At 45.1% G+C, this 121,896-nt stretch overlaps 7 protein-coding genes across 14 annotated transcripts; 3 read left to right on the top strand and 4 right to left on the bottom strand.

Annotated features, from left to right (window-relative positions):
• Positions 1-810: 810 nt before the first annotated feature.
• On the bottom strand, positions 811-22,484 carry LOC102788597 (dematin-like). 6 transcript variants are annotated; one of them, XM_087849561.1, is made up of 17 exons: positions 22,352-22,484; positions 13,715-13,772; positions 12,159-12,209; positions 11,161-11,195; positions 10,591-10,671; positions 10,368-10,496; positions 7,849-7,893; positions 6,682-6,868; positions 6,142-6,186; positions 5,792-5,944; positions 5,296-5,402; positions 3,859-3,964; positions 3,213-3,271; positions 3,084-3,134; positions 2,713-2,769; positions 2,300-2,380; positions 811-1,073 (listed from the first exon to the last, which is right to left on the bottom strand). In XM_087849561.1, the coding sequence occupies exons 4-17, from the start codon at positions 11,170-11,172 to the stop codon at positions 960-962; spliced, it is 1,227 nt and encodes a 408-aa protein (XP_087705687.1). In that variant the 5' UTR covers positions 11,173-11,195; positions 12,159-12,209; positions 13,715-13,772; positions 22,352-22,484; the 3' UTR covers positions 811-959. The 6 variants fall into 6 exon arrangements, with proteins under 6 accessions (XP_087705687.1, XP_087705685.1, XP_087705681.1 ...); XM_087849559.1 differs by lacking the exons at positions 811-1,073; positions 2,300-2,380; positions 2,713-2,769 and having other exon boundaries at positions 3,065-3,134; XM_087849555.1 differs by lacking the exons at positions 811-1,073; positions 2,300-2,380; positions 2,713-2,769; positions 22,352-22,484 and adding an exon at positions 21,775-21,929 and having other exon boundaries at positions 3,065-3,134; positions 10,591-10,674.
• A 2,995-nt stretch (positions 22,485-25,479) lies between these two features.
• On the bottom strand, positions 25,480-28,456 carry rsph14 (radial spoke head 14 homolog). Of its 2 annotated transcripts, none has more exons than XM_006808452.2 (6): positions 28,033-28,456; positions 27,662-27,764; positions 26,631-26,749; positions 26,220-26,442; positions 25,995-26,134; positions 25,480-25,846 (listed from the first exon to the last, which is right to left on the bottom strand). In XM_006808452.2, the coding sequence occupies exons 1-6, from the start codon at positions 28,205-28,207 to the stop codon at positions 25,548-25,550; spliced, it is 1,059 nt and encodes a 352-aa protein (XP_006808515.2). In that variant the 5' UTR covers positions 28,208-28,456; the 3' UTR covers positions 25,480-25,547. The 2 variants fall into 2 exon arrangements, with proteins under 2 accessions (XP_006808515.2, XP_006808516.2); XM_006808453.2 differs by having other exon boundaries at positions 25,480-25,828.
• Positions 28,457-30,884: 2,428 nt separating this feature from the next.
• Positions 30,885-35,212, bottom strand: srp19 (signal recognition particle 19). The gene is made up of 5 exons (XM_087849554.1): positions 35,001-35,212; positions 32,293-32,368; positions 31,544-31,615; positions 31,309-31,417; positions 30,885-31,226 (listed from the first exon to the last, which is right to left on the bottom strand). Exons 1-5 carry the CDS (start codon positions 35,036-35,038, stop codon positions 31,096-31,098), a joined length of 426 nt encoding a protein of 141 aa, XP_087705680.1. The 5' UTR covers positions 35,039-35,212; the 3' UTR covers positions 30,885-31,095.
• Positions 35,213-36,935: 1,723 nt separating this feature from the next.
• Positions 36,936-64,115, bottom strand: LOC118455792 (uncharacterized). Of its 2 annotated transcripts, none has more exons than XM_087849552.1 (6): positions 64,030-64,115; positions 53,601-53,683; positions 51,624-51,738; positions 50,854-50,898; positions 45,459-45,546; positions 36,936-44,190 (listed from the first exon to the last, which is right to left on the bottom strand). In XM_087849552.1, exons 2-6 carry the CDS (start codon positions 53,677-53,679, stop codon positions 37,510-37,512), a joined length of 7,008 nt encoding a protein of 2,335 aa, XP_087705678.1. In that variant the 5' UTR covers positions 53,680-53,683; positions 64,030-64,115; the 3' UTR covers positions 36,936-37,509. The 2 variants fall into 2 exon arrangements, with proteins under 2 accessions (XP_087705678.1, XP_087705679.1); XM_087849553.1 differs by lacking the exon at positions 64,030-64,115 and adding an exon at positions 59,068-59,157.
• A 4,128-nt stretch (positions 64,116-68,243) lies between these two features.
• Positions 68,244-80,718, top strand: LOC102789777 (serine/threonine-protein phosphatase 2A catalytic subunit beta isoform). Its single transcript, XM_006808454.3, has 8 exons — positions 68,244-68,683; positions 70,889-70,927; positions 73,889-74,059; positions 75,277-75,450; positions 77,626-77,715; positions 78,324-78,485; positions 79,568-79,686; positions 80,341-80,718. Exons 1-8 carry the CDS (start codon positions 68,582-68,584, stop codon positions 80,411-80,413), a joined length of 930 nt encoding a protein of 309 aa, XP_006808517.1. The 5' UTR covers positions 68,244-68,581; the 3' UTR covers positions 80,414-80,718.
• A 1,261-nt stretch (positions 80,719-81,979) lies between these two features.
• shld3 (shieldin complex subunit 3) lies at positions 81,980-85,958 on the top strand. Its single transcript, XM_006808455.3, has 2 exons — positions 81,980-83,193; positions 84,778-85,958. The coding sequence occupies exons 1-2, from the start codon at positions 82,684-82,686 to the stop codon at positions 84,979-84,981; spliced, it is 714 nt and encodes a 237-aa protein (XP_006808518.2). The 5' UTR covers positions 81,980-82,683; the 3' UTR covers positions 84,982-85,958.
• A 674-nt stretch (positions 85,959-86,632) lies between these two features.
• Positions 86,633-104,959, top strand: LOC102792543 (phosphatidylinositol 3-kinase regulatory subunit alpha-like). Its single transcript, XM_087849551.1, has 17 exons — positions 86,633-86,825; positions 89,494-89,945; positions 90,715-90,844; positions 93,277-93,369; positions 93,835-93,906; positions 93,988-94,104; positions 94,202-94,400; positions 94,889-94,971; positions 100,613-100,718; positions 100,809-100,907; positions 101,413-101,593; positions 101,665-101,790; positions 102,035-102,177; positions 102,466-102,642; positions 102,757-102,831; positions 103,152-103,322; positions 103,431-104,959. Exons 2-17 carry the CDS (start codon positions 89,754-89,756, stop codon positions 103,618-103,620), a joined length of 2,154 nt encoding a protein of 717 aa, XP_087705677.1. The 5' UTR covers positions 86,633-86,825; positions 89,494-89,753; the 3' UTR covers positions 103,621-104,959.
• Positions 104,960-121,896: the final 16,937 nt, after the last annotated feature.

The following is a 121,896-nucleotide window of genomic DNA, read 5'->3' as shown; positions in this document are numbered from 1 at the left end:
AAGAGCTCCCCAGCTGTGAGGCGACTGTCAGCTGTACTGGGGGTCGGGTTGGGTGTGTCTGTTACTTTAAGAAACTCATTAAAGTCTCAAAGTTTGTATTATTAGGGGCGTGGCCTCTTTGGTTGACAGAAAACTGCAGTTCCTGTAATCGCCACTTGAGGCAGAAATGATTTGTTCCTGTTAGTCAGCTTACGGTCTTTAATTGGCAGCTTTTTAGCACTTTTTAGCCTCATGTTCTCATATGATGGGCAGTAAAATCAGTCACTGTGTTTGTTTATGAACTCAGCTCAAGCTGAGCTTTTATATTATTATTTAATGTCTTCCACTTTTTGTTTTTTAAGGTCAAATAAAATTGTCTAAAAACGTTTTTATATTTTGTTGTGATTAAACGACATGCTGACATCATCAACTAAACCACGCTGGGTTATTTGTGCGCCGCCGCAGGTTTAAGGAGGGCGTTCAGTCTGTCATGGCTGAAGTCGAGCGACTGCGATAAAACCGTCTGCTTGTTTTTCTCTTTGATGCTGGAAAGAAGTGCTGTCACTATGACATCATAGCTGGCTAAGCCAATAGGATTAATTCTTCGTATAAAGATTGCAACAGGTTTGTTTGTCAGTCCAGGAGCTGACTCGGAGTCAGCAGGAATGTTGGCCGGATGTCCGACTGTGGCTGGGATGCAGAGGGTCTTGTGAGAGCGCCGACCCATCACGAGCCGCCACAGACCGCAGACTCGTCCTCGTTCTGTGATGTATTATTTGTGCTCGCTCCGTCCTTCATCGCTAACGTTTTGCAGATAAACGGTGACGTTAATGTGTGCAGCACTCGTGTTTCTCTGCAAACCTGAAGCCTCCTGAGGTGTCTACAAACTGAAGTGAGGGTGTCGGCTGATGATGGCGCTCGGAGTCCGTTTGGTTCCGTGTCCCGCCGGCTGGAAGCGAGGGACTGTGAGGCGAGCAGCTTCAGAAGAGACAGACCTTTCTTTTCAGGTCGTTCCTCTTCCAGAGGGAGAGGCAATCGAACTGCTCGATGGACATCCCGAAAACGCTGAAGAACTCCTCCTGAGAGAGGTGCCTCTGCAGGGCGAGAGAGCCACAATCAGAGAGAGAGCGGGAACAAAGAAGACACTTTTTTCACCCTGACCGACCCCACGCTGCGTCTAAAACAACCCGACGCATTTTTCCAAGGCCGTCGAGCATCAAAGAGTTTATTAACAAAGCTGCCAAATATTAAATATGATTCCAGTGTTGTGGTCCTAAACAGCCAGCGGTCGATCATCTGAGAATATTTAAAGATAAGATAAGTCAATTTCAATAAATGTTTAGTTATATAAAACAGATTTTTCTGAGATGTGACGGCCGCCCTGGACCCTGGATGACTCTGTCCGGTCTTTAAGTGATGACGTATGAACCCCGCTTTGGTCCGAGCTACTCTGAGTTTATGAAGGCTGTTGTGTTTTTAACATGTTTTGTATCTTGTTCCATTTAATCTGAAACAGTCAGTGATCACTGTCGGCTTCTCTCGGTTTTTATTGCCGCTAATCATTTTAAAGCTCAGTGTTTAAACCCTTCCGCTGTAACTAGCAGCAGTATATTAATAACTAACCTCTTATTGTGGATGGATTATCTCAGTTGTTCTCCTGACTGAAGTTTGGTCCGTTTACAGCATCCTGCCATGTGACTGTATTTGTCTCTAACCATCAGGAACCTTCACGTTAACTTTTATCGAGTGGAAAAAAGTTAGCTTGTTTATGCTAACATAGCTGTGTCGCTAGCGATCACGTAGCACATCATTATCTACCAGCTAGCCCAACTTCAGTAACCCTACAAACGTCACTGCTGTTTAGTTTTCTGTCTTCATTTATGTTGGAAGTGATAGCAGAGCTGTACGTTTGAATTTCTCCAGAAATCTCTCAGTCAGAACATGCTATATCATGTTTAGGTGGAAGCTAGCGAGCTAACTTCCGCTAACTTCCTGCTAACTTCCGCTAACTTCCTGCTAACTTCTAACTCTGTTAAATGTAATAAATCCTGTTTTCATTGCCTGGATGTTAAACATAATTGTTACACCTGGTAAAGCAGCAACGCTGATCATTTTATTAAAGATGAAATAATTTAGACAGTTTTTAACTCTCAGTGTTTGTGTGACTTTGGGACCTGCAGCTTGGACCTGGAAACAGCTGATGACAGCAGACTAAAAGACCGGATATCGATAACGATGTGGTTTGATATAAGAACAGGTTCAGCAGCTCGAGTCGTACCGACAGAGACTTGATCTGAGGAACACTTTGTTTGTCTTTTACCTCCAGCTGTGTCCGATCCACACCGGGGGGCAGTTTGCTGCGTCCTCTGTGAGTCACCACCAGCACCTCGTAGGGATAAACCTGCACGCAGACACGCAGAGGAGACGTGACGTGAAAACCACATCGTGTCCCGCTGAGGGGACGAAACAGCCTCACACATTTATCTGCTTGCTGCGCCCGAGTTCAGACTCCGTGTGGAAACAGGACACGTTTAACACATCCGCCCTGCTCATTCCATATTCTTATTCTATAAGGGCAGCTTTGCACGAGTGACAGTTCATAATAATCCTTCTTTATCTCACACTGACGCTCAGAGATACCCTCTATGACATCATAAGGATCCAAGAGTAGAAGAACTGGGCCAAACTGCGTGTTTACAGCAGCCTGAGTTTCGGCAGCTCTACTTTCTGTACCTTGTGCTCCAGCATGCTGGGGAGAGAGTTCCCTCTGTCCATCCTCGAGTCCCCGTTCTGACACAAAAACAAACAGTATGATGAACACTGGCGCCAATTATTCATCAGGAGTTTCTGCAAACGAGGTTAAAATAATGGAAAGTGTACCTGAAGCCCTGCAGAGACACAAAGAGACACGAACAGTTTCATTATTTTCTGTTACGAGTTCACTGATGCAGGAAAAAAGTCGAGTCTGAGAATGGACGTTTGTGCTGATGTACAATTTTCAGTACAAAATGCTAAAATACTTCACAGGTGTAGTTTTACAGGTGTAGTTTTACACCTGTACAACTACACCTGTAAAATCCTGAACCTGAGCTTTAATGACGGACGTTCGTACCTGCAGCGGGTTTCTGCGAGGAGCTGAACTCGGCCGAGCGCAGCTGCAAACAAACACAAACAGGTTGTTGTCTTCACTCGACTTCGTTGTCAAACCTCAGAGCGAGCGTGCGGATACTCACCCTGGACAGGCCGCTCTTAGAGGACGCTGGGAAATACACGGACCTGGAGGCGTTGGACCCTGCAGAGCAGAGGGGAGGGGCTGTGAGGGGGGAAGGAAACACTACACAACATGTGCATCAGTCCTTCCACCTGCAGATGTTTTGTTCTGAAAGGTCACGACAGGTGACATCACTTCCTGTTTCCGCGATGCATCGTGATGCCTTCACTGAAATCTGAACCTGAAACACTAAAACTGCAGTTTTTCAATTTGCACCAAAAGTTACAAACTGATAAACTTTAAAAATGTTTTGTGTTTTACTTCCTCGTTCACGTTACTTTCTTAAAAGTGACACTCGTAAAACCAGAAGAATTTCAGGTTCAGATACTTTTACTAACAGCGCTTAGACTCCTTCAACTTTGCAAATTTTCTTCGTATTAAATGATATTTTTGTGGTTTTGTGACATCTTTGTCACCATGAGTGACTATTGGTCTCCACAAAGTAGTGGTAGAATAGTTATGTTAGTTATATTTTACACAACCAAACCCATAATCACATACTGTGTATTATCTTATTTTATATTTCTTTGTATTTTCTTTCTGAAATCTGTACCTAATGCAAAAAATGTCAAGAGTGTGTGTGTGTGTGTGTGTGTGTGCGTGTGTACCGGCGTTGCGGCTGCGCTCTGGTAAAGAGCGTGTTTTCCTCCTCAGAGGCGCTGCAGACTTCTCCAGCTCCTCCTTCAGGATGATTTTGCCCAGATTGGACTGAATCTGACACGAGACAGAAACAGAAGACGACTTGTTGTAAAAAGCATAATAATATATTAAGTAAATGGCCTGTATTTGTATAGCGCTTTACTTAATCCCTGTGGACCCTAAAGCACTTTACACTACATTCACACATTTACACTGGTGATGGCAGCTACATTGTAGCCACAGCCGCCCTGGGGCGCACTGACAGAGGCGAGGCTGCCAGACACTGGCGCCACCGGGCCCTCTGACCACCACGGGTGAAGTGTCTCACCCAAGGACACAACGACCGAGACTGTCGGAGCCGGGGCTCGAACCGGCAACCTTCCAATTACAAGAGGAACTGCCAACTCTTGAGCCACGATTGGCCCGTAATCCAAAGTATTCAGAATACGTTACTCTCATTGAGTAACATAATATGTTACATATTTTGGGGCATGTATTCTGTAGTGGAATACATTTTAAAAGTAACTTTCCCAACATCTGCACACGTTTGTAGAAATAATAATGAAAAATGCATCGAGCAGTTTCAGCAGGGATCGTTTTCCCTCCACCAAAGCAGCGAGCTAACACGCAGAGCTGAGGACCAATCATCAACCTGCATCTCCTCTGGTGTCCAGCAGGGGCCGCAGTGAGTCGTCTCCCATGTTAAACATGCTCACAGCCTGATACACAGACTTCTGTCTCTGTGGGGAATTTCCTCCTTTATAACAGCTGGTTATTACTCACCTGTTTAAATCCTATTAAGGCTTAAAGTTTGAGGGGCGTGGCCTGTTTGACTGACAGGTGAATGGTGACACAGGTGACTGTAGCTGCTAGCTGTCTGCTAAGCTTCACCTGAACTCTGTGTTTTAATGACATCATGTGACCAATAACATGAGGTCACAGCAGACTGAGCTCAGCTGAGTTGGGAGAAATTCGAGGATTTGACTGATTAGCAGGTCTCTGTGTTTGACTCCGCCCTCCAGCTCCTCGTGGTCACAGCTGATTCTGCAAACAGACGTTTCTGACGGAGCTGAAGTGCTCTTCAGGAAAAACGTGGCTTTTATTTTGAGCCGTGCCTCTAAAGGATACACGCGACAGTGAAAGCACATTTAAAGCTCAGATGATCTCACACACATTCAGATCTCCACGATGAAGTCGGTGTTTTCAGTCTCCCACCAAGCAAACAGCAGCTGACGCAGCAGCCGTCCTCATGCTTTATTCATCGTACTGTGAGAGTTTTTAAAAGCAGCTTCTTGCATGTGAACATTTCCTGCTTTTCTGACAGTGAAGGTGATTTTTGGTGATTCCTGACCAACTTCAAACTGCTGCAGCTCATCTGCACCTGCAGCTGGCTCCGGGTCTCCCACCTTGTTCAGCTCTTGCTTCTGAAGCTTTCTGAGTCCCCACAGCTCATCATCCAGCTCTCCATCCTCCTCCTCCTCGACTTTCTGCTCCTTCCTCTTCCATTCCTTTTCTGCTGAGAGGAGTTATGGAAAGGAGAGAAGAAGAGAGGAGACAAGGGAACGGTGAGACGAATACGTGACAAGAAGCAGAAATAATCAGGATTTAAAGCCAGACGTGATTTTTAGACGAAAACCTGGAAAATCCCACTTTCATAATGAACTGTAAATGTAGCACAAGGTGCGTCTCATTGATCAGAGTGTGTGTGTGTGTGCAAACATCATTGTGAGGAGCAGAAATTGCGTACAACTATAGTTGTGGGGACTAAATGCTGACGAGTCTGAAGCATGTTTGAGGCTCAAAGTGTGGTTTAGAGTCAGGCCAGAGCGAGCAGCATCGTGTCAGTTAGATGTCCTCACTAAGATATGAAAGCACGAGCGTGTGTGTGTGTTTGGGTCGTACCAATCACAGCCAGCGAGGGGGGGCAGGGCCAGTAGTCGGTCTCGATCTTGGAGGGCTGGTTCGGGTCTGGAGGCTGAGCTGCAGGAAACTTTGAAGACTCGATGATCAAATCCTCGATGTGTTTCCCCTGAGGGACCGAGGAGGACGACACATCTGCATGCACGCATGCACAGACACACACACGCACACACACACACACACACAGTGCATGTTAAAGCAGATTAACAGTGAAAGGAGGCGTGCTGTTTACAGGACGGCGGCTGACCCACATTCACTCGCTCTGTTTTCATCACGTTCAGCGATTTATTGCAGCTTTTATTCTGAAATCAGTTTGAAGCTCAGTGACTCACCCTGTTTGTAGATGGGAGGCTTCTTGTAGATGTTGGTACCGTTTTCTGAAAACAATAAAATCACATGTGTGACACCTGTGCTCTTCTCTGCTGGCTAAACAATAATTACTGGTTCACAGGGTGAACATGAGCTCCAGAGGACGGCACATCTGGCACATAGAGAACTCCAGATGTGGACCAAACGTCATCAGCATCTGGAAGCGGTCTGTGTGCACAAACTCAGTTTCACTGCTCACAAATCAACTAATCATCCCAATAGTTGTCTTTTCTGGTCCTGACATTAGCGGCTAACACGTCTCAGACGTGGACGCTGTGCTGACGAATCACTGAAGCTCATCTGGGAATCTCTGAATTTCTCGATGTAGCCCCTCCCACAGGGGTGTCGACATTGTGTACACAGGTAAACACACGTGTTTGAAGAAATAAGTCACCTGATGGAGATGCTGTTGCTAACTGGGTGAAAGCCTAGCTGATGGAGCTACATCTGCACCCTTCAGTACTGTTCTCCACAGTCGGTGGGGGGAGTCGGCTTGTGTTTACCTGGCCTGTGGAAATGCTGCACGGTGCTCTTCACAGTACCAGACGAGTGTGTGTTGGGTGTGGTTGGTGTGTTTGGCGTTGATGAGGTGTGTGTGCTGTGGGTTCTGGTGCTCGGGATGGTGGAACCAGGCGAGGACCCTGCAGGTGATCGGCTCTCGAGCCACTCCCGTGTCTCCTTGGACAGATTCTGGAAACACAGAGGACGTATTTTAAAAAGTGGGGAAATGTGAAGGCAGAGCCGATGATCCTCCTCAGAACATGCAGGGCATCCCCATGAGGACTTTCTAAGACATGATGCCAACTGCATCGACACGACCATCAAAGCAAGACCTCCTCCATTACTACCACTACTTAATGGTCCTCAATCAGAATTAGAGGCCGTCGTCCCTCATTAACCAAAGAACCTCTTTCAGTGTTAGTAGAAGCACCTAAGAGACCTTTAGGATCTCCTGATTGATAACTGGAGCCTCGTTTATAGAGAACTTATGAGAAACTACTTCACATGACTTCAACCACCCTGAGGATTCTTGAACTAACACTTTACAGCCTTAAAAGAAACGCAGTGACTCTTTGGACGCCCCTCGCCAATGCTCTAAATGACCAACAGAGTCAGTGTGAAGAAGAGCCCAAAATATGACTATAAGTAATCTGAGTATGCCTGGAAGGATGCCGTCCGAACCGATTACTGCACTTCACACACATCATCCCTAAAATGTTCGAAAGGTTGTTTAGAAGCTGAAACCTGTAAAAGAAGCATCAAACCTTCTCAGTGACCACTGGGACGACCTCCTCGCTGACACTATGTTCCTGACTCAAACCTCTTTAAACATGCCAACAGAACCACATTAACGTTGAGATGCTTCAGCGTCAGGATCACTTTTACAGAAGCTGGTCTGAGACAACAGGACGATGTGTTGTGTGCTAATAACAACCATCACACAGTCAGACGCCCACAAAGCATCTGAGATCTGCTTCTGTCAGGAGATCCTATATTGTCTGCATTTCCATAATATCTCACTTTCATTGTAGGGCTCTGATCTGACCTTTGACCTCATCACTAGTGCTTGTTTTGTTGGTTATCTGCAGAGGTCTCTGAGTGTAAACAGGAAAAAACTAAGATCAACTATATGATGATATGTAAAGAAAGAATGGGGGGGGGGGTCTTACCTCTGGGGAGGGAGGAGGAGAGATGGAGCGAGGAGACAAGGACCTCTGTGGAGAAAAAAGCAAAAATAGATGAAACGCTTGAAGCTAAAAATAGATTTAGAGAATGAAGACGAACCTCCACAAACACACAAACTCTGCTTCTGACTCTGAAGTCATTTCTGTTTTTAAACGATTGCACCAAATGTAAATTCTAGAGGATTACGTTGCAATTTACACTTTGATCTGAAGGTGGCAGTGTTCTTCACACCCAACGGTTAAATCCAGACACAGAAATGCTTCACGGTAACGTGATGTGAAGCATAAATCAGAGAAGCATTGGTTTAGAGTAAAGGAAAAGCTGGATGATGACAGTGGCCACGAGGCTCCCAGCTGCGCGCATTTAGGTAAATGTGCATTTATATGCAGATGATCAACATTTAGCATTTAGCTCTTTGTTGAAGTCTCCTCCTTCGGCTCTGCTGTTAAAAACAAACGGGAGCTTTTTCAGGGAGACTCTGACCTGTGCAGTCTGTGACAACAGCAAAGCAAACGTGTGTCGTGACACAAAGTTTAGACTTTGTGCAGAATCAGCTTCAGCTGCGAGGCTCATCACTGCCCAGCAGAGCTTAAAAAGTGCCTTTTGTTTGTTTCAGTCATCAGTCTGCAGCAACCACAAGACTGTGGCTGAAATTATTGATGGCTGAGCTGGACAGTCAAAAACACGAACAGTCAAAAACACGAACAGTCAAAAACACGAACAGTCAAAAACACGAACAGTCAAAAACACAAACAGTCAAAAACACAAACAGTCAAAAACACAAACAGTCAAAAACACAAACAGTCAAAAACACGAACAGTCAAAAACACGAACAGTCAAAAACACGAACAGTCAAAAACACGAACAGTCAAAAACACGAACAGTCAAAAACACGAACAGTCAAAAACACGAACAGTCAAAAACACAAACAGTCAAAAACAGGAACAGTCAAAAACACGAACAGTCAAAAACACGAACAGTCAAAAACACGAACAGTCAAAAACACGAACAGTCAAAAACACGAACAGTCAAAAACACAAACAGTCAAAAACAGGAACAGTCAAAAACAGGAAAACAACCGAAAACTCCACAAAACAGATGAAAGAAGGTGCAGCACACAAAACACAAAAAGCATTCTGACACACAATCTCTCTTTGTCTGACCCAATCTGCACCACAAAATACAATCACACAAACACACACAGACACACACACACTGGGCTCAGCTGTTTTCATGAGCTGTCAGCTCTCTAAGCAGCAGATTGATGTCCGTGTTTGCAGCCAGACGCAGAGCTAACCAGCCGACTGTCAGAGCAGCGACCTGCTGCCACGCCGTCTGGTTTCCACGACTCCGGCTCTGTGCTGAGCTACAAAGGTCCCGGAAGCACCGAGAAGAAACTATGGAACAACAGGACTTTACAAGCTGCCCGACCCTGCTTCTGTGGCATTTAGCTACACATAAACATCTGATCACACGCTGCATTATAAGGACAGTGAAACCAGCAGGATCTGCATTTAGTTTTTAGTAAATTTGCACCATTTAAATAACTCAAAGTTAAATAACAGCTTCTACATACGCCTGCTCGTTCAGAATTAAGACTAAATCTGTCTCAGTCGTCTCTGAGCTGCCTGTGAAAAGAGGACATCTGAGATTTAGTATCTGTAGCTGTGAAGAAGAAACAGTCACGATGACTAAACAATGATACGACCACCTCCAGAGTCTCCTCCTGTCAGTCCCACCGGCTGCAGTTCACCTAGGGGGCGCCCACGAGACGGTCCTCACTAAAAAGGAGTGAATGAAGCTAAACGGCTAAAATAATCATTAAGACAAAAAACAACAATAAATAATTTTGTCTTGTTTTGTTTTACAAATCCAGCATCAGTGATGTGCTTCAGTTTTACAGGATGATATTAAGATCTGACGCCTGCTTTGAAACAATAACTCGCACGCGTGCAGAAGACGCAGCTGACTGTGGAGGTTGGGAAATGGTTTGAGGTGCAGTGACGTTAGAACATGCTAATAATGACAAACTGGAGCTATCGGCTGAAACAGGATAATATTAGAGAACATGTTTCCAGGCCAGAGCTCCACAGCGCCCCCATCAGGCAGGACGTCCAGAGAGCACCAGTGTAACTGCCAGCAGGAATCTCTAAACCATAGGTGTCAAACTCTGGCCCACGGGCCAAATTTGGCCCGCAGACTAATTACATTTGGCCCGCGAAGCCATACCAAATTACTATCAGAGCTGGCCTACTGGTATTATACAGCTAATATATATATTGTTTAGTATTAAACTTTGCTTGTTCCATATTCAGTTTTCCAGCAAAACTTGTTTGAGTCCATAAGAAAAGATTCATCATTTTATCTAGAGGAAGATTTTTTTTCATATATTTTTTTTCATATTAATGTTAGCCCGCGACTTTGCTCCAGTTTTGAATTTTGGCCCACTGTGTATTTGAGTTTGACACCCCTGCTCTAAACTATGACTGCAGGGAGACGTCACCTCCAGAGGACTGTAGCTGTAGTGCGGCTGGTAGATCATCAGATCGGGTCTCTCGATGTCCAGGATGGCTTTGTCTCTCGGTAAGGCTGCCAAGTCCTTATAGCCGATAACCCCGTCTTCCACTCTGGCCTGGGGAGAGGGGGGGGGGGGGGGGGATTACAGATTATTACCTCCAGATTAATCTGAAGGGTACGAGAGCGCGATCACGGTGTGTTTATCTCACCACGATGGCAGCAGCAGGGGATCCTGGGACGCTGGTGCCTCTGAGCGACAACACACTCCCCGGGGACGTCTGCGCCAGCTGCTGCTAACACACACACACACACACACACACACACACACACACACACACACACACACACACACACACACACACACACACGCTTGTACTTGTGTCTTTGTGAGGACTATTACTGCCTCAGAGCCTAACTCGAACCTTTCCTTCCTAAAGTTGCAGGAGAAACGTCCTCACTGTCAGCTTTATTATTTCCAAGCTGGATTTGAAAAGTTCTGTAACTTTATTTGTTAAATTAAAAACCACCCAGATGTAAATTTGGCCAATCCTCCCTTCAGCATCGCCTCCTCGTGCACCTCTGGACCTCAACACCAAACATCGACTCATCTTTAAGCTGAGACGCTTCTCGTGTGGAGGAACATCGTCACTGAACCACCAGGAGGACGCTTGTTTTTATTGTTGAGCATCGTGATCATTCAGCAGAAACATGCTGCAGCATCTCAACAACACGCCCCCCCCCCCCCCGACAACTATCAGCAAAAGAAAGGTGTGGTTTACCTTGGGCATCATCCTGACTGCTGATTGGTCAGTTCCTGAAGGAGACACACAAAACATGATGTTAAATAAAGAACAACAAGTCAGACGTGTCAGTATGACAAAGCAGGAGAGGCCAGAAAGAGTGAGGCATCATGGGAACATCAGCACGTGTAACAGCTGCTCCGGTCCACACATGAAACATGAATCTGACAACAATCTCCTTTTTTGTTCTTTTACTGTGTGCATCAGTGTTTCTGTCTGTGATGGAGAGGCCGACACTGAGCAGAGCCTCGCGCTCATACGAACAGTAAATAACCGCCGGCGTGGGGAACGCCTCCACGTGTCATGGCTGTGAGACACAAACCCTACGAGGGCACGAGATTCACATCTCGTTTCTTATTTGTGGCCCTGTGGATCCTTCTCTATCCTGGGCCTTGGTGCATCCCTCATCCTCCGGCTAAAACAAGACACCTCCCAACTTCCAGAGAGCCTGCAGACGGGCTTGTTATCTCATGATTAGGCCTTATAAATCAGGGAAATGCAGAAAAAGACGCTTTAAAGAAACAAACATGGCTCTGAAAGTCATTCAGACTCACTGCTCACCAGCCGTTATCTGTTTAACAGCACAGAGCATGTGCAGACCGCTGTGCTGCAGCTGCCAGGCTGACCACGCCCAGGGCCTCTGCGCTGGGATCACAAATGAAATGAGCTCCAAATGACGGCGTGCTGTCAGATTACTGAGTGGACACTCAGCGCTCTGCAGCAGCTGCAGGGTTTCCAGTCCGGCATTGTCTGACGTGGCCGACGGACACAAAGGGATTATTCCAGAGTCCACAGCTTTGTCACAAACACATGAGCGAGGACACCTGGGTAACAAGCGGTCAGCCAGCAGAGTGTGTGTGTGTGTGTGTGCGTGTGTGTGTGAGAGTGTGTGTGTGTGTGTGTGAGAGTGTGTGTGTGTGTGAGAGTGTGTGTGTGTGTGTGTGAGAGTGTGTGTGTGTGTGTGTGTGTGTGGTTACCTCAGGGAGATAAAGGAATCATGTCTGTTCGTCTTCGGGTCTCTTCAGCACCTGAAACACAAACACAGGTGACGCTGGGACAAACTCATGAACTTAATCTTCAAACTCGAACTCTGAAAACTTTATTTTTTACTGGTTCTCACCAATATAATCAGATGCAGCAGGAAACTGTAAACAGTGAGACTTTTATACGTTTATAAATCTGTAAATTAACACATGAAGTTCTCAGATTGATTTGTTTTAAATAAGTATTCTTAATCTTTATCAGCAGTTTCAAAACTATAAAATTACATTTTTGTCACCAATTACATCAGACATGATTCAGACTTTCACATTTCTAAATCATTTCTGGAGAAGTTTCTGGAAGTTTTCACGTCCTCTACCCGGAGTGGAAATATTTATTTATTTATTTATAAATATCCTTCAGAGTTGACAATCCTCTGCTGTTGTTCTGTCCCATTAAACTCAGCTTAAGTTGGGTTTAAAGTCAGAACAGAATCAGGTAAAAGGAGCTTTTCCAGACGCTGCGCTGCTTCCTGGGATAATCCACAGCAGTGGTGACGATGGAGGATTTGAAGCCCGTCTTAAGCCCACGTCACCGTCTGCGTCACCATCCAGATGTTGTCTCTATATTTGTGTCTCCACGTTACAACATGGATAATATGTATAACTGTGCTGCTGCACTGTTGGTCGGGTCTCTGACTTTGAGCTGAATCAATAAAGACGTATCGTGTATCTCTATGATGGGATTCACAGATTTTGTTCAGACAGGGATCTCTGACCCATCCTCCCAGTATTGATCTCTGCTGGTGTCCAGTATCACTGGTGATGATGAATAAGCAGAGTGAAAGCAGGCAGGGAGCTCTGGGCCTGAAGGAAGCTAACGCTGGAGCATCAAATCCTGCAGTTCCTCCAGCATCCAGCGGGGGCAGCAGAGAGTCAGTCCCATAGACGCATGTTAAAACTTTACAGCAGAAACAAACATGTTTACAGCTGGATACTCAAACTGTTTCCTCCTTCATGACACCTGTTTGACTCACCTGTTTAAATCGGACTGAGGCTTAAAGTTTGGGGGCGTGGCCTCTTTGGCTGACAGGCGGCTGTAGCTGCTAGCTGTCTGCTAGCTTCACCGTGTTCGTGCTGTTGGAGCCTTTTGGAGCTTTTTAATGACATGTGACCAATAATATGGCTGCTAACAGAGCGTCCAGGAAGGCGGAGCTCCGGTTCCTTTGACATAAATTCTAGGATTTTCATTGGATGTTGGTGTTTGGAGGGTATCTGAGTCTGTGTGATGCTCCCATTCAAAGCTGGATGCAGTTTGATAACCAAGCTGTTGCTTGTTGTTCACTCTCTGACCTTCATTTATTAAAAAGCAAATTCAAGGCAAGAAAGAGATCAGTGTCTCTGGAGAGAGTTTAATTACAGTCTAGGACTCCTGGTGATCAATACTGTGATCAATAAGGTGGAGGAGTCAGGTATCAGCTCAGTCAGTGTGTGCCGATCATGTGATGGAGCACCACCAGCAACAATTTAAAGATCTTTATTAAAAAACTTACATGTTCGATTTCTGCCGATTTCCTTCTCAGGACCACGACTCCATCAGCTCAGCGTCTCCTGGAACAAAACCAACGATGTGATTTCAGAAGAAGAAACAAGAGAGGACGAGACGAATGAGCCTGAGAGCTCCGAGGACGGAGGACGGACAGCCTCCTTCAGATTCACGTGTTTGCAGCAGACAGGTGAGCGCGGGCCTGGCGGCAGGTGAGGGATAAAAATAGAGATGCAGCCAGTTCATGTGTGACCCATCATCGCGGGAAAAGTCCTCCGAATATCTGAATGGACCTCTGAGCAGAGGCGGAGCTTCACGCTGAGGCTCTGCGTCTATTTTCAGACTCACGTTGTGTCGTTGCTAAGCGATGATGCGGGCAGGTGATGAACCTGGAAACGAAATCCTCGAAGACGGCCTGCTGTCCTACCGTGGGTGCAGACAGCGAACGCAGCCTCCTGCGGGCTGAGGGGGAGTTTCTTTTGCTCTGTAGGTCTGCCGGGACACACGGGAGATAACTCAGAGGAATGCTGGGAGATATCTAGGGGTTGCTAGGTTACCGCACATGGCCGTCCAATCGTCTGGCACAAATGTGGGAGAGAGAAACAAAGAGAGATGCTGCACCGACGCGGACCGCCCACCATCGGACCACCGTGACACGGCAGGGGTCACGGCCTCAGGTAAACCCCGCCCGGCCGCTCTGCCTGAGAGCTTTAATCAAACTCAGTTCCTGCAGAGAGAAAACCGCCTCCTGCATCTGTTTGTCTTTACTTTCCTTCATCTGGATGGACGAGAGGAAGGGGAGCACACACAGCTCACACCAACTCTGCTGCAGCGCCTGACACTGGCGCACCAGGATGTCACACTCGTTACTGACACCGAAACAATCGCATTAATCCACAGACACGAACGTTAGCCGGCCTCTCATCAACATCAGCGGCCTGAGCGGGCGCCGCAGGACTGTGAGCTGCTGCTGAATGTGTCGGAGCTGTGAGACGCCTCGAAGCAACGAGGCAACAGAAGAATTCAGACGTGTAGGAAAACTTGTGTTTGTCTTACTGAGGACTTGTGAATGCAGCACAGAGCAGCAAACATAAAAGATGCTGTCGACACAAATGGCAGGTTTAGATGTGCATCAGAGGAGGCGTGTTCTCCGGGGCCCAGTTTGTTTGTAATAAGCCGGTGACCGGCACTAACGACCCCCTCAGAGAAATTAGCCCAATAATTTACATCCAAACACAAAGAGTCAGAGAAGAAGAGACGACCGCCGAGGAGGTCAGCGAGCCGGTGACTTTGTTTCTCGTTTCCAGACAAATCGCTCGTCCTTAAGCGTCTGCAGAGCGCGAGAAAGAAGAAACAAGTGCACAGAAGCACGTCTGTAATATTTAATGGTTTCTACAGCATCTCTTTATGTCATTGCAGCCATTTTTAAGCCCAGAGCTGCAGAGGACCGTCAGTGATGCTAATTATTAATGACTGTTCATACAGCCAGGACCAGAAATATGTGGACACTGAAGGCTGCAGTTTGACATACGAGTGTTTAACATGAACACAGGTATGAATCCAACACCTTCCAGTGTGGACTCTGTGTTGGTTCTCTGGTTTCCTCCATCAGAATCCTGCATTTCTGTTGTTGGTGTTAAAGAGAAGCATATTCTTATGAAGGCACGTGACGCATTCACCTGCTGCTCAAACCTGTTTGAGAGCGGTGGCCAATCAGTAGAAGTGTGGCTTAAAGGGGGAGGAGCTAAAACAACTTGTTTCAGACCACTGGCAGGCTTATTTTGAGCTGTGCAGTCAGAAATAAACAACAAACACATCCACCAACTACAAACAACTCAAAGGAACTACTTCCTGTCTGAACTTTTAAGGCACAAATAAATGTGTAAAAGAACCACATGAAGAGTCCCGTGCATTTGGTGCACAAAACTATCCAATCAAAAGCTGCAGTTTCAGAGCCACACCGACAACCTTCCTCATGTCGAGTCGTGATGCAGGAAGTGGGTCAGACGCTGAAAAGTGCAGAGTCACAGCTTCACGGTCCTCAAACATCCACTGAGCTCTCAGTGGAAGAAGCCGGACTCGTCAGCAGATACACCAACTCATCTAACAGAGAAGAAGACTGAGCAGCAACTTCAGGGCTTCAGGAAACCAACACTGAAGCACCAAAACCGAAGCACCAAAACCTGCAGTTCCTCTGGCGTCCAGCAGGGGCAGCAGCGAGTCAGTCCCACAGACTCCCATGTTAAACAGCCTGATACACAGACTGGTCTCTGTGGGGAGTTTCCTCCTTTATAGCAGCTGTTTTTATTACTCACATTACTTTTAATGACACTGCTCGATCAATAACACGGCGAGGTCACTGTCGTCTATTCCACAACGTTATCGACGACTCATCCAGGAGCTCACAGAACAGACCTGCAGGCCTCGCTCGGCTCAGCTAAGGTCAGAGGTCAGGATTCACCAATAACAAAGAGACGGAGCAAAAACATAAAGGCTCACATCTGCTGAAGAAACATCCGGATAGGACGAGAACAAGGGCGGGTGTGGATAACAGCGCACTGAGGAGGCTGCTGATTGGCCGAGAATCTGAAAGTAAAGTTTCACAAAATCCCAAAACAGTGACAGCAGCTGTGTGTGTGTGTGTGTGTGTGTGTGTCTGTGTGTGTGTTCCTGTCTAGCTATCTTTGTCAGGACTGAAATCTGCATTCTACTACACCAGAATTAGAGATGGACCAAGCCGATATTACGTATCGGTCCGATACTGACGTAAATTATATATCGATATCGGAGAGAAATAAAAAATGTAATCGATCCATTAAATATAAAAAAGCACCTCACAAAACTTGCTACACGGTTTAACTCGGCTCATAACCGTAGCACGTCGGAGCAGTGTGCATCACGTGATAGAGCCACTGTGTGTATTTGTAGCATCGCTACCAAACCAGCATTTCATCTCTGAGGAAGTTTTCCCAGAGAGAAGTAAAGCAAGTGTGTAAGTTCATCTCTGAATGTTTGTAAAGCATTCCCACGTTAAGCTTAACAACCGATATATGGAGCGACTGCCTCTCTCTCTCTCTCTCTCTCTCTCTCTCCTGCTGCTGCTTCAATCATGAAACTGATCAATGATCAGCTGATCGTCTCTCTTGTTTGTTTTTGGCCCACTTCTCACCAGAAAGAGGAAACCAGCGGCTGAACAACAGCAGCACGTTTAAGCTTGATAAAGCTGTTGTTAGAATTTATTTAATATTATTTCTACACCAGGATCTTTTTCTACAGCTGACGTAACTGTGCAGGGGCGGAGCTAGCAAAGTGTAGCCAGGGGGGCCGATAGGGCATGAACAGGGAAAAGGGGGCACAAAGACATACTTTTCTTTCTTATTCTCATTTAAAATGTCGAGCTTTTAATAATTAATTATCTGACTCTTACACCCAAAGTTTTAATCTGATGTAAATGTATAGAAGTCCATTACTGTATATAGTAACTGTTAAGTCTAATATACCCTAGTAAGCTATAGTACTTTTTCCTTTGGGAACCATCTGTGCAGTCTGCAGTTCTGTTGAAGAAAGATGTTGAATCTATTTAATTATTCTTGAAAAATAATTTATTTCTGTGCATTTTTTTTTTACACTGCATGAAATTAAAGTTGATTAAGCATCATGAGGAAGAGGGTGGTTCCCTATTTTTTTTTTTTTTGCTGGGAGTTTGTAACCCTGTTAGTTAGGTTGTTTAATATTTCTGCTAAGTACTCTTTAAAACACCAGAATAGGGAGGATGGAGCAGGTTTACGTTTATTAGATTGATCAGTTTTGCTGAGCTATGAAATATTTTGGGTGCAGTGTATTTTTTACATACAGGTATAACAGAATAGCTTTAGTGTTTGTTTTAACTTGAGTATGAACTTATACAAAATGCAGCAAGATATTAAAAAAACAGTTCTATTGTTAAAAAAAAAAACACACTATATCGGATTCATATCGGTATCGGCCGATATCCAAATTTATGATATCGGTATCGGACATAAAAAAGTGGTATCATGCATCTCTAACCAGAACCAACAGTCACTTGTAAGGACACAAGTTTGAAGCCTTTTTGAGGCTCAGAATGTGGTTTTAGTGTTACAATTAAGTTATGGTCAGGTTTATGGTCAAGCATTCATTTTTAATGGTTAGGGTAAGGGGCTAGGGAAAGCATTATGGTAAATGACCTGCATAGCGCTTTACACATTCACACACTGGTGAGGGCAAGCTGTCAATGAAGGTCCTCACTAAGATAGCTGAACGGGCTTGTGTGTGTGTGTGTGTGTGTGTGTGTGTGTGTGTGTGTGTGTGTGTGTGTGTGTGTGTGTGTGTGTGTGTGTGTGTGTGTGTGTTGGCAGCGTCTTATCTCCGCTCACAGAGATGTGACCACACCCAGCCTATCATCGTTTATGTAACGGCTGCTCTCATTGGCCGATGCGGATGACATCACAGTGTCTGTGGCGTGTTTGATCTGACAGGAAGTTCAAACGTTTCTTTATTTCCAGCAGAAGAAGAGATGAAATCAGCTGGTTTTGTTGCGTCTTCACGTCAACGTTTGGATTCGTTTTCCTGATAAACTAATAAAACCAAACAGGAAACGCCGCCAGCGTCTGTCTCGCCTACGGTCCTCGTGAGGTTTCTGAGGCGGAGATTTGACGCTCTGACCCGAACAGACCCAGACTCAACCTTCCTTCCTCCCTTTCCTATTCCCTTCTTCATTTCATCTTCTTCTTGTTTTTTGCCAAATCTCTACCATTCATGCTTCCTTTTTATTTCCTACATCCTTTCTCCCTTTCCTTCTTTCCTTGCTTCATATCCTTTACTTATTCCCTACCTCCTCCTTTCATCCCTTCTTCTGTCAGATCTATTCGTGTGTCTTTATGCAGGCTCTGTCCTTCCTTCCTTGCTTCCTTGCTGGTGTCTCTTTTATCTCACTTCCTTCTCTCGCTACCTTCCTCCCTCCTTTCCTTTTAATCTCTTCCTTAAAGTTTTCTATTTCCTTTCCAAACTTCTGTTTCCTTCGTTATATCTCTCATTCTTTCCTTACCCCCTTTCCTTGTCACCTTCAATTCTCTTTTTTCCCACCTTGTTTCCTCTCTCCTTCTTTGATTCTTTAACTGTTTTCTTCCCTCTCTACACTCTTATTTCCTTCTTTGTCACCTTTATCCATTTCCTACCTCCTTCCTTTCTTTTCCTTTGCCCTGCTTATCTCCCTTCCTCTCCATGCTTCCTGTTTCCATCCCTCCTGTCCTAGTTTCCTTTCCTTTAACATTAACTCGTTCCTTCTGTCCTTCTCTCTCGCTGTTTTAAGGAATCCATATTTTATTTGATCATGTGACAGGTTTGATTGGCAGCTGTGTGGACCAAACAGGTCACTGTGAAGCGTCGTTCTGAACGTGTTGTTCTGAAGCTCGTCCGGCTGCAGGATATCAGCCGACACTTAGAGGCTTGCAGCTCCGCCCCCTGCCTCATCCTCACAGCATGGACAGCCCCCCCCCCCCCCCCCCCCCCGTCGCCTCCTCGGCCCCCTGCTGCACTCGCAGATAAGAGCCGAGGCCTCCGTCGTGGTATTAAAGGACCAGGCTGCACTTTTACAACCTGAGGATTAAACTGGAGCCCAGACACCACAACACGTCCCTGAAGTCACGTGAGGCGTCAGGAGCCCCGCCCCCTGACTCAGACCCTCAGAGGGTGACAGCTGGAAGCTGCTGCGTCACAGACACACACAGAGCTGCAGTAACACAACGAGACAACCAGACGAGCTCCCGGGAGCGAAAAAACTCCCTTTAACAGGAAGAAACCTGGAGCACGCTCAGGGAGGGGCGGGGCCATCTGCTGTGTCACGCTGCACACCTAACCTGCTCTGATCTGAGGTCAGAGGTCAGCAGGTACAAAACCACCGCCGACTGACCAATCAGATCTCTGGAAAATCGAAGGCTCCCTCAGACCTCAGCGCGCTGACAGTGACAGCTCTGCAGTGTTTGTCTGCGCTCAAGGCGACGGCCTCACGCCGCGAAGCAACGAGAAGACAACGAATCAAACTCCTCACCATCACTGAACAGGCCGGCGTCCGGCGTCCGGCGTCTCTGCGGCAGGCGCAGCCGTTAGCTCACAGCTGCACCTCCAGCAGGTTCCTGTACGCGCTGCAGCACAGCCCAAACTTTCTATTGTATAACATGAGTGAAGATGACTCATGTGTCCAGAAATAGAGAAGAAGAACGCCCACGCAGCACGGCGAGGCGTTCAGGGACTGTACGAGCATACGGGACGCCTCTGAGGACTCCGCAGACTAGCGTGCACCTCTGGATATGTGAAAGATTTACAGACGCAGACGATTTTCCACCAACAGCCCAAAAACCACGACAGCAGGAGAATGTGTTAACCGCACGACACACACGAGCAGCCACGCTCAGCGCACACACTCGTGTGTGATTGAAACACAGCCAGCTTCCTCTGTGTGTTCAGGAGCGTCAGTCAGATGATGTTCTCGATCTGATGACACCTGATCAGAGCTGCTGCTGGTTACTGCAGCATCCTGTCCCTCTGTGGCGAGACTGACGTTTGACACAAACTGAAGCTCTGAGGTTTAAACCTGCTGAAGCTGCTCAGCAGCGTTCACAGCGACGCGTTTAAATAAAGTTAGAAATGTCTGAGCATCAGAGAAACTGTAACAACCAAACTGGCTGAAAAGCAGCATTCAGATGATTTTAGTTGTGTTTAGATTCATCTGCAAAGGTCAGCTGAAGCTCTGCACATGTGACATCAGAGACACCAGGTTGAACCTGACACAAACTCTGACATGATGATTTTCAGGAGCTAAAGAAACACTGATGGTGGCTGAACTCAAACAAAAGGTGATTCTTCATGTTTCACTTTTAAACCAATCAGAATCCAGCCTGCACATCACATGCAGTCACCACCGTCGGGCCATGTGCTGTTGTTTCGTTGGAGCTCTACAGAGACCACGTCATATTATTGCTTACCCACAATCCTTCACTCCATGTAGCCAAAGAACGGCGTAAACAGACACACCGTGAATGAACCTTCCCCACGCCCACTGACCCTGAGGATCACGCTGACACAGCAAACACGAGCGCTCGCATTTCAGACGCGTGCAAAACACCCCAAACATCAGGTTTGATGCTCACGAAGCCCTCAGAGGTGTGCACACACACACACACACACGCACGCACGCACGCACGCACGCGCGCACGCACGCACACACACACACACACACGCACACACACGCACACACACACACACACACGCACACACACACACGCGCACACACACACAGTTAAAAAAGCTCAGATTTGAAACAAGTCGCTTCAAATCCATCTATCTGTTTTCCTGTTGTTTCCATGACAACGCCTCTTTCCCTCTGCTGAGGTCACATGATCAAACAGTCACCCATCATCGTTCTGCACATGAGCGGACACAGGGACACCTCCACCTGCTCAGGTCTGTCCTCTGTCTCACAGACTGTACATAAAAGATGGACATAGCTAAGGCGAGGTCACCGATTGGTTGCATGTTGAAGCCTTACTGTTTTGTAGTTGCCATGGTGATTTCTTAGAGACCAGGCTGTGTAAACACAGATGAATATGAATATGTACTCAGAGGCTGAAGGAGGCGATCGCTGAGTTCTTACTGCAGAAACAGACACGCGAGCCATCGAGCATGAAAACAGATTAAAATGTGGACAGAGAGACGTGGAGGGAGGTAAAGGTACAGCCAGAAACACAAAGACACAAACTGAGATACTGTGTGGGGGGACCTCACTGACAGATTGATAAAGACTGAGACAGAATCTGGCTTTGAGGATAAAGAAGAAGAGAAATCACAAGAGATAAAAACTGAGATAAAGGACATAAACCGATCAGGATCAATCAAGAGAAACTGATGGAAGCTGAGATCCAGAGAGCAAACCACAGCAATGAGACATGCAGAGACATCCAGCTGGACAAGAGGACAGGAAGGAACAGAAGAAATACAAGACGAGACAGATCAGGAGACACGAGACAGAACAAAGAACCGGTGGGAACAAACCAGCAGAAGTGAGAAGTCCCGGAGACATCAATCAGAGAAACGGACAGAAACACTTTTGAGTCTCTGGTGAGAAGAAAGTTCCAGAAGCTCAGAGAGGAGAAGACAGGGACGTGTGGAGGACTTCAGGGTGGAGGCCGGCCGGCGGAGTGATGCTGGATGAGGAGGAGTGTTACATAAACCCTCCTCCTCCTCTCCTCCGCGTGCTCACTCTCCAGCAGCCTCTTACATAATTTCACACCGTCATCATCATCATCATCATCATCAGTACTCATCATCCTGACTTTAAAGATAACTGAACACCGGGAGGAGCTTGGCTCTGTGTCCGGCCGAGGCGCACCGCAGCCCGGCGTGATCAGCGGCTGCTCCCCCGGACAAGGTCGACCTCAACCGGCGAGAGAGCTGGCCAACGTCCCGCTAAAAACTCCGCATTTTAACCCAACAGCATCCGCCTGAGCTCTGAGAGCGACTCGGACTCTCAGGATCAGCTTCACGCTGAAACAGCTGCTGCTCAGGAGGAAGCACTGAAACTCCCACGATCACAGCGTGGAACTCGTCACGGCACGAAGGTGAATCTTACCTGCGAGCGTCAGCGCTGCTGGTCAGAAACATCCAGCAGCTCGTCACCACCTGCTCTGGGTGATAGCGGCACTGCGCCTCTCACTATCTCTGCCCACTACCCCTCTATGTCTCTCTACCACTCTCTCTCTCTGGACTGGTCCATTCACAGCAGCGGGGGGGTTAAACATGACTCTGCAACATGCCTGTGCAGGGGCGTATCCAGCGTTTTTACAGCGAGGTGGCACAGAGCAGAGCCAACCTGTGTGTGTGTGCGTGTGTGTGTGTGTGTGTGTGTGTGTGTGTGTGTGTGTGTGTGTGGCAGTGGCTTCTGCTGAACTAGAAAGAAAAAAACTGGGAGGAGTCGGTTTCATCGCAGCCAGCGGAGGCTGTGGATCAACGCATGATGAACGAGCTTCGAAGCAACCGGAGCCAACGAGAGGAGAAGAAAGGGACCACCCTTTGAGCTTAAAGGGGGCTCCTGATTGGATAGTCTGTCCCCAAACTCAGTCAGTAAGAGCTCCCCAGCTGTGAGGCGACTGTCAGCTGTACTGGGGGTCGCGTTGGGTGTGTCTATTACTTTAAGAAACTCATTAAAGTCTCAAAGTTTGTATTATTAGGGGCGTGGCCTCTTTGGTTGACAGAAAGCTGCAGTTCCTGTAATCGCCACTTGAGGCAGAAATGATTTGTTCCTGTTAGTCAGCTTACGGTCTTTAATCAGCAGCTTTTTAGCACTTTTTAGCCTCATGTTCTCATATGATGGGCAGTAAAATCAGTCACTGTGTTTGTTTATGAACTCAGGTTCAGATGGTTAGGGTAAGCATGAAAGCATTATGCCAATTTGATGTCCCCACAAAGATATCAAAACAAAGGGGGTCCATGTGCTCGCACGCCCGTCTCCATCTGACCCGGCCCGGGTCAGATGGAGACGGGCGTGCGAGCACAAACGCTGCCCCGAAGATGGCGTGGGCCACGCCATCTTCGGGGCAGCGTTTGAACGAACGGAGGACTTCAGACTCCACCCTGAAGTCCTCCACACGTCCCTGTCTTCTCCTCTCTGAGCTTCTGGAACTTTCTTCTCACCAGAGACTCAAAAGTGTTTCTGTTCGTTTCTCTGGTTTATGTCTCCGGGACTTCTCACTTCTGCTGGTTTGTTCCCACCGGTTCTTTGTTCTGTCTCGTGTCTCCTGATCTGTCTCGTCTTGTATTTCTTCTGTTCCTTCCTGTCCTCTTGTCCAGCTGGATGTCTCTGCATGTCTCATTGCTGTGGTTTGCTCTCTGGATCTCAGCTTCCATCAGTTTCTCTTGTCGTGTCTTCCTGAGGACTCTTCTGTTGTGGGTTGATCGGCCTCAGCCACCGAATCTTCTCCGCTTCCATTTACCAGTGTTGGGCAAGTTACTTTGAAAAAGTAATTAATTATAGTTACTAACTCAGTTACTTTTTTGAAGAAGTAACTAGTAACTATAATTTAGTTACAAGGTACTAAAAGAAATTAATTACTTGAAAAGTAACTATTGCGTTACTTTTAAAAAAATGTTTAACCCACTGGGGTCCAGGGTATAATTGTCCATTTTTAACCACATTTCACCTTTAAAAACTGTTTATTTGTCTTGTTTGGTCTCATTCTTTTCAGCACAGCCTCATGTGTCTGAATCTACAGTCATGTTTTCATTTTGACAGACTGTACTACCACAACTGATCTAAAATCAGACAAAAAATAAATAAATACAAAATAAAATGTGAGTAGAATAAGTTATATTTTTTACTGTAACAACGACAAACATGTTTAATGAATCATATTTCTTAACTTTAAATGCAAATATAAATTGTCAATTTTAAAATCATATGCTCAAGCTATGCAAACAAAGTTATTTGCATCCATTTACCTTTTTTAAACAATTTCTTCAAACTGTTTACAGAACAATCAGCTGTTCTTCAATAAGATGTCACACAAATTATTTGTGCCACTCCAAAAACATAATTTCTGTGCACTATAAAGGAAACATCACAGCCTGATACCTGCAGGTCTGACAGCAGCAGGTGTGTCAGACCTGTTTCTACCTGGAGACAGCAGTCGCCTCATTGTCGCCTCATAAACGTGACGAAACTATTGAGGAAAAAACACACGCTTATATTGTTTATCATGACTCCCATATCACCTTGTTGCTTTGTCTTTAAGTGGTCATGTGATTGACCACGACTACTTTATTCTTCCTCAGTCAAACAGCAGCACCCATGCGATTGTTTTGCCCCCTGAGCTCCAGGTGTTGTGCCAGAAAGTGGTAAAGTAGAAAGTGGGCGTATTTTTCTCATTTCATGTTCGCTGTTCTTCTAAATGTGTTCTGGAGACGACTAAAGTGGCTTTCCATGAATAACAGTTCAAAGTAATCCTTTATCTGAGCTTTCATGGAGCTGTCTGAAATAAGCTGCTTTAGCTTCTGTCTCTTTAACACCTCACTCACAATTTAAGCCCACTGTCATCTGATTGGATGATTTCAGGAAGCCTGCCGAGGGGCAGTACCCTGTGAGCTGTGATGATTTTTTAAGTGTCCATCAAAATTTCCGAACATTATTTCATGTCCCTGAACACAGCGTTTCACCGTGTACTGATTCACGCCCATGTAGCCACGCCTCTTATAAAACAAAAGTTCAAATTTGGAGTTGGGAGGTGTTGGTGATGTCATCGCGTGTGTGAGAGACGTTTTTTTATTTCTCGTTTTTCAAATACATTTAAAACGGTGTCACTTGGTTAATGTTTAGTTCCGGTTAAAACGCGACGCCTTTTGAAGCTTTGTTCCCATCTTAGTTGCCGTGGTAACGCCTCTCTATTGGACAGACCGTAAACATAGTTCCCACTAAAACACATCGCTTACAAACCTGTAACATTCACGGACATTAACGATACACGATATACGCCAGACTTCTTTACTCAGCCGGAGGTGTCGCCCCCTGCTGGACATTGGAACAAATGCAGGTTTAAGCTCTTCATTCAGAAAACACAGTGAACACATGCTGGCATGAGCAGAACACTTTAGAGTAAATGTCCTCAGCAGTTAAAGTAAACAACCTACTCCTATAACACATTTATAGAGATATCCCATGATGCACCCAGATTTGATTGGACTGGTCATGTGATGTTTAACAATGACATCAGAAAATGTGTGATGAGTTTTGCTTTTTTATTTTCTTACTCCATGAGACCTCTGGAGGTCAGAGGTCATGGAGTCCAGGTGATGACCTGGATGGCGGTCTGAGTGGCCCGCCGGATGTCCTGGTCCACCTCCGCGGCCTCAGCCTTCTTCTCCAGCAGGGGGAGCTGCTCCAGGAGGAGGCGGCGGCCGTTAGGAGCCTCAGCCAATGAGGTGAGCGCACGAAGGACGTACATGATGAGGGCCTTCCTCCTCTTCTTCATCTCCTCCTCGTCATCGTCCCCGTGCTTCTCAGACAGCAGGCCGAGGAGGACGGGGAGGACGTCCAGGTCCAGGCACCGCTGCTTACCTGCAGTCACAGGTACTTCTGTGTTTGAAACATGAAAACTAAACTGAAGCTGGTCGATACCTTCAGACTGATCGTGGATGTAAAAACGATTTTATTGAACTGATCATGATTCAAAGTTTGGAGTTTCTGAGTTGAGGGCTGTGGAAGCCGGTGTGTGCGTTTGTACCGGTGGTGATGATGACGGTGTTCATGATGACTCCTGCAGCGTTGGCTTGGACCTCCACGTCTTTGTCCCGTAGAAGACCGACGAGGACAGGAAGGACCTCGGCATCCTCGCAGACCTGTCGCTTCCCGTCCATGGGAACGCTGTAACCAGCAGACAAACAGTCGGTTAAACCAGCGCACGGCGAGGAAACAAAAGCACGGCCTGGATCAGAGCGAGCTGATCTACCTGAGTGCCATCATTGCTGCGGCCGCCTCTCGGCGGATGATCGAGGATCGGTGGGACAGTTTGCGTCCCAGCAGCGAGACGCCATCGGAGGCCAACCCCGGCAGGGCGTCCAGCCTGGAGCAGTGGGTGAGGGTGGAGAGGAGCAGCAGCTGCACCTCCTCATCTTCCTCCTTTGTGAGTTTCAGCATCAGTTTAGGCACCAGAGAGAGGAGAGCCTCTGCTCCTGCAGGGCGGCGTGAAAACCCACAATTAAGCCCTGAACTGTCCTCATGAACGCCCACAAACGAGTGCTGCAGCGTGTGACCTGCTGCCCTGAGGACACGCCCCCTGACCCCTCAAACATCATCTTAGTCCTCAATCATTAAACTCCAGGTTTGAGTTCAGCTGCTGATGCTGAGAATCCGAGCTTACCTGCAGGCAGCAGAGCGAGGCGGCTCAGCACTCGGTGGACGTTCCTCCTGCAGGAGAACGAGGAGTCGTCCAGCAGCTGACAGAGAGGAGGGAGCAGGGAGGAGGCGAGGACGGCCTGCCTGCAGGAGGAGGCCACAGGACACACACATGAACCCTGAACAGCTTTAAAGCTCCTGAACTTTCAGAAAGATTCAAAAAATGACACAAACGGATCCCAACAAATATCCTAAATTTATAAAAGAAACTCTGCTAGTTAATGGTCCACAGGCAGACGCAACTTTAGCTCTTATGTAATGCTTTATTTATCTTAATCATTTAAAAAAGGTCAATTCTGTGTTTTTAATAGGTTATTAAATAAAATTGAAAAGTTATTTCACAGTGTTTGTGTAATTTGGTGGTTTATTTATTGTCAAATAATTTAAAAAAGTGTTTGTTCATTTGTGTTGGACATTTATTTCAAAGTCATGTTTCAAAGCTCCATAACACAAATACTTGATACGGTGCCGCGTGTGTCGTGTGTGCTCTTTAAGTTCACCTGCAGCTGAAAACTAGTTTATCAATAATTCAAATACATTATGAAAGGTCACAGTGCCACCTTCTGGTGGGGTCGCAGCACAGCAGAAACTGAGAGCCCAGCAGTTCAGATTTTCTCTTTCGTTCTGCTCACACGTCGCATCCTTTTTTCCAGAACAGCCGTTTGTCAACTTTTCAGGCTCAACATTTTCTCTCGTGTCTGAAAAACTCCCAAAACAAGATTCTGTTTGCTTCTTCGTGGTGAACTCGAGTGTTTGAGCGGATCTTTGGTCTGTGATCGACTCTTAAAGACATGAGAAGCTTTATTTACTAGTTTTGCTAGTTTTAGGTCGTCATTTTTGTGTATCTGTTGTTTTGCTTTATGTGCTTGTTTGATCTGTTTGCCTCTTCATTGCAATTGTGCGTGTTTTGCTTTCCTGCTTTTCCGTTTTAAACAGAATGACCCGATGACCCCGTTTTCCTCCCGGTGCTGTGCCTGTTTGTCTCGGTGCACGTACCTGCCGATGCTGTGTGAGGTCAGCAGGTGAAGAAGCTCACAGGTCTTTGCTCTGACTGATGGATCTTCATCCATGAACAAAACCTTCAGCTGCTTCAGAAAACCTGCAGAAGAAGAACCAGTTTGTACTTTTCCCAACTTTCCTCCATTTTAGTCAGACTTCAGAGTGGGCCGGTGCCACCCCAAGTCCCACCTTCAAACACGCCAATAACAGCTAGTGAAACACCTGAAGTCCTCACGTTATGTTTTATAGTTTTCAAAAGCCTGGATGTCAGCACAGTTTCACGGCTCCTCCCTTCTTTCCCTGATTTCCCCTGAACTGCACACCTCTGTGCAGAGGGCGGACCTCACGGTGACCCTCTGAGCTCTTACCTCCGGTAACAGCCTGGTACAGTCGCTCCGGCTCGTGCACCAGGTCGCAGAGTGACGTCAGAGCCCGGAGCCTCGCCGCAGCCCCGGCCCGCGGCAGCTCCCCGAACAGCTGCGGCACGGCCCGCCGCCCGAAGGCCACCGGAGCCCGGGTCGGGTCCGTGAGCGCCCCGGCCATCCGGGACGAAGCTCCGCGTAGAGGTGAGAGAGGGGCAGGTTAATCGATCAGGAGCACACCGGGTCCGCTGGTCAGCCGATCAACGCTCACCTGTTGCCTAGTAACCGCATATACACATCAGGCCACTGTGGTGATGCGTTTCAGGCCTGTAGGACTTATGGAAACCTCCTGACTGGTCCTGTTATTCCGTGATCGTTTGTTTAAATCGAACAGAAACACAATCATCAAATCAAACAATCGCAATAAATAAAGTGGAAGTGACACCCGAAGGAGCTGCTGCCATGGAAACCATCCAGTGAAGGTCCCGGTGTAGCTTCTGTGCTGTTTGGTCAAAGGAGCTTGGGAAGAAAAGCGTCTGGGCTTCTTTGAGTTGCTTGAAGACGTTTCACCTTCATCCGAGAAGCTTCTTCAGTTCTAAGGTCAAATGGTGGAGAGTCCCAGATATAAACCTAGTGGGAGTTTCCCCCCACAGAGGGACAAAAGGACCCCCTGATGATCCTCTAATCGCCTGAGCCAAGGTGTGAAACTGGGTGTGGGTCCCAATCAGCCAGAGTTTCGGGTGAGTTCATTGTGAAACCTGGCCCCACCTTATCATGTGATGTCCTGAGGTCAGATGGCCCAGGATGTGAGTGGGCGTTAAGGCGTCTGGGGAGGGATCTCAAAACTGGATTATAGATGGCAGACAGTTGGTGTCGTAAACCACCGCCTCTGTTCAAAGATGGTCGCTCACAGTGGACATAGATGCTTCTTTCACTCCTCTTTCAAACCATCTGTCCTCTCTGTCCAAAATGTGAACATTGGCATCCTCAAAAGAGTGACCTTTGACCTTTAGATGCAGATGGACAGCTGAATCTTGTCCTGTGGAGGTGGCTCTTCTATGTTGTGCCATGTGCTTGTGAAGTGGCTGTTTGGTCTCTCCGATGTAGAGGTCTGGGCATTCCTCGCTGCTGTACAGCAAACACCACATTGTTAAGTCTGTGTTTTGGAGTTTTGTCTTTGTGATGAACCAGTTTGTGTCTGAGCGTGTTGCTGGGTCTGAAGTATCAGAATCAGAATACTTTATTGATCCCTGGGGGAAATTATTTTTCGTTACAGTGCTGCATTATAAACAAACATTAACAAGACAGACAATACACTAACTAAGAATAGCACTAGCAATAGTAGAGGGTGAAGAGGAAGGGGGAGAGGACAGTCCGCTGTGTTGCTGAGTACCGTGTCAGACACACACTGTGGGAGACGCACATATTGTGGTCTTCCTGTCAGGTAATCAGCAATCCAGGACACCAGAGAAGCATCCACCTGCATCGCTGCTAACTTATCACCCAGGAGGGTCGGCCTGATGGTGTTGAAAGCACTGGAAAAGTCAAAAAAACATGACCCTCACTGTGCTAGCCGGCTGGTCCAGATGGGTGTAGACACGATTGAGCAGGTAGATGATGGCGTCCTCTGTTCTGAGACGAGGCTGATAAGGCTGATCCAGATGTGGTCTTACTATGGGTTGCAGCTGGTCCAGGATGAGCCTTTCCAGGGTCTTCATGACGTGGAGGTCAGTGCCACGGGCCTGTAATCCTGGGGGCCACTGGGACGTGGCGTTGTTGGTACAGGGACGAGGCATGATGTCTTCCACATCACTGGGACCCTCTGCAGACTCAGACTCAGCATAAACAGTTTATGAAAGAAGTACACCGGGATGTCATGCTTGGAGAAAACTCTCCTGAGTTTCTCTGATACACCGGCTACATAGGGGATGACAATGTTGTTGCGTCTGTCCTTCTTATCCTCCCTCGGTCTGATCTTCTTTTCGGTGCATCTTTGCTGACTTTATAAACGCCCAATTACGATAACCGCATGTTTTGAGTGCTTCCTTTACATGTGTGTGTTCCTTCTTTTTCCCTTCAGGCTTAGAGGGAACATGTTCTGCCCTGTAGGGTCTTCAAGCAACCCAAAGAAGTCCAGACGCTTTTCTTTCCAAGCTCCTTAGACTATGATGACCTGGATGACTGACCCTCATTCCTCATTCACACAAGTGCGCTCTTCGATGCTTTGAGTGGTTACCAGTTAACATCCACGTCACAGTGTGACACACCCCTGTATCGGCCGCTGGGACTGAACCAGCTGATGTTAATCAAAGCGGCAGGACTGATGTCAGCTGGGGTCACGACCTCCGTCCTCCTCATGTGTTCAACTCTTCTCCTGTGTCACTTCTCATTATTACACATAACTTCTCTCTGCTTTGGTTTCTTTGCATGTGTCGACCGAATGAGTGGTCACAGAAAGAGAATTTCATTGCAACATCACTTTTACAAACATATTTAGAAAACCGGTAACGTGTTCAAGACTTATTTTACCCGCTGTGAGCTGCAGAGACTGAGAAAGTGCTAAGACAGTCAAAACTAATCCACCCTGTGAGAAAAGAGCCCACTGAACACTGATGATGAAAGAAAGCATCTTTATCCGCTAACATGGAGGAGGCGGGTTTATGACCTATACTGCAGTCAGACACCAGGGGGCGATAGAGACGCCTGGGCTTCATTTTTTGGGAGCTATTAGGTCGTCCATGTTTTCTACAGTCATTGGTCAAACCTGTGGGGAAAAGGAACTTAGGTTCAGAACGCGCCGATGCTGACGTCACTGTTGGATTCGTTCTGAGGTCGACACACGAAGGCAACAAAAAAAGGAGAGAAAATGAAACGTTTATTGTGTGAAGCTGTGAGGTGAACGGAGCCCTCAGCTCAAACATAAATGAACACATGAGAACGTGAAAAACGTTCAGGTTTTCATTTTGGAAGCAGAATAAGAAACAAAAACCTGCCTCCGTCCGATTCTCATCCAATCAAATCAATAAGCAACAAAAACACATTTAAAGACAAACCAAAATCATTTTGTGTCTATTTCTTCTTCTTCTTGCTCTTCTTCCCTCCCTCCCCCTGCTGAGAGCTGGTGTCGCCTCCTCCGCTCTTCTGGGTCCGAGTCTTCAGTTTGGGGATCATCTCTGCGACGTAGATCATCACGTCTTTACCTGCGATCACCACAAACGGCACACCTTTACCGCCTAATGTCGTCTACGTGCAGCAGTGTCCTTTCAAAATAAAAGCACTCACGTGAGCTGAACTTCTCCTGACACGGGCTGCCGTCCGCCTGCTTAATCTGAACTCTGACCCGACCTTTGAACTGGCCGTCCCTGTTCCACTCCCGGGGGTGGATTTTGTTCTGGAAGAGACACACCGAGTCCGACCACGCTGTGTTTTACAGAGTGTGTGTGTGTGTGTGTGTGTGTGTGTGTGTGTGTGTGTGTGTGTGTGTGTGTGTGTGTGTGTGTGTGTGTGTGTGTGTTACCTCCATGTAGACGTTCATCCCTGCAGCCGCCAGCACGTCTCTGATCTCAGTGCAGGACGGATTCTCCACCGCCTGCAGACACAGCAGCACGTTCACACTCAGCACGCCACTTCCTGTTTATTTTACTTTAGTACATTTGAGCGAGCAGCAGATGTCCTGATGCCCGATCAGTCATCCAGGTAAAGAAATCCCAAAAGGTTGATTCTGTTCATCTGGATGTTTTCAGTGGGAGAAACGTTTCATGATGATTAACAGCTGCTGATCAATGACCCTGATCTTTGATCAATGGTTATGAGAATTTGCATATTATTGATGATAAGCCGACCTCCAGCCCACTGCTCATGGACAGAATCAACCTTTTCACAGTGAAACTTTTTGTTTCAGGGTTTTTTTATCCATCTGGTCTTTTTTTTTTTTAAATCGAAGAGTTTCTTCACACTTATCTCGTGTTTCAGTCGACTGTAAAATCCTTTAAAAGAAGATGAGTTAAGTTCACAGCTCAGGTTTCAGAGGTAACATCAAACACGATCATTCAGGCTCATCAGAGGCTGTTTCCATGTTATGCTACAAACACTTGTGCGTCATGATTTTTACTCATTTAAAAAAACGAATCTTTCAGCAGTCGTGCGTCTCCTTGTAGACGCACAGCACGAGCTCTAATGATCTTTATGCCGTTTTCATCTACAAAAACACGTCACACAGGCTGCGAGCGCGCGTAGTCATCAAACACATGAACGTTAAAGCGTCACCTTCTCCACGGAGATCCTTCGTCCTTCAGCCAGCGTCTTCTTACTGTTGATGTAGATGGGATAGAGGCAGACGAACCTGAAACAGACGACGCAGCGACTCAGTGACGACAGCCGTCCTCATGCATGAAGCCGAGCGCGCTAAGTAAGAACTCACCAAACACTCAGAGAGAACTAAATCTTTGTCTTTTTAAGAAACTTCTCTGGTTTCGCTGCTCAGATGTGAATATTTTGCATTTCTGAGTCACATTAAAACAAACACTGATGTCACTGAATCGCCTGCTGCACAAACGTCATCGTTTCTGCTGTGTGTGTGTGTGTCTGTGTGCATACAGAGCTGTGCAACAGTCTTCAGCCACTCCTCAGTTCTTTATATTTTGTAGGAAAATTTGAATAGAGAGTAAATATAAATGCAAATGCAGCAAACGGCAAAAACAAGCAGCCTGAAGGTGAATCTGTGGCGCGAGCAGCTTCATCCTTCAGCTCAGCGTGAGCTCTGAGCTGCTCTCTGTCTCTGAGGATCTTCAGTTCCCCGAGCTTCCTGAAGGACGCTCATGTTGTGTTGTCGCACTCTGCTTCAGTCATGCTGAGGCCCGGCTCTGATGGCGTTCTCCTTGTCGTGTCCAAATTCATGGGCTGCATCCTCCTGAGGACCCGGCCTTCGCGGTCTAGGTGGGCCGAGTCCTCAGGAGGTCGGGTAGGCCGGAAGTAAACGGCTGTGAAATTGGACGGTCGAGCCTTCTGATTAGCGTCACCGCTGTCTCGGTGGAGTTTCATAAACTCGCCGTCTGCTCCTTGCTGTCTAAAATATAACAGGACACTGGAGGAAACTCTCGACCGTCTCACACTTCTGTTTAATCAGTTTTCTGTTTGACGTTTAGTCAGCTGTGTAAAAACCACCCGGGGGATTAATAAAGTTTTATTTTATCTAATCTAATAACTTTAATCTCAGCCAAACCGATTTACTCACGAACAAACAAAACACTGAAAAAAGCCCAACAATAACATTTTTAGGTTGTCTAAGTGACTTATATATTACGTTTAACCCGAGTAACAAAACTCCGTGGTGATCTGAAAATGATGTGCCGGGAGTTGTGCCGTTCTCGGCGGCTTCAGTGTCGCTGTGACGTAATCGGTCTACAAATGCGTCCTCAGGAGGAAGCAGCCCATGAATTTGGACACGACACCTGTGTGCTTCACTGACGTGTGTTGGGATCATCGTTGTGCTGAAACATGAAGCTGCTAAGATCAGATGATCCTGCATGGAGGATCAGACTCCACCTGCAGCTGAAACCACGACAGAGTCTCCACCTGCAGATTCTCAGTGTGGGACCTCCTCGTACACACTGATGTGGATCCATCTCTAAATCAGACCTGTTCCTCTGGTCTTCAGGGCTCCGACTTTCCTCCTGTATCCCTTCATTAAGGTCTTCCTACAAGCCGTCCTCCACTGAGACATTTCTGATGAAGCTTCAGTGAACATTAGACGATCAGCTCATCCGAATCATCTCTCAGCTCCTGTGTCAGGTCTTTCAGATCCTGTTGATCCACTGTAGAGTTTTTAGGCCTCACACTTCTTCTGTACAGTTTTTCTTTAGACTTCTAAATAAACGCTCCACACCACGCTGAGATATGTCACGTTATCAGCTCTTTGGGAATCAGCGTGTTGGATCAAAAATACTGTTTTATGTCAAAATGTGATGTTTTTGGCATTTTTCACAGACTCAACTAAAGAAACGGTCTGCTGTGTGTCGGCACGGCGCGGGTCCATGCCTTCAGTTGGGAGCTGTTTTTAATGTTTCAGTGATTCGTAGGTCAGAGTTCAGAGGCTTCATCAAAACAAAGATAACAAACAAACACTATAAAAACAGTCAGGAACAAGGACTGGGCTAAAAATGAGAGAAGACAATGGAGGCCTTCTGGAGAACTGTTGCTCAAGAGCACTTTAAAAGTTACAAGAACGTCTGTCTGCTTGTAAACAAAACAAAGAAATGAGACCTTTGTCTTCCAGTTTGGTTTCTCCGCTCTTCACTCAGATCCCTGTGGTACCAGCTCCTCTGACTGAGGAGGGAAACATCCTGTAAGCTCCACAAAGAGGAACTCTGAGCTCCACAGATCTGATCAAACTCTCCGAACCGGAACATTCAGCAAACTTTCTGCACATTAATGTGACTCTGATCACATTTAGTCCCTTTAGCTTTAAAAATAAGGCGGTCTGTAAACATCAAGCTTAAACTTCTAATCACACGTCATGCTTAAGGATGAGGACCACAGGCCAAACTTCATGTAGAAAATGCGCAATTTAACTTTCCCTCTGTTCCCCGTGATTTTACACACAGCTCAGTACAAAATACGATTTAAATATCGGCATGAAAGACATTTCAGTAAAAGTCCTTTAAAAACTCAGTGTCAGCTTCTCCTAATGTCCTCGTTTCACCGGCGTTTCATCGTCGAGGTTCGGCTCTGAAGTGAACATTTAAACCCTTAAAACAACCTTTTTTCCGTGGAGCTTCAGTTAAAAGCTGCGGGACTGTATGCCGAACTGAAGATCTCTCTCCCAGGATCCACATGTGTGCTTCAACATCTTAAAATAAGCACGTGTCGTTTGTAGGTGCATTTGTTTCCTTAAATGTTTAAAACTCTCCACAAGAGTCTGCACGAGAAACCGGCTAGCTCTGTTAGCTGTAGCTTAGCCAGGGTCCTGGACTTACCGCTCTTTATCCGCGGGGTTCTGGGTGAGATGAGCCATGGCTGTCGCTGCTCGGGGACTAAACGCACCGTCTGATCCGAGCCTCTCAGTAATGGACACTAATATGTTTGTAGTATCACCTCACATACACACAGGCTACCGTAAGGATAACGCAGCCATATGGCCACACTGTTGACAACAGCCGCTTCTCTTCTTCGTCTTCTGTATTAAGGCAGAATACACACAGCGCTGGGATGTTGCTGCCCTCTACTGTTTGTTTGTCAGTTCCGTTTTGACATGAACAAATGTTGCTGTATTAACTTCAAAATCCAGATGAAACCTGTCAGTGAAGACAGAAGCCTTAGAGTCCAAGGCTTAGAGTCACATGTGAGCTGTAGCCTCAGTTTCCTGTTGTTAGCTGACAGGTGTAGCCCACAGTGTGGTCTTCTGCTGCTGTAGCCATTCTGCTTCATGGTCTGATGTGTTGTGCTTTCAGAGATGCGCATCTGCATAACTTGTGTATGACGAGCGGTTGTTTGAGTTACTGTTGCCTTCCTATCACCTGTCTCGAGTTCATTCTACGAGCCAGTTTCACCCAAAGAACTGCTCCTCACTGGATGTTTCCTGTCTCAGGCCGCTCTCTGTAAACCACAGGAGTCCAGCAGTGTCTGAAATACTCGTCTCGTATCAAGAGCCTCGTCCAGTCATCTTCCTGATGCTCAGTTTGACTCCAACAGGCTGTTCTGACCATGTCGACATGCTTTAACGTTGCTGATTCATTACAGGCTGATTAAATGATATTTGCATTAACGAGCAGTTGAACAGATGTACCTAATAAAGTGGCTGTTGAATCCATGTAACTGTTCAGCACTTTGTTTGAAAGTGCTTTATAAATAAAGTTATTATTATTATTGTTGTTGTTGTTAAAGCAATGCAGAAAAACTGTAAATGTGCAGCTGTCTGCACTCTGCCAGCCACACAGATGTTATCAGTCATTCACTTTTCTACACTCCTTTATGGCTGAAGAATTGTAAGAATTATCACATTTTTATTAGCCAGCCATTCCTTTGAGCAATAAAACACAATGAAAACACCTCAGTGGACGTAAAAGTGCTGCAAGTAAACATAATTCCTCTGAGGACAAATATTCCCCATCAGTGTTATCGTTGTGTTTGTTTCAGGCTGGGGTTGTTTAATTACATTTTAAATACTTTACATGTCCAGGACCATATTTTATAAATCATGTTGCAGATGTTGTCCTGTGAGAACAGCTGCTGATGAACATCAGGGAACAGTTCCCCCTGCCTGGGATAGGTTTACTGGGTTAGCGTGTGCTGCAGTGGCCAGGACTGTCTCAGGCTTGGCGTCCCTGGGTAGGATGGTTGAGGGCGCTCCACCCGGGGACTCTGTCATCTTGGATGTGCTTGCTCATTGGACGTCGTATCATTGTAGGGTCTACTTTACAGTATAAAGTACCTTGAGGGGACTGTTGTTGTGATTTGGTGCTGTCTAAATAAAGCTGAATTGAATTAAATTACTATGTGATTTTCTAAATTTCACAATGGACTAAGAAAAAAAATCCCATTCACTTGACATTAATATTAAAATAATACATAACACAACTGCGACCTGTCCAGGCTGTGCCCCGCCTCTCGCCCTAAGACAGCTGGGATAGGCTCCAGTGACCCCGCGACCCTGAAAAGGATAAGTGGAAGTGAATAGATGGATGGATGGATCAGAGTGGTGGTAACACTGAACATCACCATACAGCACAAATCAGTGACAGTAAATGTTTATTGTTCAACTATTACAAAAATATATAGCATTAAAAATCAATTTTAATGGTGTGGGGAGTTGAGTCCACATTACAAAACAGCTCACACTCTCCACCTCTGAATAAGCTCAGACATTTGCAGCCGTTACTGTAAATAAAAGCAATAAAAGCCGATCAGTGTTATGTCAGGTACATGTTTGGTAAGAAGTCGACTAGCTTGTTCAAGCTGTGAAATTCACACAAACTGCCTAATTATCCACGGTGGTGAATCCCAACGACACCAAGTGCAGTTCTTTTCTTTGGTATTTGGCACGTTTGTCCACAGTTTGTCGACTTTGTGTAATTTAAAGATGTTTGAAGCTGAACGATCCTGACTCCTCGGTTACTCTGGGTAACTGACCAGACAGATTCAGGATCTATGATTACAGGAACTTTCCTTTAGTTTTCAGTTGATTAATAAACGTGACAGATTTAGAGTTTAGAAAGCAAGAATACTCATGATTAGCTCAACATTTAGAGTAACTAGCAATGTGAGTATGATTATAAGTATAAAAAGAAATTATTTGTGAAATCACAGAATACTATAAAGAATGTGTGACCTGCAGCAGCAGCAGTCTACGTTACTGTTGGTACTGACTCTGCTTCAGCATTAGTTTCATCTTGTTCTTGTCTTTTTTGTTCTTGTGCTTTTCTGATTAATTTTCTAGATACTTGTTAAGCAAAAGCCAAGTGGAAGACAAGATGCGAATAACCCGGGTTATGATCGAAGACAAAGTGATTCCTTCTTTCTATACTGGCACTCTTGCAGCAGCATGTCCACCGACATTATTTCCTCCCTGAACACCAGCACCAAATGACCACATTCATCACCATCACTAATCCAGCCTCGCAGTGCAATTCTTATAGTTGATTGATTGAATCCAAAGAAGGTCAGCAGGACTCGGTCAGATAATTGTTGGCAATCAAATTCTGTACTTGAGTTTGAGCTCAGGTACAAAACATCTGTGGCGTTGTCTGTCGCACAGTTGTCTATGGTGACTGAGCCGTTGCTGAAAGTGACCATGTAAATGTCATTTCCATCACCTCCAACCAGATAATCTCCACCGGTGGACACCAAGATGTCGTTACCATCTGAGCCTTTGAGAAGAGAACTTTCATAACCAGAGACTAAGATGTCCGAATAGATGGTGCCGATCACAGTTTCCACATCCTTCAACACGTCGCCCTCAGCGTCAGCGTAGTGGCCTTGGCCCGTCAGCAGGTTAACATAAACCCCTTCACCCGTCTTATGATCACCCCGATAGAGAACCGAGTCTCTGCCTGGACCTCCGTCCACCAGATCAGCTCCTGGTCCAGGAAGGAAGACGTCCCGGCCAGAGTTTCCCATCAGTGTGTCATTTCCATCTTCACCATAAAGAGTGTCGTCTCCTCTCCCACCAATCAGGATGTCAGCTCCATTTCCTCCTACCAGCGTGTCATCTCCATCACCTCCATCCAAGGCGTCGTCCTTCCACCCACCAATCAGAGCGTTGTCTCGGTTGTTGCCTATTATAACATTAGACTGGGAGGGGCAGCCTTGCACTGTGTGAACCTCTGACAGATTTCTCTGAGCGCTGAGGTCCAAACGACAGTCCACCTGAGACTGTCTGAGAGTCACTTTGAAAGCTTCTACCTGGTAGAAAGAGTCGTCTCCAGATGAGTTTAGAGACTTGAGTTTGAAATGGACGCCATCAGAGCTCTGAAATTCTAGATGCTGATGTTTTTCATCTTTAGCATAATTCCAGAGAATGAATTCAAATCTTTCCTCATTTTTCATGATTGTAACATGAACATCCTCTGATGAGTCCAGTATGACTCGACTTCCATCAAGGAAATCCATATCTACCAGCACAGTGTCCGTTTTCTGATCTTCTGCAAAGTTATCAATGATGACCATGTTTTCATCCACATGTTTGATTATGTAAGTGTCTTTGCCTTCCCCTCCTATCATCAGTGCCCCCCCGGTGTGTGGATCCAGTAAATTCTCATTGCTGTTTCCAACCATGATGTCAAATCCTGAGGAGCCGTACATTTCTTTCACTGATTCAACATCATTCATTTTCAACACTTTCCCCATGAAGTAGTAAGACAAACATCTTTGATATCTCCTTCCTACACACAACTGCCTTATTTCTTGATAAAAAAATCGGTTCAGATTTACAAGTCGTTCATTTATTACCTCTTCAACTTCCTGCCAGTAACTGCAGTTTCTTCTACTAAAATGAAACCTTGCAAGACGAGAGTACATTGTCTCGTTATAAAAATAAGGGCATAGATTGTCATAGTTTACTGGAAGACGTTCAGGACTCTGGTTTCTGTAGTCGATGGTTAAAGGCAGCATTAAATCCCGTCCACAGCTGCTGATGTTGGGCTTCAATCCAGCTGTTACTCCATCACTGGTCTTGATCTGCAGGTGCTGATAATTCTTTGACTTAAACCAGTTCTGTAAAATAACAGTTCTTCTGTCCTCCACCTGAACGATGATGCTCTGACCTTCACATGTACATGTTATATGCTGATATTGTTCTTTAAGGAAGAGCAGGTCCAAGGTTAGATCTGGTGATAGATTGTTGATGGTTGTCACTCCTTGTCCTGCTGTGATAACGTACCAGTCCTCTCCTCCTCTCCCCTCAATGAAATCATCTCCTAATCCAGGGACGAGAACGTTGTGTTCTTTGTTTCCTTTGATGACATCGCTATAGTTTGACCCGCGGACCTCTGTCACGCTGTCCAAAGCCTCATCCTTCTCAAGGTCCACCTCCACAGGAGACAGGGAGCTGCTGTAGTCAATGCTGAGGCTCTTTATACATGTGGTGAAGATGTTCCTCTGCAGGCAGTCAGCTTTGTTATCTGACACTGTGAAGGTGATCAGATCCTTTGTGATGAACAGTAAGTGTCTGTGTGCTGATGATCTGAACCAGTTCACTACAGTAACATCAAACACTGTGCTGTCATGTTGAGCGACCAGATGAACATCATCACCTTCTACTCTGACTTCAAACGTATGAAGATTTGCTTCTACGATGGCCAGGTCAGTTTTCTCATCACTGGAGTCATTTTTAATGAACACAGAGGAACGTTTTCTGCCTTTCACCATGTAAATGTCTTCTCCTTCAGCACCAATCAGACGATCTCGCCCTCCTCCTCCATCTATCAGGTTCCTTTCTCCATTTCCAATGACTTCATCATCATACTGAGACCCAAAGATGTTTGTAACTGTGCGTAAAAGTGGCTGTGATGCATTAACAACTGCACCGTGTTTCTCAAACATCTTGTTAATTCCTCTGGCCACCAGCTGAACTGAAGAAACCACCGTGGAGGAAATCTCAAATAAGACTCCGTCTCCTGACATCATGTTCATGTGACGATAATCTTCTCCTGAAAACCAGTTTTGTATTCCTACAGTATGACTGCCCTCATACATCAGCACAACATCGTTTCCTGACTTAGACACAGAAATGTGGCTGTAGTTAACACTGAAAAGCAGAGTGTCTTGTGCTCTGGAGGGATCGTAGTTGTTAATGATCGTTTTCCCTCCATTCTCAGGAATGATGAAAGTGTCTTTACCTCCTGAGCCTTCAACATAACTTCTCTGTGGACCGAGGAAGAACGTGTCATCCCCTGGTTCCCCATGAAGTCTGTAATAGTAACTCAACATGACTTCAATCATGTGTTCGTCCTGTGATTTCTGAACTGCAAAAAATCGATTAGAGTCTCTGTTTCCACTGTATGTCCCGTACCTTGAATAAGAAAGGGTTTCATAACCTGAAACCACTGTCACAGATCCAGCTGGTATGAACATGAGTATTTTTTTTTCATATGTCGTGTGCTCTAATCCATGTGACTCTCCCAGACCAAGAATTATATCTTTGCTTCCATCTGTGTTAATGCTCCAGCATTGTCTTCTTGGACTCTCATCACGAGAAACAAAATAGTCCATGCAGAGCTCAGACTGACCCTCATCAGCGAGGCAGAAGTTAATACCTCCTCCATTCCAGGAGGAGGCGCCAGCAGTAAAATCAATGGCTGTCGTTCCATTCTTTTGCTTTGTGACTTTATAATATTGGTGATAATCTGAGATCTCTGCAACAAGTCTTCGTCCCTCCTCAATTTCATCATAACGCCAGTCAAAAAAGAAACTAGCCACATGTATAGCAAAGTGCATGATCCCTTTCCCAAAGCCAACAAAAACAGCAACTATTTTGTCTAAAACTCCAGCGTCCGCTGGCAGGCTGTTCAGTTCATTCTGGATGCCCATATAAACATCATCAATGACCATCCGCACTACTGATAGAGCCAGATTTATAGGTGCGATGAAAGGTGCCAGTTCAGGCTGAACAAGCTCAACAACATCTAACTCAACCATGTAAATATCTAACGCAGCATCAATGTATCCCAGAGCATCTCCTCTTTTAAAATCTTGTTCTACATTGTAGATCCCAAATCCAATTCCCACTACTGGTATAACTACCATAAAACGCTTCATTGCAGGGCTCCTCATGATCGTTGTTGCAGCTTTTGCGATTCTTGACTCTGAGGTCAGAGCTTTGCTTGCAATAACAGATGTTGTCATAGCCGTCACTCCATGAGCCGTCTGCAAAGACCCCACCACACCATCTTTGATGTTTCCCTCTTCAAAGGCACGAGCAGCTCCTTTCAGTCCCAGCATGAGACCCAGAGTGCCAACAGCAGTTCCAGTCCTCTCTACGTGTTTGGTGACCTGATGGGAGGATGCTGAACTGTGCTGCTCCATCTCATGCACTGAAGTCTCAATGTTCTCCAACATCTTTTCACTGTAATGTTGACTCTGTGGAGATAAATCAGCCCTGAACTCCTCGGGCTCAGCACCAGCTCTCTCTGACACGAGCTTACATACAAACTGTCCGTTTTCTATTCGGGCCGTTCCCTCCTGAAGGTGCATTCCTGCCAGAGTTTCACCATATTTGTGCTGTAGTGCAGCATGGACGTCTTCAGCCGACGATGCAGATGCTCTCGAGAAATAAGATTCATGTTTGAAGGTATTTTCTAATTCTGAGGCTGAATTCAGGTCTCGCATTGTGACGTAGCCATCATCGTATCCTCCCAGTGTTCCAGATGTGGAAGGTCTCTCAACATCTACAACTTTTCCTACATTATTGTCAGGTGGCTCAATTTTGTTTTTGTAAGTTCCGTAATCATTTAAGAAGGACTTTTCTGCTTCTGAGTCTTTTATAAATATTTTGTATTCTGATGCTATTTCGGCAATTTGTTCATGTACATTAACATTAATCCTGTTCCACTCAACAAACAGGTTATATTCAAATTCTAAGAACTTCAGTCTTGCGCCAGTGAATCCCCGTAGGTCTTTTTCAAACCAGCTTCCTCCTCTTGCCATTGAATGTTCTTCAAATAAAAAATCAAGGCCTTTCTGTTGGATATTTTCGTTATTGTTTTGAACCAGATCCAGGGCCATAAGAGTCAGAGGGAATGTTCGGAAATTTCTGGCAGATTCCGATATAACCGATGCTGTGAAATACGTGGTGAACCAGGCCTCACTGGACAGTCTGTTGTAACCTGTCAGACGTCCTTTAAAAACATTTTGAGCATATTCAGCATATCTTTGTTTTTGTTGTTCTTTGTTATTTTTAAAAATGTTTGCTTGCATGTGTGTGTAGCTTTCTTTGCCCACCTGTACATTAATACATTTCTTAATATCATCAATTACATTATTGTTTCCTATTTGATTGTTGTCAAGCTTTTTTCCAACTGGATACACGTACAGAGTCTCAGGGTCAACTTCATATATCCAGTCATTGATCTGCAGGTATGTAGTCTTTTTTTCTCCATTCTTTGCATAATGACGTATTATATTTTTTATATCTTCTCCTGATTTGATCTCATAACATTCATTAAGAATGTCTTTTACTCCACGATCATCATTTATCCATATTATATTTATTTCAATTTCAGTTTCCCCAGTTTTCCCATCTATAATCTTTTTTTCTCTTTTCCCTAGTAAATATTTTCTTATTTCTTCTGGGTTGTTGACATTGATTTTCTCTGGTGCTGGTTGATCTGAGTGAAAGATTCCCCAAGACAGAGCCTGAAGTTCATCAATGGCAGATATCATCTTGTTATCTTTATTTTGGTCAATCGTCAAAACCTCTGGGTCAACAAACCTCTTTGGTTCATCTGGCCAGCTGTCTTCTCTTATAAAAATTTTTGCTGGTTTTTTGATGCCCTTGCTGTTTTCTTTTATGACACTTTGTTTTGGTTTTTTCTTTTCCTTGTTTTTTCCTCCACCCAGAAAGTTTCTTTCATTGGTAAAAACAGCCTCTCCTTTACTTCCAGGCTCGGTTCTCATTATTACATCTCCGTTGTTATCAAGTATTGCCACCACTTTCTTGCTGTTGTCTTTATGTCTCCATTGCAGCCCCTCTGGAGAGATTTCCTGAGTGATTTTCTTTCCTGTGTGTGTGACTTGGACGAGAGCGTCCCTCACATGAAGCTCTGTCTTGATGTTATTTTCATGGAGGTCCCTCAGCAGAGTTTCTATGAATGATCGGTCTGATCCGACCTCACAGGTCACCACACTCGTTGTTTTGATTTTATCACTGCCTCTGTTTGTCCTTTCGATGATTTTTGCCACATCTCCAGAACTGTATCCCGACAGTCTCATTTCTCCTGCGTTGTCTCTTTTACCATGACCCACCAGCACCAGTCTGCTGTCCTCTGACAGAGACACTGGTTCACCGTGGATCAGTTTGGGTCTTTGGTTTTCATCAAGAACATAGACAGAACTAACTGCTGGATGTTTCTCATACAAATATTCAGCAGCTCTTCTGACCACAGGGTCATTTTCCATCATTACGATCTGCTGGTGGTCATACTGTGTGCTGTGATCAGCTCGTCTTTGTGGGATTTTGTAGCTGTAAACTGAGTCAGTTTGATCTATCACCTGGTAAATCTGCTGATTGTTTTGGTTGGTTTCTAAGACTGTTTGGAGGCCGCGGAGCATAAAAACCCGAATGAAGTTCTGGTGGAACTGTGTGGTTGTGTTTCCATCGAGAGAGAAAACTGGAGCCGCTTCCAGAGATGGTTTCAACATCAGCTTTGCAAGTGAAGCTCCATCAAGTCCAGACACAGTTTGTCCATCTTCTGAAACACTTCCAAATATTTTGACTACAGTGTAGCCGTCTGCTGCTGGTACACAGGAGTCGTTGAACAGGCAGTCCTTGGTGACTTTCACGGAGTAATGAGGATCCATGCTGTATTCCTGCTGGACTCTGTCACTGGTGGATTTCTCTGTGTCGGTCATGATCAGAAGTTTTTGGTTGTAGCTGTGGGAGATCTCTGAAGCACCCAGCAGCCAGTCTTCTACCTTCTGTTTCTCGATATGTGCCAAGAAGGCGTTAAAGTCCTGAAAAATGAAGCAAAGAGTGAAATGAGAGAGAGCTCCAGGATAACAGTTTTGGTCTCAGTTAATTTCAATAAGTTGAGATTTCTGAGCATTTTTTGGATCTGTGGTTATAATGTTAAGAATCTGCTTTGCTGATGTAAACCTGCAGTTTGATCCTGACAGCTGGCCCTGATCAGCTGTTATGGTCTCATCAATGAAGACCACCAACAGTTAACATAAGTGACCCACGTTTGTAAGAAAATGCACACAACACACACACACACACACACCAGGCTAGTTATAGTTAATTTAAACTAAACTAAGAACTGACTGAAATTATTTTGTGAATTTGGAAAAATAACTTGGAAAAAAAGCATCTGGACTTCTTTAAGTTGCTTGAAGATGTTTCACCATAAAATATCGGTGGAATATTCGTAGTTTAAGTTTTTGTTAGTTGGTTAAATTTGTTACAACAGCCTGATGAAGCTTTGATGTTTACACGACTGCTATCGAAAGGTTTTGTGTTTTTATTGTAATACATGTGCTGAGTTTCTTATATGGCTTCCACATAATATTATAATGTGATTGAAATGAACTCTGACTGACATCACCTGACATCAGGTGAATCTAACTGCAAAGCTCCTGAAATTCAGATGATTTATGTCTAAATAGTGACTGAGCATTCCAGGGTGGATGTAAAAGGGAATGCTTTCCTGTCATCCGACTTGGATGATGACAAAATGTTTTTCCCACTGAAAACGCGACGTCCACATAAACAGAATCGGCTTTTTGGTGATTTCCTCACCCGGATGATAAAGACATTTACTGTCATACATTTGCTCAGGTTAGGAGATAAAGGTGCAGCAGCTACCCGCACACTAACATCTGTGATGTTTGTGTGTGAGGAGTGAGGTGGGACATTTTAATGCAAAACTATTCATTCTGTCTTATCCAAATACGTAAGTGTGCCAAATGCAAACCCCACCAGCACAAGTCCTCGAGCTAACCCAGCAACCGCTATGAGCTGATTTATTGTGTCCATTGTTAATGCTGTTTGTAAGTCTCTTTCTTTGTTGTGTAGTGTTCGTGTTGAATTCACATTTTGTCCCATATTAGAAGAAGAAAAGATGCAGATACTCAGTGGAAAGAAATTCTGATCTTTATCAGCCTAATCAAGTTCTAGTTTAGATCTAATGAAGTTCATCATTAGAAACAATCTCTGTGTTTTCAGCACTGTTTAATCTCTTAAATCAAAATGTGTGTTCATTTTCTGTCTCATGTTTACTGACCTTCTCCTTTGTAATGACATAAGCTGTGACGTTTTCACATTCCTGAAATCCATCCAGCAAAGTTAGTGGGTTTTCTTCAGTGTCCAGCCTGATGGAAAATTAACATATTAGTATAACCTCAGTGCAGCGTTCGATACTGTCGACCATAATATCCTATTAGAGCGATTAGAACATGCTGTAGGTATTACAGGTACTGTGCTGCAGTGGTTTGTATCATATCTATCTAATAGACTCCAGTTTGTGCATGTAAATGGAGAGTCCTCTTCACACACTGAGGTTAATTATGGAGTTCCACAGCGTTCAGTGCTAGGACCAATTCTGTTTACATTATACATGCTTCCTCTAGGCAGCATCATTAGAAGACATAGCATACATTTACACTGCTATGCAGATGACACCCAGCTCTATATGTCCATGAAGCCAGATAACACACACCAATGAGTTAAACTGCAGGAATGTCTTAAAGACATAAAGACCTGGATGGCCGCTAACTTTCTGCTTCTTAATTCAGATAAAACTGAGGTCATTGTACTCGGCGCTGAAAATCTTAAAAATATGGTATCAAACCAGATTCTTACTCTGGATGGCATTACCTTGGCCTCCAGTAACACTGAGAGGAACCTTGGAGTCATTTTTGACCAGGATATGTCCTTCAATGCACATATTAAACAAATATGTAAGACTGCGTTCTTCCATTTGTGCAACATCTCTAAAGTTAGAAATATCCTGTCTCAGAGTGACGCTGAAAAACTAGTTCATGCATTTATTACTTCCAGGCTGGACGACTGTAATTCATTATTATCAGGATGTCCAAAAAACTCACTGAAAAGCCTTCAGTTAATCCAAAATGATGCAGCAAGAGTCCTGACAGGGACTAGAAAGAGAGAGCAGATTTCTCCTGTTTTGGCTTCCTGTTAAATCCAGAATTCAAAATCCTGCTCCTCACATACAAGGTCTTAAATAATCAGGCCCCATCTTATCTTAATGACCTTGTAGTACCATATCACCCTATTAGAGCACTTCGCTCCCGCTCTGCAGGCCTACTTGTTGTTCCTAGAGTATTTAAAAGTAGAATGGGAGGCAGAGCCTTCAGTTTTCAGGCCCCTCTTATGTGGAACCAGCTTCCAGTTTGGATTCAGGAGACAGACACTATCTCTACTTTTAAGATTAGGCTTCAAACTTTCCTTTTTGCTAAAGCATATAGTTAGGGCTGGACCAGGTGACCCTGAATCCTCCCTTAGTTATGCTGCAATAGACGTAGGCTGCCGGGGATTCCCATGATGCATTGAGTTTTTCCTTTCCAGTCACCTTTCTCGCTCACTATGTGTTAACAGACCTCTCTGCATTGAATCATATCTGTTATTAATCTGTCTCTCTTCCACAGCATGTCTTTTATCCTGTCTTCCTTCTCTCACCCCAACCAATCACAGCAGATGGCCCCGCCCCTCCCTGAGCCTGGTTCTGCTGGAGGTTTCTTCCTGTTAAAAGGGAATTTTTCCTTCCCACTGTCGCCAAAGTGCTGCTCATAGGGGGTCATATGATTGTTGGGTTTTTCTTTGTACTTATTATTGTACGATCTACTGTACAATATAAAGCGCTTTGAGGTGACCTTTGTTGTGATTTGGCGCTATATGAATTAAATTGAATTGACCTCATAGCCCTGTGATAAGACAAAAATATATTTTAAAAACATGCTTCTTGGATCTTATACAACAGTCAGAGGTTCAAAGGTTCTACATGGGTTCCTCAAAATGATACTAGAGCTGAGCTGAAGGGCGTCTATCACCAGTGTTGGAAGGTTACTTGTATGTATTCCACTACAGATTACAGATTACATTCCCCAAAATGTATTTTGTAATGTATTCCGTTACGTTACTCAATGATATTAACGTATTCTGAATACTTTGGATTACTTAATATATTATCATGCTTTTTACAACTACATGAATGTCCTATTGCTGTGTGATTTAATGAAGGTTACTCACCATACCGATACCAACTAGATGTTTAAATCTTAATAGAAATGAGCAGAGATGGGCAGTAACGCGTTACTTGTAACGCATTACTGTAATCCGATTACTTTTTTCAAGTAACGAGCAAAGTAAGGGACTACTATTGCAAAAACGGTAATTAGATTACCGTTACTTTCCCGTAGGAACGCTGCGTTACTGCGTTACTAAAACCGTGATTTTTTTGCGAGAATGTCTCATGACAGTGACGTAAGCGAGTGCGACGTTCGTGACAACAGCTGTGTGCAGATCAACAATGGATCATATATCGAGTGCAGAGAGAGTATGAGCGTGCAGCGTTTAAAGCGTGGAAGTACTGACCTTACTTTGAGTTTGATTCCATAAAAAGTGACAAAAACATTAGTGTCCGTTGTGCGTGGGAAGAAAACTTCTTTTTACAGCGAAAAAACCCCTAAACTTCCAAACAAGCACCGAGTAGCTACGACGTAATGGGAAACTCACAGAGAAACTCGCGGATTCTTCCACTGACCGCTGCACACCTGCACCAGGGTAACCCTCCGCCTACCCCACTCCTGCTTTACAGGTGAAAATAGAGCAACAGGACCGCTAGTTTTTGACTTTATTTATTTTCTGCTGTGTTTTACTTGCATCTATTTGAAAGACTGAGTGTAAACACACAAAATATTTTATGTTATGTGCTGGAATGTGCAGAAAATAGGTTTAAATATTAAACTAATTTCTTCCAGTCAGAGAATGTTGCAGATAATTAAATTTTTGCTTGATGCATAAAATTAAAAGATTAAAACTAATAAAACAAGTTTTAAAAAGAGACTTTTCCATTTGATTACATTTTGTATGATGATTATGCAGAAAAAGTAGAATTGGGCTGAAAGATCTATCACTTTATCACCTATTCAGGTTGTAAATCATGTTTTTAACAAGTAACTAAGTAACTAAGTAATTAATTACTTTTGAAAATAAGTAATCAGTAAAGTAACGGGATTACTTTTTGGGGGAAGTAATCAGTAATTAATTACTGATTACTTTTTTCAAGTAACTTGACCAACACTGGAAATGAGTAACAGCAGGTGGACATCACTGCGAACCCAGAAGTGTTTCTGCTCTAGAGACAGCCACAACTGCCGCTCGTCGTCCTCTGCCAGCTGCAGCAGATTACGCTCATCAAGGGAGCGGCATTTAAGACTGTAGCTGAGCTGAGGCCGACGCTGGATCCTTGAGTCAGAACTCGTCAGTACAGCCGTGGACGTTTGTATAAACCTTCAAGATAATAGATTTCCTGCTAACCTTAATGTGTTTGTGTTTCCAGGAATCTGGAGCGGAGTGTGTTTTGAAGTCACGGTGTGGGAATAGGAGGTTTTTGGAGTCGCTACTTTTCACTTTCACGGACATCTGCACTGTGTGGGATTCAGGGAGAATCGCCACGGGACCACAGTGCCTGGATTTTGTATATAGTTGTGTGTTTTCCACCCCCTGTCAATAAATCCACTGTCCTTCACTAAAAGTCTCGCGTTTGGGCCCTACTTTCACTGCTACTTTCACTGCTACTTCACGGTCTGCCGTCGCAGCCCGTGACAAAAGGGACCTCTGGCTAATACGGTGGGTTCTGTGTCGGCTCGTAGCTGAAAACTAGCTTTACTTTGTTGTCTGGGTCAACTTTGCTAGCAGAGACAGAGAGAGGCGTTGAAAGGCTGCTCCAACAGAACTTATTGTTTCAGAGGAAAACACGAACACGGTGTACAGTCGAGTCTTAATAGCTTACTTACAACTGGGCTCGTCAGGCTCTCTTCTTGGCTGCAGTGGTTATTATTATATTTACATGCTTCCAGCTCCCGTTTCTGCTCGATGACAGCTCGTACTTTTCCTTTCTCTCCCTGCCCATGAGGCTACATGCTTTAGGGGGATGCCTGTAACACTCTGCTATTGCCTTCATATTAACTCATTTTTTGAATAATAATTTTTACGTCATTATGCGGGCCACAAATACAGGTGACATGGGCCGTGAGATTGAGACACAGACATTACAGCCTCTTAAAGTGTTTTTTTTTTTGGTTTTCCATCGGCGTGGAATTACCAAAAATAGAGAGACCATAGCCCAACATATGAAACAGGAAAAGACCGCTGTGTAATCCATTTATTGCACACTGTTGCATTGGCTCTCTATCTTAGTACTGATTTCCTTTGTTATTTTGCATAGTTTTTTCTATGCAAAATAACAAAAAGAAATTTCTTATTTCTTTTTGCACTATCCGCTCTGTCCACTATCCCCCAACCTACACCTCCCTCAGACACAGACCCAGGCCCTCCACAAAGACTGTTACAACCTGACAAACAGATCCACAGAAGACGCCATCGCTACAGCCCTCCATGCTGTGCTGAGTCACCTGGAACAGCGGCAGAGCTATGCTATGCTTGAAGTGGAGAGGGTGAGCAGCTTCAGGTACCTGGGCGTCTACATCTCTGAGGACCTCACCTGGACACTGAACACCATACGAGAAGTCAAGAAGGCTCAGCAGTGGCTGTATTTTCCTGAGGAGGTTGAAGAAATTTGGTATGTCGGCCAAGATCCTCAGCAGCTTCTACAGCTGCACTGTGGAGAGCACCCTGACCAGCTGCATCACTGCATGGTACGGCAGCACTACTGCTATGGACCGCAAGGTCTTAAATAATCAGGCCCTGCAGAGACTGATAACAACCATGGAGAAGATCACCAGGACCCCGCTGCCCTCTCTGCAGAGCATCTACCATCGTAGAGTCCAGAGGAGAGCTGCCTCCATCCTCAAAGACCCCACACCCCCCCAACATGCACTGTTCACACTTCTGCTCTCGGGGCGGAGGTTCAGAACATCCAGACTCAACAACTCCTTCTTCCCCACTGATATCAGACTCTCGAACAGCTGACCCATTTTAATAATAATAATATTTATTAAAAAAAGAACCAGGATGTGACAGTGGCAACGTGTTGTTTATTCACTTCTTTAAAATAAACAAGCTAAGTGCCGTTTGTGTTCCCTATCTTTAAAATAAATAAATAAATAAAACTAAATCCACGTTGGACAGAGTTGATTGTACATCAGAGGGACAGCTGCTGCTGAGCTCTGGAGACAAAGTTAGAGATGAGTAGAGGAGGGAGGGTGGACATACTGGACTAAAGATGTGAAGATGGAGCTGCCAGGCAGCAGGAAAACAGGAAATCCTCAGAGAAGATCCATGGATGTAGTGAAGGAGGGAGTGCAGAGGAGGCAGATGATCTGCTGTGATAAATCCTAACGGGCTTTTTGGCTCATTAATAACTAACAAGCACTGTCCAAATTCTTTTACAAATACTTGCAAAGGACATAAAATATCCAGATGTTAAACCTGCTAAACACCATTTAAAAAATGTAAATGACTGAAAGCTTCTTTACCTTTTCACAGATCTTCCAAATCTTGATTGGTGGTAGTCGTTTCCCCTAAACGAAACACATTCTGCATTATTTGTTATAGATTACTTTTGACTTTTTACAAAGTTGCTGTGTGTTTTATTTTTGTACAAGTGGTAAAATCTCAAAGAGAAGTCTGAAATCTTTAGATGCATTCTTCTGTCATGGTCACTGGGTCTTTATCTGGTTCTGCTTCCTCGTCTCGTCTTCTGATTAGCTCCCACCTGTTTCCTCTGCCCTCCTTACCTGCTGTGTGTTTACTGTCTGAGTCTAACTCCTGTCCTTTGGCTTGTCCTCCCTCATTCTGTGGTTTCACTAGAGTTCTGCTTGTTATCATTTACTCCTGGGTCCACCTCTGTGTTTTTGAAAAGACTTTGGCATTAAAGCTGCACTGCATTATATTACATCTCCAGCCACCCATGTCTCCTAAAAACATTTCCTCCATTAGTTTCCTACTGAGTGAAGAGGCCTACATGAAGACACTGGACTGTGGTTATTTTATATAACACATGCCAGTGCATGCTGCTTTGTCTGTGTTGGAGCAGAAAAACATCTCCACTCAGAGACAGCCAACATGTCTTCAGTAACCTTTGTCCCCTGATATTAAATAATGTTTTTTCCACATGTGAGAAGGTTTATTCAAATGCTTCTATGGCAGTCACAGTGGCAGAGCCCCACAGTGCTTCTGATAACCAATGTCTATGATACCCACAGGAGCTGTAATGTAGTAATAGCTGTTCACAGTCATAAGATACCTGGTTGTTGAGGTGTTCATAAAGCTTTCATCAAACATGTGTTCAGACAGTCCTTGGAGTCGATGCAGTGCAGCGATGTCAGAGCCGAGCTCCTCCCACTCATCTTCTTTCACCTCTGAAAACATTGAAACACAGTTTAAATGGGACAGTTTAAACACAGGAACATTTAGCTGTTTATCCTGCTTGGCTCTACATATCAAGACAGCACTTCTGACAGCTTTGTACTTTATATCATATTGCACACCATATTCACTACAGATATTAAGATGCTGCTGTAACCCAGCACTACTTGGACTAAGAACAACCAGGTCATCTGCAAACATATGATGATTTATCAGTGTTTTAACTAATGTACACCCAGTGTTACAGGCTCTCAGCTGTATGGACAAATCATCAACATATAAATTAAATAAAATTGGAGATAGAGCCCCACCCTGTCTGACACCATTGCTAACAGCAAAGAGGGCAGAAATATAAAAATATAAAACCATGTCCTTCAATGCACATATTAAACAAATATGTAAGACTGCTTTCTTCCATTTGTGCAACATCTCTAAAGTTAGAAATATCCTGTCTCAGAGTGACGCTGAAAAACTAGTTCATGCATTTATTACTTCCAGGCTGGACGACTGTAATTCATTATTATCAGGAAGTCCTAAAAACTCCCAAAAAACATATTTTTTAATTCTCTATATAACCCCTTTGTAAACCCTGTTCACCGAAGTGTATTTACGAACATACGTAAAGATATTACACAGAAAAAATACACAGAAACATTGGAAATCAGTTTTTGGCAGACAATCACTTTTTGGCACAACACCGGTCGATCTACGTCCCTACCCTCACCTATGGCCACGAGCTGTGGGTAGTGACCGAAAGAACGAGATCGCGGATACAAGAGGCGGAAATGAGCTTCCTCCGAAGGGTGGCTGGCCTCTCCCTTAGAGATAGGGTGAGAAGTTCAGCCATCCGGGAGGGGCTCAGAGTAGAGCCGCTGCTGCTCCACATCGAAAGGAGGCAGCTGAGGTGGTTCGGGCATCTGACAAGGATGCCTCCTGGGCCTCGGGAGGAGGCCCCGGGGCAGACCCAGGACACGCTGGAGAGATTATATCTCTCCAGCGTGTCCTGGGAACGCCTTGGTGTTCCCCCAGACAAGTTAGAGAAGGTGGCTGGGGAGAGGGAGGTCTGGGCTTCTCTGGTTGGGCTGCTGCCCCTGCGACCCGGCCTCGAATAAGCAGAAGAAAATGGATGGATGGATGGATCAGCCTTAAAAGTGGCGATCGTGGCTCAAGAGTTGGGAGTTTGCCTTGCAATCGGAAAGTTGCCGGTTCGAGCCCTGGTTTGGTACACTTTTATATGTAATGATGTATTTTCCTAGAGTTTTATTTCTTCTTTCACTTAAAATTCTAAAAAAGGTGAATCAATTGCAGCTCATAGTAAATATTTAGTAATATTGTAAATATTAATTTATCTATAAAAAGTTTAATGTTTTACAATTATGTTGCCAGAAAGGAGCACAGTAAGGTGAAGACGTCTGGGAGGTCTGGAGGTGTTACAACCTATAAATGTTCCAGCACAGAACTTATGGTGTAATGGAAATTAAACTTAAGTTATGGGCTGTGTAATAAAATGCTACCATTAAAACAAAGATTTTCTCAGGAGAAACTGAATGTTAGGATTCTCATCCAGTGATGTCAGCTGGAATAATATGTACATCTATCCATCCATTCTCTTCTGCTTATTCTTATGAGGGTCGCTGGAGCCTATCCCAGCTGTCATAGAGCAGGTGACACCCTGAACAGGTCCCCAGTCTATTGCTCACACCAGACTAAGGAGGAAGTTCAAGTACCCAGAGAAGCCACAAGGAAACTCCACAGGGCTGGATCCGGTCAGGATGTGGATTCAAACTCAGGACCTTATTGCTGTGAGTCAACAGTGCTAACCATCACACCACCTTTTAAAATGGAAGTCTCTTACCGAACTCTTCAGTGAGGCTGAGGAGGCCGAAGATGACGAGGAGCTTCAAACTCCAGCAGCCCTGCCTCTGTCCTGCCATGGCCCTGCAAAATATGATTAACATGACACTGTGACACAATGTTCCCTCTAATGTTTCATGTGTCTGAACACACAAACTCCCTGAGCGGTCCCTTAAACCACTGTGAGCAACAGCAGACGTGTGCACTGTTGTCACGCCAGCATCGAATCATCCAAGTTACATGTTTATTAAAGTGTCAATAGAAAATTGTACTTAGTAGTCAGTATAATCTTTTAGTGATATAAGTTTGCATATTATAGAATACTGCATGATGACCCTTTTATGACTGTTGTTGAAATCAAGACTTGCTTTATAAATTCTTTCTCACAGTGATAATAGCTGAGCAAGCTGTTATCATTTCACTCCTGCCAGGAAGAGGGGAGCTGGATACTGTTATCTTCAAGAAGAAGGGCCACGTCCTTCAGAATAACACACACACACACATACGCCTGAACCACTTTTATCTTCACTCCCTACATACTAACATTCCTCTGTTAATGAATAGACGTATTCACTGTTGTATTACTTTTGTATATAAATAAAGGCAAGTGCAGGAACAGAGCGCACATCACAGGGCCCCCACTCTGGTGTGAGCGTTCTGTGATCGCCCTTGCAAGTAAAAACTGCAGCGTCTGTGTGTTTCTACCTTTAGATTCTTAGCTGAAGAAGTGTCTTTAGAATAAATCTCTTGACATAAAGTAATCAAATTACAGCGTTTACATTTATGTTAGACGACTTTTAATTAACTGTTTTAGCCCACTTACAATGAAAATTAAAAAAAAAAACCACACACACACACCTGTGTAGTTACACTCAGTAGCACAGGAACAGAGCGGGAGAGAGAGAGAGAGCCAGGGACAACAACGTCACATTAGAAAGGTATAGTAATCATCCACAACTATTTTCAGTTGCAGATGATAAAGGATTCAGAAAGTTTATTCATGCAGGTCCATATGACAGAGAATATGCATCTTCTTTTTGTTTTCATATTTTAATTTATATTTAATTGTGTTGTGGTTTGCAGTGTTTTGTGTTGTTTCACTTTAAATTTGTTTAAAAGGAAAAAGCTGAAAATGTAAATAGTTAAAAGTTGAAATGTGGATAGTTGTTTTTTGTATTATATGATTTATTTATTACATTTTATGTGGAGTGAATAAATAAAAGTATATTTACAGTGGCCCCTACAGACAAAGCACGTACAAACTCCAAAACACGTTCAAAACACAACAGAAGTGCTCCAGGATGCTAGGACACAGTGTTGAACTTTTGTTACTTAGTGGCTACACAAGCCAGCAATTACCAATGACCGGATTTGGTGTGTGGTAGTAACAGGTAAATGAACATTTTTAAAAATTATTTGAATATATATGAGTGCCTGTGTATAAATACACAACAATACACACATGTGTAATTGTGTAATTGTGTAATTTAAGTGATCTAAGTGTTTTGGAAGTTCAGTTAACGCTAGAAATGTGTTTTGGAGTTTGTATGTGTTTTGTCTCTAAGGGCCACCGTATATATTTATATATAAACATATATAAATAAAACCACAGAGTTTTTTACATTAGTAATTCCTTTTGTGCAGAATTTTATATTGTTGTTAATAATAAATTAATTAAAGCAACAAAACAACCTGAAGAGCTGGTTGGGAGCCGAAAGAGCCGGCTCTCCTAAAAGAGCCGGAAATCCCATCACTACACTGTGTGTTAAAAATCAGTAACGACTCCACGCAGCATTTTCTTGTTAGTAACAGCGATGTATCAATGGAAATATTAACTATTCAGATTACTAGTTACTGAGAAAAGTAACAGCTGTTATTCCCATCCCTGTTAATGACACGATTATTTGCATTTCTACTACTGAAAAACTAGTGACAGTATTTAATGATCAATATGCACAAATGAAAATTGTAAATAAATGACACTAGATGAGCAGAAATCTGACTGAGAACTTAAACTTCACCTTAATGTTTCTGTCTGTCCTGCTCACATCTCCAGTGGCTGTACACATTGGCCCTTTCTCAATTCTCAAGTACGCGAGTACGTGCTCGCGTTCTTGGCGAGTACGTACTCGCCAAGAACGCGAGCACGGACTCGCGATTTGTACAATTGGAACACCAGCGTACTTGATGATGTCACAGGTCCGGAGTTTTTACTGCTGTCCCCTCTTAATTTAACTGAGTAATATGTTATGAAGCTTAACTTTAATCTCAGCCAAACCGGTTTACTCAGGAACAAATAAAACACTGAAATAAACCAAACATTAACATTTAGAAGTGATCTAAGTGACTTATATATCACGTTTAACCTCAGTAGTGAAATCTCTGTTAATAAAAATAGTGTACATGTACATACGTGTACATACCTTAATAAAAACAAGCAGGTGAGAAGTTAGAACGCTTTTATTAGAATTAGAATTAGAATTAGAATTCAACTTTATTGTCATTGCACATGCACAGGTACAGGGCAACGAAATGCAGTTTGCATCCATCCAGAAGTGCTTTAGTGATATAGATATATTACAATATATATTAGCAATAATATAGATATGTAAGTATGTTACAGAAATGGGTCTATTATGGTATGTTATAATGTACACGGTATGAAGTATGTTAGGAATATTCTATAACTATAAGTATGTACAGGCTGTAGTGAGTACAAGCTATGTACAGCTATGTACAGGCTATGAACAGGATATAAATATGAAAATAAAAAAATAAAAAAACTATACAGAAATCTGAGATATACAGTTATACAGAAATGTGAACTATGCAAGTTATAAACAGTTGTAGGATTGTAGGATTAAAAATTATCGTATGATTATTTACACAGAGCTATACAGTAGTGCAGTTAAGATAAGTGAGATATGTGGATAATTTCTACAGAGGCTATAAAGTGCTAGTGATTGTGAATGGTTGTTCAGTCCATGTTATTATTGTGTGTTTGAGGGTACGGTTGTCCATTGTGTGTGTGTGTAGGTGGTTGTGGGTGTATGTTCAGTCCATGAGTTTAATGTGGGTCAGATGTCAGGAGGCAGAGTTCAGGAGTCTGACAGCTGTGGGGAAGAAGCTGTTCCGGTACCTGGTGGTCTTAGTCCGGAGGCTCCTGTAGCGCCTCCCAGAGGGCAGGAGGGTGAAGAGTCCATGTGATGGGTGACTGGGGTCTTTGATGATTTTCCCAGCCCTTTTCAGACACCGCTTCCTGTAGATGTCCTTTAAGGCAGGAAGTGGTGCTCCGGCGATGCGCTGGGCAGTTTTCACGACCCTCTGCAACGCCTTCCGGTCCGAGGCAGAGCAGTTCCCATACCAGACTGTTATACAGTTGGTCAGGATGCTCTCGATGGTGCAGCGATAGAAGTTCACCAGGATGTCTGAGGACAGGTGGTTTTTCCTCAGAGTCCTCAAGAAGAAGAGGCGCTGGTGAGCCTTCTTGACCAGCTTGGAGCAGTTGGTCGTCCAGATGAGATCCTCGGAGATGTGGACTCCCAGGAACTTGAAGCTGCTCACACGCTCCACAGCCGTCCCCTTAATGTGGATGGGTGGATGTGGGTCAGCATTCCTCCTGTAGTCCACGATGAGCTCCTTGGTCTTCTCTGTGTTAAGCAGCAGGTTGTTTCTGTCGCACCACTCAGCCAGACGATCCACCTCCTCCCTGTAGGCGGCCTCATCGTTGTCACTGATGAGGCCAATCACCGTGGTGTCATCTGCAAACTTAATGATGGTGTTGGAACCATCAGCAGGTCTGCAGTCGTGGGTGAAGAGGGAGTAGAGGAAAGGGCTCATCACACAGCCTTGTGGTACACCGGTGTTCATTGTGATTGTAGATGAGCAGCGGTTATCCAGCCGGACATGTTGGGGGCGGTTGGTCAGGAAGTCCAGTAACCATTTGCAGATGAGGGGACTGATGCCCAGGTCTGTCAGTTTTCTGATGAGTTGTGAGGGGTGGATTGTATTGAATGCTGAACTGAAGTCTATAAACAGCATTCTGGCGTATGTGTTGTTGTTGTCCAGGTGTGAGAGGACAGAGTGCAGTGCGATGGAGACTGCATCCTCTGTGCTCCTGTTCTGGCGGTATGCGAATTGGTGGGGGTCCAGGGTGGGGGGGAGACAGGATTTGAAGTGTGCTAGGACCAGCTGCTCTAAGCACTTAGTGATGATGGGGGTGAGTGCTACTGGGCGGTAGTCATTGAGGCAAGATGGGTTGGAGTTTTTGGGTATCGGGACGATGGAGGTGGATTTGAAGCAGGCCGGTACCACAGCGTGGGCCAAGGACAGGTTGAATATGTCTGCGAGCACTCCTGCAAGCTCCCCAGAACACGCTCTGAGAACACGCCCGGGGATGCCATCAGGACCTGCAGCCTTGTGGACATTGATCCTGCTCAGCACCGCTCCTACATCGGTGGGGGAGAGAGTCAGAGGTTGGTGGTCTGGCGTCATAACTGCTTTGGTTGTGGTTGTTGGATTCCCTCGCTCAAAACGAGCATAAAAGTTGTTGAGCTCGTTGAGGAAGGAGACATCAGAGGATGCGGGGGAGGGTTTGGTGGTCCTGTAGTCTGTAATGGTCTGGAGTCCTTGCCACATGCGTCGGGGGTTGGAGTTGGAGAAGTGTTCTTCTACCTTCTTTTTGTAGTGGTGTTTGGCTTTTTTGATGCCCTTCTTTAGATTAGCCCTGGCTGTACTGTAGGCGTGTGCATCTCCTGACCTAAAGGCAGTGTTGCGGGCCTTCAGGAGGAGACGAACATCCCGGTTCATCCAAGGCTTCTGGTTGGGGTACATGGTGATCCGTTTCTGGGTGGTGACACTGTCTGTGGTTTCGGAGATGTAATCCAGTACAGATGAGGCGTACTGGTCCAGGTCTGTGTGGGTGAACATATTCCAGTCTGTGTTTTTAAATCTGTCCTGGAGCACTGCGTCTGTCCCCTCTGGCCACACTTTAATTGTCCTCACAGCAGGTTTCACACGTTGGATGAGTGGTGAATACCGAGGTGTGAGGAACAGGGAGAGATGGTCCGATTGTCCAATGTGGGGGAGGGGTGTTGCTTTGTAGGCTCCAGCCAGGTTGGAATACACATGGTCTAAAGTCTTGTCTCCTCTGGTGTGGCAGGAGACATGTTGGTGGAATCTGGGGAGGACTGTCTTTAAGTTGGTGTGGTTGAAGTCGCCAGCAACAATAAAAGCAGCCTCGGGGTGTTTATTCTGGTGTTTGTTAATGGCTGCAGAAAGTTCTTTCATGGCCAACCTAGCATTAGCGTCGGGGGGGATATACACTGCAGTGAGTATGATCGAAGTGAGTTCTCTGGGGAGATAATAAGGTCTGCATTTGACCATTAAAAACTCCGCATTAGGTGAGCAGTGACTCTCAGTAGTAGTGGAGTTCATGCACCAAGCATTGTTAATATAAATGCACAAACCTCCACCTCTGGTCTTGCCGGAGTCATCTGCTAGCCTGTCGGCTCGGTGTGTGTGGCGTCCTGCTAACTCGATAGCATTGTCCGGGCAGCTGTTGTTCAACCATGTTTCGGTGAAAAACATGACATTTGAGTCCATAATTCGTCTGTTGTTAGTGATGGAGAGCCGTATCTCATCCATTTTGTTTGCCAGAGAACGGACATTGGCGAGGAAGATACTGGGTAAAGGCAGCCGGTGTGGTGTTAGCTTTAGCTTAGCCCGTAGCCCTCCGCGCCTACCTCGCCTTTGTTTACGATCGCGGCGCCGTCTGCGTGCACTTCCGCCTGGCTGGGGAGAGTGGGCAGCCTCCGGTGTTTTGGAGATCTCTGGGATGAGTCGGAGATAGGCGATAAAACTGTTGGAGTTATGAGTCCAGATGTCCAGAAGCTCTTGTCTGCTGTAGGTCAGCAACGCACAGCAATTCTGGATGAATAATCCGGTCAAAAGTGGATAAAAAACCGCTAAATAGCAGATTCTGGAGAGACACTGAGCCTCGCGTTGTTCACGCGCCGCCATCTTGTCGAGATTATTTTTATTGTAGTGGACACTCAATACAATAGACAGCTACTGGGGTTTGGGGTTTGTTTAACCTGAGTAGCGAAAAGACCGCGGGGGGGTTGAAAACGATCTGCCGGGAGTCTGCTGTTCTCGCCGGCTGTAATAATCCTCGACCTCGCTGTCTGCTGTGGAGCTGGCGGGTCACAGACGTCTCTGAAAACGTCGGAGCTCGTTTGGAAATATATGATATCTTGATAAATCAAGCAGATATTTGAAGTTTACACAACTACATTCTCGCTTGAAAAGTACTTAAAAGTTTATATTGTGACCCAGAAAGAGTAATATTTAAAAGTTTTTAGCCCCGCTCGTCCGCCATTGCCGCGTTTGAGTTTTGGACGAAATGCATTCTGGGATATTTTGCTGTACCAAGTCCACACAAGTCACCACCGATGCATGTTCGATAAAACGGGCTGAGTGAGAACACATCCGGGACTTTTTTTGCGTTCTTCGAATTGGAACAGTACTTGGTCTCCGACTGATGACGTATCACGAGTACACGAGAACGCAAGTACGCACAAGCAGGGCCGTGCAGAGAGGTTTAAAGGGGTGGGTGCTCAAAGTTAAAAAGGGGCACATTGAACCAGGCTGAATAACAACAACACACATTCATCAAGAATCTAATATGGGAAGGGCAGGGCTGTGTTGATCTGAGACTGTAGACAGTAAAAAGTCCATAGGAGAGATGGTAGCTGATTAAACAAGTGTGAGATAATAACAAAATGCAAAGATTGGTGACAGCGCTTGGAACCATAAGGACACAAAAAACTGTGAGAAATAATTTAGGCTCTGCCTGTGAATCACTCTTTGCTTCTCCTCTTCCTTCCATCCCATCATTTCATATATCACTCTCCACTTGCTGTCTATCTGAGAACAAGGCACAACTTGCTATTGCAATAAACTATCATCTAATTATCCACACTAACAACTCTTGCACTTAATGATGACAGAAAAATGTTATAGCTCTGCCTTTAGTAGCCTCACACAGCTCTACTGTTTCCTCCTCGTGTCCTTACCAGGCATGTCTGGACAATGTTATATCATGAGTAATATTTTTTTTTTTAAATCCATCTAAATAAAACACACACATGCACGCACACACAGTGACATTTTAGACCTTCTTCAGAATACTGTATATACTATGGGCATCACGGTGCTGATCCAGAATCCTTACATTATTATTTATTACTAGAGCTGCAATAATAAAGCAATGAGGAGGGGGAAGTAATAAATATGAAATAATGTATTTATGATGATTTGTTTCACTATCCACTCTGTGCAGGGGCAAAGCTTATTACATTTTTAAACTGTAGAGATACAATAATTTTACTGCTGTAAAAACCAAATTTTGTCTTATTTAAAATATAAATCTAATATAATCTGCTTCTTAATGTATGTTCTTTAAAATACAGCGTGTGTTTTTTAATATATTATAATTATAATACTGCATAATTATGTGGACATGCATATTAGACCGTTTTTAGTGAAATATAATCCCTCCAGAAAGGCAGGAAAAGCCCGGAAACTTACTTTAAAACTAAATATGTTCCCTAAAACGGTGACAGAGCTACAGACCCATGACAGCCTTACACAGGTAGCCAGCAGCTATGACCAGCACTACATGTGCAGTTAATAAAAGGACAGGTAATGTTTGTCGCGCTGTTGCACACACAGCACGCTCGTTTGTTTTAACTTACCAACGTGTACGTAATAAGCTAATACTCCTGTGTGCTATACACTACAGTGTACGCTGTACACCTACTTACTGGTTTTGTTGCATCAGTCTGTGTCTCTGAGTTAATTTGTGTTTCTCTTACAGCTCCGGACCGCTAAAAATGCGCGTGCTCTTTGTGAGCGCGTTCCCGGCTCGTAACCAGCGCGTTCTGCCGTCAAGGGCGATCATTGGTTAAATGTGATCATGTGACTGATGCAAGCCAGATCCTTTTATTTAGCAAAACTGTGATTAATAGTTAAATATTATTGTTGAGGGGCACAGACAGGACTCCGCACGCACACACACATTAAAAAAAAAAATACATTTTTTTTTTTAAAAAGTTGCCTCAACAAAAGGGCACTTTGGGCACCCATCAGGAAAGGGGCGGGTGCTCAAGCCCCTCTAGCCCCCCCCCTCTGCACGTGCCTGCGCACAAGTACGCATATTGAGAAAGGCACATTGTGTTCTCTGAGTAAAAGAAGAACACGACACAGATCCTTCTGAATGTAGAAGCCAGAATGCTTACAGTGTTGAAGTCACGTTATTGGCTTCTAGTGCAATATAGAATCACCTTTACAATCCTCTCCCAGTACAGAGATCACAGATCAGAAATACTTTATTAATCCCGAAGGAAATTATAGGTTACAGCAGGCAGCACGCTAAACGGCGCATGCGCACTTGGAAGGAACCTTCTGACCAAACTTTACACAAACAATGCATTGGGAAGACGTGTCAGAAAGGTAGGCTGATAGGGGAAAAAAACAACAAAAATACATAACATGAGGTGAGAGGAGGAGAAAGAAAACTCCACTCAGACTGAGCTCCTAGTGGGAGAACAGTTTGACGGTGTAGACAGCGCATCCGGTCCTGCAGCATGTCTGCGCTGGTCCAGTCTTCCCCGGGAGGGGACAAGCATCGAAGGTGTTTGGAAAGGGAGGGGGGATGAGTGTGTATCAGTGTATGTGTGTGTGTGTGTGCGTGTGTGTGTGTCCAGAGTTCAGCTGAGACGGTGTCCTTCGCCCTGCCAGGCTAAGTAAACAGTCGACCCAGGTGGCCTTGCACAGGGGAGGAAGAGTCTAACACAGTCGTTATCAGGGTGAGAATTAGTTTTGTTCAGCTCCAGCCTTGAGTCCACAGCTGGCGCCGAAGTGGTATCCGCATGAAATGATGGTGGTTTTTCCTTTAGTGTAAACAACTCATGTGAATTTCAAAGCTGTTCTAACAGTCCGACACTGGTCCCTCAATCTCTCGTTGGAGAGCCGTGAGCTTCTCCAAGATCTTATCCGAGCTGTGTTCAATGACCCATTTTGAGAAGTCACGACTCGTCCCATCGTTCCAGTCCCAGCGGGCAGCCTTGTGGGGGTTTGAACAGCCGGTTCCGCTTTCTTAATTCTCCGATAAGTCAGGGCCAAGCCAGCTCCGATCAGCAAGAACCCTGTTACCATGGTTCCAAATAGATAGATATCTTCAGCGTCTTCGATCGACAGTCCCACCAGGCACACGATCCTCCAGTTACGCCACCCGTCCACTGTGTACCCGGCAGGGAAAGTACCTCCAGGACACTCAGGCTCACCTGAGCCCAGACTTCTCGTTGAGACAATGGTGTCAATTGCATTCAGGGACCAGTTGATCAAATCCAAAATTCCTCTTTTAGGTTTTAGAAACAGACTGTGAGAGTGTTCCAGGGTAAAAGTATAAAAGTAGACGAGACTAGACAAGGACATGAGAAGCCAAGCAGGGAAGATAAGGGAGAGAGAGAGGAGAAAAGTGTGACGGCCTCCATCGAGAGCCAAAGCAGGACACTTATGAAGTTTCACTTTGATACACAACTGCAGTTAAAGAATAATACTTTGGTACATTAGGTGTTGGACTTTTATGAAATAAGAAGATTTTCTGCAGCCAATAATCAAGCCAAACATTGTTTGGATGTGTGGATTAATATTAATATATTTGTCACGGCCAGGAGGATCAGCAGGGCGCTGATCAGCTCTTTCTGCCTCTCTCTCTCTCTCTCTCTCTCCCACGCCTTCAGAAGAAGAAACACCTGGGTCTCATTAGTTCTGCTGGCGTTTAAGCCAAGGAGTGACGGCTGTTCTTCGCTGGATTGTTGTGTGTGACTCACGTTAGTGAAGTCAAGCCATCAGCAAGTTTTCTTTGTGTCTTAGTGCTTTTGTATTATTGTGCGTTTCTCTGTGTACAGACTCCCTGGACTGTTTCCCTGTTTCCCGTGGAGTGAGTGTCGGACCGAGAGACACTGGTTCTGTGTGTGGATTGTTTGAAGAGGAACGAGTGCTTCTCCCCTGGATTTCCCTGGAGCCCTGTCCCCTTTTGTATATACAACCGGCAAACTTTGTAAATAAATTCCCTTGTGTGCATCTAACCTCGGAGTCCTGCGTGTGAGTCCTCAACATCAAACGTAACAATATTCATATTTGCTATTTTGGTGGAAGTTCTGTATTCACTGACAAAAAATCTGACGCAGTTACAATTCAATGTTCTGGCTGCAGCCTTTGCCAAGTTAACTAAAGTTTTGTTTCCTGCACATTTAAGCTGTATAACAATCCATGTATCATATAAATGATAAAAACATTTATCATTTAGCTGGAAATTTAAATAATAAAGTTCATAATTATTTCTTTTCTTTAGCTTGACTCACCTGTAAAATGTAATCCTGGTCTTCAGATGATAGAGTTCAGCTGGAGTGTGAGTTCATGCGTGAGATGGTAGCACTCTCCCACATCGTCACAGGTTTCTGTGAGTTATTTCCTCTCAGTTCTCTTTAATATCATGCAGAGCAGACCTGCCCCTTTGGGCTGGGACTGTAATTTGAGAAGCCAGAGATGAGTTTAGGCAGACACACAAACCTCAACCTATACTGGAAAATAAACAATATTCAAAAAAGACATAAATATTTATCAATATAAAAATTTAAGTAAAAGCATTTACAATTATTTTAATACCAATGTAATGACAGTGTGAAAGGTATTTCTGCTCCTAATTACAATATAAAAGATGTTGACGCTCAGCCTCCTTTGATGTTTTATAATATTCACAAACATCTCATTTACGTATGGATTACTATAACCTGTAATGTTGTGGTGCTTTGTGTCTGTGAAGGTTTTCATCCAGGTCATCGTAGGAGCTTGGAAAGAAAAGTGTCTGGACTTCTTTAAGTTTCCTTGAAGATGTTTCATGCAAGAAGCTTCCTATGGGAGCGTCCCCAAGAAGGTCATGGATCCACAATTGTTCTTCTACCTAATCACGCACTTTTACATCAGACATTAAGTGAAGTTTATAGTGCATGCACACAGAAAGTGAAAGCTAGTGGATAAAATGAGAAAGGAGGTGGCTTCCAGGAAAGCGGGGTGAGGACTTTCTGTTAAACTCTAAAAATGAAACTTAGTTGATTCCAGGAATGAACTGAAAGCAGCACAGAGCAAACATTATTTCTAATGTTTGTGTTTTTATGTCAAATATAATAAAAATAAAAGTTAAGCTTAAATGGGCACAATTAGTAAACATCTTCACTATTTAATTACTTAACTGTAAAAGTAAAGATATTAACAGCGACCTTCTCCTTTCATCTTGAACAGTGTTCTGTCATTTCTGTCATCGAGTAAATGAAATTGTCACGGCCAAACCCGGTAAAAGACTCAAAAGTGGAGCGCACACAGAGACTGTGGAGCGCGTGACTACAAGACTTTATTTACACCATTTTCACAAAGATAACTGAATGTGAGCGATGAACTAATGATGCACAGAGCCTAGAAGAAAAACATAAAGCTCCTGTTCTCCAGGTAAATGTAATTACTAGGATTTTTGAGAGAAACTAGACTTATGGAGAGATAAGCAATGGTGGTGTGTGAAAGTCAGGAGGCTATGGAGGAGAACAAAAGCTGAGATGTTTACTACGACAAACTCTAAACTTTAACAAGAATTGTCATGGCCAGCAGTGACTGAGGGTGGCAGATCATTTGGCGGTGAATGCTGGTCTTAAATGTCAGCAGCTCAATCGCCTGCAGGCGTGAGTTTATTTTGTGACCTAGAAAGAGTAATAAGAGCATGTCTGTGAATGTCCTCAGTCATCCAGGTCATCGTAGTCTAAGGAGCTTGGAAAGAAAAGCGCCTGGACTTCTTTAAGTTGCTTGAAGACGTTTCACCTCTCATCCCGGAAGCTTCTTCAGGGCCACGAAGGACCCACCCGACCCATCCTTCAAATCTGGGGAAAAGGAGGACGCATTTGGAGTAGAGGAGTCTACGAATTTGGACAGCCTTCGTTGCGCCGCTGTGCCGTAATCGGCCTACAAATGCGGCCTCAGGAGGATGCAGCCTACGTTTTGGGACACAGCTTATGTCTCCCTTTAAGTTACGCTATATAACTCTGATATACTGCAACAGATTGATGGCTGTTTTATTTTGCATTCTGACCGGTTGATTTCATGAGGATAACAATTTCAACTTTCCTTTGAACCTCCTCATTAGCAGTAGTGATAGTGTAGTAATAGTATTGCAGTAATGTAGGTGTACTGTGAAAGTAGCAGTAATGAAGCTGTAGCAGCAGTAGTTCTGTACTTGTACTGTGTTAGTATTAGTACTTGTAGTGTCGGCCATACGGATTAATAAATTATCACAGACAGAAGCAGAGCAAATCAGGATGAAAGTCTCAGCCACCCTCTCCAGTGCCAAAGTCCCTCCGTCCAACCTCACAATGCAGGAAAAGAAGGCCGTCGCTTCCCTGAGCAAAGACCACAACATCACTGTTTTACCAGCGGATAAGGGAAGATGCACCGTGGTCCTAAACACGACAGATTACCACACAAAGATCACTACTCTCCTCAGTGACAACAACACCTACGAAGCCTTAAAGAGAGACCCCACAAGCAGCTACAAAAAGAAAGTTATAGCTCGCCTTCAAGACTTTGAAAAGGACAAAATCATTGACGGCCTTACATATCACCGCCTTTACCCAGGGGATGCCATACCCTGCATTTACGGACTTCCTAAAATCCACAAGGAAGCTGTCCCACTCAGACCCATAGTCAGTAGCATAAACTCAGCCACTTATAACATTGCAAAACACCTTGCTACCATCCTTGCTCCTCTCGTGGGGAACACCCCACACCACATCAAGAACTCCACCGACTTCACAGACAAGGTCCAGAAACTTACCCTGGATCCAGATGAAACCATGGTGTCCTTTGATGTAGTCTCTCTCTTCACGTGCATACCCACCACGGAGGCCGTGGAGACTGTCAGAAAACGACTACAAGAAGACAGCTCCTTGGAGGACAGGACCAACTTCACACCCGATCAGATCTGCACACTGTTAGACCTCTGCCTCACCACTACATATTTCAAATACAACGAAGGCTTCTACAGACAAAAACATGGCTGTGCCATGGGCTCCCCCGTGTCACCTATTGTAGCCAACCTTTACATGGAGGAAGTGGAAAGGAAGGCTCTTGGCTCTTTCAAAGGAAGAGTACCCAGCCACTGGTACAGATATGTAGACGACACCTGGGTCAAAATCAAGACACAAGAAGTGGAATCCTTCACTGCGCACATCAACGCTGTGGATAAAAACATCAAGTTCACCAGGGAAGACACGAAGGACGACTGTTTGCCTTTCCTGGACTGCGCTGTGCACATTGAAGAGAACGGCAACCTCAACATCGAAGTTTACTGGAAGCCCACACACACGGACCAGTACCTCCTGTTTGACTCCCATCACCCTCTGGAACACAAACTTGGAGTAATTAGGACCCTACACCACCGGGCAGAACATGTTCCCTCTAAGCCTGAAGGGAAAAAGAAGGAACACACACGTAAAGGAAGCACTTAAAACATGCGGTTATCCTAAATGGGCGTTTTTAAAATCAGCAAAGAGGCACAGATAAGAAGATCAGACACCAGCGAGGGAGGATAAGAAGGACAGACGCAACAACATTGTCATCCCCTATGTAGCCGGTGTATCAGAGAAACTCAGGAGGGTTTTCTCCAAGCATGACATCCCGGTGTACTTCAGACCCAGCAACACGCTCAGACAAAAACTGGTTCACCCGAAAGACAAAACTCCAAAACACAGACTTGACAATGTGGTGTTTGCTGTACAGCAGCGAGGAATGCCCAGACCTCTACATCGGAGAGACCAAACAGCCACTTCACAAGCGCATGGCACAACACAGAAGAGCCACCTCCACAGGACAAGACTCAGCTGTCCATCTGCATCTAAAGGTCAAAGGTCACTCTTTCGAGGATGCCAATGTTCACATTTTGGACAGAGAGGACAGATGGTTTGAAAGAGGAGTGAAAGAAGCTTCTATGCCCACTGTGAGCGACCATCTTTGAACAGAGGCGGTGGTTTACGACACCAACTCTCTGCCATCTATAATCCAGTTTTGAGTTCCCTCCCCAGACGCCTTAACGCCCACTCACATCCTGGGTCATCTGACCTCAGGAATTCGCATGATAAGGTGGGGCCAGGTTTCACAATGAACTCACCCGAAACTCTGGCTGATTGGGACCCACACCCAGTTTCACACCTTGGCTCAGGCGATTAGAGGATCATCAGGGGGTCCTTTTGTCCCTCTGTGGGGGGACACTCCCACTAGGTTTATATCTGGGACTCCCCACCATTGGACCTTAGAACTGAAGAAGCTTCTCGGATGAAGGTGAAACGTCTTCAAGCAACTTAAAGAAGTCCAGACGCTTTTCTTTGCAAGCTCCTTTGACTACAATGACCTGGATGACTGAGAACCTTCACAGACATACTAGTACTGTTGTGGCGCGCATTCGCGCCGTAATTCAAGGTCTGTCCACACGGTGTCAGTGCTGTGCTGAGTCCACACGGTGGTTAAATCCCCGGATGTTATTGTGGCTAGCTCCTTTAGCAAATCGGCTAGCCGCTGCGACGCCGCAGTATTCTGCCGCTACGCTCTGCCGCATCGGGGACTTTTGATCCTTTTCACTCCCCCGGCCGATAGACCCGTGTTTTTAACGTTGGTATCTTAACATCGGTCATTTATCATGATAGAAGTTGATTAAACAGGTCGTTGTTTTAAACTGTTGCGGTGATTTTTTTCCAACCGGTCCGGTGGGTTAACAATACGAAGAGCTAAAGGCTAAATTAGCAGCTAGCGTAGAGACACAGGCCCGCTTGTTTCTTCAGGTAGCTAACACAGCTAGCTTAGCGAGCTACCGCGGCTGTCATGGAAGACAAATCCTTCACTAAAGAGTTAGACCAATGGATCGAACAGCTAAACGAGTGCAAGCAGCTATCGGAAAACCAAGTCCGGACGCTCTGTGAGAAGGTAAGTTCCAAAGTTTTTGACATGATTTCCCGGCAGGCCTGGCTCAGTCCAGCGCGGCCTGTGTTGCGAAAGTGGCTCTGGCTAATTTCCGGAATAAAGGAGCGACGAGGCGGCTGTTTGCGCCCAATTTTCCTCCGCATTCTGAGTCAGAATTCCCTTTCAGGTGTGATATATATGTGTGTATTTCTATTAAATAATAATCCACACTGTGAACTGTTGTCCGACTATCGTCGACTCATTACACACGGGCCGAAAAATCGCATCTCTAGCCCAGTGCCAAGAAATAGACGCAGCCCATTTTACTGCCCGGTTATTACCTGCGCTGCTTTTTGCGCACAGGCCGGGATTCAGCCTGATTCAGCCATTCACTGTACGGGGCTTTATTCTTATTTCTCTCTTAAGGCTAATCATCTGTTAATGTGTGTCGCGATTGATCGATTAGTACCGCGCCCTTAATGTATTGATCAACCATTTGATTGCATAAACGGCAGGTTGGTTGCACCATTAAAAACGAGCCGTTTGTTCAGCCGTGTGGCGGCTCTCGTCCTCTGTCGAAGCGATTAAACCCGAAATATTCCTCGTTGCATACTTTTAGAAGTGTGCGTTGACTAAATGATCTGATCTGAAGACATTTCTATTACAGCAGCGATGTTCAGAGAAAATACCCATCAAACTGAAAATCCACGTCCGAGACAGCAGAGCGTAAAATGTCTGTAACCTGATTTATTATGCTCTCTGCATGAAGATGAATCCATTGTTGGTGCCATTTAACATCTAAATGAGGGCTGAAACCGTCTGTACTAATCAGTCATTTATTTATTTCTAGCTAATCAGCAGAGTCAGAGATGGTTTAGATGTAAAAAAATGAATAAATAAATAAAAAAAGAGACTCATAGTACAGGTTCTGGTGTCCCCGTTTTGTCTTCTTAGATTTTCAGTATAATAAAAAGATGAAAGTCTCAAAGTAAAAACTGGATAAACATGGCGTGACATTTGAAGGACAGAAGAATATAATGGAGGTATGATGAACATGGCACAGACCGGCTCATATCTGATTGATCTCCATTAGGAGATTATTGCAGTAATCTGAGGGGAAATGAAAGTATCCAGGTGGTATTGGTCAGATGGGTGAGGAGGTTTGAGCGCAGCCAGGTTCTGCCAGCTGACTTCATATGAACTAATCAATTACTGAGGGGGCTCTTATTACAGTTAATAACAGTAACATTCATGAGATGAATGAAGTTTGGCCTGTTGTAGCTACATGCTGTCATCTTTCAGCTATGAGTGAAGCTGAAGGGATGTAAAAAGTACTGATAAGTCTTTATTTTGCTCTTCCTACACATTGTTTGCAGTAAATTTGAATAAAAACCAGCAACATGTTTACGGACTTTTTCCTTAGGTGGGTACATTTTTAAAGGTTATTGATTTTATATTTCCACGTATTTAAGCTGTTGCATGATTCATTGCAGCAAGTTTTTCCTGCTCTAAATGAGCCTCACACAGCGAGTCCACGTGTAGCTGATGACTCAGTGTTGATGAGTTTACTGTGCTTAACAAAGGGCTGTGTGAGGTTTGGATATTTCTGACATTTTGACTAACAAAGATGGCGTTATTTCGAATAGAGGGAACTATAACCTGCTGTTCTGAAGGGTTCTGGTTGGAGGACACTGTTGGTACAGCATAAAAAAGATATTTAGCATTTTGCCTGGTTAGCTGTTTCCAGTATCCAGTAAAATAAATTAATAATACTTCACTTTATCAGTAAGAGAATTAAAAAAAAAACGACAGCTTAAATGTCACATGTGTATGACGTGTTTAGCTGGTCAAAAATGAGGCAGTCCCAGTCCTACCTGTGTAACCTGTGAATTCTGATGGGAAGCGGGGAAGTTTAGCTGCTGAGTGATTGATGGTTAAAACTCTAAAATAAGATCAACTTTATTTTCTCACTAATTTAAAAGAGCTGTGGGGCCTCGGAGAGCAGGTTTCCAAACAGTACAGTGCCCTCTGAGGTCATGTGGGCCTGAAATCTTAAGAAGGAAAAAACAAACAAACCAAAAACAGTCCTGTGTGTGTGACTCTGGGCACGTAGGAGTTTGATTTCACCTCCTGTCAGCTCGCCACATGATCCCCCCACTGTTTGAGCTGGGATTCCTTAAAAAAAAAAAAGAAACCCAAAGACACTCATTAAATCTGTTTCCTCTACAGGCCAAGGAGATCCTGACCAAGGAGTCCAACGTTCAGGAGGTGAGTTTTCTGAACTCATTATTGATTATTCATGGAAAAATGAAAGTCACGAGGAAAAAGAAAAGCAGAAGATAAAACCAGAGCTGATATCAAACGATTAGATTCTAATCCAAGTCAGCCGTTTATGGGTCATCGGTCCTTTATGTGTTTCAGAGTGAAGATGTGACTCGGGTGGAGCGGAGCTCAGGTTAACCTCTTACATGCATCTGTAGTTCTGTGTTAACCTGAGCTGCACTGCTCACAGAGCCACGGTACCTTTGAGAATATTTGAAGTAGGTCCAGCCCAGGGAGCCTTCTAGATAGTGGAGTTGTAAACTGTGACAGGCTCCTTTCTCCTCATAAACATCTCCAGGCTGCTCTTAAACCCCCCCCCCCCCCCCCCCCCCCATTAAAGAAGCATGAAGAAACAAGCTGTGAAATGATGGACAGGTCCCAGGTATCAGCATGTGTAGGTGAGCACCAGCCTGTTTTTAAATGAGCTCTCCACCCGCTGATGGTGTTTCTGCAGGGCACAGGTGAAGAAGGGTTCCTGTTTGTCCAAATTCTTTCTTTCATTTGTATCAAAGTGTGGAAAAGATTTGAGGAACAGACTTCAGTGTGCGGTTTGTTCCCTGTGGGGTGTTTGAGCAATCTCACACCCTGTTTACACGGCCTACAGCTGAGGCGTGGGCTCGCACACATGCCCACCGCCATGTTTTTATGGAAACGGTTTTCCCTCAAAAGCACAAAACTGATCCAAACATCCAGCCGTCGGTGAACGTCCTATTTACAGCCGCTCCTGTCAGCTGCTTGTTACTGATTCACCTGCAGTGAGGAAGGTGGAAGTGATTTGAGGAAATTGTTCCTCGTGTGTGTTCGGACTTAAAGAACTTTATAATTGATCATATTGACTTCCTGTCAACAGAGCAGTTGCCAGATCGGATCAGATTTGTCTTTTGTTTTAATGCAGTTCTTAAACATTTTTTGGTGCCTTCATTTTTTATTATTTATAAACAATAACAAAAATGAGGATTTCTGTCAGCAGCTTAGAACCTCTTTAAACGCTGAAGTAAGCAACCGCTGACGTTCTGAAGTAGTGGGTTCTTTGAGACTCAGGTGTGCTAAGAGGAACGAGTGAAAGTTACGTTTACTGTGTGTGAACACATGAAAGGGCCTGATTGATGGTGAAGAGGTAAAACTGATCCCTTTGACGTTTGGAGAAACGACCTGAAGGAAAACGCAGTCGAGAGAAATGACAGTGAAAGCTGCCTGACGACATCAGGTGTGCCGAGGTGTCGGCAGCTTTCAGTGAAACCTCCTCCTCCTCTAAAAGGAAGCTGGATCTGAACCAGAGTGTCTGATAAGACCAGTTATGATCCAGTGAGCTTATCCTGAAGAGAGCTTGATGCTGTTACAGGTGACATGAAGACGTTTCCCTCGCAGGTGTGTTGAAACCTTACGTCACTCGGTGTTGTGCCTTGGCAGTAATTGGTGCGCTCAGTGTGATGTTGCACAAACATGCCAGTGTACTCAGCACGGTGAGGCTAACGTTAGCAGTGCTAGCACCTGCAGCCATCATGTGCATGATGTGGGCCCGTTGGTCTCGTGGTTTTATGTTAGTGTGCCAGGAAACTAGAGCCCAACACATGCAGGAGTTTTAACACCAGTGTGGATATTTAGTGATATTCCAACAGATCAGCTGGGAATGTTTTTTTTTCTTCAGAAACAAATGGTAAATGGCCTGTATTTGTATAGCGCTTTTACTAGTCCCGCCTAGGGACCCCAAAGCGCTTTACACGTCCAGTCATCCACCCATTCACTCTCACATTCACACACTGGTGGAGGCAGCTACAGTTGTAGCCACAGCTGCCCTGGGGCAGACTGACAGAAGCGAGGCTGCCATATCGCGCCATCGGCCCTTCTGGCCAACACCAGTAGGCGGTAGGTGAAGTGTCTTGCCCAAGGACACAACGACCGAGACTGCCCGAGCCGGGGCTCGAACCGGCAACCTTCCGATTACAAGGCGAACTCCCAACTCTTGAGCCACGATCGCCCACCAACATAACAAATGGATGTCTCTAACATCTTTTTTGTTTCTTATTGACATGATTATATACTGACGCTGATATTGGCCCACCGATGAACTGTGCTAGCTTTACAGGAAACTGTGGTTGTAGATTAATGAAATACTGCTCAGTTTAACCACAGAGTAGTTATGTAACTGTCGAGTGCAGCAGCTGTTAAACATCTAATTGATGAGTCGCACACATTCCTGGTAATTGGTGAGCACAGGTGAGTCACCTGAAGGTCCAACAGTGTTACACCGATGATCATTTTCATCGTCTTTGTTGCTGATCTGATTCCTGCAGTTTTGATGTATTTGTGTCCAAAAGGCTAACAAACAGTAAAAACTAGAACTGACTAGAATATATCAGCCTGTTGTCATGGATACCCAGTTCAACCTTTTGAGTTGAGATCAAATTTCTGATTCAAAGATCAGGTCAGTGCATCCCAAATAAAACCCAGCATTAAATATTCACGTACTGTCGCTCAGCTCTGTGTGTGTGTGTGTGTGTGTGTGTGTGTGTGTGTGTGTGTGTGTGTGTGTTCGTTCATTTGTTATCAGCCTAAATATTGACGTTCCTCTGCTGCAGACACAAACATGAGTCATGTCAACATAAAAGCCAGGTTGTTCAGGGTTAAAGAAAATCCCTGACTTTTCCTTCAGCTTTGTATCCTAATAAAAATGTAATTTATTTAATATGACCCAACAGTTGGATCCTATTTGATCATCAGTCATCGGGGCCAGTATCTAAGAACTATATTTGTGCTTTTATCTAAAATCAGGCCTTGGAGCGGATGTTAGAGCAGGAAGATAAAAACAAAAAACGCTGGCTTCCTTTTGGCTTGGTGTAAAAAAACAAAACAAATGAGCTTCGTTGAACAGTTTCTGTGGCGCTGACCATGTGTTTGTCCCCTCAGGTGCGATGCCCGGTGACGGTGTGCGGCGATGTCCACGGTCAGTTCCACGACCTGATGGAGCTCTTTAAGATCGGAGGAAAGTCTCCCGACACCAACTACCTGTTCATGGGGGACTACGTCGACAGAGGCTACTACTCTGTGGAGACGGTCACGCTGCTCGTCACGTTAAAGGTAAACCTCTGTGTTTCTGTGTGGCGTTCACATCTGCTGCGTGAAAGCGCTCTGATGTCAGCTGATGTTCTCTGATTTTACTTCCTGTTAGGATCACAGCGCTCTCGGTGGCCACAGGCTGACAGACTGTTTGTTTGTTTTGATAAGAAGCAGACTGAACCTGTTTGCTCCGTCAGTCTGAAAGCTTCCAAAAATCATCTGCAGTTCGTCTGAACTTCAAACAAACAGATCAACATCAGCTCAGCTGAGCAGACGTTTAATCTGAGGACTGATGGTTCTGTAAAGTTTTAGAGCATCATAAACACGTTTTATAAAAACATTAAGTGGTGGCATGTGAGGGGAAATCAGCTGACTGAGGGGATGGCCAATGTTTCTGCTGCACACAGAGGAGCAGTCGGGGATAAATGTGGTCTGAACAGAAGCAACCACATGATGTGAAAATGATGTCAACTAGTTTGACTCTGATTGTGTTCACAGTACAACTGCAGGGTGTAAATCTCAAGGAAACTGATAGACTTTAATGACCTTTTTTTGTTTTCTAAGCACAACACGTGTCAGACCTCGACTCTGACGTGTGATTCTGTTAGATATCAGGTTTGTTGCAGGATTCACAGGCTGTGAGCTTTGAGTTTACAGAAACATGGTTGTTCACAGGAACACACCGGCGTGATCGGCCCTTCAGACAAAGTTATTTATACTTAAAGTTTAGTGTAATGTAGTTAAAATGATACACAGACAAATAAAAATGATGCAAAGAAACTTTATTTAGAAAATTGCATCACTGTGGTTATTGTTGTACTTGCATGTTTCACACACGTTTACCTGGTTGTTATAATTTTTTTTAACCTGTTTGAGAGAACAGCGCTGCTGCTTTAGTAGTTTACAACCTCTTTGCTTTTATTTTGAAAGTATAGTTAATGCCATCCAGCTAGCTTCCTGTCTCGAAGGTTCTTCCGGTATGTCTCGTCCTGCCGTCAGACTCCTCCCCCGGTGGGGAGCGGTGGTCCTGTTTCTGTTCTAGAGGCTGCCAGCAGAGTCACACTTTTGTCTGAGTGCTTCTTCTTTCCCGTCTTGGTATCACAGCGTGATGGTTTCCTTTAGCTAATCGTTTCTATTTTACATCATGAAGTCTGACTGAACAGTCATTAAACATGTAGCTGAGTCCCCGGGTTTAGATCGTCTTTAACGTTATTATGTATTTTTCAATTGTCGTTCAGGTTCGTTTCCAGGAGCGAATCACCATCCTGCGAGGGAACCACGAGTCTCGGCAGATCACACAGGTCTACGGCTTCTACGACGAGTGCCTGAGGAAGTACGGCAACGCTAACGTGTGGAAGTACTTCACAGACCTGTTCGACTACCTGCCGCTCACCGCGCTGGTCGACGGACAGGTAGGACGCGCCACGCCCTTTCATTGATCCCAGTTTCACTGTGATGTTTTCATCTGATCAGACCTGCAGTTAGGATGGGAATCAATAAGAATTTAGTTATTCAGATTCCATTATTAATATTACTTATCGATTTGATTCCTTATTAATTCTCTTATTGATTTTCGTTGGCTCTGCTTTGAGAGTGGCCACCGTCACTGAGCAGCATATCAGTTCATGCAGATTAATTTCATGTTGTGTGGTCAGTTATTTGTGCACGTTGGAGGTGTTTCCTGTTTGTTGTGATCAGTGTTGGGTCAATACTCAAAGTCAAGTAAAAACGTTTCTGTGCTACCAAAGTTTCCCGGCTTTCATTCAGAATGTGTTTCTGGTCAGCACCGACACTTTAAACTACTTAAACATTATAAATGTCTTCAAGCTCACACTGAGGCCTGTGGGGCACAATCAGCCACGGAGACGGTACACACATTTATGTGTGTTTGTATATGAATATTTCATACTTTGAGGCTGCCTGTTTATTTAAGGGAGATACAAAATACATTGGAATTGTACATAATATCACAGGTGATAAATTCAATAGATTTTAAGTAGATGTTTGTGCATTCTTAAAGTCTTATATGTTGAATTGAACAATGTGATGTGTTCAAAGCCTCCCAGTCAGTGCTGTTCTCCGTGCCTGTCTGACATGATGTTATCAGCACAAACACTTTAAAGGTGATTGTTTAGGACTTCAGCAATAATACAAACAGCAACGTAGGTAACAAAAAACAGTTTTATTGGGAATTAACTTAAAAAACAAACAAACCTAGTCTCCTATTTTTTGTCACACAGGAAAGAAGCATCAATATCTGATGAGAAGACTCATTTCTCTTTTTGGGTTTTTTTTTTTTGTTTTTTTTTTTAAGAACATCTCTAACAAGTTGATTTGTTCACATTTTCACATCTTAATTTTTAAGTGAAATGTGCATTTTGAGTTTACACGATGTGTATAAGGCGACCGTTTCCTTTTGCAGTATTTTTGTGTGGTGCGTTTTTCTGTCTTAACGAAAGGGGAACAAAGGTGTTTAAGTTCACCCAGGATGATTTGTTTTCATTTTCACATGGTCTTACTGAGGTGATGCGAACTGAAACATGCATTCTTTGTGTTGGGCGGTGGGGGGATGTGCTGGAAAAGCTTGAAAAGGGACCTTGAAAGTGCTTGAATTTGACCCTGAAATAGGTGTATGAACCCTGACACGGAGTCACAGTTACTGTTTAACATTATAAACCTGAGGCTACAGCTGCATACACCAACACAGATCCCTGTGCTGATGAGGACACGCGATCGTTCTTGGTGTTTAGGTATGAGGTATGAGCAGAGCTGAAACCAGCAGAGAGACTGTAAAGTGGTTGCCATGGGGATTCTACTTCAGCCTGGCTGGTCACTTTATCGCAGCGTGGTGTGGTGTTGGGATTCACTCAGCTTTAGCGTCACTCTGGGCTCTTGGCTAGCTTAGCATTAGCATGCTGTCTGACTAGCTTAGCATTAGCATGCTGTTAAAGAGCGTGTGTTAACAGTATGATGCAGGCGCTTCTGTCCTGGAGGAGTCTCCATGTTATCATTGCGTCCACGCTGGAGACGGTGCCACTATTTTCCTCCTCCAACACACAAACTGAAATCAGCTGATCGTAGCCAAGTGTGCAAGGATCTATAGGCAGGCAGACTAACAATTCAAGCACGTAGACTAGTAGAATTCCAAGAACCGGTTCTCGTATCCCATCCCTGCGTGTAAGGTTAAATCAGTGCTCCTTTTTTCAGGTATGACACTGTTTATTATCATGTTGGTTGGTAAATATTTTTGTAGCTGCATCACTGCCCCCTGCTGGTGATGCTGGCATGTTTTTAGCTGAGAGTAGAAATGTGACATTAAAAACGGTCAGCATAGATCATGATTCTGATTTTTAATCGCCTGTTTCTCGTGTCTGCGGTGTGTCCGCCTCTTAAACATTTACCCTATTGTCTGTTTTTCAGCCACATCCTGTCAGTTTTATTTGGGTTTTTCTTTCTTCATGAGTGAATATTTGAGCGTCCACACACTCCCGCCTGAGTTTAAAGCTGAATAAAGATGTTTTTAACTGTTTGTTGGTGAATCTGTTTGTTAATTATTTAACTGGAGGTTTTCTTGTTCTTTGTTTCAGATCTTCTGTCTCCACGGAGGCTTGTCTCCTTCCATAGACACTCTGGATCACATACGAGCTCTGGACCGCCTGCAAGAAGTTCCACATGAGGTACACACACACACTCCTCGTGCCTATGGTAGGACAACTTTTCTCTGTGCCCCTGGTACACTGCGCAGAAACACCTTGCCCCACACACATACACACAGAGGAGGTCAGCTTTCAGATTGTCAGGGATGGAAACAGAAATACTTTTTAAACAAAAGCCCGTCGGTTGTTTGAGAGACGGCCTCTGTGGAGCTTTTATTTTCACACTGATCCACGTTTGGCACCACATGGTGATAAATACGCAGAACAAACGCGTCGGTCGGCTCGATGCTGACACTCATTCGTGAGCTGCAGAGGAGCCAGAGCCGAGGCTTAGACCTGATTGTGTCATTAAAAACTACAGACACAGCTCATCTGTTCACATGTAGTAATTTTACTGCTTTATGTACAAAATTGTCACCAAAGCAAGAACAGGAGAGCAGTTTATTAAAAGAATCAGTGCTCTGCAACACCACTCAAACCTTCAATAACGTCTGGTGTCCATCATGAGTTTCTGCGTACAGTGCAGTTACGATCTGTGCTTCTAGTTTAAACTCGAAGCATCATTTATCAGGTTTATATTTAAGATTCTGAACTGTGCAGTTTACCTGAGCTGTTTGCTTCTGTTTCAGGGCCCGATGTGTGACCTGCTGTGGTCGGACCCCGATGACCGCGGCGGGTGGGGGATCTCTCCCCGAGGTGCCGGCTACACCTTCGGTCAGGACATCTCTGAAACCTTCAATCATGCCAACGGACTCACTCTGGTGTCTCGTGCCCATCAGCTGGTCATGGAGGTAAAACGATGACTTTTGGACGCTTTTTCACAGCACGGGGTCACTTTTATGTGAAAATATTGTGCTGTTTAACCAAAGAATGAGTTTGAATATTTGTTTATACAAAATCTCCTCGGGGGTTCACTTAAAAAAACAAACAAATCTGGCTTTTCAGGTAAAAGAAGGAAATCCAACCTGTTTATACGCAGAGATGATGATTCAGATTAGAAAGAAAAAAACAAAACACTTTATTGTGGGTCAGGTGACCTCGTTATCCTGGTCAGGTGACCTGTTTGTCCTCTGATGTCATGATGATGAGCTTCAGAAACCCACGCTGCTGCAGGTTTGTCGTGATGAACGTCACGTGTTCTGTTATTTTTATGTTAAACCTGGCACACGTGTTCACACAGCCAGTGGACTGAAGGGTCCTATAAAAATCCTCTGGTTTCCATGGCAACAACATGAAGTTGGAGCAGGCTCCTCATCTCCTCTCTGGTGTCCCAGTTTCACTCCCACGGAAGTTCAGTTCACTGTTCAGAAGATTCGCCAAGCAGCTGCACGAACTTCATCTGCAGCTGAAGGAAAGCTCCGATCACAGGCGGCCGAGGACGCGCCGCGCCCACAGATGAACCCTCAGCTCGTCCCGACAGAGCGGTCACCCTCGCTGGTTCCATCAGAGCAGGTCGAGCTGAGAGTTCCTGGTTTGACCGTTATTCTCACTGGAAATGTTAAAAGTTCTCGTCAGTTTTCCTGAACTGATCTGCGAGAGCTGTTCCTGTTGATGTTAGCACGCCATTCAGTTCACGGTTAACTTGACAATTTCATGTGTCTGAAGTGAAATACGACTTTGCAGCCCTTTTTTTTTTTTTTCTCACAGACGATTTTGTCCTTCAGAGTAAAATATCTCTGCTTCTCTGTGCTGATTGGTCGGTTAAAGACTGGCTGATTCTCACTCAAAAACATTTCACGACCGCAGCGGTGAAACGTCAAAAACAAAGAAATGAAACTTGTTCTTGAGCCCATGGAGCCCTGCTCGTTCAGCTCAGTAGCGCCCCCTGTTGATCAGAGGTGTCCCAGTGTAACTGACATGTTTGTTCCTGCAGGGCTACAACTGGGGCCATGACAAGAACGTGGTGACCATCTTCAGTGCTCCAAACTACTGCTACCGCTGTGGAAACCAGGCGGCCATCATGGAACTGGACGACACTCTGAAATATTCTTTGTAAGTACGAAGAATGCGTTCACATCATATGAGAGGCCGAACGGTGCTGAGGTTAAATATGAATAGATCCATGTAAAATACATGAAGTGAGCCGTGTGGGGACACTGAGGGTTGGACACACTAAACATCACGAATCCCCAGATTCCTTTTTTAATGTTTCTCTTCTTTCATATAAGTTTAGCATGAACACTCAAACTGTGCTTCTGCGTAACGTTGAGTCAGAAACATCAGAGCACACATTCAGTTTCATTCATGGAAACACTGACAGCTGCCAGCAGGGGGCGACTCCTGAAGGTTGACATGAGCTGAGCTCAGTAAACTACCTGATGAGTTTTTGGTCTGAATAAAATGTAGTTATTCTGGAAGTTTTGGTCCTGTTACAGTTGAAACATCCAGAAAGGGGGAGGGCTTAGGGGCGGGGCTTCATTGTGACAGACAAGCAGCCCCACGGCTCGCTCCTTAACATCTTTTTAAAACGCCAGGTCAAGGCTTTACATCACTCTGACCATCTTTTATGTACAGTCTAGGACTCTCATCCACTAAAATTACATAACTGTCTTTGTTACCATGGATACAGAAGCTAAGGTTTAACTGATCTAACCTCACTCGACTTAAAGGAAGTCATCACTAACGAGGTTTCTTCTGTCTCCTCAGCCTTCAGTTTGACCCCGCCCCTCGCCGCGGTGAGCCCCATGTGACCAGACGCACTCCCGACTACTTCCTGTGAATGTCCGAAGCATCCCCGTCCATCATCCACGAAGCTCCACCCACCCCTCCCCACCCCACCTCCACCCCAGTCATTTTGGATGGAAAGACCATTCTAATCCTTCTTCTGATAATGATGATGATGATGATGAATAGAGACAAACGATTGGCTGAATCCAGATTTTAAAGAGGGCGCCCCCTACAGTCGTGTTTTCAGTATGCTGTCTTTAATGCTGTGCTGCAGAAACATGTAAACTCTGATCTGTTCTTCTTTTTGTTTCTTACATGTTTGAAATCGAGAGAATAAAACTACCAACGTGGACCAAATGTGCCATAATTCTGCTCCTTTACCACATGTACAACGCAAACGCAGGCTTCCTCCTTCTTCCTCTTCTGTTTCCTTTCTCTTTTTTTAAAGACCACAGCACTAAAACAGACCTGACGTCATCGCCAACACCACACGTCTCCTGGCATACCTGCTTTTTTTTTTTTTTTTTTTTCTGTTGCGAAATAATTTTAAAAACTGATTTAAGTTTGCTTCTAGTAGTACAGCTGTGAGTTTTAGCTGTCCGGGCTGCAGCCGGTGGTCATCTCAGCAAGTATATTACTGTAATTTGAATAAAGACAACAGACGTATGAAATAAAATGTCCTATTGATGAACTTCCTCTGTGAGTCGACCTCGTTCTTCTCCTGCTTTACCTGGAGGTTCGAACTTTGTCCTGCAGTTCTGTTGTGTTCTGAGCACGCTCAGAACACATGTTCAGCTTGTTACTTAAGCCCAGGGGTGGGCAACTCCAGCCCTCAAGGGTCTGTGTCCTGCAGGTTTTAGGTCTCACCCTGGGCCAACACACCTGAATCAAATGATTCATTATCAGGCCTCTGGAGGTGATTTAGCCATTTAAATCAGCTGTGTTGGATCAAGGACACATCTAAAACCTGCAGGACACCGGCCCTCGAGGCCTGGAGTTTGACACCTGTGCTCTAAGGTCAAGTCTGAGAATGCTGGCAGGAAATGTATATATTTTTTATTTACATATTTTAATGCAGAGATTCAGAAGGAAATCTGAAATGTTTAAAAGTGTTAAATGAGACTACTTTGTACTTTGCAGGATGTTTTTATTTGTTTTGATGAAAGACTAACATCACAGTGCTGAGCAGCCTGTAGCTTCACACCTGCATCTACTGCTGGAAACTATAACCGGAGCTCACCGGCAAGTATCAGTGACGTCACGTAAAGTGAATCACAGCTGTTCTGAAATCAGGCGATGAACATGAAATGGCTGATGTGTTGTAGAAATCAGCAGGAACTTTTTCTTTAAATGATTTCTGCAGAGCGAGTTTTACAACCGAGAATTAGAAAAAGCCTTAAAGACAAATTTGATAGTGATCATTTATTTTTGAATTTATGGTAAAAGTTTAAAAAGTTTTTTCCACTTTTTGCTATTTTTATGCAACTGAACAACCATCGTTTCTCCATCTTTTGCAGGAAAATGCGAATAGATACATGGAAATGCTGTGAGCTGCAGAGCTCACAGCACAAACTTCTCCGGGCTTCCTGAAGCTCTTCTTTGGATGTTTCTGCCTTTGTGGATGATGAGCAGATGTTTCCAGATGTTACTGTTTATGATATCAAACTTTGGTGAAAATCAACGACTGTAAAAAAGACACGTTTTCAACTGAAAATGACTTCCGCATCAGCGTTACATCAAATATCGCGAGAGTTGGAGCGATATTTGCTCGACACCGTCCATGTTAGCTTCCTGGAGTGGTTCGCGGCTGTTTGATGGAGGCGCGCGGGTCTGAGGTGTGGAGGTGGGCTAGAGTCATCACCTGTCAGCTCGGAGAGGCCCGCCGGTAAAATACCGGCTCTGCTAACCGGTCAGCCCGCTAGCTAACGTGAGCTAGCAGCAGAGGCTAAAAACATTAGCCCCCGGTGCTCGAGGGAAGTTTGGTACCTGAGCGCGAGCTGAGCCCGAGTTTACTTTAAAGCCGCAAAGTTCAAAGGTCACGGAGTCGGTAAAGATTTGTTTGAATGTGACATTTCGCTCGGGATGCTGTGTAGTGTGAATGCTTCTGTCAGCGTGTGTAGAAACGTGAACTCCGGAGCATGCGCAGTATAATTTCTGCTGAGCATTTTTAACAGTTAATCCATTCACCACTTGATGACGTTAACGGGCTGTCGGTCTGAATGAAACGTGCTTCATGTCTGCCTGGACTGACGTCACACAGAGGAAGATGATGATGGTGAGGAGGAGGGTGTTGCAGCCGGTCCCCTGACCCCGTCCGCCTGTATGGAGGATGTAGTCCTGCACTATCAGCCTGGATCAGCTGATGAGCTCGGCTCGCTGTTGGAGACCACGCAGAAGCTCCTGGAGCTGTTCCCTCTCCGTGCTCCTCCGGCCTTCACGCCGTGGTTCCCCACGCTCACCGGAGACCGCCGTCTGCCCATCAGACCTGCGAGACCAGCTCCCGTCATCACGTGTTTGGATGATTCACCAGCAGCAGAGGTGAGACCCAGAGATGGTGACCCAGAAACCCACTGCGATCTCCACCCTGTGTCTCCTGACAACAGACCTGAGAAGCAGCCACACAAGGACAAAGATGGTGCCCTTGGCACCGGCTCGGAGGTCAGGCGGAGCAGGTGGAGCGTCTTCACGCAGAGAGGCGTCCTGCAGCAGAGCTCGCAGGCGCTGTCCAGACAGTTTCACCACGCCGTCTCCGTCCACGGGCTCCACCTCCGCCAGAGGGCCAAGTGGGTGATCGGTGAGCTGAACTGCGGAGCAGCGAGAGACATCGAGGAGGTCGGTGGAATGTTGTAGAAACTGTGAAGCTTTACAATGTTTTAAAATTTTGTTTGAAGGCTGATGAAGATGTTAAAAGTGAGGAAAAACCACAGACTGGAGCCAGACGTGAGACGGTGGAGTGCACACAGACACACACACCTGCTAATCAGTGCTCAGTAACATTCACTCAAAATGTCACTGAGTAAAACTCAGCCAGCCTTCCTGGGGTCAGTGCACTGACCTCACAGCAGCCATGTTATTGGTCACATGATGTCATTAAGCAAACAAACACATTGCAGAGGCCCAGTTCAGGTGAAGCTAGCAGACGGCTAGGAGCTAGATCCAGCTGTCAGTCAAAGAGGCCACGCCCCCAATTCAATTCAAATTCTTTATTGTCCCACAAGGGGAGATGAGTTTAGCAGCAGGGAACATAAAAGTAAACAAAACAATAATATAAAATAATAAAATGTCTTACTAGAACAGGTCCGTTATTAAAGCGTCGTCCCCTCTACAGCTGTTGTGAAGGAGGAAATTATCCACAGAGACCAGTTTGTTTATCAGGCTGGAAACACACTGTGAAGTTTTAACATGGGAGTCTATGGGGACTGACTCACTGCTGCCCCTGCTGGGTGTTAGAGGAACTGCAGGAGGTTGATGTTTGTGTTTACAGGTGGTTTTGAGTAGAAGCGCAGTGTAACGAGAACTCCTCGACTCTTCCTCAGAGACGTTTCTTTAATGATGGCGGCGCCGTGACTTTACACTCGCTGTATTGGTTGTTACGTGTGCTACTGTGACATCATTACAGCCTTGTGACCACTTCCTGGTGCCTGAGGTGCTGGACTCATTGCAGTCTTCCTCTGAACAGTGGGAGCAGTCGTTTCCGTCTGAAACATCTGTGAATCTGCAGCTGTGACATCACATCTGCTGCACCTGCGCTCACAGCACGCACGGGAAACTTCACACATGTACGAATGCTGGCGGCGGCGATTGATAAATCGCCACGAGTCCGAGTACTTCTCTCCCATTCTTGCTGGTCAGACAGCTTCTAGGTGCATCACTGCCACCTTCAGCCATAACAATGAGTTACAAAAACAACCAAACACAAACTTTAATAATCAGTGACTGTGGAATATTTAATCTGGACCATTCGTGGTAATCACCAGGTGTGAGTGTCACACACACGTTAAAGATTAGAACGAAGCCACAGAAATAAAACTTTATTTGCTCGTCAAAGTTAATAATTTGTTGTCTCTCAGAGAAAAATGCTAAAGATTCGCAGCTTCCAGGTTTCCCACCGACGTCTCGCGATGACGAGTGTGTGAGTCAGACATGCTTAGAAACTGCATCTCTGATCATCTTCACGCTTTAACTGTTAAAGCGGGCACGAGGACTGTGAGTCTGCTGCTGGTTAAATGTTACCTGTGGACGGCGCCAGCGTGTGCGTTTTTCCTGCGTGCTGTGTCTGCTGATCCTTATCTGAGTGTCCGACCTTCACCTCGTTTCCACAGCTCGTCACATTTTAAACGTCCCACAGAAATAAGTCTGCTCAGCTGTTTGATGTTGTCACACTGTTTACGTGGAGTTTGCTCCTCCTCCCCGCAGGTGTGGCGGACTCTGAGCCGCTCGGCGCGAACTTCCTGCCTGCCGTCGTGTAATGCCAACATCCAGCGCGAGCGCGGCGAGATCTGGGTGTTCTGCGACGTGCTGCACTCCGAGCAGGTGGGGCGCTTCCTGAAGGAGGAGCTGCGGCTGTCGGGGAGGATCGGCCTGTCGGTGCACCGGCTAGGAAACGTCTTCAGCATGTAGAGCGCCCCCTGCTGCACTTGCTTGGGTTTCTGCAGACGTCGCAGCTTAGACGGAGGCTGCAGTGACATCGGGGGCGGCTTCGGTCTTATTCTTTGTCACTGTGGTTTAACCTGCAGCTCGGCCCGGCCGGCATCAGTGTCACAGTGTGAGTCCTGACAAACACCAGTCGGATAATAATCAGCACAATAAAAGTGATAAAAGGAAGCAACAGTGAAACGATCAGACCCACTCAGGGAGACGCGCTGTGTTACAGGAAGCTTTCTGCCATAGTTAACAGTCTTGTTTTAGAGATGCAGACATAATCCAGCTGATGTTTATCAGCTGTTCACATCAGGTTGTAGCTGGAAACTGTTGATGAAGACGAAGATGCTCCAAGAAAAACCAAGTTAACATTCTGCTCTGTCTTCAAATAAACCAGAGTCCATTAACAAAAACCTCACAGAGCACATTAAAAAGAACAGTTAGTGTTACAGAGTGCACGCTCAGAGCGAGGCTGTGTGATAGTGAATGAAATATGCTCATCAAACAGCAAATCCACGCCGCCATTTATCCACTGTTCAGGCTTTCTCTGAAGTAAACAGGGTGAATATTCATCAAGTTTTCTGCCATACTGGCTTTATGAGCAGATCAAACCCAGTTTCCAGCAGTAAGCCTGACCTGTGTGAAACAGTAATATGTGATCAGCTGTTGCAGCTGTGCACTGTTACCTCTCAGCGCTGCTCTGCGTCCACACAGGATGTAAAAATATATCTAAGTTAAGCTAAAACTGTTTTTCCTCTTCATCAAATGCTTCAAGGGCAGAAATCATATTTTATTCAAATCTACTGAACTATTCATGAGCTGGGGGGAGTGGGGGGGGTGCTCCAGTTGGATTGTGTGTTGTGTCTGTGTGTGTGTTTGTGTGTGTGTTTGTAAAGTGTTTTCATACTGATGTTTGTCATCCTTCTCTGATGCCAATAAAGCTTTTTTAATATTTGTAATAAGTGTCTGGAGTTGCTGCATGTGATGTGACTGTTCTGGAAAAGCTGCAGCAGTCACATGATGCTGGAGTCACACACACACACACACACACCCCGAGCAGCCTGAATGAATGAGTGCAGCATGAATACAGTACAACCCCCATCCCTCTCACACGCACTCTTTTGTTGCTGTGGGCTCTCTGCACACTGCGTTAAAAAACAAAATCTGGGTTACCGGATGTGACGTAAGCCCCCAGCCCCCGTTTTCAGCTTTAATCGCTTGTCAGATCTTGAATCCGTGTTTCTGGCTTATTAACGCCTCAAATATATGATGCAATAATAAAGGAAACGCAGAATACGTGACTATCTTCGGTTTGCTAAACGTCTCACCTGCTTGAAATTTCCACTATTGATTTTTAAGCACGTTCGTATCCTCAGGTTTATTGTGAAAGACATTCGGAAATGTAACATTTTGATCGCTTGTTTTATTTAAAAGAAACACACATATTTGTTTCATTAAGCAGAAAATAAATAACTTTAACATTTAGATTTTGGATTCTGATAAACACTATTATCCTGAAAACAAAGCATTTACGGTTAAATCGAACTTTTATGCCGATGCTTCGCGCTGTAAAATTAAAAATCCCTTTTATTTTGAAAGCCCGTACCGGAACCTCTGTCTGTCACGCGCACTTGACACCTGTCTCCCTGCTGTAATACAGACGGACGAAGCACGAGTGTCTTCATCTGGGAAATAATCGATAAAACAGCGGCACATCTCAGCTTTGAACTCCATCAGGAGGTCGTGTGCCCTCACTGCTTCGTCATGGCGCCCGCTGCTCGTGCTGTTGGAGGCTTTTATTGGTGAAACATCAAGAAATAAAGGTGAGACGTTTGAGCGTCTGAAGCTAGGTGGCTAAGCTAGCGCTGGCATGCATTGTCGTTTCCCGTTTCCTGAGGGGATCCATCGTCTGAAAGCTGCTCCTGATGCTGTTTTACAGCTTCTGGGAGCTTTACTTAAACTCTGTATCGATAAAGATTTCACGTGGCTAAAATAAAATGAAAGTGTTTGATTTTAGGCTCTGTGGGATAAACCCCGCGAGGTGGAAAGTCCCCTTAAAGTCAGACTTTTGGGGTTTTCTTCCTTTTCTGCTCTTTGAGTGACGAAAGTCTCTTTAAAACCCGACAAATGTTCTCTGTTTGGTGTGTAATGTTTGTAAATTGCGTGTATTTTATAATTATTAGCATTTTTAAATGTCGTCGCTTTGTTTTCATTTATACGTCAATTTATCCAGAAATTCCAGTTTATTTAAATTAAATATTAAAGCATGTCCGCTTGAACCTGAACTAATTAAAATTCGTCGATTAATGATTCAAGAGAAATTGCCGAAATTCAGATTTCAGCTCGTCGGTTTCGGACTTTGTGTTTTGGGTGTTAAACAGCTTCGAGTGAGCCTTTTTCAGCCACACGGGAAATTAAATACATCAAATCTGTTTCTGATTATTAGGTCAATGTCTGACTGTTAAACGTCACCAGGGAGCTTATTCTGCTGATTTTGTTAAAATGTTGTGCAGCATCCACACGGCGTGTAACTCATTGTTGGCCCAGTTTATTATTCTCAGTTCTTATTTTCATGTTTTATGTTATGATTTAATGCCAGAAATATTTTTCACAAATTCCAAAGTTCAGAATTAAAATTTGAGCTCTCCAACTCTGAATCTTGTGATCATTATAAACGTGAACAGAACGCAGTTTGTGGATTAACATAAGGCGATTTTTACATTTAAATGATCAAAAACTAAACATATGTTTCATTTCTGTAGTTGGATTTAAGCTACAGTTATTTACAGCTTAATAATAACAATAATAATATTAATCCTCAGATAATTTTTGTCACGTGATTCATAAATAAATATAAAGGTGAACCACTGTGGAAAATGAGGCTCTGTTTGTATAATAACAATGTTGTCTCATTTTTATTGTTATACATCCACATTCTGCAGAAATGAGAAAAGTTGTGAAATCCTCGAACAAAAGAATTTATAATAACGATGATGATGATGATGTGGCGCCTGATGAAGACCTGGAGTGTCTGAGTTATAACAGGAGCTGTCAGCAGCAGCTTTTATCTGAAAGCTTTTATTTTGATGGTCTGCTGATGGCCTGTGTTAGACTTGATGATGGTGTTCACGCATGGCGCCGCCTTCTCTGACCACAGCCGATGCACCTGTCCTCCAGTCTGACCAATCAAAGTCTGAGGTCTGGGTCATGGATGCTGCAGGTCATCAGCACTCAGTTCAAAGCCAGCGTCCCTGACGGGGGGGTTGGGTGAAGGCCTCATTAAAGCTGAACCATCTGCTCCATCAGGCGGTGCCGGTGTGAGGAGGCAGGTGACGCTCGACCTGCTCTGGTGTCTTTTTCAGAGAGAGTCTGTGTTTAAGCACAAAACTGCAGCCGGCCGTGACTCGCTGAGGCACTCGGAGGTTTCTGAGGCTCGTGGCGTGCAGTCACGTCTGATGCTCACAGCTTCAGTGAAACGTGTTACAGAACTTAAATGTCTCATTGTCTTTGTACCGTTTTCTTTTATTAATAGGATTGGAATAACTTGCATATTATCTTATTTACATTTTACATCATAAAAACATAAATTATATATTTAAATAAAACAACCGTGTAGATCATAACGTAAACGAGCTGTGAGCCACTGCTGGCACTGTGGTGTCACGTGAGCCCACCTTAGTGTTCAAGCAATACAAACCAAACAGGGAAACTCCCACAAAAACTCCAGGAAATGTAGTTTTTTACATTTCTAATATTGTATAAAAAACAAAACTGCAAACTTGACTGAATCCTTTCATTGAACTATCAGACACACACGCTGGTGCTCTCTGCGCACACGTGGCAGCGCTGCTGTCAGCGTGTTCCTGTGTAACAAACTCAAACTGCAGACATGCATGTGCGCATTAGTTTGACTCTCACTGAGCAAACATCCTCACACGTCTGTAACACTGTGTTCATGTGGCCTTCATATGAAGTCATTTAAAGGACTCAACAACAAACAAATCTTCTCCAACAGGAAGTCACTTGTGTCATATTTCTTCATGTCAATGCACGGGCTGCATGTTTGACACCCTCATTTAAACGGTTGGTTATTAAAATAACCCACAGTGAGAATATTTCCTGGCTGCACTAATGGAGAGCATCATGAAGACACGATGATCTTCATGAAGATGATGAAGATCTGAAGCTTTGTATTTAAGTGTGCTGATGTTTTCCGACGGACTCTGAGGAGATCCGAGGCAGCGGGAATGACAGCGGCTCGCTGTGGTGGGGGAAACCCAGCACTGCAGCAGAACCAACGAATAAACTGACAGGAAGTTGGTTCTTCCTGGTTTTAAAGGTTAAATAAACGCTCAGAGCAGTTTATTAGGTACAGACTGTGTAGAAAAAGCATTTTTGTTTTGGAGCTTTTGCTCATTAAATGATGAAAGCGTCTTCTGCCGCATCGCGTTCCTCTCACTCATCTGTAACCTTTGACCTCTCGTCTCTCAGGTGACCCATCGCCTCCACAGATGTGGCTGCTACCTCTGCTGAGACTGCTGTTCATGAACCGCGAGGACGCGCTGATCGAGCGGCTGCGGCTCGGCCTGGAGGGATGACAGGACTGTGGCGGACCAACATGGAGACAGGGGAGACGCGCGTCCACGTGGATTCTCCTCTTTAGACCCCCTCAGGACACGGACTCAAACCTATGTTCATATTTTTTCACTCAGCTGTTTTGTTAGTTTTCGTGAAGCCATACTCGAGTCAGGATGAGCTCGGAGGGTTTCCAGTACCGAGCGCTCTACGACTACAAGAAGGAGAGGGAGGAGGACATCGACCTGCACGTCGGGGACGTGCTGCTGGTCACTAAGGGGGCGCTGCTGGCGCTCGGCTGCACCAATGGAGCCGAAGAACGGCCGTCGGAGATCGGCTGGCTGCCGGGCTTCAACGAAACCACACAGGTACGATGCCGCAGCAGAGACAGGAAGTGCTTTCAGACCGCACGAACCTGTCCCGTCACAGGAAGCAGCAGAAGAAAGTAATAAAAGTTCTTAGTCTTTGTTTTGGAGTCTTTTTGGCTCTGCTGGCCTCTCTGTGAACGAGCTGATGTGGTGACATCAAAGGTTACAGCAGTGGAAGCTCTGTGATAGGCTAATAACCTGTAACGCACAGATGTGAGGCAGAGCTCAGTCTGGGCACAGAAATGTGTCTTTGTTCATTTAAAAGCTGCTGTGCCGACTGAACCCGGGTCCAGCTCGTTCAGTCTGAACGCCTGCAGCAGCGCTTCGAATAAATCCTGCAGTCAGTGAAGCTCTCGCTATATTAGCACACGTGATGGAGGAAATGCTCCGTGTTGACTCGTCAAAGTGAGATATTTTACTTGTTTCCTCTCGACTTCTTTTCGGTGATGCAAAGAGAAAACGAAGCTGAAGTAAAAGTGGAGGAGCGGCGTAGCTGCACGGCTCCGTCATCACGAAACTCCACAAACAGCTGCATCCCACATCCTCCTCGCTCTGACCCCACACCGAGGGGCTCCTCGGTGTGGGGTCAGAGCGAGGAGCTCAGGTTTTCCGACCTTCACGTTTGGTCCGGTCTGTTGGGAATGATGGTGGGATTAACGGGAACGCTCGTAGCTTTTCTGCTGTGTGACCCAAACTAGCCTCCAAAAAAATGATCGTTGCTGATTTTATATGATTCTCACATCTGCGATCTTTGATTCGTGTACGACAGGAAAAAGGCGACTTCCCGGGAACGTATGTGGAGTTTGTCGGCAGGAAGCGGATGTCTCCACCCACCCCGAAGCCCCGCCCACCCAGGCCCCCATCTGCGGCGTCGGTGAGGGCCGACTCGGAGTCAGAGGGTGAGTCAAGTCGCTCAGATGCTTTTAGTTTGTTTCCCACGTCTGATCCTGCTGAAAGTTTCTGTGAATTCACAGAAACTTGTCCAACTTTTCAAACCTGAACAGTAACCATGGACCCTCCTAATGATCTGTCATGTAGTCGTTCACCCAGGACTTCTCTGGTGTTTGATACGAGTGACGAAGCTGCAAACAGAAGTCGTAGATTACAGGTTTCCACTCCACTTTGGTTTAACTGTGTGACCAGTTTGCTTCAAACCAGCTCGTTTGCTGCTAGAGTTGTTTTTTGTTTTTTTGAAACTGTTAAACGTGTTTTTTAAACATCCATCCATCTTCATCCGCTTTATCCGACCGGGTCGCGGGGGCAGCAGCCTAAGAAGAGAAGCCCAGACCTCCCTCTCCCCAGCCACCTCCTCCAGCTTATCCGGGGGAACACCAAGGCGTTCCCAGGCCAGCCGAGAGATATAATCTCTCCAGCGTGTCCTGGGTCTGCCCCGGGGCCTCCTCCCGGTGGGACATGCCCGGAACACCTCACCCAGGAGGCGCCCAGGAGGCATCCTTGTCAGATGCCCGAACCACCTCAGCTGCCTCCTTTCGATGTGGAGCAGCAGCGGCTCTACTCTGAGCCCCTCCCAGATGGCCGAACTTCTCACCCTATCTCTAAGGGAGATGCCAGCCACCCTTCGGAGGAAGCTCATTTCCGCCGCTTGTATCCGCGATCTCGTCCTTTCGGTCACTACCCACAGCTCGTGGCCATAGGTGAGGGTAGGGACGTAGATCGACCGGTAAATTGAGAGCTTCGCTTTTACACTCAGCTCCCTCTTCACCACGACGGACCGGTGCAGCGTCCGCATCACTGCAGCTGCAGCCCCAATCCGTCTGTCGATCTCCGGCTCGCTCCTCCCATCACTCGCGAACAAGACCCCGAGATACTAAAACTCCTCCACTTGGAGCAGGGTCTTGTCCCCGACCCGGAGTGGGCACTCCACCCTTTTCCGTTTTTTAAACATGTTATTGAATTTTGTCATACGTCAGGCCAAATAAAGAGGCCGACGTGCCTGCGTGACACAATGTGGAGCCGTCCTCCTGGTGTCACACCGGGTTTTATAAAAGCGCTCTGAGAGGAAGTGCTGATGTTTTAAAAGCAGACTGAGCTCGAGCGTCAGCCGTCCCAACATCCCAGCACAGCAGCAGAAACCAGTTCTCCAGTTTATGAACCAGTGAGCACAGCGACGTGGATGAGAAACATTAGGCTGCTAAAACAAACACATCCTGTATTTTCTGCTGATTTTATAGAAGACAGAAGAAAAGTTGGCATAAAAATACAAATTCAGAGATGATCAGCTGTGCAGCAGATCTGATTAAAACGATGCACGGGAAGACGGCAAGAGAATAAAGATGGTAAATAATAAAGCGAGTAAATAAAAATGTAAATTGTTGCTATTTCTTGTTTATATTTTTTCCTCGGGCGGGTCGAGGAGGTCGGCAGGGAAGCGTCACACAGGCGCCGCCTCCTGCGGGTGCAGTGCTCTGATCGTGATCTCACAACTGCAAACTCAACAACTAAGAATCTGATTTAATAAACTCTGAAACAGCCTGATCCCTGTCAGCTGTTACCACAGCAACCACTCTGCAAAACATCCAAACGTCACGCCACAGTCACGGAACACGTTAGCTTCCTTAAACCTTCGGTTCGAGGTAGACGTGATGCTCGCCGTCACACGGAGCCAGAACAGATTCTGATCTGGGACCAGCCGACAGCCTGAAAGTCTCAGCTCTAAGAGGGAGCCGTGAAATCTGTAAACAGACACTGAAACTTGTTTTTGTCGCTCTGCGCTGAAGAAACTGAAAGGTTTCAGCCTGATTCAGTTTCCTTCAGCTGCTTCCTCAACAGAGCAACAGCACACACCTGTGTGTGACGACCCTGCAGCTGGAAACTAGAGCCTGAGAAGACTCGAGCAGATTAGAGACGCTCACGTCCTGATACACTCCTCAAAGACACACACACACACACACACACACACACACACACACACACACACACACACACAGAGCTCGGGTTGAGTCAGGGCTGCGGTTGCTGAGTGAACAGATCTGCTGCCACCCGCCTCACAGAGCACAGGAAGTGTGTGTGTGTGTGTGCGCGTGTGTGTGCGCTGTGGTTAAAGAATCCTGATTATTGTTGTTACCTGCGTGTTTCACAGAACTGTTTTGCTCACTCAGCTTCCTGTTGCCTACATCCTTTCAAAGTAAAAGCTGTTATATGCTCTCATGTCCTCCATAATTTTAGTCCCCCCCCCCTCCCCCCCGGTTTCCTTGTATACTTTATGACATCATAAAGGTTAAAGGAGGGAGATCAATGTCTCGTTATGAAGCTATCTTATTACTTTGACTTTTGAGTTGAAATCTTGCGTGTGCTGTTTGTTCTTCTTCAGGTCTCGTGCTGCCCGACCTCCCCGAGCAGTTCGGACCCCCGGACACGGCCCCGCCCCTCCTCAGCAGACTGATGGAGGCCATAGAGACCAAAGGTACCGAACACACTGACGTGGATTTCCAACCAGTTCCTGTCTCTGCGTCTGGTTTCAGAGTTTATCTGTGTTGTTCTTCTGAAGCTTCGAGACGCCTACATCTGCAAACAGCACACTAACCCTTCAGATGCATTCACAGCTTTATTCTGACCTTTTATTCCTTCACTCTGATGCGTTGGTGTTTTCCAGCATTTAAGCTGAACATTTGAAGCTTCGTGACTTTCAGACTGTAGGAACTTTTGCACAGTTTCTCATTTGTGCAGTTAGAGTTCTGCAGAGTTCTCAGAAATGCATTGGTGGACACTTTATTAGATCCAGCTTCAGTTTAGGAGCTTATAACACTTCTATCTAAACTATGTTCCTCATGTCAGGTTGAACATAAAGCAAACTGTGAGTGTGAAGTTTTGAAATATTGATCTGACGAAGTCTTCAGCTGGTGTTTGTAACATGCGTGTGTTGCTGCAGGTTTGGACAGCCCCGGCGTGTATCGCAGCCTCAGCGGCGGCGGCATGGACACGCAGCAGCTCGCAGACGCAGGTGAGGAGGACGTGTTTTCACCTGTGAATTACAGAACAACTGCATCGTGAAACCTCTGCTTAAACTGATGTTTGTTTTCAGACCTGGAGCAGCTGGAGGTGCCGTCCCTGTGTGACGGGGTGGTCCGGTTCCTGCAGGATCTACCCGGTCCCGTTCTGCCAGCCTCGCTGCAGGCCGACATGATCCACGCCGTTCAAGGTCAGAAGAAGCCCCACGATCCCGCCCGTCTCCCTCTTTCACACTGGATCTGGTAGTTTGTTCACACTTCTGTCCTGTTTCCTGTTCCTGCTTCCAGAGGTCAGAGACCTAGAGGAGTGCGCCCAGTTGCTGCGGAGCGTGGCCAGCTCGCCAACTTGCCCCGCCCAGTATGGGCTGACCTTGCTCAGCGTGGTTAGACACCTGGCCCGACTGTGCCTGCACGGCTCCAGGAACCAGCTGAGCCCCCGAAACCTCGCCGAGAGCTTCAGCCCGCTGCTGTTCAGACAGACCGCAGGGTCAGTGATCCACAGCTATTTATACACGCGTGACGGGTTATTAATACACGCGTGGCGGGTTATTAATACACATGTGACGGGTTATTAATACACACGTGACGGGTTATTAATACACGCGTGGCGGGTTATTAATACACGCGTGGCGGGTTATTAATACACACTTTATTTTCTTTTCCATACTAAGTTGAAGGAATGTTTCATAACGCATCATTTTATGACTCTTAAGAGCAGCTAACATGGAGAAACATGTTGTCTGGCTTGCAAACCCTGAGGCCTGAAGTTTAGCTTAGATGGGTCACGCTGCTCTGGTTCAGGGAGTCACTGATGTCAGGAAGGACGTCAGCTGCTTGCAGGTCCTGGCACATGCACATATTTGAGGCCACACTCACAGGAAGTGTGATGATTAATGATGATTAATAAGATGAAGCAGAGAAAACCTTTGACCCATTTTGTTAACAGCACTGATGATGTTGTGTCTCTGTCTTCAGGTCTGAGTCGGGTCTGGATCCTCTGGTTCAGGTCCTGGAGGTTCTGATAACCAGCGAGCTCAACATGAACCAGGCCGCACCAGGTAACACACACCTGCCTGTGTTCGAGTGGCTGAGCGTTGATGTGCATGTGTGTAAAACTCCCGTATGGTTGCTCTCAGTTCCTGGCCGTCATGTTTAGTCTGTGTCACGCACAGCTGTTGCTCAATCGAACGGGTCAGATGAGACGGCGGCGGAAAGATGAGTCTGAAAAAGTGCAGCAGCAAAGATTTGATGACGGGGTTTATTGGTAAAGACTGCACGAGGCTTTGGTTTCACTCAGGGAAGTACTGAAGCTCTCAGGCTGACGACTTTGGCTCATTTCCAGCTCCACAGTTTTATTCTCGGACTCTGCTGAAGTCCAAAAATTATCCTCCTTTGTCTTACGCTCAAGTTGTTTTGGCTCCTCCTCCTTTAAGATGATCAGGGATGCCTTTCTCCCTATTGGCTGCTCCTCGTGAACATGAAGTAGGTGGGGCTTATCCATCCTTTCTGACATCACACAGATCCAAGAGTGTTTAGAGCGTTCTGAGGCCTGAGTGCCGTCCTCACACTGTCGAACGACAGGTTTATGTTTTTAAGTTTTACACGTCGTACAGAAGAATCAGACGCCGTTTAAACTCGCGGTTACTTTGGCAACATCTGTGAGGCCTTTGGGTTAAGATGTGACAGGAAGTGATCAGCCTGTGCTGAGGTACAGTCTGGTACTTTTGTTCAGCAGACGGTGGAAACGGTTGAAATAATGCTCGTGATGAAAGCTTTACGCAGCGCAGCTCACGGATGGTTCCTGAACTTCCTGTTTTTCACAGCGAGGATGACCCAGAGCACCGAACGTCTGAACGTCTGTTCTGTCTGTTCTGTCTTTATTATTATTGTTATTATTGTTGTTATTATTATTTCATGCTTACTTTATAATGTGTCGCGGTGTAATTACAGCGCTCACTCCTGGATTGTTTTTGGCAGCTGTTGTTAACATTGGTTCTCATGTGTGCACCGGCACACGTGATTGGCTGTTAGAAAGCAGATGATTGGCCTTTGGTGGGGGGGAAGAGGCAGGATTTCTGTCATACATTTGCCATTTTGGGGGTTCAGGAATTCTGCAGCTCATTCCTGTCCCATTAAGGAAGGAAGGAGTTTTTTTCTTTCTGTTTTGTTATTTCAGGATGATGATTGGCTGAAGGATCGGGTGCTGTCGGTAACAGAGAGGAAAGATGGATTTGGAGAGAAATGGAAGGTTTCAGCAGATAAAACCTCTCAGATGTGATGGAGGGAATATTTAAAGCCTAAATCAGCTGATTTAAAAAAAGCACACATGATCGCTGGCGTTTGTCTCTGGGTCAGTTAAGTGGGTCAACGAGCAGCTCTGATTGCGTTAGTCACTCATTCATCGACTCATCCATCCACTCTGCTCGGCTCTGAGTCAGCCGGTCAGCAGCTGAAACGATGACATCACCCGTCCACAGAGTGAGAGATGCAGCAGACGAAGAGGGGAGGGAGGAGGGGGTGTTGCCTTGGTGATATCACTGCCATCACAGGATTGGCTGGAGCCATCGGTGATGTCACACATCTCCAAGCTGCTCTCCTGAGCTTTGAACCGAGACTGTGAGAGAGAGGGAGAGAGAGACGGACGGGAGAAAGTTGCGTCGTTTGGAAACGTCTCCGAGCCGCGGACGGCGAGCTGGAAAAATAAAAAAGGAGGTTTTGAGGCCGTGGAGGCGGAGCAGAGCTGCAGGTGCAGAGCGAAGCCACGTCCAGCAGGCCTGAGTTGAGCGAGGTGACTGAAAATGAAGATGTAGCTGAGATGACGTCAGATTTTTGGCGGCCGAACGGGCTGAAAGCAGCGGGACATGAGAGCCGGGCGTCCGTTCGTTTCTGAGGACTCGACAGGTGACGGTTTAGGGGCCGACATGGAGCGAGAGGAGGGAGGCGGGGCCGAGGCGCTGAGGGGACGAGACAAGATCCTCTGCTACATCAACATGCAGAGCCCAGGTAGGAGTCAAACCCCCACCTGGAGGGAGCAGCGCCTGATCAGATGGCCGTAGCGGCGAGACTAAACCTGTGTCGGGTTAAACATCTGCATCAGAAGCTGGAAGTTTGTTTGCTGTGAAGCCTCGAAATGTGTTTCCATGTTATTCCTGTTCTCGTCATTCCACCCCCGCCCAAATTCACCCTGTTCAGGCTGAACCCGGCGGTGTGAATGCAGATGTCCGATGGAGTCGAGGTTAAAAATGTGACGTCGCTGTGTGCTTGAGGAGTCGGCACACGATGACCCCGCACTTCATCTCGTGGTGATTTCACCAGAGCGAGTGTCGGAGTGTTTCCCGAAGCGCAGATGCGTCTGAAGCGATTTCCTGCCACGCGTGAGAAAGAAAAATGGTGTCAAACCTGATCTGAGCTCAAAGTTCAAACCTAAAAATGGCCACGAGACACGGCGAGCTCAGAGAAACTGCTCCGACGCTTAGTTTAGTTCCAGGTGTTTTGTGCTGCAAAGCTCTGGTTTTCACTTGTTATCAATGGCGTGCGCCTCCTCCCTGTGCGCCTCCTCCCAGTCAGGAGAGGGCGAGGTGTTCCCCAGAGAAACAGGAAACGTGTTAAACTTTATTTTGGTGAGCACACAGTCGATTTGGAGGCTGCTGTTTTCAGGCCGGATGGGCTGAACGCAGCGTGCTGTCACTTTTTTTTATTTGTGAGTGCCGAAAAGCTCAGTTTCACTTCCTGTTTAACAAACAAAATGGTGCTCTTACTCTACAGCTCGGTCCTAATATGCTCGGTTATTTTAGTAATCGAGTATTTGGATAAGAAATACTAAATGTCTCATTAATGAGAAATAATAAATATGAAACTGCAAAGAATCTAAACGTTGTCGCTATATTTACCTGTAGAGTTCTGTCAGACAAAAGGAAGTGTGTGTGTGTGTGTGTGTGTGTGTGTGTGTGTGTGTGTGTGTGTGTGTGTGTGCGCGAGAGAGCTGAGTTTTGCTGTGATGCAACGTTTCCTGCTGAAAACAGACGCTCTGGTGTTAATAATTAATAGTTAATATAAATACTTAATCAATGTTAAGAATCATTTTCAATTATTAAGACGATTTAATAAACATTTTGTTTATATTTATTTGAATCTGAATCTTGAAAATAAAGTTACTAAAGCCTTGAAACAGTTGTGGTCTGGTGCCTCCCGAGCCCCCCTTTAGACTCCGCCCTGTTGCTGATGTAAACATCGTGTCAGACTGAGCTCACTTTGCTGCAGCCGGTGACGTGTGGAGCAGGTGCACAGGTGTGCGTCACCTGAGACTGCACAGCAGGTGTTTGTGCAGCACCTGTTCTCAGTGAGGAGTCTCCTCCGTGCTGCCGGCCCGTCGCTGAGGTTTCTGTTGGTTGTGCTGTCAGATGAAGACGCGTCCCTCAATCTGGCGTGGAGCGTTAAAAGCCCCGCCAGCGCACACACTCACACAGTCCCGCTGTTCTTTCTTTGGGTTGTGGGTCACGCTGCTGGTTAGTTGTGATTTCTTCGATATAGTCTGCACAACAAAGTGATTCCTCCCCCCTCCCCTCATCAGTCACTGATGTGTCACATGACTGCAGATACCTTTGACATCAGGGTGAACGTCAGAGTCAGTGAGCGCCATAAATCAACACAGTCGCAGGATGTTTGTGAGGCTGATTTAACCCTTGTGTGGTGTTCGTATTTTTGTTCCTCAGCCAGTGTTCATGAGTAGAGTTTTGGCTTTCCAAATTAACACAATCAAACAATTTTATGTTAAATTACTCAACAGATGTTTACTTCATCCCAACTACGAGCCATATGAAGAGCAAACAGGGTTAATGTTTTCCCTTTACCTTTGTTAGATCACATTTATGAATTAATGTGCTTCTCGTTTTCTTTTAATAAAATGTTATAAAAAATTAAATCAGTTATAATCAAGTGGAGTAAGTGGAAAGACACAACACATTTACTCGTGAAGCAACATGTTTCACAACTAAATGGGATCAGCTGCTCATCAATGGTGACATTAGGCCCAGGGTTGTAAAACAGGGGGAGGCGGTGCACACATTTATCCCACACTGTCCTGATGGCAGCTAGCTTGTCTCTCTGTCGTCGAGCTGCTCTGTCGTCTCGGTTATCAAAGCGGATAATCCTGGAAATTTTGTGGAAGTTTTCCAGAGACATTGATGCACGGAAAGGTTCTTGCCGGTTTCTGCATCCCACAGGGATTCTGTGGATTCCCCTTTGGACCTGAAAACTCCTGCAAGGATAAGAAAGAAAGTAGGCTGTTGGGGTTCTTAGATGAATTTGGTCCATCTCCTTCCACCTCTCTCCAAAAACACACCTTCCTTCTAGATTACTGCAATCCAGAATAATTTTCTGGATGGAATCTGGGATGAAAAGCTCAAATGAAGACTTGATGTCCTGCACATGAGTACCTGTCAGCCGTGTTGGCCCTGGCTTATCACAGTAACAGCTCTGCAGGGTGGCTCATTTCTTGGGCAAGAAGACCGTTCAATGTCACCAGTTATTGACATAAATATTTCTTCACTTGCTGTCTGGCGGGCTTGTTCTGGTCCTGGAGCTGGCTGCAGATGGGCTACTCGTCTTCGTTTTGTTACTAAATGGTGCTCAACCTCATCCTCTTCTTCAAAGTCACTGTCAGACTCACTGTTTTTATTGCCGCTAATCGTTTTAAAGCTCAGTGTTTAAACCCTTCCGCTGTAACTGCAGCCCAGCAGCAGTATATTAAAGACTAACCTCGTATTGTGGATGAATTATCTCAGTTGTTCTCCTGACTGAAGTTTGGTCCGTTTACAGCATCCTGCCATGCGATTGCATTTGTCCCTGACCACCAGAAACCCTCACGTTAACTTTTATCGAGTGGAACAAAGTTAGCGTTCATCCTCCAGCTTCACTGTTTATGTTATGCTAACATAGCTGTGTAGCTAGCGATCACGTAGCACATCATTATATACCAGCTAGTCCAACTAAACTACAAACGTCACTGCTGTTTAGTTTTCTGTCTTCATTTATGTTGGAAGTGATAACAGAGCTGTACGTTTGAATTTTTCACAAATCTCTCAGTCAGAACATGCTATATCATGTTTAGGTGGAAGCTAGCGAGCTAACTTCCTGCTAACTTCTAACTCTGTTAAATGTAATAAATTCCGTTTTCATGGATGTTAAACTTAATTGTTACACCTGGTAAAGCAGCAACACTGATCGTTTTATTACAGATGAAAGACAGTTTGTAACTCTCAGTGATGCTGCAGTGTTCGTTTGACTTTGGGACAATAATAACAGCTAATAACGTCAGACTTAAAGACTGGATAGGATGGAAACTATTAAAAGAAACCAGGATGAGGGAGTGGAGCATTCAGGGTCACCTGGTCCAGCCCTAACTATATGCTTTAGCAAAAAGGAAAGTTTGAAGCCTAATCTTAAAAGTAGAGATAGTGTCTGTCTCCTGAATCCAAACTGGAAGCTGGTTCCACAGAAGAGGGGCCTGAAAACTGAAGGCTCTGCCTCCCATTCTACTTTTAAATACTCTAGGAACAACAAGTAGGCCTGCAGAGCGAGAGCGAAGTGCTCTAATAGGGTGATATGGTGCTACAAGGTCATTAAGATAAGATGGGGCCTGATTATTGATCCATCAAAAAGACAGTGGGTGTGACTCCTCCTCCTCGCTCTCTGTTTCAGCTTTACCTCCTAAACCTGTGAAGTCTTCGGCTCCGGCTCCTTCCACCAGTTTCAACAACAGCATGGTTCTGCAGGACGCCGAGTGGTACTGGGGAGACATTTCCAGGTAACACACACACACACACACACACACACAGAGCGTGGGAGGACATGCAGGATGTACGGAGTGATGCAGAGTCTGTTTTTGCCGTTTTAGGGAGGAGGTGAACGAGAAGCTGAGGGACACGGCCGACGGTACGTTTCTGGTCCGAGACGCCTCCACCAAGATGCACGGAGATTACACTCTGACTCTGAGGTAAAGCTCTCAGTGCGTCACCGGCTTTTCAAACACAGGTTTAAAATCCAGTGAGCAGAAATGAAACGTTTAAATGTAAAGACTGACTGAATGATCTACAGCTGTGAAGGGTTTAAGAGCCAAAACTCGTGGATACGAGGTTCAAATGAAGCTGAGAGAAACGTTCAGCTGAATGTGGAACCATTGTGCAGATGAAACCTTTGCTAATCTTGTAAGAATAAAACATTCATACAAAGTTAAACAACTTTATACTCGTTAATTCACATTTTTTAAATCCTATAAAAATAATTTACTCTCAGTGATCTGTGGCTGCTCACCTGCAGCGCCCTCACTGTCCACCAGGGGGCCAAGGCGCTACGTCGTCCAGCTGATGTACAGATTTCCTGGTTTGCACAGTTACAGTCTTGTTATCTGTGCAGTAAACGTCCAAAGCACGACTGGTTTGTGTCTGGACGATGCCGCGGCCTCTGAGTTCACCAGCTCTCCGTTCTCTCGTCACCTGCAGGAAAGGAGGCAACAACAAGCTGATAAAGATCTTCCATCGGGAGGGGAAGTACGGCTTCTCCGACCCCCTGACCTTCAGCTCGGTGGTGGAGCTGATCAACCATTACAGACACGAGTCTCTGGCCCAGTACAACCCCAAACTGGACGTCAAGCTGCTCTACCCGGTCTCCAAGCACCAGCAGGTGGGTCGCGCTCTCTGAGAGTCTGCGTTTGGTTAACGACGGCGTCTGACCGCTGCGTTGTTGTCGTTCAGGATCAGGTGGTGAAGGAGGACAGCATCGAGGCGGTGGGGAAGAAGCTGCACGAGTATCACCTGCAGTACCAGGAGAAGAACCGAGAGTACGACAGGCTGTACGAGGAGTACACCAGAACGTCGCAGGTACGCTCGGAGGAAGTTCTCTAATAAAACTACAGATTTATGAAACAGAACTACAAACAGTGATGATCAGGATACTTAGAGGTTTTTAAGAAGCAGCTGATTCTTTACTTTTAGTGCTTGATCGTTTAAGGGTGTTAACGGGGAAGAGGACAGAGATTTGAGCCTACAGTTAATTAAAATGATTACATTTAAATTATGGTAAATAAAACATTACTGCCCCCCCCCTCATCATCATCATCATCAGGAGATCCAGATGAAGAGGACGGCCATCGAGGCGTTCAATGAGACCATAAAGATCTTCGAGGAGCAGTGTCAGACTCAGGAGCGCTTCAGCAAAGAGTACATCGAGAAGTTTCGCCGGGAGGGAAACGACAAGGAGATCCAGAGGTAAGCCGCTACCATGGCAACTGTGACGGAGCTCGTTGAGGGGAAAAGCACATCTACACACACACTAAAAGGAAGCCCGGTTGCCATGGCAGCAGAGACTGCAGGAAGAAAGCCACCTGCTGGTAAACGAAGTTTGGAGTCAGAAATGAGCTTCAGCTCAGTTTGATCTGAATGTTTTTATATCGACACGACGATAGAAACAGAAACGTTACAGATGATGAGTCTGCATGCTCGCCGTGCAGCGGCGTGTTTGTCACGCGACAGTGAAATCCCACTGCGTCTCCGCAGGATCATGGAGAACTACGACAAGCTCAAGTCCCGCATCAGCGAGATCGTGGACAGCAAGCGCCACCTGGAGGTGGACCTGAAGAAGCAGGCGGCCGACTACCGAGAGATCGACAAGAAGATGAACAGCATCAAACCGGACCTGATCCAGCTCCGCAAGACCAGGGACCAGTACCTGATGTAGGTGACGCCCAGAGCGCCGCACGGCTGTGGCGGTGTGATAGACTAATAACTGTGTGTGTGTGTGTGTGTGTGTGTGTGTGTGTGTGTGTGTGTGTGTGTGTGTGTTCACAGGTGGCTGACTCAGAAAGGCGTTCGGCAGAGGCGGCTGAACGAGTGGCTCGGCCTGAAGAACGAAACTACAGAGGAGTAAGTACCGCCCACACCAGCGGTTCAGTTTGTTTTAGTGCACAAAGCCTCCGTCAGCTGCTCCACCCAAAGGAGGAGGAGTCACAAATAAGTCCTGCCTTTAGAATTCAGTGTGACTGTAAAATGATGATGGCAGGTCACGCTGTGTAGCCATGTGACTAAAGATGGAGGTGACTCGGCTTTATTCTCGAGAGAAACCTCATTAAATTTACCTGAAAGGTCAAAGGTCACACAAGGTGCAGGCAGCTCTCAGCCTGAATCAAAGCAGAAGTACTCGAGTAAAGCAGCTTCCTCACAGTCCTCTGTCTCCGCCCTCTCAGCGAGTACAGCATGGTGGAGGATGAGGAGGACCTTCCTCATCACGACGAGCGTCTGTGGCGCCTCGGAAACATCAACCGCAGCCAGGCGGAGTCTCTGCTGCGAGGGAAGAGGGACGGCACCTTCCTGGTCCGGGACAGCAGCAAGCCGGGCTGCTACGCCTGCTCCGTGGTGTAAGCAACTCTCCATCTTCCTCCTGCTCCTCTTCTTCACCCGCTTACTGCACATCAGCCTGCTTCAGTGTTTATCGCCTCAGTCTCACCTCTCTCTCTCCCCCACAGGGTGGATGGCGAGGTGAAGCACTGCGTCATCAACAAGACGAGCACCGGCTACGGCTTCGCTGAGCCCTACAACCTGTACGGCTCGCTGAAGGAGCTGGTGCTGCACTACCAGCACACGTCGCTGGTCCAGCACAACGACTCGCTCAACGTCACGCTGGCCTTCCCCGTCTACAGCCAGCAGAGACGGTGACCCGCCCCCCGACATCGTTTACACGCCCCCCTCCCCGCCTCTCCTCATTTCCCTCTGCAGACACACATCAGCGTCTGGATGAAGCTTCTTGTTCAGGCTGACGCGCCGATAAACGTTTTCCTGTGAAAGGCGACGTGAAGCTTGAACTTCCTGCGAGGAACACGTTACAGACGTGCCCGTATCACGCTTTCCCTTCTGTCAGCACGCTCACGGTGCTCCGGGCTGTTTGTCTGCTACAGATCAATGTCACCGAGGAACAGAAGCGAGGCAGGGACGCCGTGTTTCACGGGCAGGGCTGCTGTCGCTTAGACCTGGTGTGACCAGAATTTACAGACTTGATGATTTATTCAGTATGACCCAAAATGAGCAGTTGACACAGGTCAGAGGTCATTGGTTCCTCAGACTTCTGTAGGACTGGAAGTATTTTTGTCGCCCTCTGGTGGCGTTCAGGTAGAATGCAGGTGAAGGTGTTTCCTGACTGTGACCCTGCAGCTGCGTCCATGTTTCCCCGCCTGTGTTTAGTTTCTAACTTTGTGCAACAGTTTCCTGTCCTTCGTGCAAACTCGACACATGTAAACATTAATACGTTTGATTTAAAAAGATAAAAAATCATTTTGACTCTTTGATTTCAGCCTTTTGTTCTCTGTGATGTGGATCAGAGTCACAGCAGGTCGTGCGCTGGCGTTGTTGGAGAACACGTTTCAGTCTGAGGGGGAAACGAAGCTCAGCCCGACGGGTCTGATCCAGCGTGATACGGGCACGTGTTTGGCCTGAGCGCAGCCGGCACGTCGGGATGATGAACGCTTTAATCATGGCGCTGATTCGCTGCAGCTCGGCCGAACTGTGAGACGAGAGCAGGACGATGATGAAGAGGCGTCGGAGTGAACACTGTGACTCTGGACGAGGGCTAAACCCGACCGAGCGAGGACTCGTCCCCCCTCCCCTCTGTGTTTCAGTTCCTCAGTTTGTGCATCCTGGATTTCGCCGCTCTTTAATTCTTCTTTTCATCACGGATCAGAACCGAGGTCGATCATGAACGAGCGGTGGATCGTTTCAGTCGTGGAATCGAGTTTCCTGAACACCGGTTTGCTCAGTTCGACCACTGACGAGGTTTTTATGGCTTATTCTTATTTTCCTGTGTGGCTCGTTAGAGGACACGCCCCACTGTGACGCTCAGTACGGAGGCGTGGCCTGAACTCCCGTTGAGACGTTTGAAACGTGGAGGCTTCAGGTTTGTGGACTTTGTGACGCCTGTTACTAAAACCAAAACTGTAAAATGTTTGAGATGAACTGTTTGGAAGCTGGAATAAACAAATGTCGGCCTTTACGCTGAAACATTGACGCGTCTGTTTGTCGTCAGTCTGTGCTCAGTTTAGCGTCAGCATCACGTTTCAGTGCTCGCGGGAATTCAGCTGATTGATTTGTACAGTAAACTGAGTTGATGTAATAAAGCTGAAACTTAAGAGCTGCAGCTTCTCCGGGTAGGTGGTGTTCCAGGTTAGATCTGTGTGGAGGTTTAACTGCCGCTTAAAAACCTGAGTGGAACGAATCCTGCAGCAAGGGTCACGATCAGAGATGAACATCAGTTAGTCGTTCTCAGTGTCATCATCACGTCGGCGACACGGGAGCAGGAACGAGCATCGTTTGCTGTGTCCCAATTCAGGGTCTGCACGCTTGAAGTACGCATTTTAAGTGCGGTTACGTCACCGCCACGCGACGACGGCTGTCCCAATTCAAAGTGTACTTCAAATGCATACTCCTAAGGCGCCGTCGATTTCCCCAAATATCAAGCGTGGTCCGGTGCACGCTTCGTGGTCCCATATATCCCACAATTCATAGCGCGGCGGTGGGTGTGGATAATTTTGCTGCAAAATACGGCAGAAGGGAGCGGCCAAGAGTGAACTGTCAAAAGTAAGTACTGAATATGACGTCACTTATTCATGTGCGAATGTTTAATAATGAAGAACATTAAAACATTACTGTTGGCCACATGTCGGCAAAGTTATGTGACATTAGTGATGTTTGTACTTTCAGCATTAACTTGGTTTTAAAGTATATATGTGTGTGTGTGTGTGTGTGTGTATTCAAATTCAATTCAAATTCAAATTTTATTTGTCACACACACACAACCATACACAGTATGACATGGGGGTGAAATGCTTGTAGCTGTACAATGCCCGACCATTAAATGACAGAAAAAAGTTTTACAGTATTTACAATTTACTACAAAATTTACAAATTAACTTAGGAATTTACAGTAAAAATAAAAATAAATAAATAAATGAAAATGTGCAAACAGCAGAAGGAGATTATAAAGATTATAAATTATAGGAAATTATAGGAAATGTGTGGTGGTGCGTGTGGTGATGTGATGTGTGGGAGAGTCCAGTCCTACACCTGGTTCAGGGCCCGAATAGCCTGGGGGAAGAAGCTCCTCCTCATTCTCTCTGTTTTGGCCTTAAGGGAGCGGAAGCGCTTCCCAGACCTCAACAGTGAGAAGAGTCCATTGTTGGGATGGGAGAGGTCCATCATGATCTTCTTAGCTTTGGTCTTGCACCGCTTGGTGTAGATGGACAGCAGGTCAGGGAGCTCTGATTGAATGATGCGTTCGGCCGAGCGCACCACTCTTTGCAGATCTTGTCTGTCCTGCTTGGTGCTGTTCCCAAACCAGGTGCAGATGTTTGCCGTCAGGACGCTCTCGATGGTGCAGCAGTAGAAGTTCTTGAGCACCTTCAGTGGCAGATGGAAGTCTCTAAGTCTTCTGAGGAAGAAGAGACGCTGACGGGCTTTCTTAACCAGGGTGTTGATGTGGCAGGACCATGACAGGTCCTGAGTGATGTGGACACCCAGGTATCGGAAACTGTCCACTCTCTCCACTGGCATGCCACTGATGATGAGGGGTTTGTAATTCCTCGCCTGCTTTGTGGTGAAGTCCACGATCAGCTCCTTAGTCTTGCTGATGTTTAGGAGGAGGTTATTCTCCTGGCACCAGGTCTCCAGGCTCCTAATCTCCTCCAGGTAGGCCGTCTCGATGTTGTCGGAGATCAGGCCTACAACAACAGTGTCATCAGCAAACTTGACAATGGAGGTGGTGTCTGATGTGGCTACACAGTCATAAGTGTACAGTGAGTACAGCAGGGGGCTTAAAACGCAGCCCTGAGGCTCCAGTGCTGAGTGAGATGAGGGGGAGACTTGTTTTCCCACCCTCACTGATTGGGGTCTGTCTGTGAGGAGGTTGAGGATCCACTGACACAGTGATGACCTGAGTCCTAGATCCGTCAACTTGGTGAAAAAGCTTAGAGGGAATTATTGTGTTGAATGCTGAACTGTAGTCCACGAACAGCATCCTAACATAATTCCCTCTGCCAGTGTCCAGGTGACTCAGGGATGTGTGGAGCAGGTGAGATATGGCATCGTCTGTGGAACGATTAGTCCGGTAAGCAAACTGAGGTGAGTCGATGGTGGCAGGAAGTGAAGAAGTGATGTGATCTCTCATCAGTCTTTCAAAACACTTCATCACAATTGAAGTCAGTGCTACTGGACGGTAGTCATTGTGGCAAGCGGGCTGTTGTTTCTTTGGAACAGGAACTATAATGGACTGTTTGAAGCACGTGGGAACCACAGCTTGGGCCAGGGAGAGGTTGAAGATCTCTGTGAACACCGGTGTTAGCTGGTCAGGACCCGGCCAGGGATTGCATCTGGTCCTGCTGCCTTCCTGGTGTTCACCCTCCTGAAGGTGTTCCTCACGGCATGCTCTGTGATGATGAATGCATTTTCTTCACTGGTGCACTCCGAGTGCACGCAGCCGTTTGTTGTTTTAATTGCTGCGTCGTCGAAGCGAGCATAAAACGTGTTCAGCTCATCAGCCAGTGAAGCATCGGCATTCATCATTGAAGAAGCTGGTCGTTTATAGTCCGTTATAGTCCGCAGTCCTCTCCACAGGCTCCTAGAGTCGCACTGTCGTAGCTGTGACTCTAGTTTTTCCCCGTAGCTCCGCTTTGCCTTTCTGACCGCGCTGCGCACGTTGTAGGACGCAGCCTTGTATAGGTCCATATTACCGGAGACGAGCCCTTCATTGTAGGCAGCGGTGCGTGATCTCAGAGCGTCGCGGATGTTTTTATCCACCCACGGCTTCTGGTTGGGAAACGGTCGGATGATAGTTCTTTCTGCTGTGTCGTCCGCTAGTTTCCCAATAAATCCCACAACCGCTTCCGTAAACATGTTGATGTCATCAGAGCTGCGCCGAAACATGTCCCAGTCTGCGTCATCCAGTGCGTCATCCAGTGCGTCCTGCAGCGCGGCCACTGATTGGTCCGTCCAGCGAGCGACCTCCCTCCTGATTGGTGGTTGCTGCTTTAGCCTGTGTTTGTAAGCAGGCATGAGGAGGATGGCGGCATGGTCCGATTTCCCAAATGCCGGCAGGGGTTGAGCCTTGTAACAGTTCTTGAACGGGGTGTAGCAGTGGTCTAATGTCCTAGTGCCCCGGGTGGGGCAGTTGATGTGCTGGTGAAGGTTGTGAAATGTCCGTTTGAGATTCACTCTGTTAAAATCTCCCATAACAATGAGTGCGGCATCTTGGTGAAGTGTTTGTTGATGTGTGAGAGCCTCATGTAGCTCACATAAGGCAGTGTCCGAGTCCGCGTGAGGCGGAATGTAAACAGTGCAGGCAATGACCGCAGTGAATTCCCGAGGGAGATAGAAAGGGCGACATTTAACGATCAAAAGTTCCAGATTGGGCGAGCAAGAGCGTGTGAGTGGGGAGATGTTTGTGCTGTCGCACCATCTGTTGTTCACCATCAAACACACTCCACCACCTCTTTTCTTCCCCGACTCCATTGTCCTGTCCATACGGTAAACCGAAAAGAACCCCGTCGGCTGCACGGCGTGGTCTGGTATCGCTGGGTTCAGCCAAGTCTCGGTGAAGCAGAGGAGGTTGCAGTCCCGAATGTCTCTCTGGAACTTGATTCTGGCTCTGAGGTCATCAAGCTTGTTCTCGATGGATTGAACATTGGCTAGCAGGATACTGGGAATGGGTGCGCGGTGTGCGCGAGCCCGTAGCCTGTTCCTGATGCCGGCTCGTTTACCTCGAGGCCGTCGCTTAGGGTCGCGTCCTTTGTTCTTTCTCAGGATCTCCTTTGGCCAGGTTGGGTCCGGAGTTAAACATGGTGAAATGTTCGTGTATTGTAGACCAATAGAAACCAAAGTGTCTCTACTGTAGCGAATTTGTGTGTTTTGCATGATGCCCATGCAAGATTATGGCAGATATAGCAAAAAGTGACAAAAAACTGCAGAAAGTGGAGAAGTTGGGGCAGAGCATCCAGCACGGCAGCCGACCTCACCAGCGCCATTTTATTCTTATATGTATATGTATATGTGTGTGTGTGTGTGTGTGTGTATGTGTACATACATATATGTGTATCTCTAACTAGTTTTAATAACTTGGTCTTTGTTTTTTTTTCTTTTAAACTAACTTTTCAGATTTTAGATGAAAAGTGAAGCTGTGATGTGATTTCTCGTGTTTAAAGGAGGCTGAAACCAGCAGTGCTGCTTTGGTCATCGTAACATCAGAAATGTTTAGGTTTTTAATGGTTTTATTCTTAAGTATGAAAGTTTTTTTTGTTAAAGGGAATTTTCTATTTCTTTATTATACATCAGAGCTTCTTAACAGTAATGTGTGATTATGATGTAAGAGAAGGTTTGAGTTTATGAAGCAGCTGACATGTCTAACACAACCACCACATTCATCAAATTATGTGACTGTGGAGAGTTGCATACTCCATAATACCAACAACACTGATTCATTAGTTTCAGAAAAAAATGTAATTAAGGTACTTTGATCTTTTCAAATATCTGTAATATTCCGTGGAACCACTAAATTATATTGAAAGTATTACAACAACCAGGGAATATTTTTAAAGTACTGAAAAATATTTTAAAGTTATTGAAATACCGAAAAATGACTTCCTGTCAGGTCTGCGTGTTTAAACCTGTCCAGGAATGATGTTAAATCCTCAGCTCCATTTGGAGTCGTGCACAACCTCATTTTCTGCTTCGGTTAATTTTAAACATGTTTTTTCATTCTGCTGCTTATCCAGCTGATACCACCAAATGACCACAAGGGGGCAGGGCTCGACTATCTGAGTCACCGTCTCCATCCTGATTGGTCCATTCAGCCTTATAGTCTGCTCTGCGTAAACAGGTTTACGACCCAACAGTACCCAAAATACTTAATTTATTCAGTAAAAGGACTAGATGTTACAGTCCCTGACGATGCATTGCTCTAAATGGAGAAAATCTTGGGGGATGGCTGTTATGAGGAAAAGCAGCCCAGAAACTTTACCAGCAGCACACATCGTTATGTGCCCCAACTTTCGTTCTTTTACCCAAGCTAATCTGCCATTTTTCTTGGTTAGGTTTAGATATTAAAGATCTGATCTAAATGATCATATTAAAATTTGGGACACATCATCAGTAGTGGATGTCTTTTTGCTCCCAGAGATTCAAATTAAAGTTGTTTTTGTAATTAAATGTTTTTAAACCTGAGTAAAATGATTGTATTTCTCTTTTGAGCTACACAAAACATCTCAGTCCCAGGGCAACTCTGGTCTGGTCAGCCAGTAGTTTAGACATTAATAGCTGTATGTTGAGTTATACAAGCTGTACACTGACTACTTTACTTTGTATCAAAGTGTCATATCTTCAACGTTGTCCCATGAAAAGATATAGCAAAATATTTACAAAAATGTGAGGGGTGTGCTCACTTTTGTGAGAGACTATATGTCTGTCTCTTTATATACTGTATATAGAGAGATATAGATCTATCAAGATTGATGGATATCCATTGATATATAGCTATCCATAACATCTGTGCCGAGTATAACCTGGAAGTCCCGAGGTCAAAATGGGAAATGCCCCCAAGGGTGGTGGAGAATGACCGAGCTAAGATCCTGTGGGACTTCCAGATACAGACGGACAAAATGGTGGTGGCTAACCAACCGGACATAGTGGTGGTAGACAAACAGAAGAAGATGGCCGTAGTGATCGATGTAGCGGTTCCGAATGACAGCAATATCAGGAAGAAGGAACACGAGAAGCTGGAGAAATACCAAGGGCTCAGAGAAGAGCTCGAGAGGATGTGGAGGGTGAAGGTGATGGTGGTCCCCGTGGTGATCGGAGCACTAGACGAGTGACTCCAGCTGATCCCGGGAACAACATCAGAGATCTCTGTCCAGAAGAGCGCAGTCCTGGGAACAGCTAAGATACTGCGCAGGACCCTCAAGCTCCCAGGCCTCTGGTAGAGGACCCGAGCTTGAAGGATTAACCGCCCGCAGGGCCGAGAGGGGAATTTATTTATTTATTATTTTAAATATGTGTGTGTATAGAGATATCTAGATATAGAGACGTAGAGATATTCTTTTAAATACAGTTAAACTCGCATCATGTTGTCTGTGACATTCAGATAATCTTCAAAAGTAAAGGAATCAGAAAAGGTGATCAGAAAATATGGTGTGTTATCATACTGCCAACTGGCACCATCAGAAGACTGTACTCTGTGGTCATAAAGGGATGGACAAGATCAACAATGACACTCAAGCAGGCATGGTATTTAAACAATGCTCAGTTTGTACTAAGGGGTGCAGAGTATGCCAAGGAAATATCTGCCACACACCACCGGCAGCCTAAATTATTGATACAAGGCAGGATGTATCCATGTTTTAAGCTGGTCATGCCAGATTCTGACCCTAAACTGTAAATGATGCAGCAAAAATGAAGATGCTTCAGAATAGGAAATGTTTTTTATAATCTTATATTGTCCAGTTAGGCCATTCTAAACCAGTCATAGCCTCAGTTTCGTGTTCTTAGCTGATACAAGTGACACCTGATGTGGTCTTCTGCAGCAGCTTCTCATCTGGTTAAAGGCTTGACATGTGTTAGACATGTCAGATATGCTGTTCTGTATACCTTTGTTGTAACAGGTAATTTTCTGAGTCACTTTTCTTATTGTGGTTCTTAGTCTAACCTCTTAGACCAACAAGATATTTTCTCGCAGACAGCTGCTTCTCACTGGATATTTTCCCTCTTTTGGGTCATGTGGGAAAATCTCACCTTGAGGTGACTGTGGTTGTGATTTAGTGCTATATAAATAAGTTGTAATTTAATTGATTTGAATCAGACCAGCCCATCTAGCACTCACTACTATGTCACATTCAAAGTCGCTTAAATTGCTTTTTGTCCCTATTCTCATGTTTGGTTTCCCAATACCCAATTCAGTCTTAAACAGATCTACCCTGCCATCTGTGACCTTGACTCATCTGCAGATTCTTTATGGAGCGTATGATGGTTCTAAGGCAGATCAAGGCCAGAATCACTTTGCTGTGTGGGAATTTTGAAGCTAAGCTAAACAAGCAAACATATGAATGACGTCATGTTTCAAGAAGGATCTGATTCTTTAATTATGTAACCAAAGTATTACAATTAAGTCCAAGTTTTGTGTATACAGATCAAATGTGTTTTATAGTTTTTGTAATTCAGATTATTTTTATCAACTATAAATGTGCTATATTTCAAATAGTTGCATATATATGTATGTACATCTGATTCTATTTATTCTTTTAAATTAACTCTCATCATGTTGTCTGTGACATTTCAACTCTAGGTGTGGTTTGAAAAAGAAAGCATTACTCACCTGCTGTTCCTCATATCTTAAATAACTCTGTAATCAACTCCTAACTAGCATTAGAAGATTAAAAGATTAACTTGCACAGAGAACAATGATGGTGTGGACAGTGCAAAAGTTATGAAGCAAAAATTAGAATACGATAAGAATAAATACAGTACACAACTGTACAGAATAGAATAAAATAAAATACTATATACAGTAGAATAAAATAGAATAAAATATACAATAAGATAAAAATAGAATATAAATGCTATATACAACTGAGTAAAAATACAACGATGCCAGAAAAGATTATTAGTGTAATTATTAGTGTTATTGCACATTTGTGGATGTGTTTGATCAGTTAAAGTCTTTGTTGTGGAGTCTGACAGCAGTGGGGAGGAAAGACCTGCGAAATCTCTCCGTCCCACACCGTGGGTGCCGCAGTCTCCCACTGAAAGAGCTCCTCAGTGCTGTCAGAGTCTCCTGCATGGGGTGGGAGATGTTGTCCAACAGTGATGACAGCTTAGCCGCCATTCTCCTGTCATTCACCACCTCCACTGGGTCCAGAGGGCATCCTAGAACAGAGCTGACCCTGATCAGCCTGTTCAGTCTCTTCCTGTCCCCAGCAGAGATGCTGCCGCCCCAGCAGACCACACCATAAACATGGCTGAGGCCACCACAGAGTCATAGAAGGTCTTCAGGAGTGGGCCCTCCACTCCAAACGACCTGAGTCTCCGCAGCAGGTACAGCCTGCTCTGCCCTTTCCTGTAGAGGGCGTCTGAGTTATGAGTCCAGTCCAGTCTGTTGTTCAGATGAACACCAAGGTACTTGTAGCTGTCCACAGCCTCGATGTCCATACCTTGGATGTTCAGTGGTTGTAGTGGAGGATGTTTGTGCCTGTGGAAGTCTACCAGAAGTTGATAATCCTGAATGATTCTTGGTCAGGACATTTACAGTGGCTTGCAAAAGTATTCGACCCCCTTGAACTTTCCCACATTTTGTCACATTACAGCCACAAACATGAATCAATTTTATTGGAGTTCCACGTGAAAGACCAACACAAAGTGGTGCACACGTGAGAAGTGGAACGAAAATCAGACATGATTCCAAACATTTTTTACAAATAAATAACTGAACAGTGGGGTGTGCGTAATTATTCAGCCCCCTTTGGTCTGAGTGCAGTCAGTTGCACATAGACGTTGCCTGATGAGTGTTAATGACTAAACAGAGAGCACCTGTGTGTAATCTAATGTCAGTACAAATACAGCTGCTCTGTGACGGCCTCAGAGGTTGTCTAAGAGAATATTGGGAGCAACAACACCATGAAGTCCAAAGAACACAGCAGACAGGTCAGGGATAAAGTTATTGAGAAATTTAAAGCAGTCTTAGGCTACAAAAAGATTTCCCAAGCCTTGAACATCCCACGGAGCTCTGTTCAAGCCATCATTCAGAAATGGAAGGAGTATGGCACAACTGTAAACCTACCAAGACAAGGCCGTCCACCTAAACTCACAGGCCGGACAAGGAGCTGATCAGAAATGCAGCCAAGAGGCCCATGGTGACTCTGGACGAGCTGCAGAGATCTACAGCTCAGGTGGGGGAATCTGTCCATAGGACAACTATTAGTGGTAGGTTTGTAGCTTAAACCTATTCGCTGGAACGTTGAAGACAATATAATTACACAGCAAAGCAAGACACAAAGTTGGCAAAGTTCTTCATGTTACTCATGCATGAGGGAGACCTGCCTGGAGCCAAGTGTCGTTCCACCACTTGACCCCCGTCAGACTCTCAGCCAGGTTCCCCATAGCACTCTTATTGTGGTTACATGAATATGCATAGGGTCATTAACATACGCCGCCTATATACAAACAAAGAGTACCTTGCCTGTGTGTGTGTGTGTGGGGGGGGTCAGAGTGTGACCCCATAAATGACTTCCCTAAACCTACTGGTCTGGAAAGTCCAGCAGTCTATCTAAACAAAAGGCACTTAGCCTAAAACAGATATAGCCACGTTTATCCTACCATAAAACAATAAAACAAGGTACGACCTCTTCCCATGCTCCCAGGATGTAGGTGTGGATTCCAGAACACTCTGGAATGCACACCAAGCCTTTGCAGCCTGCTAAAAATCACACATCCTATCACTACACAATTATTTAAACACCTCTACCAATCTAAAACTAATTATAAAACTCTAAGCATATATAAGTAGATATTTCTAAGCATAAATGACAATCAACAATACAAAACCTAACAATTAGTCGTGCACTGCACAAAGTTGGCCTTTATGGAAGAGTGGCAAGAAGAAAGTCATTGTTAACAGAAAACCATAAGAAGACCCGTTTGCAGTTTGCCACAAGCCATGTGGGGGACACAGCAAACATGTGGAAGAGGGTGCTCTGGTCAGATGAGACCAAAATGCAAAACGCTATGTGAGGCAGAAAACTAACGCTGCACATCACTCTGAACACACCATCCCCACTGTCAGATATGGTGGTGGCAGCATCATGCTCTGGGGGTGCTTCTCTTCAGCAGGGACAGGGAAGCTGGTCAGAGTTGATGGAGAGATGGATGGAGCCAAATACAGGGCAATCTTGGAAGAAAACCTCTTGGAGTCTGCAAAAGACTTGAGACTGGGGCGGAGGTTCAGCTTCCAGCAGGACAACGACCCTGAACATAAAGCCAGGGCAACAACATGTGTTAGAATGGCCCAGTCAAAGTCCAGATCTAAATCCAATCGAGAATCTGTGGCAAGATCTGAAAACTGCTGTTCACAAACGCTGTCCATCTAATCTGACTGAGCTGGAGCTGTTTTGCAAAGAAGAATGGGCAAAGATTTCAGTCTGTAGATGTGCAAAGCTGGTAGAGACAGACCCTAAAAGACTGGCAGCTGGAACTGCAGCAAAAGCTGGTTCTACAAAGTATTGACTCAGGGGGCTGAATAATTACGCACACCCCACTTTTCATTTATTTATTTGTAACAAATGTTTGGAATCATGTAAGATTTTGGTTCCACTTCTCACGTGTGCACCACTTTGTGTTGGTCTTTCACGTGGAATTCCAATAAAATTGATTCATGTTTGTGGCTGTGATGTGACAAAATGTGGGAAAGTTCAAGGGGCTGAATACTTTTGCAGCCAGTGTACATCATCAGAGTAAGGTCATTTTACTCCACACACACATTTGGAAAAAATCACATCTAGTTTAGGGTGTGAGAAGTAAATGCATCACAGAAGCTAAAAAGGGGCTGCTTCTCCCTACATTTGTTCAAATAAAGTACACAAGGTTGATGCATAAAACAAGAAAGAAGATCCATGAGATGCTTCACATCATCTAAGCAAGTCTCGAACAGAACCTCCAATGTTAAAGTTTACTTCATGTCACGATTGTATTTTTATTACCTGAGCTGATGTGGATGCTGTAAATCCACCCTGACTGAAAAAGAAGTACACATTTGGAGAAGTTATGCTTTAATTTGACATATTGTGAAGTTTTTTTTACTCTTGAGTCTTTTCTTTGAGTAAAGAAAAACAGACTCCTTGATATGTTGATATTATGCAAGTAATTCACAGACATGTTTAAAAAGTAAAGGTTAAGAATTTAAAGTACGGCCCTCTGTAAAGTCTGTACACATTTTGTCATAGATGTAAAAGGACTGGAAAAAGGTGTAAAAATAAAGAAAACCATAAATGTTAATTGAATCATTTAATTTTTCCTAAATTTGAAAATTACTTTGTCCACCATTTTTGTGCCTAACAGTCTCACTACCAGGTGACTCTGGCTGTAATTTGGTGATTTGTAGATAAAACTGATCTGAAACGTCTGCTGTACAGCGTGCTAAGGGTCCTGTGATGCGCCGTGTGCAATCACACAAAAGAACTTAGATTTAACCACAACCCTGACTGGAAAAAAGGCAGTTTGCAAATTTAATTGACATTAAAATTGTTGTACATTAAAATGAATGCTGTGACAGTGACTTCAAGATCACAACCAGATTTTAAACTGAATCTAACATCAACATTCTTGTCCCTGGAAATAGCTCTAAGATATTAAGAGAATCTGGAAAATGAGAACACAGGATGCCAAAAAAAAAAAAAAAAGTACTTTAAAATGAGATTTAGTTTCATTGGAACAGTATAGTACTGTAACACAGAATAAGTGCACACATGTAAGAATACGTATCCCTGCTGTGGAGTTTTTCATGATTTGCATACAAGCTCAGGGCTGCTAGTCTCCTCTTGGCATTTTCTTATTTAAACATTGGTGACTTAGAACCTCAAAGTTTAGCAGCACAACACTTTGTTTCCTTTTTCCATCTGTGCCATATGTGACAAATTTTGTATTGACTAACAAAGTACACAAATACAACATTTTATATTTTATTTATGAAAGATACATGATTACACATTCATACAGCAGGGCTCTAGACTAACTTTTTGACATGGGCCTAACTTTAAAAATTTAGACGTACCGGCACAAAAGTTAGGCGCACTCAAATTTTTCAACCGCATCGCTTAACACAGCAGTTTTACATGTGCACTTTCTTTGGGGGGGAAGTCCATACAGACAATATTCATTTCTAAATTATTAACTAACAAACTTGTGCTTAAAGTGCTTTGTCAATATTGTAGAAAATGTTAAACTTAATCATCATCTTGGCTCCTCTGACGACCTGTTTGCTGCTACCTGTTGCTGAAAGGCAGTGTGGAGAGGGGACACTTGGGCATTTATTGCAGCATATAATGTGTTTCCTGGATACACCGTGTCAGAGCACTGGCTATGAATTTCAGACGGATCAGGCCTTAACTTAACACAAATAAAATAAAGCTTTTCATCGATGCATGCAGCCTCCTGTTCCCCCATCCTCACTGTTACAAAAGCACCTGTTTAACTAACAATAACCTTTTTACTATGCTTTAACACAGTAACTAACACCCCCCCCCCCCCCACCCCCACAGGATGAGACATTCTTTCAATCTACAAATGATTATATGTTTCTCAATAACAATAATAAAATATAAACCCAACACCCCTTTTCCACCATTTATTCAATATAGTTTTGGTTTTTCCTGAACAAGATCAAAGTCTCGTCACACCATCTACGCTCTATAAAGAACTATTTCTTCTGCGCGTCAGTCAGTAAACTCACCCATTAAAATAAAACTAGTCCTTAATTACGTTGCGTCACAAATAGGTTGTTTGAGATAGTTTGAGTTTGTTCTCATTTTATGCAGAATTGAATTCAAAATCCTGCTCCTCACATTCAAGGTCTTAAATAATCAGGCCCCATCTTATCTTAATGACCTTGTAGTACCATATCACCCTATTAGAGCACTTCGCTCTCGCTCTGCAGGCCTACTTGTTGTTCCTAGAGTATTTAAAAGTAGAATGGGAGGCAGAGCCTTCAGTTTTCAGGCCCCTCTTCTGTGGAACCAGCTTCCAGTTTGGATTCAGGAGACAGACACTATCTCTACTTTTAAGATTAGGCTTAAAACTTTCCTTTTTGCTAAAGCATATAGTTAGGGCTGGACCAGGTGACCCTGAATCCTCCCTTAGTTATGCTGCAATAGACGTAGGCTGCCGGGGGATTCCCATGATGCATTGAGTTTTTCCTTTCCAGTCACCTTTCTCACTCACTATGTGTTAACAGACCTCTCTGCATTGAATCATATCTGTTATTAACCTCTGTCTCTCTTCCACAGCATGTCTTTATCCTGTCTTCCTTCTCTCACCCCAACCAATCACAGCAGATGGCCCCGCCCCTCCCTGAGCCTGGTTCTGCCGGAGGTTTCTTCCTGTTAAAAGGGAGTTTTTCCTTCCCACTGTCACCAAACTGCTGCTCATAGGGGGTCATATGATTGTTGGGCTTTTCTCTGTATCTATGAAGCGCCTTGAGGCGACTTTTGTTGTGATTTGGCGCTATATAAATAAAATTGAATTGAATTGAATTGAATTATGCCAAAAAGTAAACTTTTTAGACAAAAATGACACCTTTTTAGAGAACTTTTTGGGGACCTGGGTGCGCGCGTGTGAGTACGTTCACTCATCTTCAGAGTGTTCTGGCATAGATCACACACCTCCTAGGGTCATGAGAGAGATTGTATCTTCTCTTGCTGATATATGGTATAGCAAACACACCTATATCTGTTTGAGTGTAAGAGCCTTTTGTTCAAGTGAACTGCTGGATTCTCTGGTGCTAGTAGGTGTGGGGAGTCTTCACAGGGTCACATCTTGACCACACACACGGTACTCTTTGTTCACATGTATGCCTGTGTAAGACGTCATATGTTAATGAACTTATGCATATTCATGTAACCTCAATAAAGAGCAGTGTTATGAGGGAGCAGACTAGAGCGACTGGGGTTCAAGCAGAAGGAATGGCGCTCGTCACAGTTTTCTCCCTCGTGCACGAGTAGCACAAAGAACTTTGGTGACTTGCGTCTTGCTTTTGTTGTTGTAGTAGAATTGTCTTGTTCCAGCAGTGGGTCTGTGCCAAACAGACCCATCAAGGGGAAATGGAACAAAATAAGAAATACAAAACACAAATAAATTTACCACAATTAATTAATAAATTAATGTTGTGATTCTCTGTGCAAGAGTCCTTTTGGCCCTTTTTTAAAGTTTCCTTTTTAAAGTTCACTTTTAAGGATTTCCTCCTTAGGGTCCAGCATCATGTAAGGGGGAAAATATGTGATCCAAAGACAGCAAAGTGGGTGAAAAGAGGGGAAAAGAATGGTCCTACCAGCTCGCCACTTCAATATGAAGATCAATTCAGTGTGAAAAAAAAACTGACCTAGAGGCCAGAAAAAGGTCCATTAGCACATCAAGTTCAATTCAGTTTAGCAGTAAACAAATACATTTTTCTGCAATTCTATGCAACAATGTGAATCATCAATCATCTTTCACAAAGGTACAATAGTTAAATTATTAACCTTTTTGGCTACATAGCATAATCCATACATTGCAGTAGCGTTCTCTACAAACAAATACAAAATCGACACAACCGGAGTTCTGCTCGCGGTGGGAACACCACTGAACAAAGTCATTTTTTAAAGGCAGAAATGATCGACTCATTACTGATAACTAAAAGGTTGTTTTTGGTAGATGTTAAAAACACTTACTGCTGAGGTGGTAGGATTTTATAGACAAACTAAGGGGAGAAAACGCTTTGTTTTCCAACACCATTCTAAACGCCATAAGCTTACAGCCACAGCAGGAGTCGAACCCGGAAGTATCCCTCCACAGCCGGTTTTCATTATTGCCGCGACGTGGAAGGAGCAAATCAGGAGAGGGACCTCAAATCAGCTGACATGGGTCATGTGACAGTGCGTAGTTGAGATGGGTTACATATTCATCATCCTAGTCCATATTTTCATGATCATATTTTTTGGGGCATGTAATTATTGTTTATTACCGAGTTATGAAACATCATAATTTTATGATACTGATAAAAATGATGACATTAACTTTTTTTTGGGAACTTTTTATTTAGTAATTTTTGTGGTAATAAACAAACAAACAAGCAACATGTTAACATTCTCTGACATAAGACCATTTAAGACAGGAAAGAAAGAGGGAAAAAAAAAAGCAGACCAAGATTAAGACAATAACATGTCGTAGGGGAGATTTATATTACAATGTTCCAGAGTTCTTGTTCATTCATCCAAGTATCTGGCCACACAGTTCCATCTCCTGTAGAAGATGTCCATCTTCAGTTGCAAGCTTGCTGTCATTCTTGTGGGATTTTCTCTATTTCTTCTTTGATTCTTAACCAGAAACATTGAATTATTGGACAGTCCCAAAAGATATACTAATAGTCTCCTATTCCCCAGAATTTTTTTTCAACAAAGTTCTGCATTGGGTTCCTTACAATATGAGGAGATAACAAGAGGTGTATTAAAAAAATCTAATTTTAAATTTCCAGTCAAACTCTCTCCATAATTGACTACTTATTCCCTTGTGACAAGTTTTACACAGCTCTTCCCATACATTATCAGTAATAATAATATTTAGTTCTAGTTCCCATTTCTCTTTGATATGGTCTGTATTTCGGCATGTCTCATTTATAAGCCTTTTGTAAATATGAGAGACATGTTTCTTAGTTGGGAGATGTTTTTCTATAATGTTTTTTTTTTTTTTTTTTTTTTTTTCTTTTCTTTTCTTCTTTCTTCTGCCTGTCCCGTTTGGCTCTTTTGCCATCAGAATTATTGTCTAAAGGCGAAGAAAGATGCCCAACGGATTTTCTTTACCAAATTGACCATCCCAGCTTTGCCGTAATGGTCCATTTGATTCACCTTTTATTCTTTATTTTATTTTCACTTGCTGAATACGGGACAGACTTGACTGGGGGAAAGAAAAGGGAGAAAGAAAGAGGGAAAGAAAAACAGTTGAGAAGAGGGACGGGGGAGAAGGGCAAAAAAACAAAAAACAGAATAAGCAAAAAAAAAAAAAAAAAAAAAAAAAAAAAAAAATACATGTATCGATCACCTGGATCACCTGTTGAGAAAGAAAAAAGAAAACAAGCAGAAGAAAACGAGAGTAATACAATAAACAACATCACAATGATATATGGGAATATGACAGTAAATACTAAATATTAAACATTATTGTGCAGCACGTCCTCCAGGGCATGAAGCAGGTATGGAGGAGATCAAAACTCCAGACATCCAGAGGCCCCCAGAACACAAGAGACCAAGGAAGACCAACAGAGGGGCAGCCGTGCCACTGTCCCAGAAAGAGCTGAGGAGAGTCCCAGATGAGGGGTCACCCAGCAGCCACGGAGCAGAAGCCAGGGGGGGTTGCAGCGACGTGCCCGTGAGCTCCGCCGGCAGCCAGCTGTGCCTGAGTGACCGAGCCCCAGGCCGAGAGGCCGGGGGCACCCCACCTCCGAAGTGGCCCAAGCGAGCCCCAGGCTCCAGGCCCCGATAAGCAGCCGCCAAGGAGTGAGCCGGTGTGCACCCGGACGCCCACCCCCGGACACAAAGAACCACCAACGCACCGACGTCTGAGGGAGTCCGCCCCCGGCAGGGGAAGTGGTGGGGGGAGATAGGCCTCCAAACCTTGGAGGGCCTGAGCTGTCCTCAGAGAGGTGGCGTCTGATACCCAACCTGACATATGGACACAGACATACAGGCACACACAGATACAAACATCCATTCCCACCCTCATGCTCTCATATGCACTTACTTCACATTTAACCAACGTGGAGACAGACATAAAGAGACGCTGTACACACAATCACACTCCCCAAGCGTACTCTACAAACCGGGTCTAGGTACCCTTGCCCCTGGAGGGGGGAACTGCACCCAGACCCAGGTTGTGTTACCCTTTTTCCCTGCGGTGGGGAGAAGCAGACCGCCCCGACTCCGCAGCAGCAGGGAGGCCCCACATTCCGGACCCCAGTCGGACGGCCAACTCCTCCTCCTAGCCCCCCTGCTCCAGCAGACCGCAGAGAACGAGGGTGAGAGAAGACTCCTAACCTCCCTCCACCCGCTCATTGTAGTGTTGATGTATGTGTGTTCTAAGGTGCATTTAAAACCCAGGAGGGCATGGAGCTACCTGCCAGAGAGCAGCAGGTAAGCGCATAGCCCCTCCTGCTAGCCCTCAATGTCTACG

This window comes from Neolamprologus brichardi, chromosome 12 (genome assembly GCF_056152115.1).
Source record: "Neolamprologus brichardi isolate AB-2024 chromosome 12, ASM5615211v1, whole genome shotgun sequence".
In the NCBI taxonomy this organism is placed as follows: domain Eukaryota; kingdom Metazoa; phylum Chordata; class Actinopteri; order Cichliformes; family Cichlidae; genus Neolamprologus; species Neolamprologus brichardi.
This window is presented reverse-complemented; position numbering and strand designations above follow the sequence as displayed.

Coding starts and splice junctions, on each gene's coding strand:
- LOC102789777 (XM_006808454.3), top strand. CDS start 68,582: ATGGAAGACAAATCCTTCACTAAAGAGTTAGACCAATGGATCGAACAG. Junction 75,451..77,625: donor CCGCGCTGGTCGACGGACAG/GTAGGACGCGCC, acceptor TCTTTGTTTCAG/ATCTTCTGTCTCCACGGAGG. Junction 79,687..80,340: donor GACACTCTGAAATATTCTTT/GTAAGTACGAAG, acceptor CTGTCTCCTCAG/CCTTCAGTTTGACCCCGCCC.
- LOC102792543 (XM_087849551.1), top strand. CDS start 89,754: ATGAGCTCGGAGGGTTTCCAGTACCGAGCGCTCTACGACTACAAGAAG. Junction 90,845..93,276: donor GGCCGACTCGGAGTCAGAGG/GTGAGTCAAGTC, acceptor GTTCTTCTTCAG/GTCTCGTGCTGCCCGACCTC. Junction 102,643..102,756: donor ACCAGGGACCAGTACCTGAT/GTAGGTGACGCC, acceptor GTGTGTTCACAG/GTGGCTGACTCAGAAAGGCG.
- shld3 (XM_006808455.3), top strand. CDS start 82,684: ATGGAGGATGTAGTCCTGCACTATCAGCCTGGATCAGCTGATGAGCTC. Junction 83,194..84,777: donor CAGCGAGAGACATCGAGGAG/GTCGGTGGAATG, acceptor TCCTCCCCGCAG/GTGTGGCGGACTCTGAGCCG.
- LOC118455792 (XM_087849552.1), bottom strand. CDS start 53,679: ATGGCAGGACAGAGGCAGGGCTGCTGGAGTTTGAAGCTCCTCGTCATC. Junction 51,739..53,600: donor CAGCCTCACTGAAGAGTTCG/GTAAGAGACTTC, acceptor CAATGTTTTCAG/AGGTGAAAGAAGATGAGTGG. Junction 45,547..50,853: donor TTTGGAAGATCTGTGAAAAG/GTAAAGAAGCTT, acceptor ATTTTCCATCAG/GCTGGACACTGAAGAAAACC.
- rsph14 (XM_006808452.2), bottom strand. CDS start 28,207: ATGGCCGGGGCGCTCACGGACCCGACCCGGGCTCCGGTGGCCTTCGGG. Junction 26,750..27,661: donor ACCTCACACAGCATCGGCAG/GTACGTGCACCG, acceptor CTCCTCCTGCAG/GCAGGCCGTCCTCGCCTCCT. Junction 26,135..26,219: donor GCAGCAATGATGGCACTCAG/GTAGATCAGCTC, acceptor TGCTGGTTACAG/CGTTCCCATGGACGGGAAGC.
- LOC102788597 (XM_087849561.1), bottom strand. Junction 10,497..10,590: donor CCCCTGCTGCTGCCATCGTG/GTGAGATAAACA, acceptor CCCTCTCCCCAG/GCCAGAGTGGAAGACGGGGT. Junction 2,770..3,083: donor AACCCGCTGCAGGTACGAAC/GTCCGTCATTAA, acceptor TTTTTGTGTCAG/AACGGGGACTCGAGGATGGA.
- srp19 (XM_087849554.1), bottom strand. CDS start 35,038: ATGGCTCATCTCACCCAGAACCCCGCGGATAAAGAGCG. Junction 31,418..31,543: donor GGATGAACGTCTACATGGAG/GTAACACACACA, acceptor TGTCTCTTCCAG/AACAAAATCCACCCCCGGGA. Junction 31,227..31,308: donor TCAGGAGAAGTTCAGCTCAC/GTGAGTGCTTTT, acceptor TGGTGATCGCAG/GTAAAGACGTGATGATCTAC.